General features: G+C 48.5%; 2 protein-coding genes across 5 annotated transcripts; both read left to right on the top strand.

The window, feature by feature from the left end:
- Positions 1–11,319: 11,319 nt before the first annotated feature.
- Positions 11,320–114,464, top strand: EPN2 (epsin 2). 4 transcript variants are annotated; one of them, XM_050763888.1, is made up of 11 exons: positions 11,383–11,485; positions 58,734–58,856; positions 59,729–60,493; positions 62,423–62,593; positions 86,854–86,966; positions 89,027–89,119; positions 90,081–90,255; positions 106,453–106,629; positions 107,303–107,389; positions 109,574–109,789; positions 111,676–114,464. In XM_050763888.1, exons 3-11 carry the CDS (start codon positions 59,899–59,901, stop codon positions 111,972–111,974), a joined length of 1,926 nt encoding a protein of 641 aa, XP_050619845.1. In that variant the 5' UTR covers positions 11,383–11,485; positions 58,734–58,856; positions 59,729–59,898; the 3' UTR covers positions 111,975–114,464. The 4 variants fall into 4 exon arrangements, with proteins under 4 accessions (XP_050619848.1, XP_050619845.1, XP_050619847.1 ...); XM_050763890.1 differs by lacking the exon at positions 62,423–62,593; XM_050763889.1 differs by lacking the exon at positions 107,303–107,389.
- Positions 15,564–16,207, top strand: LOC126939059 (60S ribosomal protein L17-like). The gene has a single exon (XM_050763955.1). The coding sequence runs from the start codon at positions 15,623–15,625 to the stop codon at positions 16,175–16,177; it is 555 nt and encodes a 184-aa protein (XP_050619912.1). The 5' UTR covers positions 15,564–15,622; the 3' UTR covers positions 16,178–16,207.
- Positions 114,465–117,443: the final 2,979 nt, after the last annotated feature.

The raw sequence follows: 117,443 nt of genomic DNA, 5'->3' as shown, positions 1-117,443 counted from the left end.
CAGTGAGCTGAGATTGCGCCACTGCACTCCAGACTGGGTGACAGAGTGAGACTCCGTCTCAGAAACAACAACAAAAAAATTTAGGCCAGCTGCAGTGGATCACCAGAGGTCGGGAGTTCAAGACCAGCCTGGTCAACATAATGAAACCCCATCTCTCCTAAAAATACAAAAATTAGCTGGGTGTGGAGGTGCATGTCTGTAGTCCCAGCTACTCAGGAGACTGAGGCAGGACAACCACTTGAACCCAGGATGCGGAGGTTGCAGTGAGCTGAGATTGTGCCACTGCACTCCAGCCTGGGCAACACAGCAAGATTCTCCGACTCAAAAAAAAAAAAAAAAAAAAAAAAGAGGCCGGATTACAGGTGGATCATACCTGTAATCCCAGCACTTTGGGAGGCTAAGGCGGGTGGATCACCTGAGATCAGAAGTTCAAGACCAGCCTGGCCAATATGGTGAAACCCAGTCTCTACTAAAAATACAAAAAAATTAGCTGGGCATGGTGGTGCATGCCTGTAATCCCAGCTACTCGGGAGACTGAGACAGGAGAATTGCTTGAACCCAGGAGGTGTAAATTGCAGTGAGCTGACATCGTGCCACTGCACTCCAGTCTGGGCAACAGAGTGAGACTCCGTCTCAAAACAAAAACAAACAAACAAACAGAATAAGGCAGTTCTCTTCTGGTGGATGTGCAGCAATCTCCAAGCGTTACACTGTTAATGATAAAAGCAGGAGGCTGTGTGTGGAGGGAGTTACTGTTTGCATGTGTGGGGGTGAAGGAGATACATACAATAAAATTGTGTCAAAATCTCTGTTACACTGTAACAGTGATTGCCTTTAGGGAGGGGGCCTGCAAATCAGGGGAAACAGCAGGAGATAGACTTGTTTTTCATCATATGTCCTTATGCACTGATTGAACTTTTTTCTGTGCATGTTTTTTTTCTTTTTCTTCGAGATGGAGTATTGCTTTGTCACCCATGCTGGAGTGCAGTGATGCGTTGTCAGCTCACTGCAACCTCCGCCTCCCGGGTTCAAGCCATTCTCCTGCCTCAGCCTCCTGAATAGCTGAGATTATAGGCATGTGCCACCGTGTCTGGCTAATTTTTGTATTTTTTTGTAGAGATGGGGTTTCCCTATGTTGCCCAGGCTGGTTAAATGCTACTCTTTTGAGCAGACTTCTTTGCATTACAGTTTGAAGTGGTTATGTTTTAACTCTCAAACCAAGCTGAAAGTTTTAAGTGTGTGAAACTTGTCTGTAAATTTTCTGAAGAAGCAAGCACAATGCCCTTCTGAGGCAGGAGAGGGGCTACAGCTTTTTCAGACCACACCAAGAGTCTCTTGTAGAAAGATGCTGTGCACATTTCCAAAGAAGGGGCGCTCTGAGAGGACAGCAGAGAATAGTGGATAGATGCTGGTCCCTGGCTCTGACTGACATGTGAAAATCTCAGCCTATCAGCTGGGCCACCAGCGATTGCCCCTCTCTGCACCTTAGTTTACTTTGCTCATCTGTTAAACAGTGATAAGTGTGCCTGTCCTACCCTGTTGCAAGGATCTGTCAAGAAACGAGCCAAGACCCGGTATCATGGCTTACACCTGTAATCTTAGCACTTTGGGAGGCCAAAGCAGGCGGATCACTTGAGGTCAGGAATTCAAGACCAGCCTGGCCAACATGGTAAAACTGTGTCTACTAAAAATACAAAAATTAGCTGGGCATGGTGGCCTGCACCTGTAATTTCAGGTACTGTGGAGGCTGAGGCAGGAGAATCACTTGAACCTGGGAGGTGGAGGTTGCAGTGAGCCGAGATCTCACCACTGCACTCCAGCCTGGGTGACAGAAAACAAAAAAGACATGAAGCCAAGGTTGTGTCTGTTTACTAAAACAATGCACGTGAAATGTTTAGTCCAAGTAGTTACTATTTATTTTCTTTGGTGGCGGAGGGGGGGTGTTGTTTGGTTTTTGTTGTTGTGTTTTTGTATTTTGTTTGTTTGTTTTGTTTTTCTTTCTTTCTTTTTTTTTTTTTTTTTGAGTCGGAGTCTTGCTGTATCGCCCAGGCTGGAGTACAGTGACGTGATCTTGGCTCACTGTAAGCTCCGCCTCCTGGGTTCACGCTGTTCTCCTGGCTCAGCCTCCCAAGTAGCTGGGATTACAGGCACACACCACCACGCCCGGCTAATTTTTCTTTTTTTTTTTTTTTTTTTTTTTTGTAGAGATGGGGGTTTCACTGTGTTGGTCAGGCTGGTCTCGAACTCCTGACCTTGTGATCCGCCTACCTTGGCCTCCCAAAGTGCTGGGATTACAGGCATGAGCCACCGCACCCAGTCTTTTTTTTTTTTTTTTTTTTTTTTTTTTTTTTTTTGAGACAGAGTCTTCCTCTATTACCAGGCTGGAGTGCAGTGGCGTGATCTTGGCTCACTGTAACCTGTGCCTCCCAGGTTCAAGCCATTCTCCTGCCTCAGCCTCCTGAGTAGCTGAGATTACAGGTGCCCACCACCACACCCAGCTAATTTTTGTATTTTTAGTACAGATGGGGTTTCGCCATGTTGGCCAGGATGGTCTCGATCTCCTGACCTCATGATCCGCCCGCCTCGGCCTCCCAAAAGAGTGCTGGGATTACAGGCGCGAGCCACCGTGCCTGGCTGATTTGTTTTTGAGACAAGGTCTCGCTACTAGACCCAAGCGATTCTCCCACCTGTCTCCCAAAGTGCTGGGATTACAGGTGTGAACCACCAGGCTCAGCCTATGATAACTATTTCAAGTCAGAATTTGACAAGTTGAAGAAAACTTTTTTTTTTTTGAGACGGAGTCTTGCTCTGTTGCCCAGGCTGGAGTGCAGTGGCATGAACTTGGCTCACTCCAACTTCCACCTCCTGGGTTCATGGGATTCTCCTGCTTCAGCTTCCCGAGTAGCTGGGATTATAGGCATGCACCACCATGCCTGGCTAATTTTTGTATTTTTAGTAGCGATGGGGTTTTGCCACATTGGCCAGGCTGGTCTCAAACTCCTGACCTCAAGTGATCCCTCCACCTTGGTCAGTCTCCCAAAGTGCTGAGATTGAGATTACAGGTGTGAGTCACTGTGTCTAGTCAAAAACATTTTTTTTTTTTTTTTCTTTTGAGATGGAGTCTCACCCTGTCCCCCAGGCTGGAGTGCAATGGTATGATCTTGGCTCACTGCAACCTCTGCCTCCTGGGTTCAAGTGATTCTCCTGCCTCAGCCTCCCAAGTAGCTGGGATTACAGGCGTGTGTCACCACGCCCAGGCAATTTTTTGTATCTTTAGTAGAGATGGGTTTTCACAATGTTGGCCAGGCTGGTCTTGAACTCCTGACCTTGTGATCCAGCCACCTCGGCCTCCCAAAGTGCTAGGATTACAGGCATAAGCCACCGCGACTGGCCCGAAAACATTTTTTAAATGGCCCATCTTGTTTGGAATCTTCACCACTTTGGGAAAAAACCTAAAAATTAATGGAACAGAAATGTGCCATAAGATCAGAGACTAGATATTGAGTGGATGCTATTTTTATAGTTACACATCATGCTCTAGGGAGAAAAAATGATGAGGGTCATTGAAGCAGAATGATCAGTTTATTAATTGATTTAATGAAGACTGAAAGTATGAAAGTTTGGAACTATCAAAAAAGCTAAATGGAAACCATTTGAAAATGGGGTTAATCTTTTTTTTTTTTTTTTTTTTGAGACGGAGTCTCGCTCTGTCGCCCAGACTGGAGTGCAGTGGCGCGATCTCCACTCACTGCAAGCTCCGCCTTCCCGGGTTCCCGCCATTCTCCTGCCTCAGCCTCCCGAGTAGCTGGGACTACAGGCGCCCGCCACCGCGCCCGGCTAATTTTTGTATTTTTAGTAGAGACGGGGTTTCACCGTGTTAGTCAGGATGGTCTCGATCTCCTGACTTCGTGATCCGCCCGTCTCGGCCTCCCAAAGTGCTGGGATTACAGGCGTGAGCCACCGCGCCCGGCCTGAAAATGGGGTTAATCTTAGCACTCTGGGAGGCTGAGGTGGGAGAATAACCTGAGGTCAGGAGTTCGAGACCAGCCTGACCAACATGGTGAAACTCTCTCTCCACTAAAAATACAAAATTAGCTGGGTGTGGTGGCGCATGCCTGTAATCCCAGCTACTTAGGAGGCTGAGGCAGGAGAATCGCTTGAACTCGGGAGGCGGAGCTTGCAGTGAGCCAAGATTGAGCCACTGCACTCCAGCCTGGGATGGAGACTCTTTTGAAACTTGGTCTCAAAAAACAAAACAAAACAAACCAACCCCCCCCCCCAAAAAAAAACCAGAAAATGGTGTTACTATCACGAATCTGGATACTGACTAATGAAAATGCAGGTGGACCGCGTGAAGGAGAAAAGGGAATTCATTAGCGTGGTGGATACTCCTGGTCACCTGCCAGCATTTGTTCTTCTCCCAACTCTGGGAGTGAGCCTTGATTTGACTAAGCCAATTACCCTTAATTCCCCACATCACCCTTCCATGATCCAAGTTCTTCCATTCAGAGCAAGCCTAGGATTTTAGTTTGCTGAGCTAGGAGAAAGAGATGCTCTCTGTTTTTTGTTGTTGTTGTTGTTGTTGTTGTTTTGTTTCCTTCCTTCCTTCCTTCCTCCCTCCCTCCCTTCCTTCCTTCCTTCCTTCCCTCCTTCTTCTTTTCTGAGATGGAGTCTCACTCTGTCACCCAGGCTGTAGTGCAATGGCGTGATCTCGGCTCACTGCAACCTCCACCTCCCGGGTTCAAGCGATTCTCCTTCCTCAGTCTCCTGAGTAGCTGGCACTACAGGCACACGCCACCACACCCGGCTGATTTTTGTATTTTTAGTAGAGATGGGGTTTCACCATATTGGCCAGGCTAGTCTCAAACTCCTGACCTCGTGATCTGCCTGCCTTGGCCACCCAAAGTGCTGGGATTATGGGCGTGAACCACTGCACCCAGCCTGCTGTTTTCCATGGCGTGATCACAGATCTGAGTCATGGATGTGCCACAGCCAATTTGCAGCTAGTCAAAACACCAGCCAAGGAAAATGGCCACATGTCCAAGAGGCATACGTCAAAGAATGGAGCTAGAGCCTTGATCGCACTGCACTTGAACCCTAGCTCTGGAAATTTTGGTTAAATGAGCCAATTGATTCCAATTATCATTTAAGCCAATTTGAGTGGGGTTTTTGTTTTTCTTTCTTTCTTTTTTTTTTTCTTTTTTCTTTTTTTTGAGTCAGGGTCTTGCTCTGTTGTCCAGGCTGGAGTACAGTGGTACAATCACGGCTCATTGCAGCCTCAACCTGCTAGGCTTAAGGGATCCTCCTGCCTCAGCCTCCCGAGTAGCTGGGACTACAAGTGAGCACCACCACATCCAACTAATTAAAACAAATTTTTTTTTTTTTTGTAGAGACGAGGTCCCACTATGTTGCCCAGGCTGGCCTCCTACTCCTAAGCTCAAGTGATCCTCCTGTGTGGAGCACCAAAAGTGCTAGGATTATAACTATGAGCCACTTCACCTGGCCTGGGTTGGGTTTTTTTTTTTTTTGAGAAGGAGTCTCACTCTTGCCAGGCTGGAGTGCAGTGGCGCAATCTGGGCTCACTACAACCTCTGACTCCCTGGTTCAAGCAATTCTCCTGCCTCAGCATCCTGAGTAGCTGGGATTACAGGCACGCGCCAACATGCCCAGCTAATTTTTTGTATTTTTAGTAGAGATAGCATTTCACCATTTTGGCGAGGATGGTCTCGATCTCCTGACCTCCTGATCCGCCCGCCTTGGCCTCCCAGAGTGCTGGGATTACAGGCATGAGCCACCACGCCCGGCCTTTTTTTTTTTTGAGACGAAGTTTTGCTCTCGTTCCCCAGGCTGGGGTGCAGTGGCATGATCTCAGCTCACTGCAGCCTCCGCCTCCCAGGATTCAAGCGATACTCCTGTATAAGCCTCCCGAGTAGCTGGGATTACAGATGCATGCCACCACACCCGGCTAATTTTGTATCTTTAGTTGAGATGGGGTTTCACCATATTGGCCAGGCTGGTTTCAAACTCCTGACCTCAGGTGATCCGCCTGCCTCAACCTCCCAAAGTGCTGGGATTACAGACATGAGCCACCACATCCCAGCCCCTAGAAGCTTCTTTTTTCAATGCTTTCTGTAGAAGTCCTGGGCTTGGCTTGAGACTCATTGGTCTGCCATGAGTCAGGTGCCCATTCCTGAAGCAGTCACTGACCAGGGAGAGAAAGCTCTAATTGACTCAGGCGCAGAGCTGGAAGGGAGGAGGAATCACTCCCTTCAGCCTATTCAGATTCTTAGTTTTAGGCATGGTGGCTCATCCCTGTAATCTCAGCACTTTGAGTGGATGGCTGAGGCAGGGGGTCAACTCCAGGAGTTTGAGAACAGCCTGGGCAACATTGTGTGACCCTGTCTCTACAAAAAAATTAGAAAAATTAGCCAAGTGTGGTGTAGTCCCAGCTACTTGGGAGCCTGAGGTACGAGGATTGTTTGAGCCTAGGAGATTGAGGATGCAGTGAACCATGATTGTGCCACTGCACTCTAGCCTGGGTGACAGAACAAGACCCTGTCACCAAAAAAAAAAAAAAAAAAGGCATGGTGGCTCACTCCTGTAATCCCAGCACTTTGGGAGGCCAAGGTGGACAGATCACCTGAATTCAGGTATTCAAGACCAGCCTGGCCAACATGGGCGAAACCCTGTCTCTAAAAAAAATAGAAGGAACGGATGTGGTGGCTCATACCTGTAATCCTATCACTTTGGGAGGCCAAGGCAGGTGGATCACCTGAGGTCAGGAGTTCGAGACCAGGCTGAGGTCAGGAGTTCGAGACCAGGCTGACCAACATGGTGAAACCCGTGTCTACTAAAAAAAATACCAAAATTAGCTGGGCATGGAGGCGCATGCAGGTAATCACAGCTACTCAGGAGAATTGCTTGAACCTGGGAGGCGGAGGGTGCAACGAGCCGAGATTGCGCCACTGCACTCCAGCCTGGGCGACAGAGTGTGACTCCATCTCAAATAAATAAATAAATAAATAAATAAATAAATAAATAAATAAGTGTGTGAATTTAAAAATACAGAAATTAGCCAGGTGTGGTGGCACATGTCTGTAATTCCAGCTACTCGGGAGGCTGAGGCAGGAAAATTGCTTGAATCTGGGAGGCGGAGGCTGCGGTGAGCTCCGCGCCACTGCACTCCAGCCTGGGCAACAAGAATGAAACTTTGTCTCAAAAAAAATAGTTTAGGTTTGGAGTTTAGGCTTGGGTTTTCCAGGGTTACCACTTTTTAGCTGTGTTATCTTGGGCAAATAATGGAAGCTTTCTGAACCGCATTGGTAAAATGAGGATAACGGTGGTCTCAAGTTCTTAGGGTTTTTATGAGGAGGAAATGAGATACTTCATGCGAAGCATTTGCACAATGCTCACTACTTTGTTGTCATTATTATTACTATTTCCTTTCTCCAGCACCTGCACTTCCAGGATGTCGGCACAGGTCCTTCCTTCCCCATGAGCTAGAAGGAAACTTCCTCTTGTGAGAGCTGTCATAGCTCTTTCTCTTGATTGTCTATGTGGCATTTGGTTTCTGCTCATGTTCATGCTGCTCAAGCTCATAATTTCTCTGTCCTTCTAGAATTCCAGCCCCTAGAGGGGAAAGGATGACTCCACTCATTTCAATGTCCTTAATAGAAGAACTGCCATCAACACCCATCCAGTGCATTTACAGTTTCCAAAGCATTTCCTCCTCTGCCTTTTCACCTGAGCCAGAATGCAATCCTAGGGGAAGGGAGGAGTTATTATTTCCACTTCACAGATGGAGAAACTGAGGCCCAGGGAGGGGCAGTGACGTGGTCAAGGTCAAGCAGCAAGTTGGTGGACAAGAAATGAGGTGTTTCTGGATTGCCAACACAAGTTTCTTTTTGTGGGACAAATAGTTTTGAATATAGATTTCAAGCCTTTGGTGAAGACCCCGGGGGGCCTGTTCTGCACCTGTGCTAAGTGATTCTTTTCTTTTTTTCTTTTTTTTTTTTTTTTGAGACGGAGTCTTGCTGTGTCGCCCAGGCTGGAGTGCAGTGGCCGGATCTCAGCTCATTGCAAGCTCCGCCTCCCGGGTTTTTACGCCGTTCTCCTGCCTCAGCCTCCCGAGTAGCTGGGACTACAGGAGCCCACCACCTCGCCCGGCTAGTTTTTTGTATTTTTTAGTAGAGACGGGGTTTCACCGTGTTAGCCAGGATGGTCTCGAACTCCTGACGTCGTGATCCGCCCGTCTCGGCCTCCCAAAGTGCTGGGATTACAGGCTTGAGCCACCGCGCCCGGCCTAAGTGATTCTTTTCACTCAGCATGCAGTCTGTCCCTGTCTGCTGCCTGCCAGTCTTTTCCCCAAAGTCCCTTCCTGCTTGAAACCCTCCTTCCCTAACCCCAGAGACACCCCTGGCCTGCACTGCCAGCTCTTTCTTCTGAAATATACCTCTCCAACCAGCCCCATCGGTCTGCCCCATTATCCACCTGGAACCAACGTCCAAACCTCTGCAAGGGCAGATGAGAATGTCTCCTCCAGCCCTGTTTTCCATGGACTGCTTTGGTCACGGATGAAATGTTCAGCTTATCCTGCAAGTTCCTCTGCAAGACTGCTTATGTGCTCTAGACTCATAGAACCTGGAATTGAATCCTAGCCCTGCCACATGCTGCCTCAGTTTCCGCATCTAAAATAGGAATAAGGCTGATGATATCAAGGGATCATCATGAGCATGTGAATTGAGAGAGGAATGCTAGGGGGCTGATAGGCTTCAAGGAGGGTATCCAGGAAAGAGAAATGACTTTGAGGAATGCAAGAATGTCCCCTCTGACCTTGCATATGGGTGGTGGTCTTCCAGCCTCAGGACACTCTCCGCCACCTCCCAAGCCTGGCCTAATCTAGTATTCTCCAACTCACTTCTTGTCCTGTAGGTTAGCTCATCATCTCATTATCTGTATCCAGTTCTCTTTCTAAGCTTGCATATTATCTGTGCCGGTACACACACTTGCTAGGTGGGTGGTGAAGGGGAGTATTAGGCTTTGCATATGGAAAAGTGGGCCTGGGTGGCCAAGCCCCAGCATCTCTCCAAACCTCAATTTCTTGTCTGTAAAATGTGAACAGTAAGAATGTGCACCTTGCCGGGTGCAGTGGCTCACGCCTGAAATCCCAACACTTTGGGAGGCTGAGGCGGGTGGATCGTGAGGTCGGGAGTTTGAGACCAGCCTGGCCAACATGGTGAAACCCTGTCTCTACTAAAATACAAAAATTAGCCAGGTGTGGTGGTGCGTGCCTGTAATCGTAGTTACTTGGGAGGCTGAGGCAGGAGAATCACTTGAACCTGGGAGGTGGAGGTTGCAGTGAGCTGATATTGCGCCATTGCATTCCAGCCTGGGGAATAGAGTGAGACTCTGTCTCAAAAGAAAGAAAGAAAGAAAGAGAGAGAGAGAGAGTAAGAAAGAAAGAAAGAAAGAAAGAAAGAAAGAAAGAAGGAAGGAAGGAAGGAAGGAAGGAAAGAAAGAAAGAAAAAGAAAGAGAAAGAAAGAAAGAAAGAAAGAGCACTTGTGGAATTGTGGTAAAGTTTTAGGCCAGCACTGGTCAGCATGGTAGCATCTAGCCACATGTGGCTATTTACATTTAAATTAATGAAAGTTTAATAAAGTTTAAAAAATTCAGCCCCTCAGTCTCACTAGCCACATTTCAAGTGCTCACTGGCCTCCTGTGACTCATGGCTATCCTACTGGACAGCACGCAGAAAGAACATTTCCATCGTGGAGGGAAATTCTGCTGAACAGTGCTGGTTTAGAAGCATCACGCCTCTACTGTGCATCAGCTATGTGCTATAACTCATCTGACATTGTCAACTCAGGGCAGAAGCACGATTGCAGTGTAAAGTTCTGCTTTCCTTAGAGATGTGGTAAAGAGGTGAGGCTCACAAGGAATGATGGACTGGTCCAGGGCATTCTCTGGGATGAGGGTGGACCAAGTTCAAAACGGGGAGCTCCAGCTTCTGCTGCAAGGCAGGCATATAGAGCATGATTCCCTTTGTCGGTGGAGAAGGGACACCAAGCAGTGGGAAGGGTGGTTAACTGGAGAGTGTTTCTAGCATCTAGAACTACCAGTGTTTGACTTTTCAAAGGAAAAGTGGCCATGTGGTTTTGCAAACGTGTTACAAGCTCTCTCCATTTTTATTGTATTTTTTTTTTTTTTTTTTTTTTTTGCCAGAGAATGAGATTCCAGATTCCAGGTTGTTAGAACCTCAAGGGATATTTTCATTCCCTGGTTCCTCTACAGGGAGGAGGAATCTGAGGCTCAGAGAAGTACGGTTACTTGTTTAAGGTCCCTCAGTGAGTTAGGGCAGAGGAAGACTTCTAGTCACAGCTTCCCTGAAGCCAGGGCTAGGCACAGTGTTGATGTCACCCAGCCAACAGGGATGGTGTCCTCTGCCCACCTAGCAAGCCCTGACTCATGCTCCGCGCCCCTGCTGTGAGAGGTCTCTGCTGACTCCCACCCTGATTGGAGCAGGTTACTCAGCTTTGAGGTGCAGCCTCCAGTTCTGGCCCCTCCAGTTCCGGGATTCTCATTCGAGGCATTTGGGGTTGTCTCATTTCTGTGCCCAGCACAGGGCTTGGCACACAGGAGGTGCCTTGTGGGTGCCTGCCCGTCAAGGGTTTCCGTTTTCAAGCCATTTAGGTAACCACTTGCCATTCGTGCCTTTAGGTAACCCCTTGAGCAGCCTAAAGAAGCCTATAGACTTCTCCGAGTCGTTTTTGAGTATATTTTATTGACGTGAAATACACGCACGGAAAAGCGCACAAATACAAAGTGTACTTCCGCGCATCTTCATAAAGTGAACACACTTGTAGCCTAAGAACCCAACCCTACCAGCTCCCGGCAGGCCCTGGCCCCTTTCCAGTCTCTCCTACTGAACAAGATTTTTGAGTGAAACCGGCGGGCCGGAGCGTGAGTTTCTGCTTGACGGGGCGGGGCCCGCGCGTGCTGCCCGGCCGTCAGTGTAGGGGGCCGTGAGTGTGCACCGAGTGGAGGGGCCTGAGGGGGCTCAGAGTGCGCGCGTTCGGGTATTAATTTGTCAGGGCTTGTGTGGCGCTCGGGATTGGGGGTTGTTTGGGGGCGCGAGCGTCGACTGTGGGACGCTGCGGAAGGGTGGGCCGTCTGCGTGGGGTCCTGGAGCGCAGGAGGCCGGGGGCGGGGGGACGTGCGTGGACCACAAGGGCGGGGCCCTGGCGGGGTCGCAGGGGCGTGGCCTGCGGGCGTGGGGCGGGGCCTGGGCGGGCTCGGGGGCGGGGTCTGCGGGCGCGCGCACGCGTCCGGCGCGCCCCCTCCCGGCCGCCATGTTGGCTGGTGTGTGGGTGTCAAACGGAGCCAGACGCGGCGGTGGCGGCGGCTCCGCGGGCTCCGGTCGCTCCCGCCTCCCCAGCGCTGCCGGCGGCCGCAGCGGCGCACCCACGCCGGCCCGGAGGAGCAGAGGTGAGCCAGAGCCCGTGGGGCTCCGGGGCCAGAGCGAGTCACCAGGGCGAGGACCCTCCCCCTCTCCAGGGCGCGGACGCCCCCAGAGCACAGGCTCTCTTACCTCACCAGCCCCGCCAGGGCATGCACCCCTGCCGCCCCGCTGGTCCCTACGCTAGGCTCTGGGGGATTCCCTTCTTTCCAACCAGGCCCCGCCCCACGGACTGGAGCATGACCCCCTCCCCATCTGGATCCAGCTTTCCGCTGCAAGGATCTCCCCCCCTTACCCGTCCCTATCACTGAGCACCTCCTTTTATGTCCCCAGAGTCCAGGGCGCCCCTTACTCCCTCCTCAGATCCTGGAGCCCCCTTCATATTGGAACAACCCCGCCCCCCTCCCCAGAGCACGTTCCTCCTCTCCCCGGGCCCGGCGCCCCTTCCTCCTGATCCCAGCCTGGTCTCCCGCCCGCCCCCGTGCAGAGCCCGGCCCGGGCGCCCTCCGGGAATCCGGGGAGGGGTCATTTTCTCTGTCCGGGATCCCGCCCGTCTCACCTTTCCTGGGGGCTGTAGCGGGGCCCCCTTCCGTCCTCGGGGACCAAACTCCCCACTCCCCAGCCCCCACCCCCACGGAACAGCGGGGACGGGGGCGGAAGAGCCAGGCTCCAGCTGCCTTTTGTTCCGCGTGGGATGGCAGAGACCCACCCGGCCCGGCCGTCCTGCTCGGCTGATCCGGGTGGGTGAATGGGTGCGTGGGGGCTGGCTGGCCTCTTCCAGGAGACTCTTCCTCTCTCTCCCTATGGGGCGGCTCCCCCAGAGTCGAGCGCGTTGGGAGGCTGGCCTTTGCTAAAGGAGTCGTTGCCAACAGGTTTTTGTTTGCGACCTGAAGTTTGCCCAGTGGCTTTGCCTGGGGCAGCTTGAGCTCGCTGTGAACCCCCCGGCAGGAGCTTGTAGAAGGCCATTTCTCCGCCCAAGGACTCCGTCTGGGCAACTCCTTCACAGTTGTGCTGCCCTGGGGACGTATCTAAAATGTGCGCTTTAAGAGCGGAGAGGGCTTAACCATTATTAGGGTTTAGATGAGGGAAACTGAGGCCCAGAACTGCAGTTATTTGCCCAAGGTCACTCAGTGATACTGTGTCAGTGCAGAACTGGAAGCTAGGGCTCCAGGGCTCTGTTTACCACATTTAATAACTTTTTTTTTTTTTAGGGAGATGTTCAGGACCCTACCTTCCCCTTTATTTTTAACATTTACACAAGAAAGTGGGCAGGAAAATATGAGAAGTAATGAGTTCTTCCTTTTCACCTCCAGAAAATACCCTGTGAAAGAACGGATTGGAACAGGGTGTTAAAATGATGGGAAAAGGTGAATTTTAAGAATCCCAGCTTCCTCTCATTATGTAATATAATGAAGATTTGGCAGAAAACGTGCTTCTTGTAGTTCTAGATACAGATTGCTAGGTGCTGACAAAATCTTCTGCTGAATCTGGCACAGCAGTAATTGAGTTAGCACTGATAATTAAGTTTTCATCTGTATTTAAATGAATATCAAAAGGGACTACAATTTGCTTCTGAATGGTACTTGTTCGGTGCTTGTTTTCGGGGCAAGTGATTGTGTTGGGGAAGCGCACCTAGACTTTTAAATCTTTTATTTATTTTTTTGAGGCAGAGTCACACTCTGTCACCCAGACTAGAGTGCAGTGGCACGATCTCGGCTCACCGCAACCTCCGCTTCCTGGGTTCAAGTGATTCTCCTGCCTCAGCCTCCGGCGTACCTGGGATTACAGGCGCACGCCAGCCACCACGCCCAGCTAATTTTTGTATTTTTAGTAGAGACGGGGTTTCACCATGTTGGCCAGGCTGGTCTTGAACTCCTGACCTCAGGTTATCCGCCCACCTTGGCCTCCCAAAGTGCTGGGATTACAGGCGTGGGCTAGCTCATCCGGCCTAAATCTTTTATTTATCTCTATTTTTGCTTTTACATTTTAAAAGCTTGTTTCCCTAGTTTTAAAATTGGGCTAGTCATCTTTACCAGTCTCACTGGGCTATTCTTTTGTAAGCATGGAATTGAGATACTGATTATTAAAGATTTTGGTAAAGTGTAAGTTACTCTAAGGCATGATTCAGGACTGCGTCCCACAAGTCCCTGGACCAGGAGCCAGTTGGGATTGTCTTGTGGGATGTACTAAGTTCCCGTGGTTTACAGAGGCTTTTTGCCTCTCTGAAGCCTGAGCTGGCCAGATGGAGAGCTCTGTGGAAAACTCGTCCAGCAGTGTGTGTTGGGCCAAGCACTCGAGGTGTGAAGAAATGTAAAACTTTCAAGTGATAATATCTAGCTTCGTGTATGCAGCCTTGAATAATGACCCAACCTTTGTAGAAATTCTCTGTATCACTAACCCTCTTCCATAATGAGCGGAATATTTCCCAAGAATTGGGATTCTGATAAGAGTCCTGCAAAAGTTGAAAAGATTTGGGACTTTTTTTTTTTTTAACTTTAATTAGGAGGAGCGGCAACTTTCAGTTGTGAACTGAAGTACTAAGAGATTTTTATGCATGGAATTGTCCTTGTCATACTTTTGGAAAGTGCATTAAAATTTTCTAAGTTTTCTGGCAGTTCTCACTGTTCCCCATAACCTTTCTGTCTGGCTTATAGGGTGTGAAGGACCACAATTTTTGTCATTTTATGGCATGTATACCTGGTGACCCTGAGACTTGGAGAAGTCAGAGGGCTGGATTTGGGGAATTTTTTTTTTTTTTTTTTGAGATAGAGTCTCACCCTGTCACCCAGTGACAGTGGCGCAATCTCGGCTCACTGCAAACCTCTGCCTCCCGGGTTCAAGCGGTTCTCCTGCCTCAGCCTCCCGAGTAGCTGGGCCTACAGGTGTGTGCCACCATGCCCGGCTAATTTTTGTATTTTTAGTATAGATGGGGTTTTGCCATGCTGGTCAGGCTGATCTTGAACTCCTGACTTCAAGTGATCCACCTTTCTTGGCCTCCCAAAGTGCTGGGATTACAGGCATCAGCCACCATGGCTGGCCTTGGATTAGGGGAAGTTGAGGCTGGAAAAGATGTGAGGAATTATGTAGTTTGTATCCCTTTTTGTCTGCTGAGCTTTTGACTCACATATTCGGTGTAAACAGACATCTTCTGTGAATACTTTGCCGGCCAGCTCCCCGATGTTTGGCCCGTTTTTCTCCCATGCTACCTTCACCACCCTACACAGTCTGTTGATGCACTTAACACGACATTGTCCGTGTATCTGGGGCTCTTGTGACACTGTGACATCTTGGAGGCTGGTGGTCACCTTGTCTTTACTTCTCCAGTACCAGGCTCAGTCTCTGATAGATAGTAGGTGCTCAGTAAAGGTCTGTCATCAGTATTCCTCGAGGTAGGGGAGCACATTTTTATGGCTCGGTTACTGCAGGCTCTACTGTTCTGTCGCGCCGTTGTTGAAATCACTACTGTTGGTCCAGCAATTGTGTGTCAGTTGCATAGGTTTATCCACCTCATCTGCAGGTGAGGAAACTGAAGCCTAGGGAGTTTAAGGTACATGCTTGAGGTTGCACAGCCAGTAAATGATTTGAACAGATCTGTTGTACACCAAAATATTATTATAACTGTTACCGACTTCGAGGACCGGGTCTCACGGGGATGAAGAGACACACTGCAAGTTAACAGTGGACTGAGGGAGGTGGGGTGATATGATTAAGGTGGTTGAGGATGGGAAGAGCACATTTGTTTTTTGTCAGATGCATTGTGAAAAGAATGTTTATGTCCATCTATTGAGTTTTTGAAAATTGACAAACTTGCCGGGCATGGTGGCTCACACCTGTAATTCCAGCACTTTAGGAGGCCGAGGCAGGCGGATCACCCTGAGGTCAAGGGATCCAGACCATTCTGGCCAACATGGTGAAACCCCATCTCTACTAAAAATACAAAAATTAGCTGGCCGTGGTGGCACATGCCTGTAGTCCCAGCTACTCAGGAGGCTCAGGCAGGATAATCGCTTGAACCTGGGAGGCGGAGGTTGCAGTGAGCCGAGATCGCGCCACTGCACTCCAGCTTGGTGACAGAGCAAGACTCTGTCTCAAAAAAAATTGACAGAGTTCTCCCAGAAGCCACCGCTCTTCCTCTTTCCCTAAGCGGCCTGAGGTAATCTGTGAAAATGGTTCGCTATTCACTTGACCCGGAGAACCCCACGAAATCATGCAAATCAAGAGGTTCCAATCTTCGTGTTCACTTTAAGAACACTCGTGAAACTGCCCAGGCCATCAAGGGTATGCATATTCGAAAAGCCACGAAGTATCTGAAAGATGTCACTTTACAGAAACAGTGCGTACCATTCCGACGTTACAATGGTGGAGTTGGCAGGTGTGCCCAGGCCAAGCAGTGGGGCTGGACACAGGGTCGGTGGCCCAAGAAGAGTGCTGAATTTTTGCTGCATATGCTTAAAAATGCAGAGAGTAATGCTGAACTTAAGGGTTTAGATGTAGATTCTCTGGTCATCGAGCATATCCAAGTGAACAAAGCACCTAAGATGCGCCGACGAACCTACAGAGCTCATGGTCGCATTAACCCATACACGAGCTCTCCCTGCCACATTGAGATGATCCTTACTGAAAAGGAACAGATTGTTCCTAAACCAGAAGAGGAAGTTGCCCAGAAGAAAAAGATATCCCAGAAGAAACTGAAGAAACAAAAACTTATGGCACGGGAGTAAATTCAGTGTTAAAATAAGTGTAATTAAAAGGAAAAAAAAAATTGACAAACTTTCTGATAAGTTCATCAATGGAACTTTATGGCTTAATTAGTTCATTCAAGTTAACTAAAAATAGAAACTTAGAAAAACAAATACAGTGAAATAAGCATATGTTGAAAGCCGTTTCAGCAGCTTTTTTTTTAAACCACCATAATTTCACATCAACACTTAACATAGGGATTACCACCCATTTGTGAGTAGAAAAACTGAGGCCCAGAGAGGTTAAGTAAGCTGTGAGGAACTGGCACAGCCAGGATTCAGAGTGAATCTGTGTAATTCCCAGGCTTGGTTCCCTTCTGCTCCACTGGCCCCTATAGAAGGCCCCACAAAATAATAGGTATTCATTTAAATTACGGCATAAATTTGTTGTGTGAAACTCACCACCAAGTTTATTTAGAAGGTTGGGAATTGTGAATAACGAGATTTCTGGGTCTTTCCTAACCTTAGAACCTTTGAAAACACTGTGGTTTGAATGTCAGTAATTAATGGATCATTTTATTTTAGCTGAGAGACGCTAGATTCGGTGTTTGATTAAAAAAGAAAAAAAGCCTAGGCCAGCCACGGTGGCTCATGCCTGTAATCCCAGCATTTTGGGAGGCTGAGGTGGGCGGATCACTTGAGGCCTAGAGTTTTTGAGACCAGCCTAGCCAGTGTGGCAAAGCCCTGTGTCAACCAAAAAAATACAAAAATTAGTCGGGCATAGTGGCATGCACCTGTTGTCCCAGCTACTCAGGAGGCTGAGGCAGGAAAATCACTTCAACTGGGAAGGGGAGGTTGCAGTGAAACTCCAGCCTGGGTAACAGAGCAAGACCGTGTGTCAAAAAACAAAAACAAAAAACCTGCCTTCTTTTGAACCAGATCTGCAACATTGTTAAAATGCTCCCTATCCATGCATTGGATTCTTTCTGTGACTCATTCCCCTATTACCTAGGTGCTGGAGCCTGCTTTGTTCCTGGGCACAGAAAGTCCTTTTCCTGATTCAGTTTCCTCTTGGTCCTGGTCTAGTCAGAGTGTGCTTCACTTTCAGGCCCTCTAGAGACAGAACAGGTATCTTAATTCTCTTTCTGTTCAAAGCAATATAAGGAATTGGACGTGGAAAGGGCTGTAAATAGAGGAACTCCCCATCTTCTCTTCATGGTAACCCTGCTGATACATAGAACAGGGAAAAGTAGGCTCATCCTGGGGGATGGCTGATCGTTTAGGGCTAATGGATGATATGGATTTAAAAGCATTTATAATTAATCACTTCTGAGTGCAGGCTTCTTCCTCTGGGTCCCGACCCTCTTAGGTAGTTGCACGTTGCAGCAGCTCAATAGCTGAGAACACCAAGTGGTACAGTTAATTTGGCTTCAAAGGCCATGTGGCAGATAGCTTTGGAATGAGGTGTGGGTACTTACGGGCCTCCTGGCTGGGTGGCTTTGGGCACTTTAATCACTGAGCTTTGGTTTCCTCATCTCCAAAGGGGGGCTCATAATCACTACTTCATGGAATAGACTAGCCTTTTTTCTCAAACTCCAGTGTGCAGCAGAAGCACCCAGAGGGCTTGCTGAACATGTGGCCGGGGCTCCACCCCATTGTTTCTCATTAGGGAGGGGAGGCTTGAGAATGTGTCTTTTTTTTTTATTAAGATAGAGTCTTGTTCTGTTGACCAGGCTGGAGTGCAGTGGCGCAATCTTGGTTCACTGCAACCTCCACTTCCCAGGTTAAAGCGATTTTTCTGCCTCAGCTTCCTAAGTAGCTGGGATTACAGGCGCATGCCACCATGCCCAGCTAATTTTTTTTTTTTTTGAGACGGAGTCTCGCTGTCTCCCAGGCTGGAGTGCAGTGGCGCAATCTCAGCTCATTCCAAGCTCCGCCTTCCGGGTTCACGCCATTCTCCTGCCTCAGCCTCCCGAGTAGCTGGGACTACAGGCTGCCGCCACCACGCCCGGCTAATTTTTTGTATTTTTAGTAGAGATGGGGTTTTACCATGTTGGCCAGACTGGTCTCAAACTCCTGACCTCAAGTGATCTGCCTGTCTTGGCCTCCCAAAGTGCTGGTATTACAGGTGTGAGCCACCGTGCCTGGCAGAGAATGTGTATTTTTTTTTTTTTTTTTTGAGACAGAGTGTCGCTCTGTCGCCCAGGCTGGAGTGCAGTGGCCAGATCTCAGCTCACTGCAAGCTCCGCCTCCCGGGTTTACGCCATTCTCCTGCCTCAGCCTCCCGAGTAGCTGGGACTACAGGCGCCCGCCACCTCGCCCGGCTAGTTTTTTGTACTTTTTAGTAGAGACAGGGTTTCACCATGTGAGCCAGGATGGTCTCGATCTCCTGACCTCGTGATCCGCCCGTCTTGGCCTCCCAAAGTGCTGGGATTACAGGCTTGAGCCACCGCGCCCGGCCGGAGAATGTGTATTTTTAGCCAGCTTCCAAGTGCTACTGATGCTGCCGGTCTAGGGACCAAATTTGGGAACCTTGGCCCACAGGACTGAATGAGAAGGTGTGTAAGATGTCTAGCATCTGCTGGCTATGCAGTAGGAACTAAAAAATGACACTGAAATGTTTCTAAAATATTGCTCTGAAGATGATGGATGGCATGACATTTGGAAAGGAAATGTGGGTTCTCAGAGAGTGTTTTCACTTCATTCTCTTATGATTGTAAGTTGGACTGTGGTCACAGGGATTATCACTATTGGGTTAATTGAGGTGCTTTCCTTAATGAAGGGGACAGAAGATGTCATTGTCCTTTAACAAAGGCTGTAAATCTTGGATTCTGTTGAAAAAGCAGGTTCATCATTCTCACACATCACGCAAGAAGTTTGTTGTCTAGGCCTTTTAGAATTGTAACTTGGGGGCTGGGTGTGGTGGCTCATGCTTGTAATCCCAGCACTTTGGGAGGCTGAGGCTGGTGGATCACTTGAGACCAGGAGTTGGAGACCAGTATGGCCAACATGGCGAAACCCCATCTCTACTAAAAATACAAAAATGAACCAGGTGTGGTGGTGTGGGCCTGTAGTCCCAACTACTTGGGAGGCTGAGGCACGAGAATTGATTGAACCCGGGAGGTGGAGGTTGCAGTGAGCTGAGATTATGCCACTAGACTCCAGCCTGTGTGAGGGAGTGTGACTTTTCTCAAAAAAAAAAAAAAAATTGTAACTTGGAAAGGTTGAGGGAGTAATGTTGTTGGGTCCTCACTTCCCACAGGGCCACTTGGGATGGACCACTGTGTTAATGGAAGTTGCTTCTCCTCCCTACAGCAATTCATATTTAATATTCTTTCATGTTTACAGTTCGAATTTTTTTCTTCATTGGTAATTAAACAACTTGTCCATCAAGACCGAATGTGCAGGGACGTGTGTGTGAACTCTGATGGTTTTTGAATATTTCCTGTGTGCCAGGCCTTATGTTACTAATTTTATGTGCTGTGTTTAATTTTCATGGTCCTGCAAGCCCTATCACCATTTCTCATTTTGCATTTTAAAAAGCTAAGAGGGGTTCAGTAACCTGCCCCAGGCCATACATCTAGTAAGTGCCCCAGCTGGTATTTGCTGCCACCTGTGTCAAACTCAGAACTGCTTTATTTCCACGACCTGATTTGCAGCTGTGCCAGGTGTGCCCATTACCTCACTGTACCCTCACAACAGCCCCAAGAGGTAGGCTAAGCAAGCTGAGGCTCGGAAGAGTCAAGGTTGGTCATGGGCACCTGGCCAGTGGCTGGCTGGACCTGAATTCAGTCCCACGCCTGTCTGATTTTAGAGCTTTATGAAGTTGTTTCTTTGACAACAGCTTACCTCTCTGTCATGTGACCCTAAGCTGCCTGGATGTGTACAACAGGGACCTAGGGCTACCCTAACTGGCTTGACCCCAAGGAAGTCTGTGTGGGCTGGTAAGGGTTTTTGTGTTTGCAGAGCTGTGTTAAAATAATTGGCCAAATTGCTCTTTGAGCAAAGGGGACATTTTACTTTGTGATCCTGCAGCTCTGCACACTGGTGTGGGTGCTAAGGACTGAGAACCCTTTACTAATGCTATTTTGTTAAAAGGGGGTCAAATTCATATGGAATTTGATAGTCTTTTTTTTTTGAGTTGGAATCTCTGTCGCCAGGCTGGAGTGCAGTGGCGGCATCTCAGCTCACTGCAACCTCCGCCTCCCAGGTTTAAGCAATCCTCCTGCCTCAGCCTCCTGAGTAGCTGGGACTACAGGCATGTGCCACCACACCCAGCAAATTTTTGTAGTTTTAGTAGAGACGGGGTTTCACCATGTTGGCCAGGATGGTCTTGATCTCTCCTTTTTTTTTTTTTTTTTTTTTTAAGATGGAGTTTCGCTCTTGTCGCCCAAGCTTGAGTGTAGTGGCGCTATCTTGGCTCACTGCAACCTCCATCTGCTGGGCACAAGCGATTCTCCTGTCTCAGCCTCCTGAGTAGCTGGAACTACAGGCACGTGCCACCACGCCTGGCTAATGATTTTGTATTTTTAGTAGAGATGGGGTTTTACCATGTTGGCCAGGCTGGTCTCGAACCCCTGACCTCAGGTGATCCGCCAGCCTCGGCCTCCCAAAGTGCTGGGATTACAGGCATGAGCTACCACACCCAGCTGGAATTTGGTAGTCTTAAAAAATTACGCCGGGCGCGGTGGCTCAAGCCTGTAATCCCAGCACTTTGGGAGGCCGAGACAGGCTGATCACGAGGTCAGGAGATCGAGACCATCCTGGCTAACACGGTGAAACCCCGTCTCTACTAAAAAATACAAAAAACTAGCTGGGTGAGGTGGTGGGCGTCTGTACTCCCAGCTACTCGGGAGGCTGAGGTAGGAGAATGGTGTGAACCCGGGAGGCGGAGCTTGCAGTAAGCTGAGATCCGGCCACTGCACTCCAGCCTGGGCGACAGAGCGAGACCCCGTCTCACAAAAAAAAAAAAAAAAAAAACCTGTGGCTGGGCATGGTGGCTCATGCCTGTAATCCCAGCACTTTGGGAAGCTGAGGCAGGTAAATTAAGAGGTCAAGAGATCAAGACTATTCTGGCCAATGTGATGAAACCCTGTCTCTACTAAAAATACAAAAATTAGCCGGGTGTGGTGGCACACGCCTATAGTCCCAGCTACTCGGAAGGCTGAGGAAGGAGGATTGCTTGAACCGGGAGGCGGAGGTTGCAGTAAGCTGAGATTGTGCCACTGTACTCCAGCCTGGCGACAGAGCGAGACTGTCTCAAAAAAAAAAAAAAAAAATTCCATGTGAAGTATCTCCTTCCCCAGCAGGCAATTAACACCTGGGTTCTAGCCAATGGGTAATTTTCTCTCTGGTCTTAAAATGTCCTGGGGAGGCTGGGGTGTGAGCACTTTCCCAAGGTTAGAGCACTGCTCGCAGCTCCCCAGCCAAGGAATGGTAAACAGCTATGTGTTGGTGCCTGCCCTGCACTTGTGGGAGGCCCTGGAGGCTTGGACTTGAGTGTGTTTTGTGAACTCTTTAAGACTCTGAGGTGAATAAATCAATGTAAGCAATAAGTTGTATTAAAAGACCCCTTCCCCCACCTCCAAAAAAAAAAAAGTCTTAGCAGTAAAGGGACACATTCAGTTTTTGTTTTTGTTTTTTTTTTTTCCTGAAAGCAAGTCCTCCTTGTGTGCTTTTTTTTTTTTTTTTTTTTTTTTTTTTTTGAGACAGAGTCTCGCTCTGTCATCCAGGCTGTAGTGCAGTGACGCCATCTCGGCTCACTGCAAGCTCTGCCCCCGGGTTCACACCATTCTCCTGCCTCAGCCTCCTGAGTAGCTGGGACTACAGGTGCCCGCCACCACGCCTGGCTAATTTCTTTTTGTATTTATGGTAGAGGCGTTTCACTGTGTTAGCCAGGATGGTCTCGATCTCCTGACCTCGTGATCTGCCCGCCTCAGCTTTCCAAAGTGCTGGGATTACAGGCATGAGCCACCGGGCCCCTGTGTGCCTTTTTGATACTCAGAGCTGTCCTGGGATATAATGACTATACTATGGATGACAAAATTTGGGAAACATCTGATTGGGGAAAGAATTTGTATGTCACTTTATGAGAAGCAACTAGGAGATGTAGAAGTATGGGCATTTCAAGGACAGTTTAATGACTGAGGCCAGTGTCAACCGGAAAAATATGGAATACGTGATCTAGAGGCAAATAATGGTTATAAATGAAATGCTACCAAGAACTTAGTCTAATTGAGAAGACAAAGTTAATATCTGTGAGACAGAAGCTAGCAGTTTGTTGAGCCATGATTTTGATTCTTTGTCAGAGGGTCAAGAATGGAGAAAAAATTTAGAAGAGTCAGGGAAGGCATCAGGAGCAGGTAGGATTTGAGCTGGACCTTGAAGAACAACGAATGGTATCCCTAAATGGAAGGCAGATGGGAAAGTATTTTGGATCTCAGGAACGGCAGGAGTTAAAGCTTGAGATGGGATGGGGTAGGTGCCTTGAGTGTGTGCAGACTCCTGCAGCTGGCGCTGGGTGGATGCCTGCTGGGAGCAGTGAGCTCCCAGGTGGCCAGATGGCCACTGGTTCTGATGAGGCAGCAGCCTTGGGGTTTGGTTTTCTGGGTAGTAGAGAGCAGGGTAGGTCTTGAGGAGTAGGTGCCACCTCAAGTGTTTGAGAAGGGGGCCCTGTAGAGTAATCTCTGTGGGTAGGGGCCTGGCTCAGAGTGGCTTCCTAAGACGGGCTAGATAGCAGTTCTAGAGATGGAGAGTGAAGAGAGGCCAGAGTTGAGTTGTGTTTAGGGAGTAAAGGGGGCGTCGGTGCTGGCTCGGAAGTTTGGATTCGACACCCCGGGAGCCTGCAAATCATGTGGCCTGGAAAGCTAGAAAAATGCCCATGATGGGGCCCCACCCCAGACCAATCAAAGGGGAACCAGTAATTTTTCGAAGGGCCCCCAGATAATTCTCATAGTCTGTGTGGGTGGAGAAGCTGAGCTGTGTGCTCGGAGGAGCTGCTGGGAGTGTCAGGGATTGGAAGGGGAAAACTGGAGCCAGAAGAAGCCTTTGAAGTAATGTGGTGTGGGGACTGGATTCCTGAGCAATTGTAGAATGACTGTGGATGGACTGGTGGAATCAGGGCTGGAGAGGAACTGGCAGAAATGATCACCCTGGCTGAAATACGCCTCTAAGCTACCTTGGAAAAGGACAGCTTAGAAAGTTTAAACAGGGGACGGGCAGAAGAGACTGTGATCCACCTATTTGGCAAGCCTCCTTTCAACCTGCATTTTAGCCACAGAGCAGGCACAGCAGGTTCTTATCTGTTCTCTCAAGCTTGCTAGCCAAGTTCCTCCCCACACCCTAAATTGTAATGACTGCAGCAGATGGTACATGTAAAATTTTAAATGGCATTTCTTTAATTTTATTAAAGATAGTTGTAATGTAGAGTTACTAATTTAGATAGATTCACTTTATTCAAAGTCTAGAAGTGAGATTTTACATGGTACAGTTAATGCATGTCACAGTGTCATTGTAACATATGGTATTTCAGTCAAAAAATGAGTTTATAGTTCACTTCATTTATTCTTTTTTTTTTTTTTTTTTTGACATGGAGCCTCGCTCTGCCGCCCAGGCTGGAGTGCAGTGGCCGGATCTCAGCTCACTGCAAGCTCCGCCTCCCGGGTTCACGCCATTCTCCTGCCTCAGCCTCCCGAGTAGCTGGGACTACAGGCGCCCGCCACCTCGCCCGGCTAGTTTTTTTGTATTTTTTAGTAGAGACGGGGTTTCACCGTGTTAGCCAGGATGGTCTCGATCTCCTGACCTTGTGATCCGCCCGTCTTGGCCTCCCAAAGTGCTGGGATTACAGGCTTGAGCCACCGCGCCTGGCCCACTTCATTTATTCTTAATGCTTATTGAGCACATATGTATTATGTGCTGTTGGCTGGGAACACATGAGTGAATAAAATTTAAGTTCCTCTTACATTTCAAAATAGTTTTTGGTCTGCAGATGGTGGCTTTTGCCTCAGTAACAAGTAATATTAGTTTTGGGAGATAGCTGGGGGAGGGAAGTTTAGAAAGTGGTGTCAAACATTAGAATGGAACCTGGGAACCAGAGAAGGCTTCGAGGAAATAGTATGTAAGTCGAGTCTTGAAGGAAAAGTGGGAGTTCTCAGGGACAGAGATGAGAGGATCCCTGGCTGAGGGAGCTGCATTATGCAGAGGCCTGAGCTGAGCAAGGAGGGTGTGGAGGAGGAAAAGCTGGACATGTGGCAGAGGCCCAGCTGCCTGCTGACCAGACTCTCCAGGCAGGACAGACGAGAGCTTGGTGAGGTTTGACTCATGAGCTGTGGTTTTCACATAGCCTTTTGGCGGTGAGTGGGCAGGACTGTGGGACTTGCACCCCACCTCTAATCAGAGCACCTCTGTGCTGGTGAAAGTGGGGAGCTAAAAAGAGTCCGCTTGAGAAGTGTTCCTCTGCCGTTGAAGAACAACCAAAGTTATCTGGAGCTGTAGTGAGCAAACTGGTACCCCGAGGGTGGCTGGGAGGGAGAGATTAGAGGTTTCTTCCAGAGGACCTGAAGAGCCCTCACTTTTTTCTGTTTGCAATGAGATGAATGGAGATGAAAAGTGTTCCTGTTCCCTCCTCTACTCCAGACCAGTTTCTGAAGGCCTCTGGGTAACATATATGTGATTCCTAACAGTCCCTTAGGAATAGAACTTTTAGTTAAGCAGCTCTGTTTTCCAGAAATCCCTGGATAATTTTATGACCATGTGGTAAAGGTAAGGGACCTTGCATTAACTTCAGATGACTGTCAGAGAGCTGCTGTGTGCTATGCTCTGGGTACCCAGGAAATGGTCCTCGCCCTTGACTCTGCCCAATCTGGACTAGAAAAGTGGTCCTTGGGTGGATTGCGCTCACAGATCTGTTTTGTTTGTGCCTTTCTAAACATTAAAATTGGTTGCTCTGTCAGTTTCGTATGGCTGCTGTGACAAATTGCCACAAATGCGGTGACTTAAAACAATACAGTTGTATAGGCAGGAAGTCCAACACAGGTCTTAATGGGCTGAGGTCATGGTGTAGTTAGGACTGGTTCCTGCTGGAGGCTGTTGGGGGGAACCCGTTTCCCTGCCTTTCCAGCTTCTTGAGGCCTTCTGTGTTCCTTGGCTCATGCTCCTTCCATCTTTAAAGCCAAATTCGGTTTTCCACTCTTTCCCACGTGGTTTCTCTCTGACCCTGACTCTTCTGCCTCCCACTTCTACTTTTAAGGATCCTTGTGATTACATTGGGCACACTGAATAATCCAGGATGCTGTGTTTTAAAATCAGCTGATTAGAAACTTAAATTCTTCTTCTTTTTTTTTTGTGATGGAGTCTTGCTCTGTCACCTAGTCTGGAGTGCGGTGGCGCCATCTTGGCACACTGCAACCTCCGCCTCCCAGGTTCAAGGGATTCTCCTGCCTCAGCCCCCCGAGTAGCTGGGATTACAGGTGTGCAGCACCATGCCCAGCTAATTTTTGTATTTTTTAGTAGAAAATGGGATTTCGCCATGATGGCCAGGCTGGTCTCCAACTCCTAACCTCGAATGATCCACCTGTCTCAGCCTCCCAAAGTGCTGGGATTACAGGCGTGAACCACCATGCCTTGCCTAGAAACTTAAATTCTAACTGCTACCTTAATTCTCCTTTGCCACAAAACCTAACATATTCACAGGTTCTGGGATTAAGATGTGGTTATCTTTGGGAGGCCACTATTTGCTGGTCATAGTTGCCAACATTAAAATCAGGAGATCTTACATAGCCTCCCAGTCTTGCAGCTTCATTGACAAATCAGAACACTTGGCAGCCTGGGGCCTTACTGTTGCCTGGCAACAGTGGGTCAGAGCCAGTGTCGGCGCCATCTCTAGTTGGGGCTTGCGGGTGCCAGTTCTCCACAGACCTCCACCCTCCCCATGGTGCCTGCTCATTTCCCCTGGTTGTCTGGTCCCTGCTTTGGGGACACAGGGGCTTACACAGAGTCCAGTCAGGGCAGAATCCTCAATGCAGGGTGGCTGGGTTTGTCTGCCTCTCTGTTCATGCCCTGCTCCTTGCCCCTCTGCCCCTCCCCCCTCGCTGCCTCTATACCCTTTCCCTGAAGCCTCTTCTGGCTCTGTCTGGCACACACTGTCCCTCCTCCTCTCTGTGCCCTTCTCTCTCTGACCCAGGGCTCTACATTCCACAGCATCTCTGGTGCTATTTTAGGTGGGATTGTTTGTGCCATGATTCCTTGTCTCTTTTCCCCTCCTTTTCTGGCACCCAACACTAGTACATTCTGATGCCTTCCCTTTTATGTCTTGCATTGGTGTTGGTGAAAATCAAGTCTTTATAATGTACCTTTAGAGCAATACCCGTTAAAAACCAGGATCACACAACAAGCATGTAGTTGAACATCTGTGTGCCTTGCACTCTCCTAGACATTGGAAATGCCATGGGGACTCCTGTCCTGCCTCTAGTTCTAGAAGAGAGATAGGGGAAACAAATGGGTAGGCAATCACATGACAGCGTCTTACTGCATCTGGAGAGGCAGGATCTTGCTTCCTTCAGCCCCCAAGCCTGGAGGTGAGCTCTCTTTGCATTGTGTGTTAGGTGGGGTTGTTTGTGGGGCTCTGTTAAAAGCATTTCAGTGGAAGATCCCTGAGTTTGCAGACATCACTTGGACCCCCAGCTTGTAGTTGAATTTTGTTTTTTTGAGAAGTGCAGTGGTATAATCTCAGCTCACTGCAACCTCCTCCGCCTCCTGGGTTCAAGCGATCATCTTGCCTCAGCCTCCTGAATAGCTAGGATTAGAGGTGTACGCCACCACTTCTGGCTAATTTTTGTATTTTTAGTAGAGATGGGGTTTTACCATATTGGCCAGGCTGGTTTCGAACTCCTGACCTCAGGTGATCTGCCTGCCTTGGCCTCCTAAAGTGCTGGGATTACAGGTGTGAGCCACTGCACCTGGCCAGATAGTTGAGTTTGGAGCAGGCAACTTGGAGGCTTGGATATCATACAGGTTGAGGATCCCTTGTCTGAACTGCTTGGAACTAGAAATGTTTTAGATACTAGATTTTTTTGGATTTTGGAATGTTTGCATATGTATAATGAGATATCTTGGGGATAGAACTCAAGTCTAAACGTGAAATTCGTTTATGTTTTGTGTATACCTTACACATATAGCTTGAAGATAATTTTATATAATATTTTAAGTAAGTTTGTGTACAAAACAAAGATTTGACTGCATTTTGATGGTGACCTGTTGCATGAAGTCAGGTGTGGAGTTTTCCGCTTGAGGCATCATGTTGCTGCTTAAGAAGTTTCTGATTTTGGAACATTTTGGATTTTGGATTTTCACGTTAGGGATACCTAATGTGAGACAGACTAGGCCACACAGTTCTTTGCACTGCTGCTTGGTGGTCTGAACTGGGGCTCTGATTATTTTCTGAGGGGCATTTTATTTGCCTTCTTTGAAGGGGCTTGCATTGAGTGAGTCTGCACTGTTGGGCTCAGGGTGGAGCATACCTGGTTGAGCCACCAGAGTTTAACAGCTTAAGGGCAGCCTGTCCTTTTATCTGCAGAGTATATTAACATGATAAAGATCTTTGGAAACTTACTTAAAAGCAAAATGAAACATTTCATGATGGAAGATTTCAAACAGAAAAGTAGAATGGTTTAGTGAACTCCCATCACTTAGCTTCAACAGTTAATTCTAGGCTCCTGCACCTTAGATGATTTTAAAGCAAATCCCAGTCTTCACTTTATTGGCAAATGCTTCAATATATATCTCCAACAGATAATGGACTCTTTATAAACTTATTTTTAAGTGAAGACTGACCACCAGCTCTCCTAATTCTGATTTTCGGATTTCTGTGTTTGAAGCTGATTTTTTTTAGTTGTGGAATAATGATTATATTTACACAAAATCTTGATTGATTGACTGAGACAGGGTCTTGCTTTGGCGCCCAGGCTGGAGTACAGTGGCGTGATCTCAGTTCACTGCAACCTCCACCTCCTAGGCTCAAGCCATCCTCCCACCTCAGCCTCCTGAGCAGCTGGGGCTACAGGTGCGTGTCACCATCGCCGGCTAATTTTTTGTATTTTTTGTAGAGATGGGGTTTCACCATGTTGCCTAGCTCCAGACTGGTCTTGAACTCCTGAGTGCAAGAGGCATGAGCCACCACACCCAGTCACCATGCTAAGGATTTAAAAGTGAACAGTTCTGTGGCATATGGTACATTTATAGTGTTGTGCCACTATCTAGTTTCAGAACTTTTTCATCATTCCAAAAGAAAATCCACACTCATTAGGTAGTTGCTCCTCAATTTCCCCAGCCCCTGGTATCCGTTAACCTACTTTCTGTCTATATGGGGTTTGCCTATTCTGGACATTTCATATAAATGCAGTTATACAATATCTGGCTTTTTGTATTGGCTTCTTTCACCTAGCATGTTTTCCAAGTTCATCCATGTTGTTGCATGGATCCAAACTTCATTCCTTTTTATGACCAAATTGTATTCCATTGTATGGATATACCACAATTTATTTATTTAGTGGTGGACACTTGGGTTGTTTCCACGTCGTTTGACTGTTGTAAATAGTTGCTTTTTTTTTTTTTTTGAGACAGGATTTCACTCTGTCACCCAGGCTGGAGTGCAGTGGTGTGACCATGGCTCACTGTAGCCTTGACTTCCTGGGCTCAGGGGATCTTCCCACCTCAGCCTCCTGAGTAGCTGGGGCTACAGGCCTGGCTAATTGTATTTTTTGTAGAGGCAATGTTTTAGTGTTGCCCAGGCTAGTCTTGAACTTCTAGGTTCAGGTGATTGTCCTGCCTCAGCCTCCCACAGTGCTGAGATTATAGGTATGAGCCACTGTGCCTGGCCAATAGTTGCCATTTTAATTTAACTTGTCATTGCTTAATTTGAAATATGGTGATGTGCTGCCTGGATCAAAAAGAAAATGTCATATGTGAGAGGGCAAGATAGTGACTCTTTACTCTGTTTATTGCAGTAAACACATTTTAAAAGAACTTGTAACATGTAACAGTCATGGTGGCTCATACATGTAGTCTCAGCACTTTGGGAGGCCGAGGCAGGATCACTTGAGGTCAGGAGTTTGAGACCAGCCTGGAGAGAGAGAGAGAGAGAGAGAGAGAAAGAGAAAGAGAGAGAGAGAGAGAGAAGAGGGAGGGAGAAAGGAGAACTTATAACTGAAGTATAATAAATGTAACAGAGCTCACGCCTGTAATCCCAGCACTTTGGAAAGCCAAGGCCGGTGGATTACTTGAAGTCAGGAGTTCGAGACCAGCCTAGCCAACATGGTGAAACCCTGTCTCTACTAAAAATACAAAAATTAGCCAGGCGTGATGATGCACGCTTGTAATTCCAGTTACTTGGGAGGCTGAGGCAGGAGAATCCCTCGAACCCAGGAGGCGGAGGCTGCAGTGAGCTGAGATCGCACCACTGCACTCCAGCCTGGGGGGACAGAGTGAGACTCTGTCTCAAAAAATAAAATAAACATAACAAAAGTGTACTATATATAATGTTAGTACATAAGGGGCTTAGAGACCTCTTCTGATTGTTTATGGTAACCATTAGGCCTGCTTAACAGACTGGTAGTCTGATGGGCAAACCCGACACTTCTTAGTCTTGAGAGGGCGCTGCTCCAGGTTTGAGGATAAGTAGTGGCCTTTCTGAGCACTGGAATGGAGGTGGGTGATCAATAGCCTCTGGGACTTTGCTCCACTCCTGAGTTACAGGGACAGACTTCTGTTTTCATGAGAGTCATTGACAGAGGAGCTTGTTTTCCTGTATACCAAGTCAGTGCCTTTGTGTATGTACCTTAGTGACATAGGCATAGAGTGCCTGTCTTACGTTTGCATTGTCCTCACGGCGTGGTTGTCAGTGTGGAAAGTGAAGTGGATTTGGTGGTGTGTTTCGTGTACAGGGCACTGGTTTTAGTTAAGTGTTTGTTTCTAGCTAGGAGTTAAGAGGGCAGCCCCTGGCCGGGCGCGGTGGCTCAAGCCTGTAATCCCAGCACTTTGGGAGGCTGAGACGGGTGGATCACGAGGTCAGGAGTTCGAGACCATCCTGGCTAACACGGTGAAACCCCGTCTCTACTAAAAAATACAAAAAACTAGCCGGGCGAGGTGGTGGGCACCTGTAGTCCCGGCTACTCGGGAGGCTGAGGCAGGAGAATGGCGTAAAAACCCGGGAGGCGGAGCTTGCAGTGAGCTGAGATCTGGCCACTGCACTCCACCCTGGGCGACATAGCGAGACTCCGTCTCAAAAAAAAAAAAAAAAAAAAAAAAAGAGGGCAGCCCCTAATGAGTGGCCAAGTGCTGACTGGTGGGCACCCTTCTCAAGGGCTACTTCTGTGGAACCGTGCTTTGAGAGATACAGTAAAAAGTGGCCTGTGCCACGTCTTTGGTAGATATGGTCCCAGTGTTGGGGCGCATACTCCGCTGCATCATGCTGTATGTCTTCTTTTGGAGGGTGCAAGGCAAGGAGAATCTTCTCTAGTGAATCTGGTTTGTTTTTTATCTTGTGGACAGTATGAATTCTCTGGCCACTAGGAAGCTCAGTTCATAGCCATCATTTCCCAGCTGTAATGTGACCTGCACTTTGGGTTCTAACCTGGCCTTCTGGCTCAACTCCTCCACCCCCTATTTCCTTATTGCTTGAGTTTCTTCATTTACTTTTTTTTTTTCTTATGTTCCCTGGGTTTCTTTTTTTTTTTTTTTTTTTTTTTTTTTTGAGACGGAGTCTCGCTCTGTCGCCCGGGCTGGAGTGCAGTGGCTGGATCTCAGCTCACTGCAAGCTCCGCCTCCCAGGTTTACGCCATTCTCCTGCCTCAGCCTCCCAAGTAGCTGGGACTACAGGCGCCCGCCACCTCGCCCGGCTAGTTTTTTGTATTTTTTAGTAGAGACGGGGTTTCACGGTGTTAGCCAGGATGATCTCGATCTCCTGACCTCGTGATCCGCCCGTCTCGGCCTCCCAAAGTGCTGGGATTACAGGCTGGAGCCACCGCGCCCGGCCTGTTCCCTGGATTTCTTTAACCCAGTGAGTCTCAACTTTGTACTTTAATCAGCATCCTCTAGGGAGAGTTGTTCTTGTTTTTTTTTAAAGTGCCTGTGCTTGGCCCCCACCCCTTCTGTTTGATTGATTGGATTGATGTTTTTTGAGACAGTCTTGCTCTGTTGCCCAGCTGGAGTGTAGTTGCTCACTCATAGCTCACTGCTGCCTTCAGCTCCTGGACTCCAACAGTTCTCCCTCCTCAGCCTCCTGAGTAGTTGGGATTACAGGCATGTTCAACCACATGTGGCTAATTATTTATTTATTTGTAGAGACAGAGTCTCATTTTGTTGCCCAGGCTGATCTTGAACTCCTAGCTTTAAGCAATCCTTCTGTCTTGGCCTCCCAAAATGTTGGTATTACAGACATGAGCCACTAAACCCAATCCCGCCTGTTTTTTTTTTGTTTTTTTTTTTTTAATTTTTTTTTTTTTTGAGATGGAGTCTTGCTCTGTTGCCCAGGCTGGAGTGCAGTGGTGCGATCTCGGCTCACTACAAGCTTTGCCTCCTGGGTTCACGTCATTCTCCTGCCTCAGCCTCCCGAGTAGCTGGGACTACAGGCGCCCGCCACCATGCCCGGCTAATTTTTTGTATTTTTAGTCGAGACAGCGTTTCACCATGTTAGCCAGGATGATCTCGATCTCCTGACCTCGTGATTTGCCCCCGTCTCCCAAAGTTCTGGGATTATAGGCGTGAGCCACCGTGCCTGGCCCCAATCCCTCCTGTTTTAATTGTTCTGGGATGGGGCCTGAGCAAAAATGTTTCCAGAGTTCTCCAAAAGCTGGGCGTGATGGCCTGCACCCATTATCCCAGCTACTCAGGAGGCTGAGAGGGGAGAATTGTTTGAGACTAGAAGTTTGAGGCCTGTCTGGGCAACATAGCAGGACCCTGTCTCAAAAAAGAAAGAAGTTCCTTAAAGATTTGAATGTGTGGCCAGGTTTGCGAAATGCTGCTTTAGGCCATTTCATGTCTTTTTAGCTTCAAGGCAGGGATAAGTAATCAAAAAGGATGGAGTCTGGGAGGATAGCGGGACCAAAGCCTAGTGGTATGAGCTCAGAGAATACTTGTAAAGGGGATTATATAGTGTCCAGTGGTTTTTGGCTGGTGGCACCCAGTGGGAAAGCTCTGAGGGGCTCCTCTCCTTGTCTAGAAAGAACCACAGGAAAGAGGCTCAGCTCCCTGGACCAGGAGCTGAGCAACTTAAAATTTAGCTGTGAAGTCCGTGGGCCTGTCTAATGGTGGCACAGCTTTGTAACAGGGTCTTCTGGGCCTTTCAGGACCCAGGTCCCACACTTGGAACCTGATTTATGCTTAATATCATTTACTGTATATTGTGGTTATAGAGAAGACTTGACAAATAAAGAGAACATTTAAAACATGGTCTTTGCAACTAATCTGGTCCTTCCTGTGCTTTAAAAAAGAAAAAAATTCCCACTGTCCCTGCTTTAAAGAGAAACAAATTACAAAAGAAAACCACACTTTGTTGATTTAAAAGAATATATTTTATTGGTAGAAGAAAATAGCAAGTAGGACAAGAAATTGCTATGTAATCTGACTGCAAAGTGTTGGGTAGATTTTAACATTTGAAGAAAAATGTTTCTTTAAACAAATGAAACCCTAATTTCTCCCTTCCCTCTCCAAAAAACCCCCTAGATTTTCACGTAGCTATTTTGTCTTTGAACAAAAATCTTGCTTTTTCCCCGTTCTTTGCCTTTGCCCTCTGATAATCAGTAGTTTCCAAAGACTGTGTAAAAGTCAGGTCTACCAAAACAGAGTATATGCAACATGGTGTTTGCAGGCTGCATTTCTTTTTTGTACTAGGTCCCATGGAGATTGTTTAGAATGCCTGTTTTGTTTTTTTTGTTTGTTTGTTTTTGTTTTTTTTTTGAGACGGAGTCTCGCTGTGTCGCCCAGGCTGGAGTGCAGTGGCCGGATCTCAGCTCCCTGCAAGCTCTGCCTCCCGGGTTTATGCCATTCTCCTGCCTCAGCCTCCTGAGTAGCTGGGACTACAGGCGCCCACCACCACGCCCGGCTAGTTTTTTGTGTTTTTTTAGTAGAGACGGGGTTTCACCATGTTAGCCAGGATGGTCTCGATCTCCTGACGTCGTGATCCGCCCGTCTCGGCCTCCCAAAGTGCTGGGATTACAGGCTTGAGCCACCGCGCCCGGCGTAGAATGCCTGTTTTAATGGTCATCAGAGAAAATTCGGAAAATATCTCTAAGTAGGATGGACCAAACTAGAACTTGACCTATAGCCTTAGGACCTATAGGTCGAGTCCTAGTTTGATTTGTAATCACTGTTAATATTTTGATTTATTTTCTCTCTCTCTCTCTCTTTTTTTATGACACGGGGTCTCACTGTCACTGAGGCTGGAATGCAATGGCGTGATCTTGGCTCACTGCAACCGCCGCCTCCCAGGTTCAAGTAATTCTCCTGCCTCCACCTCCTGAGTAGCTGGAACTACAGGCATGCACCACCATGCCTGGCTAATGTTTTGTATTTTTAGTAGAGACAGGGTTTTGCACGTTGGCCAGGCTGGTCTCAAATTCTTGACCTCAGGTGATCCACCTTCCTTAGCCTCCCAAAGTGCTGAGATTACAGGTGTGAGCCACCGCACCTAGCCTGGTTTATTTTCTCTAAGTAGATTGTGTTTGTTTAGTCCTCAGGGGTCTTTATGGTCTCTGTAGCCATCATGGGATTAGGATGGCTCAGAGCTTTCCCTTGACTGGCTATGCTGGGAAGAGGTCAGCTGCACCCTGCGATTTGTTTTCTACTCAAGGAAGCTTTTGGTCCCAGTCTCCCATGTTCCAGGTGGTAGGTGTCCGCAGCCTGTCAGAGGCTTTGGGAGGCCGGGAGCGATCTGTCTGGTAGGGGAGAGGCTTTGCTGCACTGATAGGGTGTGTTAACCAGTTAGATGTGGGTGAGGGAAGAGCAATAAACACTGACTCAGGTGGCTGCTGGTGCTGGTGCTGATGCTGATACTGATGCTGAGACAGTATGGAGGAGAAAATTGGTTTGGTGAGGAAGATGATTTCAGGGCTGGACAATGGGACCAAAAACTGCTAGCCCTGTGTGCACTTCAGAGGCTTCCAGAATGGGGCAGAGACACTTAATGCTCTCTGGACTTCATTCTCCCCATCTATGATATAAATGAGAGAGTGGGACTAAGTGGTTGCCAGGTCCTTCCCAATGCCAGCATGCTTTGATTCTGTCTTTTAAGACTCTGCCATCCTGGGTGAGAGTCGCATTCCTGTTGGCAGCTATTTGGTTGTTTCTGAGCGTATTCTTCTCCCTTTGGTGACACTGGGTTGGGTTGACAATGGGAAATTGGCAGTGGGTGTCAGCATATTCTTTCCACACAGTTTATTGCCTCTCTTGTCAGGAGTTTTCAGAAGGGAAAACAGGCCAATTCCTCAGGAAATGTGTTTGCCTGAGACTCAACAGCTAACTGTGATTTAACCTAGAGAGCTAGTCCAGGCTGTGGGTCTAGCCAGTGTCTAGTAATTTCCTACTGGGAGCCCTTGGCATCAATGCTACATGTGGACAGAATGGTTTGTGAGACCCTGTGAGCAGGGTTCCCACAGAGGGAAAGGTCTCTGGTTCTCTGTCCAGTGGTGTTAGGCCCACCTGACTGGTCGCAGAGCCAACCCCAGCCTTTCCACAAGACTGCAGCCATGGAGGTGAGACCGCTGTGTCAGTGAGTCTAACTGAGGGCCCGCCACATGTGTGGCCCATACACACTGGAAGTCTGTATGTGTGTGCCACATCATATTACCAACTGGTGGATATCTAAGAACTCTAATTGATAGAATTAAAAGGCTACTGTGAAGGCATTTTTTTTCCATTTGGAAAAAAAAAAAATCAGTTTATAATTTGGAATGGGGAAACAAATGTTACCTGCCTTAAAAGAAAAAATTCATTATATAACATAGTGGCTACTGAATCAAGATCTTGGAAATTTGTGATTTTTGAAAACCGCCCTGTAAAGCTCATGGAAATACAGTTTGGAATCCATTAGCTTCAGGTGTTTCTCCTTTTGGTGATAGGGAAACATGGTTTTTGCTGCTGTTTTTGTCAAATGTGAGAGTCGTAGCTCATTGATCTGGCATCTTTTGAGTGTTGGGCCTTTTTTTTTTTTCTTTTTTTTTTTTTTGAGATGGAGTCTTGCTCTGTCACCCAGGCTGGAGTGCAGTAGCACGGTCTTGGCTCACTGCAAGCTCTGCCTCCCAGGTTTGTGCCATTCTCCTGCCTCAGCCTCCCGAGTAGCTGGGACTACAGGCGCCCACCACCACGCCCGGCTAATTTTTTGTATTTTTAGTAGAGACGGGGTTTCACCGTGTCAGCCAGGATGGTCTCGATCTCCTGACCTTGTGATCTGCCCACCTTGGCCTCCCAAAGTGCTGGGTTTACAGGCACGGGCCACCGCGCCAGGCCGAGTATTGGGTCTTTAGGGGTCAAAACTTTTGATCTTTGCTTGCAGTTTTTGTTTTTTTCTCTTTTACACTCTCCCTGTTCCCTGATTAAATGGCCAGGCTTGCCTGGTTCCAGGGAAAAGGCCAAGGGTGCCTAGAGCAAGGTGGATGGGACTTTGTTTGCAGATGGTCCTTGAGAGAGCGACCCTTTGCTCCTAAATCCCCAGAGGAAGGGACGGACTTCTTTATCATGGGCATTCCGCCTTACTGCTTTGGTCTATGGCCTTTCTTCACTTGCTTTTCCTCATTTTGCTTGGAATGTGCTTCGCCTGTTGAGTACCCACCTTGTCTGCCCACTTGCACACTCCATGGCTGGCCTGAAAGCCCAGTCTGCTGTCCTGTGCCCTTTAGACTTCCACTGTAGCATTATCATCTGTTTCCACACTCCTTGTGGACTGTGCCACTGGAGCTGTTTGCAGACAGGGACCATGTCTGGTTGACCTCCATCCTTCAGCACCAGCCCAGTGCCTGGCAGCAGGAAAGCAGGAGCTGAGGAAAGGCTTGCTGCACAAGTGGATGCCAGGAGCTCTGGTTCTTCCCTCCTTGAATCTACTACCTTATGATGGGAGGGACACCGGGCTGTGCTGGATTTGTGCACGATGCTTTGGGCAGCCCATGGGAGAGGGCCAGGATGAAGGAAACCCAGACAGAGTGAGTAGCAGGCTGGATGGGGGGCTTTGACCGTGGGGGAAGCATTAAAGGCCATTTACATCCTTCCAAGTGTGAAGCTGGAGGGGCCTGGAAGAGAGTCACAGAAAGGAAGGGACAAGACGTGGGAGGGTCCAGGGTCCCTGCCCTCCGGCTTCACAGGTCTTAGTACTGGGCTCTTACACGGGTTGGTGGCAGAAGGACACAGGTGGACCTGGGCTGGTGGTCACTCCTGGGCTGCTCTTGGCACTGCCATCTGAGACCTGTTGGCCAAAGGCTTTGGTGTGGCTGTGTTACTTTTTCTTTTTTATGAGAATGGAACTTTTTTTTTTTTAAATGAAATGCTCTTTTGAATAGGCAATACAGTCATTTCTAAAATGAAAATGTTAAAATATATTTTAAGAAATTTTGCCCCTCACTCCTGATCTCATCTCTGTTCTCCCTGCTCCCTGATAACCACCTGTAGCAGTTTGAATACCCTTCTAGTTTTTCTTAATGCAAGTACAACAAACACAAATTGTATAGTATTATTTCTCCCTTTTCAGTAAATGAAGGGTAGCATTCTGTGTGTACTGTTCTTCACCTTGTGCTTTTTTTTAACTTATTGTAGAGATTTTTCTGTATCAGTGCATAGAGAATGGTTGTCATTCTCTTTCAGCTGTGTTGTACTGTGAAGTTGTCCCTGTTTGAATGCTTACCCCTGAGGAAAGGCGCCTGGCTGTTTCCAGCTTGCTGTTTCATGACATGCTGGCAACAGTTGTCTCACGTGCGCATCGTTTCCCACATTGCAGTGGTCCTGCAGGGTGGCATCCCACAGGGACATTCCTGAGTCAAAGAAGAAACACAGTTGTAACTTTGACAGATTTTGCCCAGTTGCCCTCTACAGGGGTTGTTCCATGTTGCACTCCCACCAGCAGTGTTGATGCCTGATTCCACACGGCCTTGCCAACACAAGGTGTAGTCAGATGCTTGGAGTTTTGCCAGCCTGACGTTTGTAAGTAATATCTCAGTATAGTTTTAATTTGTATTTTTCTGAAGAGGAGTTGATCATGTTGTCGTATGTTTAAGGACCATTTATAGTTTTCTGTGGACAGTTCTTTGGTTTTTCTCTTGGGTTATTGGTTTTTTCTCAATTTCTGTGAGATGTATTTTATATTTTTGGAAGGTTAGTTCGTTGTCTTATGAGTTATAAATTGTTTTCAGGCTAGGAATTATTCTGATCTAGGCAGAGTCTTTAAATAATTCCATTCCTCCCCTTCCCTCTGCCCCATCTCCTGAAGTTTAAAGATTCTGGCAGTGGCTTTGGGACAGAACCACACCTTTGGCTTACTTCCAGGATTTAAGTTAATTGGCCTTAGACACATTTTCAGTATGAACTTACGATAGTGTAGATGTATTTGAGCTGTATCAGGGTGGGCTACATGATGTGAGAACAGCCATCCCCTCTCACCTTAGTGGCCTAACAGCAGAGGCTCATTTCTTTTTCATGCTGCATGTCCAGTGTATGTGGTCAGGAGACTTCACTCATCATAGCCACTCATGAACCCAGGATGATGGTGGCACAAGACTTTTATTTTATTTTGTTTTGTTAACAGTTTTATTGGCCGGGCGTGGTGGCTTATGCCTATAATCCCAGGACTTTGGGAGGCCAAGGTGGGTGGATCACTTGAAGTCAGGAGTTCGAGACCAGCCTGGCCAGCATGGTGAAACCCATCTCTATGAAAAATACAAAAATTAGCTGAGCATGGTGGCGCATGCCTGTAGTCCAGGCTGTTTGGGAGGCTGAGGCAGGAGAGTTGCTTGAACCCAGGAGGCGGAGGTTGCAGTGAGCTGAGATGGCGCCACTGCACTCCAGCCTGAGCGACAGAGTGAGACTCTGTCTCAAACAAAATAGACTAGGCGCAGTGGCTCATGCCTGCCATCCCAGCACTTTGGGAGGCCGAGGCGGGCGGATCACCTGAGGTTGGGAGTTCAAGACCAGCCTGACCAACATGAAGAAACCCTGTCTCTACTAAAAATAAAAAATTAGCTGGGCATGGTGGTGCATGCCTGTAATCCCAGCTACTCAGGAGGCTGAAGCAGGAGAATCACTTGGACCCAGGAGGTGGAGGTTGCCATGAGCCAAGATCATGCCATTGCACTCCAGCTGGGCAACAGGCACGTTTAAACTCCATCTCAAAAACAAAACAAAACAAAACAAAAGCAGTTTTGTTGATATATAATTTATTTGCTATGCAATAAAGTTCACCATCAGCGTAATCTTATTTTAGAACATTTTATTACCCCCAAAAGCAACCCTGTACCCATTAAGCAATCATTTCCGCTCCCATTCTTCCCAGACCCTGGCAACTATCAGTCTACTTTCTGTCTTTATGGATTTGCCTGTTCTGGACATTCCACATAAATAGAGTCACACAGTATGTGGGCTTTTGTGTTTGGCTTCTTACATTCAGTGTAATGTTGTCAAGGTTCATCCATGTAGTAGAATGGACCAGAATTTCCTTTTTAAGGCTGAATAATATTCCATTGTGTGGATAGATCACGTGTTGTTGATTCATTCATCAATTAGATAAAGTTGTTTCCAGTCTTTGGCGGTCGTGAGTAACACAGCTGTGAACATGGTACACGAGTCCCTGTGTAGACATGCTTTCCTGTGTCTGGATAGATACGGAGGCTCCATCCTGACATAGGCACCCACTGTCACCGCCACAGGGAGTATGGCACCTGTCTTACTGTTCAGCAGAGAGTGACACACATCATTTCTATCTCATCTCATTGCAGTGCCATGGCTGACTTCAGAGGAGGTGGGAAAATGACCTTCTGTCGTAGGTCTAGAAGTGGGTGAACTGGAAATACTTGGTGGCTGGAATCAGTACTATAGAAGAGAAGAGAAATGGACATCCCTGGGGCCCAGGAGAGTGGTTTTGTCTGGATAAGTCACTCTGGAAAGCGTCCGTTAATAAGGAGGGAGTTCCAGGATAGAAATTACATGGGTTGGCCTTGAAAGCTGGTTGGTGGAAAAACCTCATATCTTCCAAGGAGTGTCTTAGATGGATATGATGATATTGGAACAGAGAAGGGCAACCACATAGAAGTAATATTAAGTAGAACGGAGGCTTAGGATTGAGCACTTCTGAGTTTCACAGGAGGCACTGTGGCCCAGAGCTTCATCCCAGCTCTGTGATTTGCTATATGTTACCCTCTCTCTTGTGCAATGCCTCCGTTGCAAAAGTGCAGCAAGATCAGTGCTCTGAAACCCCTGGGTCAGTGCCTGGCACATGGTAGGCACTCAGTAAATTACAGCTGTCACCTTGGTGCATTTGACCAACAGCAGCTGAGTCTGCAGTCACTGAGTCACCAGACCTGGCCTTCCTGAGGCCTTGGGCTTGTTTTCCTTATGAGGCATAAATGTGCTTAAGAACATCCCTGTTTCCTTGGCCTGGTCATCCGTGTGGTGGCTGAAGGAAAGAGGGGGCTGGAGCGAGGAGTGGGGTTAGGGGCACAGTTGTAGCCAGTGTATATTTGGAGGGCAAGCAAACAGTTCTTCCTTGGCCTCGGCACAAGTTTCTAAAGTAGAGCAATTTCTGAGTATAGGAGTAGCTGGGGAGATCTGCACACGCACTCAGTTGTCAGTGCTGGAAACGGGCCCCTTTATTATTATTTTTCTAAACAAAGCAGGACAATGGCAGTATAAACATTGTTTGAACAAAAAGCATTTGGCCAATGGAGATAAAACCAAAAGGAAAATAATAACTTTGATTTCCTTTTGGTTTTTGTGTTTTGACATTTGGTAACATACTTCTAATCTTTTAGGAATTAAAAAAATTATATGGTATGTGAACTCCAGTTTGTTTATGCTGTTAAATTTAGTGCGAAGTAGACTCAAAAATTCCCCTCCTGTTGGGATGTCAGCTTGCTCCCATTTTTGTTTTTCTTGGAGAGGCATGGTCAAAGGACTAGTGGGACCTGAAGAAGGCCCATCAAAAGCATGTGAGGTGTGTGGGGAAACCTGTAGTAAAGCAGAAAGTGCGGCCTTATTTCCTCTCATGTTCCTTATCTTGCTGATCCTCGCAGGCTGCCATTTCCATTTTACAAATGAGGAAACTGAACTGAGATTCAGTGAGGTGACTAAAAGGTGCTGGGTAGAGCAGTGATCTTTTCATTCTTCCAGGTAGTTCTTTTAAAACTTACCAATATTCATAGGCCATGTTTTATGTTCAGTGAGGGCATTTGTGGTTTAGTAGGGGTATAGAGAGAATCAGAAAGCTTGGAGGAAGGGAGAGAGAAAGCGGGGAGTGTGTGAGCAGGTGGGGCTGGACTCGGTGCCCTGTGGAGTCATTCATTCTTGCAGCAGATGTGTGCCAGGCACTGTGCCAGGCCCAGCATGCAGCAGCAAGGAGACAGTCAGGGTCTCTGTCCCTTGAGAGCCTGTAGTCCAGAGGTCGTGGGAGGAAGGAAGGAGGGTGGAGGGAAAGCCGGAAGCCCAGGCGAGCTCCAAGGCTTCTGGCTCAGTCAGCTGGGCAGCAGGTGGTGGATCCTGGGCAGAGCATCCCTGGAGGGAAGGAGAAGGGGGCAGGTGTGGAGTTGGGGACAGTGGGTTCAGTTTTGTCCTGAAACTGGAGGGGAATGTGGGTGGCATGGTGCAGAGGTGTGTACCAGTGACCAAGAAGGTATAGTGGCCAGGCATGGTGGCTCACACTTGCAATCTCAGCACTTTGGGAGGCCACGACAGGAGGATTGCTTGAGCCCAGGAGTTTGAGACCAGCCTGGCCAACATAGGGAGACCCCATCTCTGCAAAAAATAATAAGCCGGGCTTGGTGGTGCACACCTGTACTTAGGAGACTGAGGTAAGAGAATCACTTGTGCCTGGGAGGTCCAGGCTGTAATCAGCTATGACTGTGCTACTGTACTCCATCATGGGTGACAGCGAGACCCTGTCTCAGGAGAAAAAAAAAAAAAAGAATGTCTAGGAAGTTATATGTGGTCTCACACAAAGGTCTGAACTATTTGTTGGTGGTCATCAGAAGGAGAAGGCACTTCCCAAGCATGCACTGCTCTGCATGGGGCAGAAAAGCATGACCTCTTCATTCTCTGCTTCCCTGGCACTGGATGGTTCTCTTGTGTCCCCCACTGCTCTTGGCCCTTTCTTGGACTTGGCTGATGGCTATTTGCCTCCTCCTTAATTGCATTCTTGTCCCCATCTTCCTCTGCTCTCTCTCTCCCTTGGTCCTCTCACATGCTCCTCTGAGATGAACATGTTGGCCACGGTGCCCCTCCTGAGCCCTGGACCTAGGCACCAGCTGCCACTAGGCCGTTTTCATTCTCCAGGCCTGTCCTGTCAGCACCTCCAGCCATGTTTGTTTGAAGTAAAACTGAGTATGCTGCCTCCTCCCTTCGTTTGGAACCTCTCCACCTTCCCTTTCTGTTAAGGGTGCCTCCATCCTCCTGGCTGTTCAGCCCCTTCTACCCCACCCACACTGACATTTGGTTGTCAGGGTTCATGTTCCCACTCTGTGTTTATGTCCATCGCCTGCCTTTCCCATTCCCCTGCAGCTGGATTCAGGCTCTGGACTCTGCTCATCATGTTGTATAGCTTCTCAGTCATCTTTCTATCTTCCTCCTCCCGCCTCTGCCCTAATCCTTTCTCCCACTGCTGCTTGATCAAGATTCAAAAATACCATCCTGACAATGTGAGTTCCCTGCTCCAAACAAAAATAAAAAATCAACTTTAGTAACTTTGCCTTCCCCAGTATTTCCCAAAATAATTTTAAGTGGCATACAGCTGAATGTTCTTAGTTTTAATCTTTGTCTTAGAAATGCCATAGTATTTTGGCAGTTCCTGAAAAGGTTAAATGTGTAGTTACCATATGACCTATCAGCTTCACTCCTCAGTATTTACCCAGGAGAACTGAAAACTTATCCACACAAACACTACATAGATGGACATCTCAGCATTATGAATATGAATATATTAATATCTTCATGGCACGATAGTAAAAAATTAGAAACAACCGGAATATCCATCAACTAATGAATGAGTAAACAAAATGTGGTCCATCTATACAATGGAATATTATTTAGCCATAAAAAGTAATAGAATACTGGGTGCATAATGCAACATGGATGAACCTTGAAAACACTGAACCTGCTGGGCGTGGTGGCTCAAGCCTGTAATCTCAGCACTTTGGGAGGCTGAGGCAGGTGGATCACGAGGTCAGGAGATCGAAACCATCCTGGCTAACACAGTGAAACCCTGTCTCTACTAAAAATACAAAAAAATTAGCCAGGGGTGGTGGCGGTTGCCTGTAGTCCCAGCTACTCGGGAGGCTGAGGCAGGAGAATGGCATGAACCCGGGAGGCGGAGGTTGCAGTGAGCTGAGATCGTGCCACTGCACTCCAACCTGGGCAACAGAGCAAGACTCTGTCTCAAAAAAAAAGAAAAAAAGAAAAGACTGAACCTTTCACGTAAGAGAAAGAAGCCAGACACAAAAGTTCATATATTATATGGTTTCATTTATATGAAATGTCCAGAGTAGGCAAATCTATAGAGAGTAGATTTATCATTGCCAGGGGCTGGGGGTGAGGACATGGGTAGTGACCACTAATGGATATGGGGCTTATTTTTGGAGTGTTGAAAATGTTTTAGAATAATAGTGAAATAGTGATGATTGCACAACATTGTGAATGTACTAAAAAAAACCCCGCTGAGTTGTATACTTTAAGATGGTGAATTTAATGCTATGTGAATTATATCTCAATAGAAACAAAACAAAAAATCCCCCCATATGCCATAGCAGTAATACCTGATTTTATATATGTTACTGAAAGTGAGTATTTGAATTTAAAAGTAAATTGATATGAAGAAAAATAGGAAGCAAACAGTAGAGCAGCTTTTTTTTTTTTTTTTTAAGACTGAGTTCCACTCTGTCGCCCAGGCTGGAGTGCAGTGGCGCAGTCTCGGCTCACTACAACCTCCGCCTCCCGGATTCAAGCGATTCTCCTGCCTTAGCCTCCTGAGTAGCTGGGATTACAGGCGCGCACTACCATGCCTGGCTAATTTTTGTATTTTTAGTAGAGACGGGGTTTCACCATGTTGGTCAGGCTGGTCTCAAACTCCTGACCTCGTGATCCGCCCACCTCAGCCTCCCAAAGTGCTGGGATTACAGGCATGAGCCACCGTGCCCGACTGAGAAGCTTTTATAGTAAGAATTGAATGAATGGACTAATTCCCGGGACAGTGCTTGCACATAGTGGGTGCTCTGTGTTAGTCATTGTTACTATTGGGAGGAGCTGGCAAAAATTTTGAAGGTGGACAACCCAAGTTGGCAAGTGCAGATTTCTTGTGTGCCTAGTGAGGCCCTGTTGGTGCAGCCTCAGCCTGCTGCAGCCTCTGCGTTCCCAGCTACCTTAGTGGCAGACATCTCCCGCTGAGAGCTCTCACTCTGCCCGCAGAGGCCTCCTCTTCCATACTCAGGCACTCATCCCTCTCATTCTTCATTGCAGTGCCCTTGATGGCCCCCAGTTTTGTCCTCGTCTTCTCAGGAGCTGCCTGGAGCACCCAGTTTGGAGTCGTTTTATTGCTCCCCCAGTCCAGACAGGATGCCACATCTGTGCTTGTCCAGATCCCCTGTGGCTGCTGGCATGGGGATCTGGACACACAGTGAGTGTGTGAAAAGTACTTGTCAAACCGGTGTCAACTAAACTATGAATACATCTTTTTTTTTGAGGCAGAGTCTTGCTCTGTTGTCCATGTTGAAGTGGCATGATCATGGCTCACTGCAGCCTCAAACTCCTGGGCTCAAGCGATCCTCCATCTCCTTCTCCCACTCCCAGAAGTGTTGGGATTATAGGCATGAACCACCACACCTGGCCTTAATACATCTTTGTGATGACAAAACGATGTTATAAATCAGGCAAAAATATTTTAAAAATGTATTGCAGAGAGAATTTGTATATCCTGTGAATGAGCTGTTCTAGGAACAGACTCTAGAAAAACTGGCCCATGTATCCCAGGAGACATGCACGGCTATAGAAGCACTTTTCACAGTAGCAAAAATCTGGAAATAACTCAGATGTCCATGGACAGAAACACGGGTAAGCACATTGTTCAGTATTGGCATGATCACATGGCACACAGTGGTGACAGTGGGTGAGTGGCAGCTAGCTGTGCATAGCAATAGAGAGAACTTCAGAAGCAGTATAGAATGCCACAGGCAGCCTGGGGAAGACGGCATACTGTTCAGTTTTACTAGTGTGCAATACAGTTATGTTTTTTTTTAAAAGTGAGGGACTGAAAACCCAGTACCAGGGCTGTTTGCCTTGGGGGTCAAGGAGGTGGGGAGAGGGAAGTGAGGAGGGGCCAGGTGGCTGGACATGGTGGTCATGTTCCAGGCCTTGAGGGAGCTGTGGAGTCATGGGGACTCATTTTGTTTGTCCTCACATGTGGTTTGCACATATTCTCTTATATATACCTAATGTTACCTAATAAAACATTTAAGAAGACAGAGGAACAACAAGAAAACATTAGGGCTGGCTCATGCCTTTTGTGGGGTAGACTCTGACATGTAAGAGTTAGGAAGGAACATTTCCTCCTAATGTATCCAGTCAGTGTTGCACAGTAAATAAAACACTGGGAATGTCTCCAGCAGAGGAGGAAAGAGGGAAGTAGTATTTTTACTCTGCACCAAAAAAGGAAGTTTACCTTTCAACATGAAGAGACTTTTTTTCCTGATTGGTATTTCAGATGACAACAGCTATTTCAAAGGAACAGTGCAGGTTTCTCAGGGTGTTAAAGTCAGTGTGACTGATTTAGTAGAAGACACTGTTAATAGCCAAAGAGGCATCATTTCTTAAGGATGTGAGTTCTGAAGAACACGTTTTTAAGAATAGTTTTAGAGTCTCTGTGTTGTTATTTTGGACCTCGACCCTGACTGACTCCATTTTATTGCCAGTGTGTAGAACTTTCCACATTTCAAGGTAAAAGTTTGTTTGAATAGCGTTAAAGCCTCTTCCTTTTTGCTGACTGCACTGAAGGGAGCTGGGAATGTCAGGTTCTATCCTGGCTTAGCACTGAACCGCTCTGGGTCCTGGCATCTGCACGTGGTTGACTTCCAAGGCCCTTCTAGCTGTAGCATCTTTGCTCCTGCTTGCTTGACTTGGTGAGAGGCTGGGGAAAGAATCTCTTATGGCTCACAGAACGTGAGGTCGGAAAACAGTTGTTTCCATGCCATCTTTTGGCCTCAAACATCTAGACAAGAGGTACCTTTCTAGGCCTGCAGATTCAGCAGAGGAAAGTTCCTTGTTCTCACGATTTTGAGCACTGAATTTGTCTAAAGCTACAAAGAATGAGAATAGGGATGAAGAGGATGGGATCAGAAGTCAGAGTCTGAGAGCAAATCCTAGTCACACCAGTTGCTGGTAGTGCGGCCTTGGGTCAGTTACTTAGCCTCTCTTTACCTTACTTTCCTCCTCTGTAAGATATGAATAAGAAGAATCACTCCTCCATAGGACTGTTACGAAGATTCAATCAGTGGACACATGTGACCTGCTAATTAGTATTCACCAGCCTCTGCTTAGAGAGCCTCTTCTGTTTCTTACTGCTGTTTTAATTCTGTCCTGTTACTAGTATCAGAGAGCACATCTGAAACTTTGCTTGGAAATGCCAGCTGTAGAGGAGAAGAACAAGCAAGATTGGTGATGGTTTTAAACAGGTTGTGTGTATAGTCTGGAGAGAGATGCTTGTAGTAGACAATGCCACCCACTCCTCTGGTAGGTGATTCCCACCCAGTGTGTTCTCATAGGGATACTTCTGTGGGCTTTCATCTGCTGCCGAGCTGTCCTCAGTAACCTGCTGAGAAACATCCCTGTAGACATATGCACCTTGGCGGGACATAGGAAAGGAGGCAGGTATTTGGATACCTCTTATTTGCCAGTCCTACTCTTACCAACCCTCACAGCCAGGCTGAGCAGCACCTGTTACCTCCATTTGAGAGGTGTGGAAACAGAGGCTCAGGAAAGCTCAGCTTGCCTCAGACCATGCAGCTGGAAAGGCAGGACATAATCCCTGTGGCCGGAGTGAGAACCACATATTTCAGCCCTAGGCTGCTGCCCAGGCTCCTGGTGTTGCTCCTGAGTCCAGCTGTAAGAGGCATCCAGTGGATTCTCAGGCCCTGTGGTGCCTGGGCTTCGGCAGGTGCTGGTTCATGTGGAGCATGTGTTAAGCACTGGTAGGGCTGTTCCTGTTCCCAGGCAGTTTATTGTTAGGCAGACAATACAGCAGCTGCCCTTTAACTCAAGAGATGGAGACCAAAAGGGAAACAGGAACTGGGAGAACAGCCTCAAGGTGTGAACTCTGGCAGTCTCTGAGTGGCGAGATAATGGGTATCTTTAACAGTGTTCTTATTTTTTGCTTGTGTGTCACATGGAAGGTGTTTGTTGAGGGTTCAGTGTGTGCCAGGCACTGTTCTAGACAGTGGCAAAGAGGCAGGCTGGGCCCTGCTCTCAGAGGGGTGGTGTGGGGGCAGGAGAGAAACAGATAAAACAGGCATGTAAGAAATGTCAGAGAGAGGAGGAGCCCTGTTCCAGAAGACAGCTGGTGACATTGATAGAGAGTGCCTGATGGGTTCTGAGGAGGCCATGCGATCTGAGTGACAAGGAGCCAGTCTAGTGACAGATAGAGGAAGGATGCTAGGTGGGGGAAATGGCAGGTGGGTAGAGTGCAAGGCAGGAGCCGGTTCCGGTCATAGGGAAAGTGATTGGAAACGAGAGTGCAGCATGTGAGTGACACATAAAGAGTTAACCCCTCAGGGCCCACCTCTGGGATGCAGGGGCTCATCCTTTGAGCTTCAGCTGAGGTGAGCCTGCTCTTGTGGTCTCTTAAGACCCTGGCTCACCACCCATCCCACAGTACTGCTCAGATGAGGCTCAGCGGACATCAACCATCACTGCTACCAGTCTCTGCAAGTAACTACCTCCGACATCTGCCTTGTTCCTCCCAAGCTGCTGTGGGAAGTCAGATGTGACCTCCTGGAGGCACAGATGGGAGGGCAGAGGTGAGCAAACCACTTGTTTTTCTTGCATCTGTGGTCTTGCACTTGTACATGCACAGTGTAAAAATACTTGTTCTTTGGCCAGCCTCTGGAGCTCTCTTTGAGAAAATACGTTATGTCACTACTGTGCCTGAAACCAGAAGTCAGCAGGCCCTGCCTGAGGGGATCCACTGCCCCTCCTTCCACACTCTTGCAGGCTCCTCGCGAGATGGCTACAGCCTAGCAGTTAGCACCACCACATCCACCAGCCAGGTCTAAATTAAGCACGAGATCATGGGAATGTAGATTTTCCCATGCAGCTCTGCATGTTTTTCAGATGTCTCAAGCTGGAAAATTATACTGATCAAATGGTAATTCATAGCTCGGCCTGTCCTGTGCGGTGGGGGTGAGTAGCCATTAAAGGCTCCCGTTTGCTGTGTCCAGTCTCCGGTTGACTTCGTCGTCTCCCATCAGCCAGTATTTTCTCTAGCAGAGCCACAGTGTGTTAGAAACGGGGAATCTCTGCCTAAGGATCACAGCGGCCATCCTCAGAGGAGGGAAGGGTTCTGAAGGCTGCTTTTCACATTTCTAAAGCCTGAAGGGAAGTGCTACTTTTTTGCCCACCATGAAGCCCCACAGGCTAACAAAAACATCTGCTGCTTGGCTGTGGCTGGGATTCACTCCCTCAGTTGGTGACCTGTGGCTGGGCTGATCGGAAGCTTGGGTTTCTCATAACACCATGGAGATGGCAAGGAATTGAATCACTGGTCAGAATGGGGGCCTTTGGGACTGAAGGGTTTGGAGTAAGCATCTGGTTTTAGAAGCAAGGACCCTGGGTACTGGCTTCTTGGTGCCACAGAGCGGTCACAGCATTGACCCTGGTCCCTGGATTCCCATCTCCTCTCTCTGCCACATCACGTTATTTGCATTTTGGCATGATTTTTAAAAGAATGCTGTTCATAATTTGGTCATTTGTAAGACTGCTTTGAGGAATGGGAGAGGTAGGGGAGCATTCAAGAATTCTCATATGCCTTTATGAAGTGTTGCTGCCTGCCCTTTGTGCAGTCACAGTGTTTGATCCTGTACACTGAGGGGGAGGTGCAGCTCCTTGCCATACCCCTGTTTTCCTGTATTGGCAGGAACAGCCAAAACCAGGTCTCCAGACCCCATCTTTTCTTCACGCAGTCTTTAGAAAGACTGCATTTCCCCACCTGCCTGTGCAGTCTGCACTCACAAGCTGCTCCTCCCAGAGACTAAATAGTAGGGGCATGTTGATAACAAATTAAATCCCTTGTGTATGTTTTGATACTTGACTTCTGCTTTTAGAAAATTAAGTACAGGGCCGGGTGCGGTGGCTCAAGCCTGTAATCCCAGCACTTTGGGAGGCCGAGACGGGCGGATTACAAGGTCAGGAGATCGAGACCATCCTGGCTAACACGGTGAAACCCCGTCTCTACTAAAAAATACAAAAACCTAGCCGGGCGAGGTGGCGGACGTCTGTAGTCCCAGCTACTTGTGAGGCTGAGGCAGGAGAATGGCCTGAACCCGGGAGGCGGAGCTTGCAGTGAGCTGAGATCCGGCCACTGCACTCCAGTCTGGGCGACAAAGCGAGACTCTGTCTCAACAACAACAAAAAAAAAAAAAAAAAAAAAAAGAAAATTAAGTACATATCAAGTTCTAGGAGGCCAAGTGACATTTAATTTGAGCTCTGCTGTATCTGTTTCAGTGACTCTCAGATCCTGGGAGAAGCTGCCTAGGTGACTTCCTGAGGGTAGACCTCCTACTCCCCGGGAGGGTGGCGTGGACCAGCTTAGGGGTTGGTTCTTCCTATGCAGTCAGCCCTTCCTGGCTCCCTCCTGGCAGCAGGTTAACTGACACCTGCAGGGATCTTTCTTCCTTAGAAGAAAGTGCCAGGGGAGACAAGTAAGCACATGGGCAGTTTACCTTTTCCTGGTCTACCATCTAGAAGTCAAGTCTGAAATGTTTGTTTTTCTTCAAAATTCTTTAAGTATATGAGTATAAAGGTTTTTTTAGCCCACTTTTTGGAGACTGATAAATTTTTTATTAAAAAAAACACTTCATTTTATAGACAGGGTCTTGCTAGGTTGCCTAGGCTAGATTTGAACTCCTGGGCTCAAGTGATCCTCCTGCCTCAGCCTTCTGAGTAGCTGGGTCTACAAGAGTGTAGCACCCTGCCCAGCTGATATAAAATTTGATTTCTCTAACCAACAGGAAGCCACCTTCAGTTAGTGAAGATGATGAAGATGATGTCTTACTGTTTTTCTGGTATGAGGGAAATAAAGGATTTTTTTCTTTTCATTTTTCTACGGGATGAGCAACAGTTATTAGACTTTAAGTTATTGTTAGCATGGCTGAAACGGAGTTATAATAGTCTTTTCTCTTTTGGCTGAAATGATGACTGTTGAAAAGAATGTGGCACTGTCCATATTGTCCTAACTGGCCTGTTGTCTTCCGGAGAGCGCGTGTGGTTTGGTTAAGTGATCTGTGGTCTCAGCTACCCCAACTGGGCCTCCTTGTAATGATCGTTGTACCCTTTTGTCCGGTAGGAAGATGGAGATGTATCCTCACTCATGGACTGTACCTCAGGAAAGATAAAGCCAGTGAATTGAGGATTGTGGAGTATTGCACACGTTCAAGTGTCCTGCAGTGGTCACCATGACACTGACTTCAGCATGCCTAGAAATCACCATGGGGGCTTGTTAAGAGAGTGGCAGCCCCTCAGCTCTGCCCACAGAATGACTGGGTTTTTGAACAGACTCCCAGGAAGTTCTGATATATCTGGTTGATGGACCACACTGATGGAACACTGTGGGAAAGGTGGGGTGTACCCCTTTCCCAAGCATTCTCTGTCATCTGCTTTTAAAAAAATAAAGTACATGTAGAAACATAGGAGGCTGCCAGACATACATAGGTGGAGCTGCCATCTGAAGTGAAGATGTTCAGGTCAATTAATTCACCCATATTTATTGATTGGGACTGGGTTTTCTTTTTTTTTTTTTTTTTTTTTGAGATGGAGTCTCGCTCTGCCCGCCCAGGCTGGAGTTCAGTGGCGTGATCTCGGCTCACTGCAAGCTCCTCCTCCTGGGTTCACGCCATTCTCCTGCCTCAGTCTCCCGAGTAGCTGGGACTACAGGCGCCCGCCACCACGCCTGGCTAATTTTTTTGTGTTTTTAGTAGAGACGGGGTTTCACCGTGTTAGCCAAGATGGTCTCGATCTCCTGACCTCGTGATCCGCCCGCCTCGGCCTCCCAAAGTGCTGGGATTACAGGCGTGAGCCACCGCGCCTGGCCTGGGACTGGGTTTTCACAATGTTGATTGACCTGTGATCGTTAGGTTTGGGGAGGGCAGTGGAGAGACAGCTCCCTGACAGCCGAGCTTGATCTTCAGTGATGGCTGGTGAAAAGCCACTCCCCATAGTTTCCTTAGGGACTTGATACAGACCCCAACTGAAAGGTGAGCATCTTTCTGTCAGCACACGATCAGCCACACCTTGGTGGCACAGAGGCACGGGGTACAGAGATGTGTGCCTTCACCACAGACCCACCTGTGCTGTTTGGAACTGCGAAAAGCCTCTGTCTCTCATGGTAGGGAACTCTAGATTTGCAAAGAATTTCCCCACCCAGCTCCTCAAGCCGTTGGAGCACATTTTTATGGAATACTTCTTACCTCCTGGGTCATAACCCTAGCCTTGGAATTTTTTTTTTCCAGTTTTGTTCTGTTTGCTGTTTTGTTTAGTTTCTTTCCAGTCTCTACTCTGATTTGAATTCTGTGTTTTCAACTATGCCAGAAATTTTTCCCCCAGCTTGTCCCCTGCATGTATGATGATCCAGCTGTTATTTTATCATTCCTATCATGAGTCACTCTCAAAAAAGAGCAGATGATCCCAGACGTTGGTTGGGGGTGCCTCATTCACAGGGAGTGCCGAGCCCTCCTGGGAAGGATGCGGTTCTTCCTTGGTTGGTCTGGGGCTGTGGGTCACCTGTGGCTGGGGAGAGCCTGGCTGATGTCTTTGCACTCCTACTTGAGGCCCTATTGGAGGTTCAGGGAGGGGCCTATGCTCTGTCCTTTTGTTGTTTGGCTGTTGCTGCCTTTCTACCTCTGGTTCTCTCAGGTGCTTCGTGCACAGGGTTTGCAGTTGGAGGTGTCAAAAGCACACATTGCTGTAGGTTACAGCATGAGAATTCCAGGGGATAAATGGCTTCATGCACAGGTAGACCTAGAGGTGCAGACCACATGCTGTTATGTCTTGTGCCTTCTCCTGTCCTGGCTTCTTGCTTTCTTCTATGGCTACTTCAATCATAGGTAAACTCTGACTCTGCCCCTGGGGTGTGTTCCAGCAGCTTAGCAACCCTGCTGGTTTCCCAGAAGTTTTAGGAACCATCCTGAGGGGTCTACAAGTGGTCCAGTCTAGATTCTTAACATATCACTGATCTAGCTACTGGGTGGGGGAAACTGTGGGGCTTTAATTGGCTTGATCTCAGTCCTGGGCCTATTCCTGGCCAGTTTCGCAAGGATGACTGAAGTACTCTTTCCAAGAAGAGGAGGATTATGGTTGTTGCATAGGCAAAATCAACGATTCAGTTTTCAGAATGGAAATAAAATATTTGGTTTAAAGAACTTTACCTAGTTCTGGGGACTAACTGTAGAAAAATGAGTATTCCCTTTCATATTGAGTAGATACGGCTTTTAATGTGGAGGCTCTGAAGCTCCCAGGGCATTTCAGAAGGCCTGACAATTTCTGCATTGCTCACGGTGCTACTTCCCCAAGCCACCTCAAGCATTTAGTTTCTTGGCTGTTTTTTTTTTTTTTTTTTTGAGACGGAGTCTTGCTCTGTTGCCCAGGCTGGAGTGCAGTGGCGTGATCTCGGCTCACTGCAAGCTCCGCCTCCCGGTTTCACGCCATTCTCCTGCATCAGCTTCCTGAGTAGCTGGGACTACAGGCGGCCGCCACCGCGCCCGGCTAATTTTTTGTATTATTAGTAGAGACAGGGTTTCACCGTGGTCTCGATCTCCTGACCTTGTGATCCACCCACCTCAGCCTCCCAAAGTGCTGGGATTACAGGCGTGAGCCACTGCGCCCGGCCTAGTTTCTTGGCTGTTTGTTGGAATTTTATTGACTCTGTGTGGTTAACAATTGTTATCTAACGTGCATCCGCACCCTTATTTCTTAGTAAAATGAATTATTAATTAATATAATTTCAAAACAAGTTTTTAGGGCTAGGGCTGGAGTGAGGAAGGTGTGGCTGGTGTGGTGGTGACCAGGAGCGTCTGCCTGGTCATCTCATCCCACGAATAAAGTGGCCTATTCTGTGGGCCTGCTCAGCCTGTTTTTTTGTTTGTTTTGAGACAAAGTTGCTCTGTCACCCAGGCTGGAGTGCAGTGGCATTATCATGGTCCACTGTAGCCTCCGTCTCCTGGGCTTAAGCAATTCTCCCATCTCAGTCTCCTAAGTAGCTGGGACTGCAGACGTGCGCCCCCATGCCCAGCTAATTAAAAAAAAATTTTTTTTTTTTAAATTTTTTTTTTTTTTTTTGAGACGGAGTCTCGCTCTGTCACCCAGGCTGGAGTGCAGTGGCCGGATCTCAGCTCACAGCAAGCTCCGCCTCCTGGGTTTACACCATTCTCCTGCCTCAGCCTTCCGAGTAGCTGGGACTACAGGCGCCCGCCACCTCGCCCGGCTAGTTTTTTGTATTTTTTAGTAGAGACGGGGTTTCACCGTATTAGCCAGGATGGTCTCGATTTCCTGACCTCGTGATCCGCCCGTCTTGGCCTCCCAAAGTGCTGGGATTACAGGCTTGAGCCACCGTGCCCGGCCTTTTTTTTAATTTTTGTAGAGATGAGGTCTCACCATGTTGTCCAGGCTGGTCTTGAACTCCTGGGCTCAAGGGATCCTCCTGCCTTGGCCTCCCAAAGTGCTGGGATTATAGGCGTGAGCCACTCCACCTGGCCCTATCCCTGTGACAGCTCTCTTGGAAGGCACAGAAAGGTTTGTTTGCCTTGAATAATGAATCCCACTTTACATCTTGCTGTCTTCATTCAAAAATATTTAAAGTTTTGACAGAATTGTATAAGTTCATGTACTTCATTTATCAGTTAGCATCAAATAGTTCTAGGTAATACCTGATATGATGATAGAACTGGATTTCTAAAGGCATATGTAGTTACTGAGGATCCTTTCAGTTGTCAGTATGTAATTTATGAGAATAAGTTTTTGTTTTGTTTTGTTTTGTTTTTTGCTGTATTGAGTCTAAACTTTTAACAGAGTTTAATGTTGTTTTTCCTTGTTTTGACAACCCTCCCACCTCCACCTCTAACATCCATATCTGGCCTGGAGGTTCTTAAGAAGTGATTGTGAGCTAATCACACACTTCCTCAGGTTTGAGTGAGGATCCCAGAAGGTAACAAATGATCCTGTTTTAGTTGCATTTGCATGTGCATTAGTTCAGTCTCAACAAGCTGGAAACAAGAAAATTGGAAAATTGAGAAGGAAAGTTTGGAAAGTGGAGCGTGCAAACTGTGCGAAAAAGAGTGAGAACAAATCAAAACTCAGATTCTAGAAACAATAGAATGTGGCCAGGCGCGGTTGGCTCACGCCTGTCATCTCAGCACTTTGGGAGGCCGAGACAGGTGGATCACTTGAGGTCAGGAGTTCAAGGCCAGCCTGGCCAACATGGTGAAACCCTGTCTCTACTAAAAACACAAAACTTAGCTGGGTGTGGTGGCAGGCACCTATAATCCCAGCTACTTGGGTGGCTGGGGCACCAGGATTACATCAACCTGAGAGGCAGAGGTTGCAGTGAGCCGAGATTGCGCCACTGCACTCCAGCCTGGGCAACAGGGCGAAACTCTGTCTCAAAAAAAAAAAAAAAAAAGAGACATAAATAACAGGTTGTGCTGTGGAGGGTGGTATATGATGTTTGGAGCTTGGAGCTTGCTCCTGGGATGGACTCATGGCAGATGTTTGCTGGGAGATGTTTAAATGTTTACAGCCAATCCTGTGGTTGAGGGGAAACAGTGAAAAATGGGGACCTGAGGTATCCAAGGCCAAGTGTGGCAAAGTAATGGAAGTCCAGATGTTCAGCTGGAATAGCTAGAGCTTTGTGCCCACTGGCACTGCTAGAGTCCTGCCTCATGGCCCACGCATCATGGACTGTCTTATGGTTGGAATCATTAGTTTCGGCCTCCAAAGTCTTGCTTAGGTGAGGTACGTAGCCCAGTTGGCCTGGAAAATGAAAAGCCTCGGCTGGGCACAGTGGCTCACGCCTGTAATCCCAGCACTCTGGGAGGCTGAGGCGGGCAGGTCATGAGGTCAGGAGATTGAGACCATCCTGGCTAACATGGTAAAACCCCGTCTCAACTAAAAATACAAAAAATCAGCTGGGTATGGTGGTGGGCGCCTGTAGTCCCAGCTACAGGCTGAGACAGGAGAATGGTGTGGACCAGAGAGGCGGAGCTTGCAGTGAGTCGAGATTGCGCCTCTGCACTCCAGCCTGGGCGACAGAGCAAGACTATCTCAAAAAAAAAAAAAAAAAAAAAAAAAAAAAAGCCTCCAGTGACTTTTCTCCTAGTGAGAATTATTTATTTGTTTGTTTATTTATTTATATTTTTTAGAGACGGGATCTCGCCATGTTGCCCAGGTTGGTCTTGAACTCCTGAGCTCAAGCGATCTGCCTGCTTCGGCTTCCCAAAGTGCTGGGATTACAGACATGAGCCACCACACCTGGCCCTTGTGAGGTGTATTAGTCTGTTTTCACACTGCTAATAAAGACATACCCGAGACTGGGAAGAAAAGGAGGTTTAATTGGACTTATAGTTCCACATGGTTGAGGAGGCCTCAGAATCATGGCAGGAGGTGAAAGACACTTCTTACCTGGCAGCAGCAAGAGAAAAATGAGGAAGAAGCAAAAGTGGAAACCCCTGATAAACCCATCAGATCTTGTGAGACTTATTTGCTATCACAGGAATAGCATGGAGAAGACTGGTCCCCATAATTCAGTTACTTCCCCTGGGTCCCTTCCACAACACATGGGAATTCTGGGAGACACAATTCAAGTTGAGATTTGGGTGGGGACTCAGCCAAACCATATCATGAAGATTTCTTTTTGTTTTTCTCTTTTGAGGCAGAGTCTTGCTCTGTCACCCAGGCTGGAGCGCAGTGGCGCCATCTCAGCTCACTACAACCTCTGCCTCCTGGGTTCAAGTGATTCTCATGCCTCAGCCACCCAAGTAGCTGGGATTCCAGGTGTGCACCACCACACCTGGCTAATTTTTGTATTTTTAGTAAAAACAGGATTTTGCCATGTTGGCCAGGCTGTTGCTGAACTCCTGGCCTCAAGTGATCCTCCCGCATCGGCTTCCCAAAGTGCTGGGATTACAGGCGTGAGCCGCCGCGCCAGGCCCTAGTGAGGATTTCTTAGCTCCATACCTCTCACTTCTCACCATCCGCCTGTGCTGAAAGCTGTTCCTGTCTATCAGCTTTAAGAAAATAACAGGCAGCCACACAAATTATATAGGCCTTATTTTGTTTTTTTGACTATAACTAGTATTTTATTATTTTATTAGCTTTTTCATTTGTCTTGAAGTTTAAGTATTTCAGAGACCATCAACAGATGTCCTTGCAAGTTAGTCTGTTAGAGAAAACCCCTGCCTTGGTCAACAGCCCCTGTTTGGAGTTCCTTTCCCAGCTTGTGTCTGGGAGGGCAGCGACACTTCGGCCCTTGCTCACAGGAATCACTGCCTTTTCTTTGCTGCCAAAGGTCTAGGAGGCTCATTGGGAGCCCTGACTGGGCCTCACAGCATCCCTGGGAACTGGGCCCAGCTGGAGGTCCTCCGCTTCCACCTACAAAGTCACCAGATAGGGGAGGGCAGCAGAGCCCAGGGCATTGTTTCTCACTTAGGAAAGTGTTCTTTTTTTTTTTCCTTAGGACATTCTCAACCATTTGATACCATTTTACTGGGAAGGATGTGGCGGAAGTCCTCTTTTTTTTCTTTCTTTTTCTTTTTTTTTGAGACAGGATCTCACTCTGTTGCCCAGGCTGGAGTGCAGCGGTATGCTCTTGGCTCACTACAACCTCCGCCTCTCAGGCTCAAGCAGTTCTTGTGCCTCAGCCTCCTGAGTGAGCTGGGATTACAGATGTGTATCACCACAGGGTATCGCCACATTGCCCAGGCTGGTCTTGAACTCCTGAGCTCAGGCAGTCTGCCTGCCTGGGCCTCCCAAAGTGCTAGGATTACAGGTGTGAGCCACCATGCCCAGCCAAAGTCTTCGTCAGTGGTGAATCCTAGCTCTGCCCACTTCTCTGAGAAGCTGAAGAGTCATACCTGCTCTACATCAAATGGAACAACAAATAGAAGGGCCTGGTGGTCCCTGGCACATTGTAAGGCTCCTGAATATTAAGTACCTCTGATCATTACTACTACTACTGATTTTGACACATATTTGCCCTTTAAGCTGGGAAATATTCATTAAAAATTAAAATGTTCTTTTTTTTTTTCTTTTTTTTTTTTTTTTTTTTTTTTTGAGACGGAGTCTCGCTCTGTCTCCCAGGCTGGAGTGCAGTGGCTGGCAAGCTCCGCCTCCCGAGTTTACGCCATTCTCCTGCCTCAGCCTCCCGAGTATCTGGGACTACAGGCACCCGCCACCTCGCCCGGCTAGTTTTTTGTATTTTTTAGTAGAGACGGGGTTTCACCGTGTTAGCCAGGATGGTCTCGATCTCCTGACCTCGTGATCCACCCGTCTCGGCCTCCCAAAGTGCTGGGATTACAGGCTTGAGCCACCGCGCCCGGCCCTTTTGTTTTTTTCTTTGTGAGGCCCGTTGTATCTTTGCCAGCAGCAAATGTTGCATCATGAATGAAAAACCTAATTACGTCAAATGTGCAGGCCACCGTGAAAAAGTTTTTATCCCTGGTCCTTTCACAGCCTTTGCAGAATATGCCTGGTTTTAGCTGAAGCCCTGTTCTGTGACTTCAGATAGAGTCAGATTCCTTGACATATTTGAGGGTGGAGAGAAGGTCTCCTTGGCCAGAGCAGATGTATGGGTTATTACCAGTGTGAAATTTTACGACCTGCCCCCTTATTGTGTGTGGAAGATCATACAAAGTGCTTTTTCCTATTTTCTCATTTAACACTAAACAGCAATCAGTACAGAAGACTTCTGTAACTTTCTCCCCACGTAACAAGCAAGCAGTCAGTTTTGTAGGACACCAGCTAGGTATCCTTCAGTTCTACTCTGATATTTACTTGGAGGTAGCTTCGGGTCCCACAAGACCACTCCCTCCTTCCCAGCAGTGCAAGTCCAGGCCTCTGGAACTTCTGACCAACCAGCTTCAAGTTGAGACCCCTTCTTTGGGTTCAGTTAATTCGGTAGAGTGGCTCACATAACTCAGGGAAATAGACTTGTATTTACCTATTTATTATAAAGGATATTAGAAAGGATACAGATGAAGAGATGCATAGGCCAGGTGGAGGAGAAGGATGCAGAGCTTCCATGCCATACCTCGGTGTCACCCTTTAGGAACCTTCATGTGTTCAGCCATCCAGAAGCTTCCTGAGCCTGTCCTTATGTCTTTTTATGGAGGCTTCATTATGGAGACATGATTGACTAAATGATTGGCCATTGGTGATAATCTTCAGTCCCTCTCCCCTTCCTGGGAGTGATCTTGCCTTGGTCTTTCTGGTGACCAGCCCCATCCTGAAGTTGCCTAGGGACTGCCAGCCCTCAGTCAATCATTCACATGCAAAAAGACATCACTGTGGAGATTCTGAGGATTTTAGGTTTGGAATCCCTGCCAAGTGACAGGGATGAGAAGACCAAGTACATATTTCACAATAGCAAACCCTCCTTTTTGTGTGATTGTGATGAGTAGTCATTGCATTTCCTGTGGCTTTTCCTTGCTTCTGCCACCTTTTGTTTACTTGTTTTTTTTTTTTTTTTTTTTATGTGCCCCTTACCCATCTGAGGCTTTAGATGAGGAAGGTAGGAGCTACCTGTTGTTTCTGTGGCAGAAACATCTTGAGAGTAAAGACCACCACAGGAGGAAAGGGAGGTGCAGGTTCTGGGCCTGGAGTGACCTTAGTCAGCTGACCGTGTGATTCCAGGCCTCAGGTTCCTCACTTGTATAGTGGGAAAAATCCTTCCCCTGAGGGTTTGCGGGGACAGCCAAGCAGGTGGTCAGGATGGTGGGTGGAGCGCCTTGCTTCCTATCCGGGCCCCAGCTGTCCTAATCTACCTGGGGCAATCCCTGGAGACTTCTAGGGACTCAGTTTTCCCATTTTATAGGTAAGGAACTTTCATCCCCTGCCAGACTGTGGCCTTCTTGAGGGCAGGGACTCTGTTTTTAACCTGTAACATTTATTTATTTAACAGTGTTCGTTTCTGTGTTGGGCACAGTGCTAAGTGCTGGGTGCTCGCTGGTGATGAGGCAGATGAAGGTTACCAAACTTGTGAACAGGAGCCTCATGTCACAGACGTGGACCTCACTGTAGCCTGGTAAGTGAGTGTTATCTGGAGAAAGAGAGGGGATAGATGATGTGTTTGGTTGGAGCGAGTTAAAGGCTAGCCAGGGGTCTCAGTTTTCTTTGTGAATGAGGGGCTGGGCTATAACCAGATTAGTTTTCAGGCTGTATTAGCTTGGGCCAGATGCTGGAGGCTTCTGAAAGCCAAGTGGAGGTCTTTATCCTTTTTCTAGAAGAGCTGTTAGGAATCTTTATAAATTCTTGAGCAGGGAAGGTCAGGCGAAAAGTGATTGTCAAGGAGAATTTTCTGGACATTTGGAAGCACAATGGACCAAAGCAGTTTTGAAGGTATTGACAGGCATTTTTGAGTTAAGATAGACCTGAAATTAGTCTCTTTCTTGTCATAATGTGTATTTTTTTTTTAATTTAAATAAACTTAAAAAAAAATAGAGATGGGGGTATTGCTGTTTTGACCAGGCTAGCCTCAAGTAATCCTCCCATTTCAGTTTCGCAAAGTGCTGGGATTACAGGTGTGAGCCACCATATCTGGTCTCACACGTAATTTTAAATCTGCCAAGATCAGCTTCCCCCAGCATTTCCGATTCTTCCCCAACTGACTTTTGCCAGGCAGTGAAAAGACAACCCATAAAATAGCCATTCCAGTGGAAGTGTTTTGAAAATAGAGCAATAGTCATGATGTTTACTTCCTTTCTCCTAAAGGCTTAAACTTGAGTGTAAATTTTATTCATTGTTAACTGGTAATATTGATTTTATCTTGGGTTCATCCTGAGGAGGCTGGGTATGTCCACTCAGCTCCCCAGTTTTACCCAGTACCTGCTGCTGGACCAGTCTCCCACCCTCACAGGGGGCTTACGTCGCAGTGGAGTGGGTTTTCTCTTTCTCTAGGTCATGGCTTCCAGCTTTTCGAATCTGACGCTCCAAAGGAGGAAATGACCATTCAGGGATCTTACTGCAGCTTGATTACGGAAACTGAACCTTCATAGGGTGCGCACTTACCAAGGACAGGAAAGTTTCTCTCTTTGAAGGGCTTTAAACTTGTAACAAAGAAAATAAAAATGACGACTTCGTCTATCAGACGGCAGATGAAAAACATTGTGAACAATTACTCGGAGGCAGAAATCAAAGTCCGGGAAGCCACCTCCAATGACCCGTGGGGCCCATCCAGTTCTCTGATGACCGAGATCGCCGACCTGACCTACAATGTGGTGGCCTTCTCGGAGATCATGAGCATGGTGTGGAAGCGGCTCAATGACCATGGCAAGAACTGGCGGCATGTGTACAAGGCGCTGACCCTGCTGGACTACCTCATCAAGACAGGCTCCGAACGCGTGGCCCAGCAGTGCCGTGAGAACATCTTCGCCATCCAGACCCTGAAGGACTTCCAGTACATTGACCGAGATGGCAAGGACCAGGGCATCAATGTGCGTGAGAAGTCAAAGCAACTGGTGGCCCTCCTCAAGGATGAGGAACGGCTGAAGGCTGAGAGGGCCCAGGCTCTCAAAACCAAAGAGCGCATGGCCCAGGTTGCCACTGGCATGGGCAGCAACCAGATCACCTTTGGGCGAGGCTCCAGCCAGCCCAACCTCTCCACCAGCCACTCGGAGCAGGAGTATGGCAAGGCTGGGGGTTCCCCGGCCTCCTACCATGGCTGTGAGTAATGGAAGTGCTTCTCACCCTTTGCCAGAGCAGCAACAATGGGTGACAGGTGGGGTGGGTGTCCCTGGGCTTAGGGAGTGATGACCACTGCAGAGCTTGAACCTGTCCTGAGTACCCAGCTTTTGGTGGCCCAGGCAAATTGTTCTTGGTCTGGATTGAGTTTTGGTTATAAAGGGACTTTTATTTTAGTCCCTTGGCTGCTCTGGTTCAGGGGTCTCTAACACCCTTTGCTGCTCTGTGGGTCTCATTCTGTACATCTGGGCAGAAGGTGGGCAGAGGCAGGTCTTTTCTGCTTCCTTGTCAGAATGGGTCTGGCAGCAAAGAGGGTTGTCCTGCTGCACATACAATGGGGAGTTGACTCTGGTAGCCAGGAGGAAACAAATGCTCTTTCTTGATAATCTTGTTTCTTTAATCTCATATTAAATGTTTTTCTACCGACTGAGCTGCAGGTTTCTTGAATGGCTCAGTATTATTCTACTTCAGCAAAAAACTTGTACAGGTTGCTAGTGTGAACAAGGCCTCCCTTCCAAACATGCAAATGAGAGTTCCTGGTGATTTGGTTGCATGGCTGGGTCTGCATTGAGTGGGGCCGGTCTAGTTCTAGTTTTGCATGTTGGATTAATACGGGTCTTTGTCCTATGGTCAGAAGAGGTTTCAGGGAACAGAGTGGAGTTCAGGGCCTGATGGAAGCTGGTCTCTTTGAGCCACATTGGCGTCCTGGTGGTTCATTGGAAGTGGTCCCCCCGCAAGTGTTTCTCCATTTTCACAGTGCTGTGCCAGCCACAGTGTGGACCCCACACTCAAAGAGACAGGTGGCCCTAGTGGCCTTTGGGGGACAGGGTGAGGATGGAGGTGGGGGTTGTAGAAATTATATCTTCTGGCTGCTGAAACAAAAGTGCAGATCCCTAGTAACGCTATGTCAGCATAGCAGAAAACTTTTTTTTAGAGGAAGTTGTTTGTAGTTTGACGGACCTCAGTCAACCCTTGCTTAGTCAGTGTTCTGTTACCAGACCATTTACTAACATTTCCTGCTTTTGCAGGTTTCGATTTGACATTGTACTGCCACCACTAGCATTTTGAGAAATGTGTTAAATGAGAGATTTGCATATTAAAGTCAGATTTCCTGCTTCTAGGAATTCTGAATTATTACCGAGCTCGGAGCAGGTTAACATATTCGTGTCCCATATGTAGTTGTCATTTTTCCTTCTTAGTTTGAACTGCTTTGCTTAAGCAAAAGTTGTGACCTTGGTTAAACCTCTTGAAAACAATTTAACCTTAATCTCCAGAAGCCTCAACGTAGGGTTAAGTTGCACCAAAAAAATGAAGATTGTCTTTTAAGAAGTGAAATTGTTTTATTTCTCTCAAGGACCCTCTCACAAACCCCCAGAGAGGCTCCCTGTGGCTTGAATTGGTCCCAAACTGTCTTGACTTCCTCTGTTCCTATGGCTGTGACTGTGGCTTTGATGCAGGCCAAGGGGAGCTGCCATTCTTTTTATGTGTTTTTCACAGTCATTATTCTCAAGAATCCAGAGGATGCTAAGCAAGGAGCTGAAACAGCTTCATGTTCCATGAACAATTTGTGGAACATTGCAGATGCAGGGGTGGGACAGTGGGGGTGTAGGAACCTGGTTTGATCCACCCCTCCTCCTCATACTGAGTCCAGGGCCTGTAGCCATAGGTCCTGCTGGGCTAAATGATACTGCCACAGTTCCAGCTCTGATGTTTTTGGTTCCCTCAGACCTTACGCTTGAGCTGCATGTTCAGGGTCAGAATGTGGTCAGCGGGCTTTTCACAGCTTCCACCGCAGTGGGCTGCGGGGTTGACCCCGAGCAACCTTGGCCTGCACCTCCTGCAGGGGCTGCTGCGCACCCTCTAATGGCGTGTCTCTCTCTGTGTGTGTGTGTGTGTGTCCCTGCCCCACAGCGCCTGAGGCCTCGCTGTGCCCCCAGCACCGCACAGGGGCCCCGCTGGGTCAGAGTGAGGAGCTGCAGCCACTGAGCCAGCGCCACCCCTTCCTGCCGCACCTGGGGCTAGCCTCCCGCCCAAATGGTGACTGGTCCCAGCCCTGCCTCACTTGTGACCGCGCAGCCCGAGGTGGGACGGCGGTTTGCTTTTTTCCTTACTAGAAATGCTGGGCAGCTTGCTGGGGGTGTGCTTGCCATGCCAGTACAGCCAACTCTCTCCCTGTCTCCTCTGGGCCTGGCAATTTGGCCTCCAGCAGGCCCAGGAGCCCTTTCTTCCCCTCTCCTGGGAGCTTGTGGCCTGGTTGTGCTCCCTTCCCAGGATCACATGTCACTTGCTGGAAGTTCTGTCAAAGGTTTAGCAGGGAGCTGTTCTTTGGGTAAGGCATGGGGTGATGGCCCATGCTCTCCCCATGCTCCCATTCCCTGACAAACTGGAGGGGGTTCTGCTACCTGTCTGGCCCACCCATGGTGGTGGGTCAGACACCTTGGCTTGTTGGACCGGAAATGTGTGATTTAAACCTCACAACGCCAGACCAATGTAAGATCCTCACTGGATGGTCATTGGAAGCCATCATCCTTAATGCAGTAATGTATGCCTTGCCCTGAATAAAATGGGATTTTTTTTTGCTTCCCAATTAACTGCTTTTCTTCCTGAAATCCCCGTTACCATGGAAAACAGAGAGTTAGCTGTACTGTCAATTCTAGGTCATGGTGTTTGAAGATACCTAATTCAATGGGTAACTAAAAATGGGGCTTCTCTTTCTACTAATTAATAATGCATCCTGATCAGAGCCCTACAACTGTAGCAGGTTAAACTGAAAACAGATTTTCACTGTTGCCTACAAGAAAATGCTCTCAGTCTAATCTACCTTCGGTCCCAAGTGGGGTCTCTGCTACAGAGAAGAAAGCTGTCTGTTCTCTTCTACTCTTCTTATAAGAAGGGGCACGACAGAGAGCTTTTGTGCGACTTCCCTGATAAGGTGGCCAGCCTTTATTCAGCCCTGGAAACAGTTACTGTTCATTCATGCCTCATTAATATTACAGCTTGTTTGACTTGGGTATTTGTGTGATAACTATATTTAACTCTAGGATATTTCCCTTCATGCCCCTGTTTTCCCCTAACAGTTTATACAGGATTTTGGCTTCTTCTAAACTGACATTAGAAAATGTAAGGAAGGCCAGCTCTGCACTGTAAAGAATGTAAATGATAAAACCATGCGTTAAAGGGTCACCCAGAGGCATTGGAGTTACATGCCCATTTCACCCCACCCGGACAGTCAGGGGCTGCTGTTCTCAGCAGGTCCCGCAGAACCCTCCATGGAGTTCCCTTTTTGTTTTTCCTGTATTCTACCCATTTGGTAACTGACAAGGTCTGTTTTGAGCCTTGGTGGCGAATTCTGTGTTCCCCTGGCCCTCTAGCTCTCCTGCTGGCAAACTGGCTTTCCTGGCGTGTTAAATACGGCCTGGCGGGCCTGCAGGCTAGCCGTTGCCCCCTGCTGCAGCTGTCTCTGGCCCTGCCTCTGCACCTTTGCCTGTGCCATTCAGTTCTCTCTGCTTGGATATCGCTCCTACCACCTGCCCCCTGTTCCTCCAACCTGACAAGTTGCTTAAGGTATCCACCCCATGTGGATTTCTCTTGTCCTTGAGCCCTGATAGGAGTTGAAGATAAAAATGAGTATTTTTTTCTTCGAAGATTTCTCATGCCCCAGATGAGTTTTGAGCAAGCAAGTGTTACATGGGTTGCATTTTCTTCCTTTAACTGTTGGGTGTGGCATCCTCTTCACATCTCACTCCCTCCCCGTCAGAGGGTAGGGGGCTGTCGGAGTGGGGGGCAAAGACCTTGGCCATGTTTCTTCTCTGTTCTTTCTTGATGCTTCACAAAGCGTTGAGTATAAGGTAAGTGCTTAATCTATGCACACCAGTGGATTTGTTTTGAGCACACCTTCTTGGAAATCGGCAGTGGAAAAGTCAGAATGATGCCAGCCATTCAGAAAACTGTCAGGTGAGATGCAGGCTGTGATTCAGGAGAGGTGTTTGTGAGGGGTACATTTGAGACCGCAGACCCCACAGAGGCAGAGGAGGCAGACTGCTCGGAAGCCCTCTTCACGTGAGAGCAGCCATAGCCAGGAAGGCCTCTTGTGTGACTGGCAATAATCTGAGGATGTTTGAGGAGAGCTTTCTTTCGTGTGCCATATTTCATCTCATTCTCCCTGTGCCCCTCCCTCTCTCTCACCTCCCACATAGATCTGTAGATCTGACCTTGGAAGTCTCTCGAATTGTCCATCGTGTTCCATGGCCTCAATTCAGTGCTTGCCTTCTGACCAATTTCCTGCTGTCAGCCTCTCCCAGTCTCACCCACCGTCCGTCTTTATAAAGGATGCCCTGGTCCTGAGTCTCAGAAAGCCCCTTTAGATGTCAGGCCCTGCCATCCCAGAACCTTTGACGTTGCAGACCTCAGTTGCTTCCACCAGCTGTGTCCCCTGCCCTCAGTCTGGGGGTCCTCCTGTTCCCACAGAAGCATTCCAGACCTTCCCAGGCCTGCTGACATCCGCCTGCAGGTGCAGCTCTGGGCTTTCCTTTTGAAGCCTGCCCTACCTGCCCTTTGCTCTGTATTTATTGAGTTCCCATGGGGCACCAGGCACTGAGCACAGAACAGAGCCCTCTACCCTCATGGAGCTTACATGGTAATGGGAAAGAAAAACACAATTTAAATTATTCAGCATGTTATGTAACGAGTGTTCTGGAAAACAGCAAGACAAAAAGTCCTGCTGAGTGTCTTTGGAGAGGTAAGGGAGGGTGGCTTGTAGTATGAATGGATCAAGCATTGAATGAGCATGGAGGTGAGCCTTGTGGAGGTTGGAAAGAGCCTTCCAGGCAGAAGGGCAGCTGTGCAAAGGCCCTGAAGTGGGAGTGTACTCAAGGTGTTTGAGAAAAGGCAGCCAGTGAGGTGGCGATGAGTGACTGAGCATGGCTGGTGCATGGGGGTGGAGCGTGGCAGAGGTGGGCCTGGAGGAGGTGTGGGGCAGGGCCTCTCAACTCTATCTGGCTGAGAGCATGCTTTGAATTCCTAGTCCATCCAGACGGGTACTTTTGTGTCCATGTTTAGATGTTGTGCCGATGTCATTGCCAGGAGCTTTTGAAACACTTTCACTGTGCTTACCTTGCAGACCATGCACTCAGTGGCCCGGTGCTGGGCCTTCTGGGTTTATGTCAGAAATTTTCTTGACTTTCACCCACAGCGAGGTAGGGGAACATGAGGGTTGGGAGGATCCCTTGGGCTGTGTGTGGGCAGGGTGGGAGCAGGGAGCTGGGTCAGGAGGCCACTGTCCCCATCCAGGTGGAAGATAGTAGGGGTCTGGACCCAGCAGGGCTGCAGAGGTCTGGGCAGTGGCTAGGTTCTGGGTATGGTTTTTTTTTGGTTGTTTTTTTTTGTTTTTTGAGACGGAGTCTCACATTGTCGCCCAGGCTGGAGTGCAGTGGCATGATCTCGGTTCACTGCCAGCTCCACCTCCCGGGTTCACGCTATTCTCCTGCCTCAGCCTCATGAGTAGCTGGGACTACAGGCGCCTGCCACCACGCCCGGCTAATTTTTTGTATTTTTAGTAGAGACGGGGTTTCACCGTGTTAACCAGGATGGTCTCGATCTCCTGACCTCATGATCTGCCTGCCTTAGCCTCCCAAAGTGCTGGGATTACAGGTGTGAGCCACTGCACCTGGCCGGTTCTTTTTTTTTGAGATAGAGTCTCGCTATGTCGCCCATGCTGAAGTGCAGTGGCACGATCTCGGCTCACTGCAAGCTCTGCCTCCTGGGTTCACGCCATTCTCCTGCCTCAGCCTCCTGAGTAGCTGGGACTACAGGTGCCCGCTGCCACGCCCAGCTAATGTTTTTGTATTTTTTTTTAATAGAGACGGAGTTTCATTGTGTTAGTCAGGATGGTCTCGATCTCCTGACCTCGTGAGCCACCGCACCTGGCCGGTTTCTGGGTATGTTTAAAAGATGACCCGACAGGCCTTGCTAGAGGACTGGGCAGAGTGAGAGGGGAGCTGAGGATGACTCTGAGGTCTGTGAGTGGAGCAGCTGGAGGCGGAGCTGCCGTCATCTGAAGTGAGGGCGGCTGTAGGTGCAGCAGGTTAGCAGAGGGGTTGAGTTCAGGACACAAAGAAGTGTCTCCTAGACACACAAGTGGAGGTGTCAAGAAGATCTGAGAAGTCTGGAGTTGGGGAGAGAATTCTGGGCTGCAGACATGCTTTGGGAGTTGTCAGGGCATGGACAGTGCTTATGACCGTCCGCTGTTCGGCCTCACCTGGTGCTCATGATTTTTTTTTTTTTTTTGAGATGGAGTCTCACTCTATTGGCCAGGCTGGAGTGAGTGCGGTGGTGTGATCTGGGCTCACTGCAACCTCTGCCTAGCTGGCTTCAAGCGATTCTCCTTCCTTAGCCACCTGGGTAGCTGGGATTACAGGCACATGCCACCGTGTCTGGCTAATTTTTGTGTTTTTAGTAGAGATGGGGTTTCATCATGTTGGCCAGGTCTCAAACCCCTGACCTCAAGTGATCTGACTAGCTCAGCCTCCCAAAGTTCTGGGATTACAGGCGTGAGCCACCACACCTAGCCTCTGGCGCTCATGTTTACTTCGTGGTCTTGTAATTTCTGACACACCAGCTGCCCTCCCGAGGCTGGGCCTCTTAAGGCTTACCCGTGTTGGCTACCCTCACATGATCCTTGCCTGTAGTCAGGGCTCAGGACTGTTGTGTTTGGGTAGAAGCTGCGCAGCCCAAATGAGGACCCTCAGGCCCAGGGAGTTGAGAGATTTGCCTAAGATCACACAGAGATGGCTGCTGGCCTGAACTGCAACTTGGTGGAGGTGAGCAGCCCACTTGTCACCCACCCCCAGGACTCTTTGAATCATTTCCTGTTCTGTTCTGCAGGACTGGCCACGGTGTCAAAAGGCTTTGGAGAAATTACAGAAGTTCTTGGGGTAGAGGGAACCCCTACATCAAAGGAAGGCAGATGGGGATGGGAAAAGCATTCCTGAGTCAAGGTGGAGGTCTGGAAAGAAAGATTGCTGCTGTCCTCTCACCGAGGACACTCTAAGGCCAGGGGCCAGATCTTTTGCCCTGGCTGGCCTTTGTTGAGGGCTGGTAAAGGAAGGAAGGATTGCCCACCTTGGTGTTCTCAGCCCCCTTGCTGAGCTCCGTGAAGTACAATCTGTGGAGCCAAAGCTACAGCTGTCTTGATGCTCCCTGAGCAAGTCCCGAGTTGCCTGGTACCTTGAAGTTCTTGGTGGGAGTTTAACTGCCCAGCATTCCTGTTCTTAAAAAAAAAAAAGAGGCCGGGCGCGGTGGCTCAAGCCTGTAATCCCAGCACTTTGGGAGGCCGAGACGGGCGGATCACTAGGTCAGGAGATTGAGACCATCCTGGCTAACATGGCGAAACCCCGTCTCTACTAAAAACACAAAAAATTAGCCGGGCGAGGTGGCGGCGCCTGTGGTCCCAGCTACTCGGGAGGCTGAGGCAGGAGAATGGCGGGAACCCGGGAGGCGGAGCTTGCAGTGAGCTGAGATCTGGCCACTGCACTCCAGCCTGGGTGACAGAGCGAGACTCCGTCTCAAAAAAAAAAAAAAAAAAAAAAAAAAAAAAAAAAAAAGAAAAAGGAAGGCAGACAGAATAGAAATCTTCATTGCCTTCTGATTCACTAAAGTGAATCAGAACCAACTTGGGTCCTGAAACCAGAGTAAGCAGTGGTGGGCTTTATACCAGGTGGGGGCTGCTGCCTGCAGCTGGGTCTTCTTGTCTCTCGTCATGGCCCCTCCTGTCTTGCTGACGCCGTTGGCCCTGGCTGTGGTATGCTTCAGGTTTGCTCCCAGAGAAATGGCAGGAATTCCTTTGGGTCACTGGTCCTCTGGTCCTCTGGTCTGAGAGCCCCTTGTGCTGAGGCTGCTCCTCTCACACCCCACCCAGCAAGGGTTTGCCAAGTGATTACTAGAGATTATGACCATTTAATGTATTTGCCCTGCTTCACTCTAGAAAGGATTTGAGTTGGCTTGTAAAACACATGCATTGCCACAGGATTAAATAGATACCAGAAGAAATTGGGGCAAAAGGAAAATAGAGGTGAGAAAGAAAAGCCAGGATTGCAGACAGTGGCTAGAGATGAATCCAAATTTGGTTTGGTACTGTGCAGCTCGGAAGGCCAGAGTGTCAAGCAGCCTGCCCGGGACTTCATGGAGCAGTGGCCATGATCATTGTCCTGTGGCATCACCCCAACAGCTGCTGCTGCTCTCCTCCAGGCCTTCGGGCCGTGCCTCCACTCTCTAGTGGCCTGGTAAGAATCTAAGGGGAAATAGGATTTCTCAGGGAGTAGAGTGGCAGGGCTATCCACGGTTATCAGCCATTCATTCTTAAACCCAGTAGGGACTTGGTAGAATTTGCAAGCTTTCTTGTGCGTTTCATGAGTATGTCCAGGAAGTCCCCAGGCACAGTGGGCCCTCAGAGGACTCTACGGAAGCTGTCTTCATAGCAAGGGAACCTCAGGGGTGAACCAGAGTTGTCATGGCCTCAGCCCTGCTTGCCCGACTCTGGGAGTAGAGCTGGAGTATGCACACACACAGACACATGTGCACTTACACCAGACATGTACACACATGAAGGAGAGTGTTTTGATAAGATGTAGGCATCTGAAAAGGGAGTCCTACACAGGTCTACTTCTGAAAACTCAAAGATGTGGGAAAATATATTGTTAAAAAAAGAAAAGCCAAACAAGCCAGCATGTCAGAAGTGCTTCTGAGGTGGACCTTGGAAGGCTCCTGGGCCAGCTGAGGTCTCCTGAGAGTGTAGGAGGTGATGAAGCTCCGAGGTATGGGGCTGAGTGATGCTGTCAGGAACTAGGGGGGCAACAGGGCACGCCTGGGTCTGAGAAGGTGATTGGTGGCCGCCAGCCAGGTATTTCCTAGTGTCAGAAAGGCCAGGGATAGCTACCTATGGGGAGTGTGTCCAGCCCTCAGGGGCCTTCCATTGGGTTTTGGGGATGGGCCAGGAATTTGGTGGGAGATGAGATTCATTTGGCATCTTGTATTGGTGGAGTAAATGTGTTCTGTAAGTCAGGGGAGCCCTGTATCTTCGGCTGGCGGTCAGTCCTGGGGGCAGAGGCACAGCAGGGCTGTCAGCGTTAGCTTACTCTAGAGAGAGTTAATCTCTTCAAGTGGAAAATTGAGTCACGAAGAAGCTGATTAGTAACATGAACACACCCTCAGAGGTGGCAGATTTATTGACACATCTATCCAAGTGTCAGGTATAAAAGATGCTCATTCTTGCCACAAGGGCTTGGGTTTTAAGTGGGATTTGAATGTGGTTCATGAAGGCTGTTGAATGGCTGAGCTGCTGAAGTCAGGCAGTTGCCCAGCACAACCAGAAGGCATCTGGATCACCTCTCCTGGGCCTTTGCCTTCACGTAGAAGGAGTCCATTTGCTTCTCACACTTGTGAAGAAGGTAGGCAGGGCAGATGAGGTTAATAAGGAAACTGACATGAACTTGCTCCCCTAAATCCTCTCATTTGTAAGTGAAGAAGCTAGAATTTGAACTGGGATTTTGAAGAACTCTGGTTCTCTTTCCTCTACTTGACAGTTTTTGAAATTGCTTTAAAATTTTTTCTGCAAAATAGACAAATGCAGTATACACCTGTTACAATTTCAAGATTATATGGTTCATCTTATATAGTGCTTTATTATTATTTTTTTTTTCTTTTTAAGATAGGGTCGGGCAGGCATGGTGGCTCATGCCTATAATCCCAATCTCGACACATTGGGAGGTCGAGACAGGTGGATCTCTTGAGGTCAGGAGTTCGAGACCAGCTTGGCCAACATGGTGAAACCCATCTCTACTAAAAATTCAAAAAAATTGGCCAGGCATGGTGGTAGGCACCTGTAATCCCAGCTACTCAGGAGGCTGAGGCGGAAGATTCGCTTGAACCTGGGAGGCAGAGGTTGCAGTGAGCCGAGATCGTGCCACTGTACTCCAGCCTGGGTGACAAGAGCGAAACTCTGTCTCAAAAAAAAAAAGGGTCTTGCTCTGTTGCTCAGGCTGGAGTGCGGTGGTGTGATTGTGGCTCACTGCAGCCTCTGCCTCCCAGGCTCCCAGGGCTCAAGTGATCCTCCCACCTCAACTTCCTGGGTTGCTGAGACTACAGGTACATGCCACTATGCCCAGCCTTTTTTTTTTTTTTAATTTTCTGTATTTTGTAGAGATGGGGTTTTGCCATGTTGCCCAGGCTCATCTAGAACTCCTGGGCTCAAGCTATCCTCTGGCCTCGGCCTCTCAAAGTGTTGGGATTACAGGTATGCAGGCGCAAGCCACCACACTCAGCCAGGAATACCTAATTAAACCATTATTTTATTGGGTCCCAGATCTTAAAGAGCTCCTCTGATTGTCAGAGTATGGGATTGTTCTTGGAATTGAAACAGTGCTATCAAGGCCGGGTGTGGTGGCTCACTCCTACAATCCCAGCACTTTGGGAGACCGAGGCGGGTGGATCACTTGAGGTTAGGAGTTTGAGACCAGCCTGGCCAACATGGTGAAACCCCTGTCTCTACTAAAAATACAAAAAATTAGTCGGGTGTGGTGGTGAGCGCCTGTATCCCAGCTACCCAGGAGGCCGAGGCAGGAGAATTGCTTGAGTCTGGGAGGCAGAGGTTGCAGTGAGCCGAAATTGCACCACTGCACTCCAGCCTGGGTGACAGAGCAAGACTCTGTCGAAGGGAGGGAGGGAGGGAGGGACAGAGGGAGGGAGGGACCTGTAGTCCCACCTACTTTGGGGGGCTGGGGTGGGAGGAATCGCCTGAGCTCAGGAAGTTGAGGCTGCAGTGAACCAAGATTGTGTCACTGCATCCTAGCCTGGGTGACAAAGTGAGACCCTTTCTCAGGAAAAACAAAAAACCCATTATTGATTAAATGGTTGACATTGATGTGTACCATAGAAAATGGGTCAATACAATATTGACCTGTTTTTAAAGGATCCTTTGTAGTATAGGTAAACAAACTATTGTTTGTAAACTGTCAATAAGTGTAGGAGGGAAAAGGGAGGTGTTTTAAGTCAGATTGGCTGGCATAGTCACAGCTGCCGAAGGTGTCTTTATTCATGGATGTGCAGTACAGCAGTTGCTAGTTTCATATAGCCAACTTCCAGGAGGCATTAAAAAAATTATATGACTAGAAACAGGAGGGAAGGCATACAGATAGATTTCTCTTCGCATGGGAAAGTAGGCCATATAATTTAAATCTCTCTCTGTATCATATCCTTTTTTACTGTCTTCAGAGTCCTTTTCACTACCTGAAATTCTCTTACTTTGTTTTGTCTACCTGCACTAAAACGAGCTGTTAGAACAGGAGCCCCGTTCATGCCCCGTGCTGTATCCCTAGTGTCCCTAGCACAACACCTGAACCAGGAAAGGTGCTCAGAACATTCTTCATGCGTGAGTGCTAAATAAACCTCTCTTCTCCTGTCTCCCCACCTGAGGTCAGGAGTTCCAGACTAGCCTGCCCGACACAGTGAAACCCTGTCTCTATTAAAACTACAAAAAAACCAAAAAAAAACCGCCGGGTGTAGTGGCACACACCTGTAGTCCCAGCTATTTGGGAGACTGAGTCAGGAGAATCACTTGAACCTAGGAGGCGGAGGTTGCAGTGAGCAGAGATCGTGCCTTTGGACTCCAGTCTGGGCAACAAGAGCGAAACTACCTCTCAAAAAAAAAAGAAAAAAAATACATTTGAGGTCAATTCCAGAAATATAGAAATGCCTTATATATTTGTGTGGTTTCTCGATGCTTTGAGGTTGAATTTGGCAACAGTATGATTCATAGTTGTTAGTTTTTGTTTATTGATACAAGGCAGTTCCTCATTTTGACAGTTGCCTTTTCTTTTTTCCCTAAATCATTAGCTCTCAAGCTTTTAAATCTCCCAAAATGTCCCAAATCCCAGGCCACACCTCTGCCATACCTCTCAAATTAGAATCTCTGGGAGGGCCTCAGGTGCCGAGGTGGCACTGACAGCAGTGTGCTGGGAGCTGCTGGTTCCCTGTCAGGCTTTAATCAGTTGAAGGGCTCTTCCTCCACGCTCTCCTCAACTCATGGCCCATAGCAGTGTCTTTTCACAGAGTTACAGGCAGCCATGTGACACTACAACTTGGAGCACCTTGGAGATTGATATTACACATCAAATTAATCTCCTGCTGACTTCTAATGGAAAGCTTAGTCCAGCTTACAGTGGGATAACCAGAGCCCCTCCCGCCAGTCCACTCCACGACCTACTTCTCCAAGTACAGTGAGGGCATGAAGTCATTCATTCTGCTATTTTTTTTTTTTTTTTTTTTAAATTGGAACAGGGTCTCACCCTATCACCCAGGCTGGAGTGCAGTGGCGTGATCTCGGCTCACTACAGCCTCTGCCTCCCGGGTTCAAGCAATTCTCCTGTCTCAGCCTCCTGAGTAGCTGCGACTACAGGTGTGCGCCACCACACTCAGCTAATTTTTGTATTTTTAGTAGAGAGGGGGTTTCATCATGTTGGCCAGGCTGGTCTCGAACTCCTGACCTCAGGTGATCTACTCACCTCTGCCTCCCAAAGTGCAGGGATTACAGATGTGAGCCACCGCGCCCGACTCCTGCTAGATTTTTGGTACAAAAGTAATGTATGTCCATTCATGATAGTTGGGAAAATGCAAAAAATAGAAATAGTAAAAGAAGAAAAAAATGGGCCGGGCGCGGTGGCTCAAGCCTGTAATCCCAGCACTTTGGGAGGCCGAGACGGGCGGATCACGAGGTCAGGAGATCGAGACCATCCTGGCTAACACGGTGAAACCCCGTCTCTACTAAAAAATACAAAAAACTAGCCGGGCGAGGTGGCGGGCGTCTGTGTTCCCAGCTACTCGGGAGGCTGAGGCAGGAGAATGGTGTGAACCCGGGAGGCGGAGCTTGCAGTGAGCTGAGATCCGGCCAATGCACTCCAGCCCAGGCCACAGAGCCAGACTCCTTCTCAAAAAAAAAAAAAAAACAAAAACAAAAAACTGCAATCTTAACTATAACATACAAAGACAACTGTTGTTCACATGTTGGTCTATTTATTTTTATTTTTATTTATATTTTTGGAGACAGTGTCTTGCTGTTGCCCAGGCTGGAACATTGTGGCACAATCATGGCCTACGCAACCTCGAACTCCCAGGTTCAAACAATCCTTCCATCTCAGCCTCGCCTAGTAGCTGGAAGTACAGGCACACACCACACCCAGCCAAGTGTTTGATTTTTAGTAGAGACGAGATCTTCCTATGTTGGCCAGGCTGATCTGGAACTCCTGGCCTCAAGTGATTCTCCTGCTGTGGCCTAGCAAAGTGCTGGGGTTACAGGACTGAGCCATCATGCCTGGCCACGTGTTGGTGTAGTTCCTTCTGGACTTTTTCCCAAGCATTTTCTTTTTCACACTGTGAATGCAACTTTGCATTCCTGCTTTCTGTCTTGTGACATTGAAACAGAAGCATTTTCTGTGGTTCCTGCACAGCCCTATAAACACTTTAACAGCTGCACATAGTATTCCTCTGGGTGAAGATCCCTAAGTCATCCTTGCCCTGATGTTGGACTGTCAGTCACTCCTCATGTTCACACTGAACAGCCCACAGATTTTAGTGACAGGGCCCTGGCTGCATAGACTGACCACTGGCAATTGGGATCCACCAAGTTGTGCAGTTTTCTTGTAGCCATCTGTCTGGGGGCAAAGCATGCAGGTTCTTAATCTGGAGAGGAACTGAAGGCCAGGGCAAGACCCACATCCCCAAAAGGCAGTTGTGCTGACAGATCTGAATCATAGGTCTGAAAACAAAGCTGATCTAACATTTTATATTATACAGATAGTACAACAGTATTATGGACATGTCATTCACAACCATGTGACATTTTCAAAGCATATTTTCCAAAAAGTGTATTCATGTGCTCACTTTCTGCGCTTGTGTGTGAGGGCCAGCCCTAAGCTTCCAGGGGCTTGCAGCTGGTAGCTAAGATCTTGTTTTTGGCAGGCCCTTTTTAAGAGAGGCAGACATACCGACACCATGTGGCGCTGGATGTGGGGGAAGGTGGTGTTCAGGCAGGCAGTGCGGAGTAGTTGTAAACTATGGAGCTGCTCTAGCCCTTCACTTGTCGTCATCTCAGTTTGTGAGACAGCATGAGGCCGAGGGCAAGCCACTGGGGGGGCCTAAACTAGGAGGGCAGTAGCAGTGACCTTGTTGTGCTTGGCCACAGAGGGTGCCTCTCATTTCCGTGAGAAATAGGACAATTATGCAGTCTGATTTTTTTTGAAAAAGTCTAACTCTATGCATTTTCCATGTTGCTAGATACTTAGTTTTATTTATCAATTCATTTATGTATGTATGTATGTATGTATTTATTTATTTATTTTTTGAGACGGAGTCTTGCTCTGTCGTCCAGGCTGGAGTGCAATGGTGTGATTTCTGCTTACTGTAACCTCCACTTCCCAGGTTCAAGTGATTCTCCTGCCTCAGCCTCCCGAGTAGTTGGGATTATAGGTGTGCGCCACCATGCCCAATTAATTTTTTATATTTTCAGTAGAGACGGGATTTCGCCATTTTGGCTAGGCTGGTCTCGAACTCAAGACCTCAGGTGATCCTGCCCACCTCAGCCTCCCAAAGTGTTGGGATTACAAGTGTGAGCCACTGCGCCCTGCCTATTTATGTTTTTTTTTAGAGTTGGGGTCTTGCTATGTCACCCAGGCTGGCTGGAGCAGTGTTGTGATTCCACCTCACTGTATCTTTGAACTCCTGGGCACAAGGGATCCTCCCATCTCAGCCTCTTGAGTAGTTTGGGACTACAGACACCTGCCACCAAGCCTAGCAACACTTAGTTTTAAAGGTTAAACCTTGGGCAGCTTACTTGTAAAATGGGCATAACCATAGTGCTTCTGTCCTGGGTTTTTGTGTAAATTACATATGCTAATAATGTATGCACTTCACATACCACCTTGCACACAGGAAATGCTCCAGAAGTGACTCTGTCACTGTAATTCTTATGATCAGACTTGCTTCAGATTTCCACCAGTGTAAATAATGCTGTGGTAAACTTCTTTGAACAGAAAGCTTGTTTTTTTCTGTTTTTAAGGATTCTTTGGATTATTTCTTCAATATAGAATTCCCAGAGGTGAGATTAGTGGGAAAAGTGTATGAACATTCTGTTTCTTGAAGCATGACAAATGTTTTCCGAACAGACTGTTTCCAAACAAATGCTTTACCCCCAGCAGTAGGGGAGGGTGCCCAGTTGGTAGGCCCTGAGCCCACAGCAGGTGCTATACTTTTATAATTGATTATTTCCAATTGAATAGATGAAAATTATCAGAATACTCATTTTAAAAATGAGTTTCCTGTTTATAAGTATTACTCTAAGAAACTGTTGCAGGCATTTAACTTCTTTGAAGTTCATGATTGAATTAAAAAAGAGATAAATGATTATCTTTGTTGAAGTGCCCGCTCACCTCAGCTGGCACTGCCTGGGCTTCAGCACCCCTCCTCCCACTCTAGCTCATCCCTGGAGAGCTGAGGGTGGCTCAGGGTGAGGCTACAGGTCCTCTTCTCCTTACTGCTGGTCCCCAGCGATTATGAGACCCCTGCCCCAGCACTCCGCCTAGAGAAGGACAGGCTGTAGCTTTGTTACTTTCACTGTGGACAGAAGCAGCAGGAACCTCAGGGACTCCTGAGGTAAATGGCAGTGAGAAAAAGCTGCTTAGTGTTTTGACTAAACCCTTCCTTTCCCACCCAACAAGTTGGTGCTCTTATTGTAGGAGAGGGTTTAATAGCCCAAAGATAATGGCACAACTTGCTTTTTTATTTCTGACTGAGGATGGGATTTGGCTCATGCAGACAAATGGATGGACTGCCTTTTGTCTCTGCTTTACCCTCCCCCGTCTTTCACCAGCCCTGCATTGGGGCCTCAACATGGTCATTGTTGGGGCTCTGCCTTTTTTCACCCGGGATTTCAGCTTCCTTGTCTGTAAACTGAGGTAGCAGTACCAGTGTTGCAGAGTGGTAGTGGAGAAGTTATAGCCATTATTCGTTTTCACCAGAAACTAAACTTGACCATTATCTGATGGATGTTTGAGCACCTACTCTGTGCCAGAAGCAAAGCTGATGTAGCGCCTGCTTTCTGCCCGCTAGGGCAGATGGCCGGCTGGAAGTAGTTGAACAGACTAGAACACGCAGCTACAGGGGATCAGGGCTGCAGTCTAGGTGCCGCCCAGCTGCCCTACGGTTCTGTGGTGGGCAGGTCTATGCACATCTACCCCCAGTGTCCAGGGGCCAAGGAAGGAGGCTGACAAATTCAGTTTCTTAGAAAGAAACAGGCCGGGCGCGGTGGCTCAAGCCTCTAATCCCAGCACTTTGGGAGGCTGAGACAGGCGGATCACGAGGTCAGGAGATCGAGACCATCCTGGCTAACCGGGTGAAACCCCGTTTCTACTAAAAACTACAAAAAAAACTAGCCAGGCGAGGTGGCAGGCGCCTGTAGTCCCAGCTACTCGGGAGGCTGAGGCAGGAGAATGGCGTAAACCCGGGAGGCGGAGCTTGCAGTGAGCTGAGATCTGGCCACTGCACTCCAGCCTGGGCGACAAAGCGAGACTCCATCTCAAAAAAAAAAAAAAGAAAGAAAGAAAGAAACAAACAAACAAACAGGGACTTATGAGCAGAAGCCACGTCTTTCTCAGGCAGTGGTGAGACAACATGTCAGATCCCACGCCATTACCCCCCAGAGCTAGGGCTTATATACCATAGGGAAGGGGTGGTTCAGAAGGAATGTATAGAACATTTGAAGTACGATAACATTAAGGTAGTTTGACCTAAAGACAGGATTTAAGGTAAGTATGTGCTCTTACATAAAAACAATAAACACTGTAAATCTTTTTTTTTTTTTTTTTTTTTTTGAGACAGAGTTTTGCTGTTGTTGCCCACGCTAGAGTGCAATGGTGCAGTCTCGGCTCACTGCAACCTCTGCCTCCCGGGTTCAAGCAATTCTCCTCCCTCAGCCTCCCAAGTAGCTGGGATTACAGGCGCTCACCACCATGCCTGGCTAATTTTGTATTTTTAGTAGAGACGGGGTTTCTCCACGTTGGTCAGGCGGGTCTCAAACTCCTGACCTCAGGTGATCCATCCGCCTCGGCCTCCCAAAGTGCTGGGATTATAGGCGTGAGTCACCGCGCTTGGCAAACTGTCAGTCTTGGAGGCCTTCCTGGAACTGGGATTAATCAGAAGCCAGCCTGGTGAATTAGCCTCTAAGATGGAGCTGCTTTGGCCTCCACATCCACTGAGTGCTCTCTGTGCGCCAAGGCCAGCTCCAGGTACCAATAGCAAATAAAATGAATGGCCCCCCTGCTCTGTTGAACTCCCAGTCTGATGAGAAACAAAGCCAGGCTCCCCTGCATTGAGAAGGTTGCCTTAGAGCTGCTACTTAGGGATGAGGATGTGGTTCTCCTTCCCATTTGAGGACCATGAGCAGCACACACAGTGTGAGGGAGCAGCAGTCAGGCAAAGGCTCGAGGCAGGAAGGAGCCTGCATGGCAGGTGCCCGGGGAGGATGGGAAGCAAGCAGACGCCCGTGTTACTTGGCTAGCTGCTGTGTCACCCCAGTCTCTACCTCCAGGGTCCCATGGCAGTCTCCCCTGGTGTGTCTGTGCTTCTGTCTCTTCTAAGGACACTAGTTCTATTGACTCTAGGGCCCATCCTGCTCCAGTATGACCTCATCTTCACTAATTACATCTTCACTAATTACATCTGTAGCTATCCTGTTTACAAATAAGGTCATGTTCTTCATCCTACTTCCTATGGGCACCCAGTTCTGCCCTTAGCCCCTGGTCAGAAGAAGGCACTGTAAGTGCTGAGTCCACATCATGTGGCAGCACCATGTACCAGCTGGTTCAGGAACCAGGTATCATACATAGGATCCCAATTAAATGTGTCCAGACTCCAGCCACTTCTCATACCCTTCATAGCTACTTTTCTGGCCCATGTTCCCTAGACCAGTCAAGTGGCATCACTGCCCCACTTAGACTCTCCAGAGCACCTCTGAGGGCTTCTGAACCCCCACCACTCTTTGGTCATGTGCCCTTGGGTGCCCTCTGCTGACACTAGCCTCAGAGCCTGTCCCCTGCTCTCAGAAGTGCCCGTGCCCTTTTGCCAGCCCTTCCAGGGCTCTGTGCCAGTGCCTCCTGTCAGAGCATAGCCGAGCAGACTCTCCTCTTCTCCACCCTGCCCTGCCCTGTCCCTCCGGTTTAGATTTGTTTATGGTCTTTCCTTATTGGAACACAAACTCATGGGAGCAGAGACTTTCCTCAGTCCTAGAGGAGGCTGTGCTCGGTGTGGGTGTGCACATGTAACTGACTGAGGGGGCAAAGCCCCTTTAGGGTGCTAGGAGCAAGCATGGGGCATAGGTCCTGAGTCTTGGCTCTGAGTTCTCATCCTGCCCCTGGATGGCTGTGAGCCGCAGCCATTTACCCTCTCTGGGCCCCGGTGTCCCCATCAGTGGGAAGGGTTGGTAATGAAGAGCCAGACCTTCAGGGTCAGACTCCACCTGCCCCAGCTGGGTGGAGTTGGGACAGTCACTGCACCCCTGGCCTCAGCCTGGACTGTAAGCAGGGCAGCACCCCTTTATGGATGGAGGGTTCCTCAAGAGACAGTATTGCAGAGGCAGTGGGTGATTTTCATATTACTTCTTGTTTGTTCCCCACAACAACCCTGGGAGACGGTTCTCCATCCCCATTCTGCAGATGAGAAAACAGGCACTGAGAAGGTAATCACCTAGGCCAGAGGTCCCCAACCTCCGGGCCACAGACCCAAAGCTTCACCTGTATTTATAGCCATTCCCCATCACTTACATTACTGTCTGAGCTCCACCTCCTATCAGATCAGCAGTGGCATTAGATTCTCATAGGAGCACAAAGCCTATCGTGAACTGCACATGTGAGGGACATAGGTTATATGCTCCTTATGAGAATCTAATGCCTGATGGTCTGTCAGTGTTTCCCATCACCCCCAGATGGAACTGTGTAGTTGCAGGGAAACAAGCTCAGGGCTCCCACTGATTCTATATTATGGTGAGTTGTAGAATTATTTCATTCTATATTACAATGTAATAATAACGGAAATAAAGTCCACAATAAATGTAATGTGCTGGAACCATCCTGAAACCATCCCCCTCCCCACTCCTGGCCGTGGAAAAACTGTCTTCCACTAAACCAGTCTCTGGTGCCAGAAAGGTTGTGGACAGCTGACCTAGGCCAAGGTCACGCATTAAGAAGTGGCAGAGCCCAGATCTGAGCCCAGGCATGGACTCAAGGGCCCATGCTCTTGTCTGCCACACTGGGCTGCCCTCTCAGGCTGATGTCGCTCTGCCTGGGGTCAGGCCCAGGTGGGAGAAGCACATAGGGCAGGGAGGAGGGGTTCCTTCTGGGCGAGTGTCAGAGAGGGAAGTGCGCTTCAGTTTTCTACACACACAGTGTGCATTCAGAAGCTTTTCTGGGTGGAAGCACAAGAAAATGTGAACAGCTGTCTCCTCCGGGGAGAGCAGTGGGGCAGGATGAGAGGAGTGGCTCTCACTTCCTTTTATGCTGAAATATTTAAGAGTAAGTCGTGGGTATCCTCACATTCCTACCCTAAATACTTCAGTACACATCTTTTCCTGGAGAGTCATACACACAGCCACTGTCACACACACACTCACACACCTCGCAAAGTCGGAAATTAGCAGCATCATCTCACACTGAGGTCATGGTCATATTTTTCCAGTTGTCTGGAAGTGTCTTGCTGCTGATCAGCCTAATGTGAGGCCACCCCAGGACCTCAGGCTGAGTCTAGCCATCCTGTCCCTGCAGTCTGTGTCATGGCAGCACGTTCTCTATTCCTCGGGGCTAGCCTTCCTTTGGGGTGTCTGTCCCTGGCTTGGATCTGCCCGTCTGCTGCCTCTCACGGTGCTCAGCCTGGCCCTCAACCTGAGCTTCCTGCGAATCGGAATCACGGCTAGAGTCTGGATTCTGTGCATATCAGCGTTTTGCTGGGACTGTCGTGGGTGGGGATATGATGTCACCTGATAGGCAGCCCTCCCACCACTGATAGTGCCAGCGTTGGCCACAGCACAAAATGACTTTGTGATTTGTCCCTGTGTTGTAAAGTCACGTCCCCCTTGTGGCTGGACAGTGATCTGGCTGTGGTCATGCTTCATTGCATTTTTCATTATACACCTTTTTGGCTTTTGCACCACGTATTTATATTCCTGTTAAATATTACCTGGTGTAGGCCGGGTGGGGTGGCTTACGCCTGTAATCCCAGCACTTTGGGAGGCTGAGGCGGGTAGATCATGAGGTTAGGAGTTCAAGACCAACCTGGCCAACATAGTGAAATCCCGTCTCTCCTAAAAATACAAAAATTAGCTGGGTGTTGTGGTTCGTGCCTGTAGTCCCAGCTACTCAGGAGGCTGAGGCGGAGGTTGCAGTGAGCCGAGACCACTCCATCGCACTCCAGCCTGGGTGACAGAGTGAGACTCCATCTCAAAAAAAAAAAAAAAAAAATTACCTGGTATAATCTGAACTTAACTTTTTTATGATTTGCCTCATTAGACTAAAAGCAGCCTTCCCAGCCCCTCCCTGCAGGGAGGTAAAGTGAGGGCACTGGAGGCTCTCCTGTGTTGAGAAGTGGTGGGAATGTCCTCAGTAGCCAAGATAATTGCTGATTCAGGAAGTGGCCCCTGGAACCACAGGATGCTGTCATTACATTGAGGAAGCACTTTGCTGCTGTTCAATAACGAGGAAGGAACTTAGCTGGACTGGAGAACTGACCATTGGACAGTAGACGCTGACCCTGGGCTCAGCGCTGGCTCCCTAGCCCCTCCCTCGAAGTAGGCCAGCCCAGCAGAAAGCAGCCCCAGGCCTGTTCCTTGGAGGCCTGGGAAGGGCCATGCTTTCTGTGTGTGAGGTGGAGGGTTGGGTGCCTGACAGAGCTTAACCCTCAGGTGGTCTGGTCTCCATGGATGGAGGACAGAGCACCAGCTCAGGACAGGGCTGGAATCTACAGGGAAGAGCCACCTGCATCCCGGCACTCCTGACCCCTTTGTAGGTCAGTTGCTTACCTCCTCCCACAGGCCCCACTGTCTTCATTTCACTGATGTGGGAGCAGAAGCTCAAAGAGGTCAGGCTATCACATGGACTCCCACTGCTGGTCAGTGGTGGAGACAAGGTTCGTCCGTCCAGTGCTCTTTCCACTATCTGGTCTTCTCTTGGCTGACATGCACAGGGTGTGAGGAGTGGTGACAGCGCTTGGGCCCATGTGGGGTCTTCTCACGCCCCCCAAGCCTGGCCACCTTTCGTTTTTGCTGAGTTGTCATACATGCCTGTGTACCCAGCATTACCAGACTAGGCCCAGGGACATACGAAGACCAGGACCTCACCCTGCCTTCCCCACAGGGTCTGTGACGCTCACGTACCTGTACAGTCATGCTGCCCACTGCACAGAGCCATTTGATGGTAGAATCCTGTCCCACGTGCTGTAAAATGTAAAAATACACTTGTGGGGTTTTTGGTTTTTTTGTTTTGTTTTGTTTTTGTTTTTGTTTTTTTGTGACAGTCTTGCTCTGTTGCCCAGACTGGAGTGCAGTGGTGCGATCTTGGCTCGCTGCAACCTCCACTTGCCTAGTTCAAGTGATTCTCATGCGTTAACCTCCTGAGTAGCTGGGACTACAGGCACGTGCCACCACACCTGGCTAAATTTTGTATGTTTAGTAGAGACAGGGTTTTGCCCTGGTTGGCCAGGCTGATCTCGAACTCCTGGCCTCAAGTGATCCACCCACCTTGGTCTCCCAAAGTGCTGTGACATCATTACAGGCATGAACCACCACGCCTAGCCTACATTTGGATTTTTTGCAACTGCCGCTTTCTTTCTCTTTGACCTATCCATGTAGATTAGAGGAGGCTCTTTAATCAGCACTTTGTGGCTGGCAGATGCTGCTTCTGTACTTTCTAGGAAAATTGCAAAATGTAGTTGATAAGAATCAATTTCCTGTTTTTCTACCAACTCGATTGCCTTCTTCCACAGTTACCTGAAAGTGGCCCGCTGAAGCATCTTTATTAGAAAATCTTTCACCCTTTGTTTTAGGAGCACTTTTGGGAAAGGATGTCCCTCCCTTACGCAGAGTTCAGGCAGCCAGGCTCTGCGGGGCGGTCCCTGGAGCAGACAGGGCAGACTTGAGTGGGAGAGACCCTTGTCTGTCTGAGTTGGGAGAGTTTTCTTGATCTTCTTTTTAGATTGTATTTTGAGGGAAATGTTGGGCTTTTCTAGCTTTCCTACTGAGCCTCTCCCGCTTAGGCTTTTTCTCAGCCAGTGTGACAGACTGGAAAGGATAGAAATAAGGCCTACCTGTGGTTACAGTTCTTGGCCACAGCAAGTGAAGACTTGGAGCTCTTCCAGTGGGATTCATAATGCAAAAGGCCGCCTTCACGGAAGAAGGGCCATGCATTTGGTGCAACTTTAGTGATGAGCTTAAACGAACAATTCCCGTTCTTCCTTCCAGTGAGTGTCTGGGAAGAAAGCAACCTGCAACAATGAGTGAGTGGCACATCCTCCAGCACTTGCTTTTTCCCTTGGTCCCTGTGAGCTTTGAACCTTCAGATCCTCAGAGCTGAGCCAAAGCCAGGCTCAGGTGGTCAGAAGGGCCCATTCAGGCCTGTCTCACAACGACATCTGTGTTCACTGTCATGTGCATGGGCACAAGAGGCCCTTTGTGGAGCTGAGCTGCTGTCACCAAGGCAAGAATATCTCTGCTGGAATCCTCCCTCGAAGTTCAGACCCGCTGTGTGTAGCTCAGCTGATGTTCAGTGGTTGGTGGCCAAGAATTCTGCCATCTGCAGAACTGAAAGCTGTACATCCGTTTATGAAAACCACAGCATTCAGGGGAATACCCTTTGTCTTTAATTTCCACATTGATGTGGTGAGCTATGATGTGGTGAGCCGGTATGTGCCAGCTGTGCATTATTGTAACAGTGTCAGTTATGGTAGACATAAACATGTACGTTTGCATTTGAAGCTAGTCTGGCCTTGCAGATGTGCTAGAAAGCTCAGAGGACAAAGGAGGCCTCACTTCTCCAGCAGGTCCAGTTCAGATTCCCGCACCCACTCTCCCCCTCCAACCTGGCTGTATCAGTCACTGTAGCTGTGCAACCCAGTACCAGCTTCCCTGCCAGGATGGGGCTTGTTTTCCAGAGCACGTTTTTCGGGGTGGGGTGAGATATGAGCCTTCTACTTGATTCATTTGTGGTTTCCATTTGGTAGTAAATGAGATGTGTCAGAAGTGCAATATTATAAAGCAAGGGTTTTGTGAACCAACCCTCAGAGATTCCTTATCAGGAAAGAGGCTGGGAACAGGTGGCTGGAGTGGTTAATGATTTGGATGGGAGTGCCCTGTTCAACTGAGAAGAGTCCCCTGGAACTGTCTGGCTTCCTTTATTCTCTTCCATGTGGATGGTGACATCTTTTTGAACATAGAAAAGCCCAAACTTGAGAGTTCTGATTGGCGTAGGTGAAGTTTAAGAACAAAGCCCACAAAAAAATATACTTTTTGTTTTGGTGTATTATTAAGAAATCAAGTTGTTAAGGTGGATTGAGGACTTTTCATCACCCTCTAACTTTATTTCTGAAGAGATACTTTGGGAAATATAATTGGGTGATAACACTAAGATGGGATTTGACTTGATTTTATTTAGAAAAATACATTTGTGTTTTTATAGCTGCAATTTTCTTTTTCTTTCTGTTTTTTTTTTCGAGACAGAGTCTCGCTCTGTCGCCCAGGCTGGAGTGCGGTGGCGCGATCTCGGCTCACTGCAAGCTCTGTCTCCCGGGTTCACACCATTTTCCTGCCTCAGCCTCCTGAGTAGCTGGGACTACAGGCGCCCACTATCACGCCTGGCTCATTTATTTTGTATTTTTAGTGGAGATGGGGTTTCACCATGTTAGCTAGGATGTTCTCAATCTCCTGACCTTGTAGCTAGGATGGTCTCGATCTCCTGACCTCGTGATCCACCTGCCTCGGCCTCCCAAAGTGCTGGGATTATAGGCGTGAGCCACTGCGCCCGGTCTGTTCCAAAGTAAATTTATTGCTATATGTTTTGTGTGTCTTTAAGAATTTCAAGACAGGGTGATGCCTCTGCTTGGCAACCTCACGTGGTAGAGAAATTCCCAGTCTCCTGCCCGGCCCCACCTCAGCCCTCTGCCCAGAAGCAGCCTCTTTCTACCTGCCCTGGTTCTTCTGTGGATCACATCTGTGGCCTGAATTGCATTTAGGCCTCTTCCCCTGTTTTATTCAACATAGCTGTGGCCCAGCCATCTGAAAGCCTCCTTTGCCAAGAATTATTCCCAACCTTTTAGTTTCTTTCAAAGAGGAAAACCATAAGAATCAAATATAGACTGGAAAGTAAGGCAGAAGCAACACCTAGGTGAGTGAATCCTGCTAGTTAGGTTTCCTAAAATAGATGTAATGAAAGAAGGAAGTAAACTAATACACAATTAGAACACTTATTTATTTTTTGAGATGGAATCTTGCTCTTTTGCCCAGGCTGGAGTGCAGTAGCTTGATCTTGGCCCACTGCAACCTCTGCCTCCTGTGTTCAAGCAGTTCTCCTGCCTCAGCCTCCCAAGTAGTTCGGATTACTGGCACCCGCCACCACACCCAGCTAATTTTTGTATTTTCAGTAGAGACCGGGTTTTACCATTTTGGCCAGGCTTGTCTAGAACTCCTGGCCTCAGGTGATCCGCCTCAGCCTCCCAAAGTGCTAGGATTACAGGCATAAGCCGCCATGCCTGGCAAATTAGAACATTTTAAAATGACCCGTTAACCATGAAATTGAATTCTGTAGTTGTCCATCTGTCCATCTATCGACCTGTGCATGCACCTGTCCATTCTTGCATGTAAGCCTCCACCCAAGAGGTGTTTGTCAGCCAGGGGTGAGTGCTACACGGGAGAGGTGCAGAGGTGCAGAGTCTGATACAGCATCAGGATGGATGGGAAGGACCAAGTCGGGGAAGCTGAGCTCTGAATACGAAAGAGGAGGTGGGTGCGCTGGGGGAACTGCATGCACAGAGACCCAGGAGGAGGACAGGGCGAAGAACCATCTAAAGCAGTAGCTCCAAATCTCTCAGTGGGCAGATCTTGCTCTGAGAGTTTTAGAGAAGCTATGGATCCTTCCTGAAACGGGGCAGAGGTTGGCGCATACTTCCAAAACTCTACAGTAATTTCTGGAGGCATTTAGATTTTCTGATCCATGAGACATCCTAATGACTGTGTAAGTCCCAGCACCCAGCACCATGGTTTATGGTGTGAATGTCAAGACTCCAGTGGGGTTTGTTACATCGGCTACGACTTCACATCTCATTCATTCAGTAAAAACTGTCTTTCCAGGAGCTGCTTAGAAGTATTTAAACTAGCTAAGTGCACAGCAAAAGTGTCTGCATGTGTGTCTGCATTTTTATCTCTATTTCTTTCTAATCAGTGTACAAAGCTGCTTACAAAACGAAAATGTCTGGGGTCACTGCAGAAATGGGCAGGCTTCATTTTCTATGATCTCGTAGTAACACTGTGAGAGGCAAAGGTCAACTCTTTTTTTTTTTTTTTTTTTTTTTTTGAGACAGAGTCTCACTCTGTCACCAGGCTGGAGTGCAGTAGTGAGATCTCGGCTCACTACAACCTCTGCCTCCCGGGTCTCTAAGCGATTCTCCTGCTAGCTGGGATTACAGGCACACGCCACCACACCCAGCTAATTTTTGCAGTTTTAGTAAAGACAGCATTTCACCATGTTGGCCAGGATGGTTTCAATCTCTTGACCTTGTGATCTGCCCGCCTTGGCCTCCCAAAGTGCAGGGATTATAGGCGTGAGCCAGCGTGCCTGGTCTCAAAAGTCAACTCTTGAGCGTTGGTGTGCCTGGAGTGGAGTCTTTGGTCTCCAGATGCCCTGCACTTGTTTGAAGGATGCTCTTTGGTCCAGCTTGAGTTAGTTCCATTTTTGGAGCACTGCAGATCTGCAGTGAAGACTGAGGTTCTGATCCTTGTGAGGTCTGATGGCTGGGGCTTGCACACCCAAAGGCATTTTCTCTTGGTTGGTACTAGGGGGCTTCTGTATTTGGGAAGCTACATTTGGCTGTCACTTATTTTAACATTCAAATATTTGTAAGCCTTTCCTTTCCTCTGCCTGCATTGTTGGGCTACTGCTGGACTTTATGGGTTTGAGATGGGAATGGGATGTGGTCTGCCCAGGAAACCGCTATGCAGGAGCTGTATCAGCCTTGTCTTTTGCATGTGATGACTTGTTCTTCCTCAACAGCCACCTCCCCACGAGTGTCCTCCGAGCTGGAGCAAGCCCGGCCCCAGACTAGTGGAGAAGAGGAGCTTCAGCTGCAGCTGGCACTTGCCATGAGCAGAGAAGTGGCTGAGCAGGTCAGTGCCCCAGGCAGGTCTGCACTGCATTGACTGCCCGTGCTCGGGGTGGAGTGTGGCTCACTGGGAGGATGATGGCAGACACAGCCCTGTCTCCAAAACATTTCAGATATGCTTGCTGAGATGGCATTTTGTGCTGCCATCAGTGTGTATCCTTGTCACCCTATGTCCCTCCCAGTCAGGGAGGGATCCCATGCAAAGTTACATTTAGGAAAGATTTTCTAGGAAGTCATTGCCAAGGAGAGAAACCAGTTAAAAATGCTTCCCAGAAACACTTGTGCAGACACAGCCATGTCTGGGCTTTCCCTGAGTGAGCTGAGCCTGCCCAGGCTCCTTGAAGGGTGGCATGCAAGGTGGGCACAGGGATGCAGGCCTGAGGGGCAGGAGCCAGCCTAGCCCTTCCCAAGCACTTTGGTGACCTGTAGCAAGAGATTTGCAGAAAAACAAAGACTGGAAAAAATGCTCGCAAAATGAGAGTGCTTGTGTTTCGATGACAGAAGTATGTATAGTTTTAATTTTTTCAGGTCCCATTTTTCTCTTTTCTTTTTTTCTTTTTTCTTTCTTCTCCTTTTCTTTTTTTCTTTTTCTTTTTTTTTTTTTTTTGACAGAGTCTTGCTCTGTCACCCAGGCTGGAGTGCAGTGGTGCAATCTTGGCTTACGGCGACCTCTGCCTCCTGGGTTCAAGTGATTCTCGTGCCTCAGCGTCCCGAGTAGCTGGGATTTCAGGCGCGTCCCACCATGCCAGGCTTATTTTTGTATTTTTAGTAGAGGTAGGGTTTCACCATGTTGGTCAGGCTGGTCTTGAACTTCTGACCTCAAGTGATCTGCCCACCTCGGCCTCCCAAAGTGCTGAGAGTACAGTCGTGGGCCACCGCGCCTGTCCCCCATTTTTCTTTAGTAAGCATGCATTACTTTACAATAGGGAGGAGGGAAAGGAGCAATTAGAGTGGCCTTACAAATTGTCATGCGTTTGGTTGCAGTTATCAGGGCTGTGTCCACTGACCTTTGGTTAAAAAAGGTAGATGGGACCGGGGCAGCACAGGGATTCCTCTCCTCTGTTAGAAGTTGATGTTCAGCGAGGAATACTAGGGATACCTAGATTTGAGAACAGACAGGTTTGTCCCGGCATTGTTTGTGTGTCTATAATTGGCAACATTCTAAAGCTCAGTAACAGCGGGCAGTCTCAGTTGTGGCCTCTCTTTCCCTGCAGTGGGAAACAGGCCGCCAGTAACTGCCCACGTGGATGCATGAGGCTCCATGGCCGGCAGCCCAGGAAGAAGGTGCATGGTAGCATCCACTGAGAAACACAGGGACAGACGGACAGTTTGAGCCCATTTTAGTTAATATTTATAATAAAATATAAGGGAGCAAGTTCAAACTCCCATGCTGATCAGTAGTGGGATTGTCCCTTTGAATAGCTACTGTGTGCCAGTCTGGGTAATACCATGAGACCCTGTCTCTTAAAAACAAGAAAAGAAAAAAATACAAGGAATATATTATTTATATTTAATTATTATATTACATAAAAGCTTAGGATAACCCTGTCTTTTGCATATGGTGACTTTGCCTTAAATAAAGATAGTGAATCATTTCTGTTAGGAATCATAGAAATATGCAGCCATTTTCCGGAAGCATACACAGTGGAGGTGGAATGATACGTGATATTTATCTTCTTTCTAATTCCTTTTTGGGTTGTCAGATTTGTGTTTTATAAGGACACGTATTGCTTCTATAAGTAGAAAGAATTTATAAAGCCACTTTCATTTCGAGAAAAAAAATTTTAGATTAAGCATTCCCTTTCCCCAGTTTGGTGGTACCTGAGCCATGGTCTCCCTGGTGTGACCCCAAGGGGGTCAAAGTCACAGGAGTTGCAATGAGGGAGGAGCCTTCTGGGTACACACACATTTGGAATTTGAAAGTAATTGTGTTTTACAAGTAGTTTTGAAATCTTCCTTTGAAATACTACATCATACAATGTGCATTTCCTGTTTCTGGCCAGTGTGGCTTTGTTCTGTCCAGTGATGTTATTACAATTACCAGTTTGCATTGTCCCTCTACAGGAAGAACGCCTCAGGCGGGGTGATGACCTCAGATTACAGATGGCCCTGGAAGAAAGCCGAAGGGACACAGTTAAAATTCCAAAAAAGAAAGAGGTAAGAGCTTGCTGGGAGGGCAGATGTTTCACCCTGTCCTGTAGTTGTTGCCTCAGTGTCCCCCACCCAACCTTCCTTGTTGGCATGATGCACAGTGGGTTCTCCAACCTCAGCAAATAACGCTCATGCCTGTAGTGGGCGAGGGCTAGGTGAGCAGGCGACTGAAAACATACCTGAACTAACCAGGAGACACTTAACATCCCAGTGCCTCAGTCTGCTCGTTTGTAAAATGAAGGTGATGATAGCGCTTGCGTCCTGCTTCTGTGGCTGTGGCAGCTGTCAAGTGAGCTACATGCCAGGGGCTGCGAAACGCTTTCCTGCAGCAGGGTGTGCCTCCAGTAGTGCTGGTTGCCTCGTCATCACTGTGCCAGGCTTCCTGCTTTGATGTAGAGGTGACCAGGACATGGCTGTGCTTTTGACAAACTCATCATCATCCTGTCGAGACCCAGACCCCTCCTCACCCCACAGGCCCCGGGGCTCCATTGGCCTCCCCTCTTACAGTGCTACTGAGGCCTGTGGAGCCCCTGGCTCCTGACTGGATGATGGTGATGATCCCTGATGACACATGGGGTGGTCTTGAGAGTAGGGAGCATGCGGGCGACCCCAGGAGGAGGGCCCTCAGGCTGGTCCTCGATAGTGGCTGGCAGGTGGGAGGGATGGCGTTTTAGAGGATGTCCACAGCCCAGGCAGAAGCTAGGGTTATCCTGGAAAAGTCTGTGGAGCCCTGAGGTCTGTGAAGTCTGGTGGGGGGGTTGGCAAACAGTAAATAGCTTGTTGTGACTGGAGAGCTGGCCGGATGGGGAGGAAGATGGGACAGCTCAGTTTCGAAGTTCTTCTCAGCCTCTCCTAGAGGGCTTCACTGGAGGACGAGGCATGGGTGGTTGATATTTATGGCTAGTTCGTGGGTATTTGCTGTAACTGTAGCATAGTAAAATCTATCCCCTTCTCTTTGTCTTAAAAGCACGGCTCTCTCCCACAGCAGACTACGCTGTTGGATTTAATGGATGCTCTCCCCAGCTCAGGCCTTCCGGCCCAGAAAGCGGAGCCCTGGGGCCCGTCGGCCTCCACTAACCAGACCAACCCCTGGGGCAGGCCAGCAGCTCCTGCGAGTGCTTCAGACCCCTGGCCATCATTTGGTAAAGACCCCATTACTGGTCTCCCGTGCTTGCCTGCTGGATGGGTGAGGGGCAGGGTAGTGCTTCTTGCTGTCTCTCACTCACTTGGATCTGGTCGATTGTAGTGGGTGTCCAGGCTCCTCTAGCCCTCGTCAATTACATCCAACTGGCCCTCGCCCTCCTCCGTGAGGATGGTGGCATGGTGTTCTCTCTTTGTTTTGAGTGGTTTTCTGCTTTGGGAGAAGGAAAGTCGACTTCACCTCAGCCTCCCACTTGCATCAGGAATGCCTTGTGCCTTCTCTGGGACACGTTTCAACTCTTTCAACCTCAGCATTGCACCCAGTGCCCCAGCTGAAGGAACCATAATACACAGCGCGGAGCATCCAAATCAAGCTGCTGTAATTAGCTGGAAATTATGATGTGCTTACCGCCACTGCTGATGAAAAGGGGATACATGTGCTATAATTCTGCTTGTTACTTAAAGCAGTAGAAAATCCGTTTAATAGGCTAAATGAATATTTTAAAGTTTTGCTTAACATGAGATGTAAGAGGAATTGTGGTGGGAAGTTCAAAATGTGAGCATGACACAACTGGTTTGATATGGGCCCACGAGTTTCTTAATCACTGGGCAGGAGCATGGCCCAGCAGGCTTTGTGAAGGCTTCCTGGTCTGGTGCCCTGGGGGGCCCCTCCTGGTGCACTAAACCCTACTGGGCATGGCTGACCTGTGGGCTTTTTGTTTGGGAACTTTGTATATGTTGTGGCATCTTGCCTGTATCTCCTGGAGTCTCTTGTTTCTTTCAGAACCGTCTCATGTTCAACTTGGTTCCTTAGATGTTTACTAAAATGTACCAAACGACAGGCTGTGTTCTGCTGTGCATGATCCCTGAGACAACAGATGATTATTGTCCCTGTTGTCTGTTGTCAAGGCCCTGCTCAGGAGCAGGCAGGACAGGAACACAGTGTAATAGCAGTACTGTGTAGTCCAGGCCTCGATGGAGGTTGTTTGAGAGCATGCTGGGATGAGATGAGACTCAGTACAGGAGTCCAGGGAGTGTGAGGCAAGCATTTTGGAGGAAGGCTATTTCTGTCGAGTCCCCAGGGAAGAGAAGGTGGCCAGGCAACAAGAGGCAGGGAGTTCCCTGCAGAAGACTCAGAGTGTGAGAAGCAGAGGGGTACGGAGTGGTGGAGTGGGTGCAGATGCAACCAGCCTATGTGAACCGGGAAGCAGGGGAGAAGGGCCCAGATCACTCAGGGCCTGCACTCAGCCTTACAAAGTGCTTGGACTTGGTCCAGAAGACACTGTCAGCCCCAGATGCCCTTTAGCATGTGGTGAGTTCTGATAGCTTGATGGTGGCCTCTGCAACCCAGGCAGGGCCTCATACCCCCTTTGGCAGGAGCCCTCTGGGCCTTGGGAAAAGCCCCAGGCAAAATTGCCCACAGCTTTCATTCACTGAAGGCCAGTTCCAGGGCAGCTCAAGAGGTTGGTTCACAGGGTTTGTCACCTGTGTGTGGTACCCCCAGGGAGCCTGTGGTAAGGTTTTACCACCACACATGGGGACTGTGGTGCCCCAGGGCTGGCAGACCCTTTCAGACAGTGGCTTTGGCTTTATTTTTAAATCTGAAGAATGAGTAGTCTGTGAAGTGATGGCCACTGGAAGTTACGGTTAGGGTGTTTTCAGGAAAGACTGTTCATTAAACTGTTGGATAGTTATCTTAGTGCCCTGTAAAGAAAGTGGTCACACCAGGAGCCAGGTGGGTTTAATAGAGTTAAATTCTGGGGAGGGGATTGGGGATCAGAGTGGTGGGAAGGAGGCTTAGTTTTCACACTTTACTTTTTTATATTGTTTGACTTGTTTACCAGGGGTAAGTTTTTCCCAGTCAGGAGAGACAAAAATCTCGAAATATCTTGGCCGGGCGCGGTGGCTCAAGCCTGTAATCCCAGCACTTTGGGAGGCCGAGATGGGCGGATCACGAGGTCAGGAGATCGAGACCATCCTGGCTAACACGGTGAAACCCCGTCTCTATTAAGAAATACAAAAAAACTAGCCGGGCGAGGCGGCGGGCGCCTGTAGTCCCAGCTACTCGGGAGGCTGAGGCTGGAGAATGGCGTGAACCCGGGAGGCGGAGCTTGCAGTGAGCTGAGATCCGGCCACTGCACTCCAGCCTGGGTGACAGAGCGAGACTCCGTCTCAAAAAAAAAAAAAAAAAAAAAATCTCGAAATATCTTTAAATGACCAAGTTATGCCCAGCCCTTCTTTTGGCTGGTGGACAGGGCTCTGCCCTGGACCCAAGTGTCCTGGGCTGAGCCAAGGACCTGACCTGACCCTCTAAGAACACAGTGTAATAGCAATACTGTGTTGAGAGCACCCTGGGATGAGACTCGGTACAGGAGTCCAGGGAGTGTGAGCGGGGGAGTCTCCCCTAATGAATGGGGGCAGCTTGGTGGGCCTGGTGGGCTGCTGCTTCACCTAAGAATGCTGCCCACATGAATCTGCCCTCCCAAATTTTAAGAACTTGAGATAAAATTCACCATTTCAACCTTTTTTTTTTCTTTTTTGAGACAGAGTCTCACTGTCACCCAGGCTGGAGTACAGTGGCACCATCTTAGCTCATTTGTAACCTTTGCCTCCCAGGTTCAAGCAATTCTCCTGCCTCATCCTCCTGAGTAGCTGGGATTACAGGCGCCCACCACCACACCCGGCTAGTTTTTTTATTTTTAGTAGAGACATGGTTTCACCACGTTGGCCGAGCTGGTCTCAAACTCCTGACCTTAAGTGATCCGCCTGCCTCGGTCTCCCAAAGTGCTGGGATTACAGGCATGAGGCACCACGCCTGGCCCATTGCAACCATTTTAAAGTGGACACTTGACTGGTTTTCAGCACATTCACAATGTTGTGCAGCCACCATCAGATGTTTAATTCCAGAACATTTCCATCACCCCAGAAAGAAACCGCATACCCAGCCCCTGGCAACCACTGATGTGCTTTCTATCTCCAGGGATTCACCTCTCTGGACATTTCGTAGAAATGGAGTCATGCACTATGTGGGCTTTTGTGCCTGGCTTATTTCGTTTAGCATCATGTTTTCGAGGTTCATCGATGTTATACCATGTGTCAGTCCTTCATGACTTTCTGTGGATAAGTAATATTCCATTGCATGGATATGTAACACTTTGTTTAACCATTCAGCAATTGATGGATATTTGGGCTGTTTCCACATTTTGGCTGTTATGAATCCAGTTTTTTTAAAGAACAGATAGAAACCTAGATGTTTGAAATCTATTAGTGTTTAAATGTTGGCTGTGAATTTTAAAAATTAAGAATATGGTTGGAGCTAATTAAAAGCTATCTGAGGATGGGCACATGTGGCTTGTTGACTGCCAGTTTGCCATCTCTTGCCACTTGCCCAACCTTGGACCTTCTTGGTTCTGATGCACTTGGCGTTATTACCAGTGACTTGGGGAGGAGACAGGCCACTAAAGCCCAGAGACATTGTTAGTAGGTTTGGGGCAGGCTCAGTGCTTATGGCACCATGTCCTGTACTTGTCACACCATCCTGGACTGCTGCGAGGCCCTTCTGTGGCCCTGGCATGTCCTGGAAAAGTCACCACAAATTCCAATATGGAGAGATAGCCACTGTTAAAATGTTAGCTTGTCTGCTTCCTGTCTTTTTTATGGGCATTATGTTTTTACTTAGTTGAAGCTATATTGTATATATAATTATGTGTGTGTGTGTATGTGTATATTTCAATTTGTAGTGTCATGAGCATTTTTAGGCATCATTAGGAATTCTAAGCAGTACCATGCTGTACCGTCATTTACTAAGCAGCCTAGTGATGTTCATAGGGGTGTTTTGCAGTTCTAGTGCTCTACTTTCAGTAGAAAAATACATTAAAATCACAGTGATTTAATTCTGAGATTCTTGTAATTCTCAGTGGTAGTGTTGACCAGCTCTGCAGGAGAATGGCCCTCCGCTAGCTCCTGCATTCACTGAAGCATGTTAGCACACCCTCTGCTTCCACATTCGTCAGCATAGCCTCAGAGCAAGAGTGTGGTATCGGATTTATTGTTTAGCATCTAGTTAAATCCAATAGTGCACATTTTCAGGGTCACCCCTCCATCCTGAGACGCATTCATAAATTAGAAAGATTGGAGTCCCTTCCCATAACACTGTCAGCTGTGCCCTCTGGATGAAAGAAACACTGTTTTGAAAGCCACCATTTGTAATGAACCCCATCATTACCATCATTACCAGTTTTTTCCAAGCAGCACTAGAAGCAGCTTGGCCAAGTGGCCTTGGGAGGAAATGCTCAGGGCTGAAAGGAGGGAGATTGGAGCCTGCCAGGTCAGTGGGGCACTTCCTCCTCTGTTCCAGACCCACAAAGCAGCCACCTGGTCTGAGGAGGGCTCACAGCCTGCTGATTCAGAAGACCTTGGCTGGCTGGAGCCCTCTCTCTGCACTCCCGCCCACTGCCTGGGCTGGGACAGAGACTGTCTTCCGCCCTGGCAGCAGCAGGTGGTGCTGCTGGCTTGTTGGTGACCTCTGCACAGCTCAGTTCTTCTGTGACCCTCCAGTTGTGACTGCCTCCCTGTGCACATGAATATGCATCTGTGAGGCTCGGGATGAGCCAGGCTGGCGGGTGGGAGGCGACCGGGACACAGGCTCCCTGTGAATGGGCCCCACAGAGGAAGAGGCCGGAAACTGCTTGATCTTTCAAACCTTGGTTCCATCTTCGTTTCCTCTCATTCACTTGAGCTTTCAACAAGCATTTATTGATTGGGTATGTGGCATGGCCTGGACCCTGCCAAGGACGTGGAGAGGGAGAGCACAGAGAGAAGCCTTGCAGCGGATCTACTATCCATTCATAGAGGAGGAGCATGTCCAGCGCCTCCCCGAGCCAGCAAGCGTTCCCTGAGGGCACAGCTGGCCCTCAGGGAACGCTGATGACTTTGTGACTTTGTCCCAAGTCACATTTGAAGAAAGCAAGGTGCCACAGTGTGTGGCCTTCCACGACTCCCCTGTACACAGCAAAGAAGGTCACACTGGCCATGGGACTGTGTATGTGTCTGGGGGGCTTTGCCCATTTGTATAGTCTGAATTTAGCCCAGCAGTTTGCGGTGTCCTGTACACACATGGGTCCCCAGTGTCACTTGCAGAATGCAAACTACACAGAGCCCACCCACGCCAAACAGCTTGTCCATGATTACCTGGATGATTTGGAGGTGGTCAGGGTTTGATCCAAGCACATACTTCACTCTGTGTTCAAAGCTATCTGAGCTGTGACCAACTTTGTCTATGCAGGCTATAAGAGTAAGAGGTTCTTGACTGGGTGCAGTGGCTCATGCCTGCAATCCCAGTATTTTGGGAGGCTGAGGCGGGTGGATCATGAGGTCAAGAGATCGAGATCATCCTTGACCAACATAGTGAAACCCCATCGCTACTAAAAATACAAAAATTAGCTGGGCATGGTGGTATGCACTTGTAATCCCAGCTACTTGGGAGGCTGAGGCAGGAGAATCGCTTGAACCTAGGAGGTGGAGGTTGCGGTGAGCCGAGATCGCGCCATTGCACTCCAGCCTGGGCGACAGAGCAAGACTCTGTCTCAAAAAAAAAAAAGAGAAAAAAGAGTCTTTCTCAGCCAAAACTTGTTAGTTTCAACATTGGGCATGATACAGTTGCTGAGTTTTAAAATTCTTAGCAGTGCTTTTGTTTGTTATTTTAATAGCAGATTCTAAAGGGGAAGCAGGGCCCATAAGAACTAACTGGAGGTGTCAGAAGAGTCTCTGGAATAGTTTCAGGTGGCATTCCACTGGAGTGTGTGGTTCTCACGTGGAAACCTGGTCCCTGAGTCCTGGATAGTGGGTCAGCGTGCTGCTGGCTCATGGAGAGTGCTTCAGAACTCATGTAGTGGAGACATTGCACATGTTGCAGAGCTCACGGTAGAAAGAATTCTTCCAGAAATGGCCAGCTATGGTGGCTCACGCCTGTAATCACAGCACTTTAGGAGGCCAGGTATGGCAGAAATGAGGCCGAGAGTTCGAGACCTTGGCTAATGTGCTGAAACCCCGTCTCTACTAAAAATGCAAAAAATTAGCCAGGTGGGGTGGTGTGTGCCTGTAATCCCAGCTACTTGGGAGACTGAGGCATGAGAATCACTTGAACTGGGGAGGCAGAGGTTGCAGTGAGCCAAGACCACGCCACTGCACTCCAGCCTGGGCAACAGTGAGACGCTGTCTCAAAAAAAAAAAAAAAAAAAAAAAAAGTTTTTCCAGAAATGTTAAAATGCCTTGTGTTAACTCTTAAAGATATAAACCTGTTAGTTTAAATGGTGTCTAGAACCTCACTGTCTGAGAGTACGTCTAGATGGAAGGACAGATTCTACTTTAAAAAAAAATTTTTTTTTTTTTTTTTGAGACGGAGTCTCGTTCTGTCACCCAGGCTGGAGTGCAGTGGCGCAATCTTGGCTCACTGCAACCTCTGCCTCCCAGGTTCAAGCGATTCTCCTGCCTCAGCCTCCCAAGTAGCTGAGATTACGGGCGTGTACCACTATGCCCAGCTAATTTTTTTGTATTTTTAGTAGAGACGGGGTTTCACCATATTGGCCAGGCTGGTCTCGAACTCCTGACCTTGTGATCCACCCGTCTCGACCTCCCCAAGTGTTGGGATTACAGGCATGAGCCACCGTGCCTGGGGACAGATTCTACTTTTGTAGGCAGCCTGGGTGTGCAGCGGCTTAAGTCAGAAAGGCAAAGCCTGAGGGACTTGGGGCTCGGAGCAGAGCTCAGACTCCTCTCTGGTGAGGGCCTTTGCAGGGGCTCAGGCATCCTGGATTCCCTTAAATGCCTAATCTTTATATTGTGTCTCATTGTCTGCCTGGCAAACTCTTACGTATTTTTGAAATCATGGCTCAGACATCCCTACTTGGGGATGTGGTCACCCTCTCCTCAGGCCTGCCTTTTGCCCTGTATCTCGCCATTGATGGCTGCCTGTGACCTGCATACTGGCTGTAGTGGCTGTCTGTTTATCTCAGAGGGAGGGGCCATCCTGGGGCCAGGCCTGGATACTGCTGACCAAATGTTGTTTGGATAGAACAAGGTGACTGTGGGAGGCCAGAGCTTGTCTCCACCACCCATCTGCCCACTCAGGCCTGTGAGTCTGAGCTGGGCCCTCAGATGGGGCCTCACTTGTGGGGAGGGCTTGGTGAGAGGTCTGGGTGCACCCAGAGCTCAGTGTTTCTTACGCATCCTGGCTGCCCATTTGAGTCATCTCAGGAGCTTCTAAAAACCCAAATGCTTGGGCTCACCCCAGAATCTGTGTGTATGAAGAGGACAGCATCAGTATTTTACTAAAATCCCTAAGAGCTTCTCAAGAAGAGCCATGGTTGAGAACCACTAGTCTGGTGCCCCCTGGCCCAGGGTGCCTGAATACCACTTAGTCTAAGACACTTGAGATCTCTATGTCTTAGATCATCAGGATGGAGATTATGGGCCACTCTAATCTGGTTGTGTTTCTGAGCCCCTGAAGTGGACATTTATCCAGAACCTGTTAGAAGTGGTCACTGAACTCCAGTGTGCAGAAATGCAGATAAACTACAAAGTCCCTGCCAGCCTGAAGTCCTGTGGTTCCCTTGATCCTTGTGACCTCTCTTCAATCACTAGTTAGTGATGGAGCGCGCCCTCCGTGTGTCAGGCTTGGTTCTCAGGGACAGGGAGCAAAGCATACCCAGCCCATGTTCTCATGGAGCACATGCTTTGGCAAGGGGGATAGATGCAGTCTTACATGCACACAAGCAGCATGAGTGCCCTGAGAAGGGTTTTGAGCTGGGTTTAGAGTGGGAACTGCATGGCAGGCTGGCATGGAGGCTGCAGGGTGGGGGCCGGGCCTTCCCAGCAAGTGCCCCCCCCCCCACAGTGTGTCAGGGGAGCCAGTTTGGTCAGGATGCCCTCAGCTTGACCCAGTGGCTAGGAGGTGACCACCAAGACTCAGACCCCCTTTGCTGTGCTGTTCACCTCAGAAGCTCAAGCCTTTGCTCTGGCAAGTATAATGGCTGCCTCGGGTGCCCACCTCATAGTCCCAGTTAATACAGCCCGGGGGACAGAGAACAGATTTCTCTGTAGCTCCAGTACCATTTCTGGGATTTGGGGATGGGGGATTGGAGTTGGGGACAATTTGCAGATTGACTTTAACCAGTGAGAACCCTTCTCTGTTGCCAGGGGAGGGTCTGTCCCTTTCAAGACTGACTGGAAGTGGGTGAGGGGAGAATTCTTCCAAGGAGAACCAGGGCATCCTTGCAGGAGAAAGCAGGAGTGGGGGCTGGAAGTAACCGTGGCATGTCCCCTGACAGAGGCAAGTGGGAAGAGATAGTAGCTGGGGAGTGGGATAGCGTGAAGGGGAGACGATGCACGGTCAGGGCTGCAGGGGAAACGAGGCTCCAGTCTGTGTCATCCAGGCACAGCTGGGCTGCTGAACATAGGCAGTGAGGAAGGGATGTTGACTCCCCCAGGCTCCACAGGGGCCACAATCAGCCTAGCACCGAGCCTCAGGCCTCCCGTGTCCTCTATGTTGTGTCATGGCAGTCCTGAAGTCACACCACAGCTCTTCAGCTTGCAATCAGCTCTCTCCCTGATTCATCATTTCCACCATACCACTTACCTCCAGCTGGGACAGAGAGCTGAGGACCCACAAGGTGTCCTGTTGCAGGGGGTTAGAGTGAGGGCTTCTCTCTACAGTGTGATTCCAGCAGGGGGCAGGTTCAGCTTCCTGATAGCCCCTTCCCCATGTCGAGCAGAGGTGGACCTGGCAAGGGCAGCTTCAGTCCCGGAGGAGGGCGATCTGCATGAGACGCTGGAAGATGAGGAGTGAAGTGTCAGAAGGAGCTTCTGGATAGAAACAGTTATTTCTGGAGCCTCTAGAATGTTGTGGGTTCCGGGGCAGCAGCAGGAGAAGCCCTGAGTCCAAACAGGAGTGGACAGGCCACAAGGAAACAAAAGGCACTAGTGTCCATGGGATGTTGGGAATGAAGCTTGCAGATTGACGTCTGCTTTGGCCTGGCATGGCCCCTATCGCCGGGGCAAGCTTGGGAAGGAGTGAAGGCAGCACTCTCCTCCTCTCCTTCCCTGTGCTGCTACAGCTAGCCAGTAGCTGATCCTGGCCAAAAGTGAAAAAGGCCACCAAGATAGTGGCTGGTGGGCCAGGTGCAGTGGCTCATGCCTGTGAGACCAGCCTGGGCAACATAAGGAGACCCCATCTTTACAAAAAAATAAAAAATCAGCCAAGCATGGTGGTGTGCCTGTGGTCCCAGCTACTTGGGAGGCTGAAGTGGGAGGATCACTTGAACCTAGGAGGTTGAAGCTGCAGTGAACTGTGATTGCACTACTGCACTCCAGCCTGGGTGACAGAGCAACAACCTGTCTCTAAAAAAAAAAAAAAAGAAAAAAGAAAAAGATAGTGACTGGTATGGCTTAATAGTCCCTTCCTAAGGCTATTCAGCATTTCAGAGACTAGAAGGCATGAAGCTACATGTAGAATGGCTAGCAGTTGGTTCATCTTTTTGAAAGCCAAGGAGTCTCCTTTTCACCTGTCCATCCTTGAGCAGTAGAGCTGGGGCTTTTAAGAGAAGCATTTGTAGGAATGAGAGTAGGAATGAGGAGAGAGACTAGTTGTCTTGGAGGCTCAGGGGAGCATTCCCTAGTCTTCCGAGATCGACACATCGCTGCCACCTTCTGCTGCCTTTCTCTAAGCCTTAGAGCTCAGCCAGGCTGTCACAAGCTTGCTGGGTGCCACCCTCATGTCTGATGCCAGGGCTGAAGGTAGCCCTCACCCCAGGGAGTTTACAGTCCATGAGAGACTTGTAGTTAAATAATAGTTATGGTGCTATATGATAAATGATCTAAAAGAAAGTCAAGGGGAGGATTCCAGAGGAGTCAGAGAAGGCGGGAAGAGAAAATACGAGGGCCGGAGAGGCCCAGAAGGTGCCAGGCATTTGGGAAGCAGTTGGGAATCAGTGTGGCTGGGGGTAAACATGGGAGCAGAGTGAGGATATCTAACACGTATCTGTTTGGAGTTTCAGAAGAGCTAATATTTGAAAAATGACTGAGGATTTTCAAGAATTTTGGAAAGATGCTACTTCTCCGATCCAGGAAGCCTGGTGAATCCTAAGCAAGATAAATCAAAGAAATCCCCACCGAGACGTATCCATCAGGAAACTGCAGAACGACAGAGGAAGAAAATAACTTAAATAAACCTACAGAGAACAGGCCATTCATTACAAAAAAATGGCAACTAAATGGATAGCTAACTTCTTGACAGCAACAGTAGATGTCTGAGTGGCATAGAGTCGTCAGTGTGCTACAAGAAAAACATGGTCAACCTGGAAAGCCATTGCTAGCAAAATCATCTTTCTTCCAAGAATTGATAATTTTTTTTAAAAAGAGATTTTAAGTTTGGATACAACAACAAAAACTGCCAACCCCCAGAATTCTGTATTCAGTGAAGGTGTTCTTGAAGAATAAAGGTGAAATGATGACATCTGGTAGTAAAACACTAAGAGAAATCGTTGCCAGCACATCTGTACCACAGAAATGCTAAAAGAAGTTCTTCAGGCTGATAGGAGGGAAAACCAGATGGAAACTCAGATCTTCAGGACAGAATGAAGAGTGTCGGAAATGGGAAATAATGTGGGGGAGCATTTCAGAAGTAATAAGGATTTAAGAAAATTTGAGCAGCATAGGCCACAAGCTTGTGAATTTGTTGTTCCCAGCAATTGGAGAATACACATCCTTTGTAGTCACATGGAGAGTACTTGGAAAAAATTGATGATGTCCTAGACAGAAAAGCTAGTCTCAACAAATTTCAAAAAATTGGTATCACATATAACAGAATTTCTGATCACAGTAAAAAATCAGTTAACAAAAGGATAAGTAGAAAAACTTGGCCGGGCGCGGTGGCTCAAGCCTGTAATCCCAGCACTTTGGGAGGCCGAGACGGGCGGATCACAAGGTCAGGAGATCGAGACCATCCTGGCTAACACGGTGAAACCCCGTCTCTACTAAAAATACAGAAAACTAGCCGGGCGAGGTGGCGGGCGCTTGTAGTCCCAGCTACTCAGGAGGCTGAGGCAGGAGAATGGCGTAAACCTGGGAGGTGGAGCTTGCAGTGAGCTGAGATCCGGCCACTGCACTCCAACCTGGGCGACAGAGCGAGACTCCGTCTCAAAAAAAAAAAAAAAAAAAAAACTTCATACATCTAAAATTTTAAGAACACTTCTAAATTCTTGAATCACAGAAAAAATTATAAGGAAAATCAAATATATTTAAAACCAAATTAAATATATATATATTTTTTATATATATATATTTTTTGTTTGTTTGTTTTTTTTGTTTTTAATTTTAGAGACGGAGTTTTGCTCTTGTTGCCCAGGCTGGAGTGCGATGGTGCTATCTTGGCTCACCGCAACCTCTGCCTCCTGGGTTCAAGCAATTCTCCTGCCTCAGCTTCCTGAGTAGCTGGGATTACAGGCATGTGCCACCACGTGGGCCCAGCTAATATTGTATTTTTAGTAGAGATGAGGTTTTTCAATGTTGATCAGGCTGGTCTAGGAACTCCCAACCTCAGGTGATCCACCCGCCTCGGCCTCCCAAAGTGCTGGGATTACAGGTGTGAGCCACTGTGCCTGGCCAGTAATATATTTTTACATAAGAATTTGTGGGACAACTGAAGCAATAGTAAAATAAATGTATAGCTTTAAATGTTCACATTAGTAAAGAAGAAAGATACAATGAGGTTAGAATAGCATTACACTGACATAAAAGGAAATTATAAGGATAAAGATAGAAATTAATGAAAAGAACATAAACACATAATAGTATCCATAAAGACAAGTCAGTAATTGAAAAGAGTAATAGACAAATTTCTGGCAAGCAATTTTTTTTAAGAGGAAGGGCACAAATAGCATTAGGAATGAAACAGCATAACTGGTGGCACGCTCAGGATTTCACGTCGGGTGAGAGGCTGGCTCTTTGATCAGCTCTGTGCTTAAAAATCCAAAACCTTAGATAAAATGGATAAAATTAAAAAGGAAACAGCAAAACTAACTGAAGAAAACCTATAAATAGAAATCTGTAATCATGGAAGGTATGGAATCAGTATTTTAAAATCCTCCCCTTCTGCAAATCCACCCAGAGGGCTTTGCTGGTAAATACTAACAACATTCAAGAAACAATCCTACCTTCACACAAACTCCTTTAGGGAACAGGAAAATAGAGAATATTCCTACTCATTGTATGAGACTAGCATAAGCCTAACGGCAACACCAGACAAGGGCAGTGCAGTGTGAGAACAAACATTTCAGGCCAATCTGGTTATGAATATAGATGTAAAAATCTTAAGGATAAGAAACAATTACAAAACCTAAGCCAGGGAAATATTTTAAAAGTTGTAGTACCTTATGAAGAACTTTGTTTGTGGCCGGGCGCGGTGGCTCAAGCCTGTAATCCCAGCACTTTGGGAGGCCGAGACGGGCGGATCACAAGGTCAGGAGATCGAGACCATCCTGGCTAACATGGTGAAACCCTGTCTCTACTAAAAATACAAAAAACTAGCCGGGCAAGGTGGCGGGCGCCTGTAGTCCCAGCTACTCGGGAGGCTGAGGCAGGAGAATGGCGTAAACCCGGGAGGCGGAGCTTGCAGTGAGCTGAGATCCGGCCACTGCACTCCAGCCTGGGCGACAGAGCGAGACTCCGTCTCAAAAAAAAAAAAAAAAAAAAAAAAAAACAAAAAAAACTTTGTTTGCAAGAACCAACTCATTAGAAAATTTACAAATGTACCATATTAACAGATTAAAACAAAAAATTTGGTTATCTTAGAGGCAGAGACCATTTGATAAAATTCATTAGCCATTCATTTCCAAATTCTAGCAAACTTGGAATAATAGGGAACTTCCATAACCTGATAAAGGGCTTCTGAAAGGAAAAAAGCCTATAGCTAACACTGAACTTTATGGTAAAATATTGAAAATTGATCCTGTAACATCAAGAGCAAGACAAGGATACCGACTACCAGCACTTCTATTTGATGGTGTAACTGGTGATCCTAGCCAATGCAGTAAGACAAGAAAAAGAAAAAGTATAAAAGACTAGAAAGAAGACACTAAACAGTCATCATTTGCAGGTGATGGGACTGTACATAGAATATGAAAAAATTTCTACAGATAAGTTATTAGAATTAAGAGTTATTTGAATTATTATTAGAATCAATAATTGGAATGACTTCTAATTAACAGTTTAGCAAGATTGTTGGGTGTAAATGAGTATACACAGTTGTTTCTCTGCATAAAAATAGATTATGAAAAGTTTAAAAGATACTACTTCCTAGGAATAATACTTAGTTCCTAGGAATAAATCTTACAAAAGTCGTACAAATCTCTATGGGAGATAAAGGGTAAAAATGAAAAAGATTAAATTCCACCAAAAGATACTAAAACTTAAGTAAATGCAGAGATATCATGTGGTCTTGGTTTGGAAAACTCGCTATTATAATAACACTTCTCCCCAAATTGATCTGGAATGCAATGCAGTTCTGGCCAAAATCCCCAAAATATTTAATTTTTCTTGTTTCTTAACTTTTTGTGTGTGTGTGTGTGTGTGACAGAGTCTCGCTCTGTCGCCCAGGCTGGAGTGCAGTGGCATGATCTCCACTCACAGCAAGCTCCGCCACCTCCCAGGTTCACGCCATTCTCCTGCCTCAGCCTCCCTAGAAGCTGGGACTATAGGTGCCTGCCACCACGCCTGGCTAATTTTTTTGTATTTTTAGTAGAGACGGGGTTTCACTGTGTTCTCCAGGATGGTCTCGATCTCCTGACCTCGTGATCCACCCGCCTTGGCCTCCCAAAGTGCTGGAATTACAGACATGAGCCACTGCACCTGGCCCCTTGCACATTCTTAATTATCCTCACAAACACTGATGAGAATTCTTGATATCTGATACAGCAAATCACAATCTTGTTTTGGCTATTCTTGGCCCTCTGCTCTGCTCTAGTCATCTTAAAATCTTATCAAGTTAAAAAACAAAAGTTGGCCAAGGCTGAGGCAGGAGAATGGCGTGAACCCGGGAGGCGGAACTTGCAGTGAGCCGAGATCACGCCACTGCACTCCAGCCTGGGCAACAGAGCAAGACTGTCTCAAAAAAAAAAAAAATGTGCAAGGATGGAAATAGATAAATGTAGGGAGCCCAGTAATAAGCCCACGAAGACTTGACTTACGACAGAGGAGGCCCTGCATACCATGACATGAGGAGTGGATGGACTCTAGTCCATGCTGCCGGGATGAGTCAAGAAGAAAGTAATCATAAGGGACAATTGGTAAAAGACTCAAATTGGCACCTCATAGGAGAGGAATCATGAGTGACCCATGAGTATATGAAAAGATGCACAGCCTCATTAAAGAACAGGGAAATGCAAATCAAAACCACAATCAAATAACTTTTCAGCCCACCAGATTGGCACACATGGGAAAGTAAGCTAATACTAAGCATCAGAGAGGTTATGAGACAACTCCTGGGGCAGCAAGACTGGTACCCACTGCTGGACGGAACATAAACTTGTGCCACCATGTGGAAATACTTGTAGCATTCCTCAGTGAAGGCAGAGGTACCCATGACCCAGCAACTTGTGTATACATGTGAACAAGAACAAGCAGCAAAACCAAATGAGTATCCTTCAACAGGAATCATGACTTTTTTTTTCATAGAATGGAACAAAACAAATTCCAGCTCCACCTCAACACAGATGACTCTCAAAATGTGGAGTGAACAAAGCCAGCCACAAAGGAATGTGTACAATATGCTTCTATTCATATTAAGTTCGGAAAATAGGGACCTGGCATGGTGGCTCACACCTGTAATCCTAGCATTTTGGAAGACTGAGGCAGCAGGCTCGCTTGAGCCCAGGAGTTTGAGACCAGACTGGGCAACACAGTGATACCCCATCTCAACAAAAATTAGAAAAAAAATTTGCCGGGCGTGGTGACATGCCTATAGACCCAGCTGCTTGGGAGGCGGCGGTGGGAGGATCACTTGAGCATGGGAGGTGGAGGCGCAGTGAGATGGAGGCACAGTGAACTGTGCTTGTGCCACTGCACTCCGGCCTGGGTGACAGTGAGACCCTATCTGATAAATAAATGAAAACACACACATACATACACATAATATACATGTGTGGTGTGTGTGTATTCAGAAAATAGGCACAACTAGCTAAAGGTATTCCTACGAGATAAACTAGAAGGAAAAGCAAGAGAAAGGCTAATAGTTCACAATGTTTGGGGTAGGAATGTCATTGGGGACGCACTTTCTGGTCCCTGTGAGGCAGCAGTGGTGTCTGAACACTTGCAGTGCTCCACAAGAAGGAAGGAGATGTAGGTTTTATTTTATATGTACTCATATATACACAGATCTGTCTACACATAAATGAAAGATGCACATCACAGCACTGACACTTAACATTAGATGCACTCAGATGTTTTAGAGTCTTTTTGTGTGTGTGTGTGTGTGTTTTTTGTAGGTTTTTTAAAAAATTTTTTTCTCTGTTCTTTTTTTTAAAGCCAGTTGTGACCCACTAAATTGATTTTGTCACTCCCTGTTTGAAAGTGTTTTATTGCTTAAGTTGAGTGGTAAGTACGTAGCTGTTTGTTTTATTCCTTTTTATACAGGACTCATCCATTTTATGTACGCTTCTGTCAGAAAGCAGAAACCACTCAAAGCACGTGGGGAGAGGATGCCTCTGTGCCTCTAGAGAGCCTGGGCTGAGCTGGGAGGGCTGCCTGGGGTCCCTTGTCTGGGGAGGGAGCCTGGATTCTGTGGGGAGATAGGTTTGTTTCAGGTAGTCCATTGAAGTGGGGTTGAACTCAGGAGCCCTTTGCAAGCGCCCTGTAGGGTGGGGACCTTGGAGAAGACCTCTTTCAGCTGCTTCCTCTGATCAGTACTGGAGGACAGGGAGAGGCTATCCTGGGACATCCTGACCTAGCATGCTCCCTTCCCAGGGTTGTTGGCCCTGGGCCCCAGCTGTGTCCCTCTTTGCTGGCATGGGACAGTACCCTTTCGATGGCTGTCTCTCCTGGCACAGGGCACAGACCCTGGTGTGGCCGGCAGTATCCTTTTCCCTCCTCACCCCAGCTGCCCAGACCCTCTGCAGGCATTTCTGAGCCCTGACCTTGCCTTCCAACAGGTACCAAGCCAGCTGCCTCTGTTGACCCATGGGGGGTGCCCGCTGGAGCCAGCACACAGTCTGTCCCCAAGAACTCGGACCCCTGGGCAGCTTCACAGCAGCCTGCCTCCAGTGCCGGGAAAACAGCTTCTGACGCATGGGGTGCAGTCTCCTCCACCAAGCCCGTGTCTGCCTCTGGTGAGCCCCTCACTCACCCACCTTTCTGCCTGGCCTCTGAGAGCCCATGGGCCCTGCAGCCGCTCCTGGCTCCTAGGCATCAGCCCTGTTGCTTTGCTTGCATTTGCTCCCCTCCTCCCCCTTAACCTTTGTTCCTGATCCCCAGATCCCAGGCACCCCAGTGTGACAGTGAGTGCGAGCGAGTTCCCAGGTTTTGTGCACTGGTACCTCCCTCCAAATTGAGGGGGCTTCTGATGGGGTGTTGAGAGAGGAGACTGCCCTGGGTCCACAGCCTGTGGGTCCTGTCCTTACCCCTGGGGGACTAGGCAGGCTGGCCTCTGGGCAGTCCTTCTGGTGCCTTCCTACAGACCCTTATCCAAGCAACCAGACCCAGCTTGATGTGCCTCCACCACTGCCAGCACCCCTTTCCCTTTTGGGGTGGGGGTGGTAGAAGCACTAGCAGGTGAGCATCCCACACCCTGTCCTGGGAGGCCGGGCTCCCTGTCTTCCCTCCCAGCGCACTGGTGACCCGATCCTGTCTTGCCTTTTTGGCTCTCAGAATTCTCCTCCATGAGGCAGGGTAAGCGGGGAGAGGCCCCTGTTGCCAGCCCATCCTGAGGGTGTGCACTGGGCAGTGGAGTTGCCACGAAGTCCTGTGAGGTGCTCCCAGTCACTGGCCTCTATGTCCACCCAGGGTCCTTTGAGCTCTTCAGTAATCTGAATGGTACAATTAAAGACGACTTTTCTGAATTTGACAACCTTCGGACTTCAAAAAGAACAGGTATGTACAGGTGATGGTGGTTTCTGTGATCCTCCGTGCATTCGACCAGCTCAGTTATTGCAGAAATAATAGTTTTCAAAACCCTTCAACTTTCTGCATGTTCTTTGTATTTTGATCTTGGGAGTCTGAAGCTTCTCATTCTAAGAAGTCATACATCAATAGTTAAAAATCACAAGGTGGAGTCCCCCAGGACTGTGTCTCCAGGTTAGGAAGCCCCAAGACTTCGTGCAGATTCCACAGCCCCAGCCTCCCCAGCTCACAGTGGGCCTCACGTCCGGCCTGATCCAGCACTTCCATTCACCTTCCTCCTGCTAACTTCCAGTCCTCAGAGGGCCTCCTTTTCCCAGACAGCAACCTTTGGGCATCAGTGGGGCCAGCCTCTGCCCTGTGTTGTCACCTCTCAGGTGACAGCTCCAGCCCAGCAGACCCACAGTCCAGTCTCCAGACCTGTTTTCCTTCCCTGTGTGCCCCTGGGATGGAAGGGTATCAGGTGAATGCAGAAGGAAGGGGCGTGTGGGCCAAGGTGGGCCTGGAGGCTGGAGGGAGAAGGCCTGGGATGCATTCTTCACACACCCTATTTGGCCTGCGGTGTGGCAGCCTCTGTCCATCTCTGGGCCACATCTCCCAGCCATGCATGGCAATGTCTCTCTTTTTTCTTTCCTGTCGGCTTCTGCTGCTTGCCCCCACCAATTTCCCTACCACCTCTCTCCCAGTCTCTTCCTTCTCTCCCTTCTTTTTTAGCCCTCTCTACCAACTGCAGCCACAAGGCTGGCTAGGCCCTGGTGTGAGGTACAAGCAACCTGGCACCCATGACCCCACTTGACCCCCTTGACCTCCTCCAACGCCTCTCAGTTGAGGAGCTCCCCGCCGGGAGACGGAGGCAGCTTTGAGAATGTGCTGCTTTTCTGGGTCTTTGCTGCGTTAATAAGATTCCATGTGTCTTCTCTTCAGGCCAAAGTATAGCCTAACTTGTCCTTGCCTCCCACTCCGTGCCTCAGTGAGAAGGCAGCTTGGCCATTGTTACATGTCAGCTTTTGAAACATTCATCCCCTGCTGGTGCAGTGGCTCATGCCTGCAATCCTGGCACTTTGGGAGGGCCAGCGTGGGAGGATTGCTTGAGCCCAGGAGTTTCAGACTAGCCTAGGCAACATAGTGAGACCCCCGTCTCTACAAAAAAATTTAAAAATTAGCCAAATGTGGTCGTGTGCACCTGCCTGTGGTCCCAGCTACTCAAGAGGCTAAGGCGGGAGGATCCCCTGAGCCCAGGAGATCGAGACTGCAGTGAGCCTTGATCGCCCAGGCTGGAGTGCACTGGCGTTATTGGTTGTTTTTTGTTTTGTTTGTTTGTTTTTGAGTCTTCTTTGCTCAGTTCACGTTGTCAGATAGAGTTGTCCTTCCCCTTGCCTCAACTTTTATGGATTAACAGATTGAAAATATTTTCTCATGACTTTAAAATTTGTTAAAAATACTTTGTTGCTATATAATCTCTCTTTGTATGGCTCAGCAATAATTCATTCATTTGGGGGAGGACACTTTAGGTTGATTTCAAGTTTTGCTACTGTAAGTGATGCTGTTGTGAAGCTCTTTGTGCTTACAACCCTGTTCACATTTTACATTATTTGCTTAGACCAGATTCCTAGAAATGGGGTTACTGAGGGAGAGAATGACTGTTGTTAAGAACTCCTGTACCATGAAGCATCCTGTCATGGCAATCGCTTTTCTACTGGCCTGTGTCACCTCTATGGGCTGAATTAAAAAAAAAAAAAAAACAATTTTCTTTCTTTTTACTATCAAGAAGTTCATGTTTATTGTGGAAAATTTAGTAAATGGAAAATGTTTAAAAAAAACAAAAAAGTAAATTGCCCATGCCTAGCCTCCAACCCAAAATGACATCTTGGTATTCCGGAGGAATGAGCTGTACACACTCTTTTGTAACCTGCTTTTTTTCCACTTAGTATTTTGATAAGCTTTCTTTGCTCATCATTAGGTATTCTTCTGTCCCTGCATTCTGGTGTTTGGTTATATGGACACTTGATTTATCTAACCCAGCCCATGACTGGCTGTGTGTCGTCACGTGGCACTGTCAGGCAGGCATGTTCCCAGGAGGCCATGTTTTGTGTTAAGTACACAGTCTTAGGCTCTCCCTGCCACACTCACCCTGCCATATGTGTCCTTGTCTTGCAGCCGAATCTGTGACCTCTCTGCCATCCCAAAACAATGGAACTACCAGCCCTGACCCCTTTGAGTCTCAACCCCTGACCGTTGCCTCAAGCAAGCCCAGCAGTGCCCGGAAAACACCTGAGTCCTTCCTGGGCCCCAACGCAGCCCTGGTGAACCTGGACTCACTGGTGACCAGGCCCGCCCCACCAGCCCAGTCCCTCAACCCTTTCCTGGCACCAGGTAGGCTCTCATCCCAGGCTTCATCCGGCTGCCTGCTGTGCCTGAGAATGGGTGTGCAGCAGGTCTCTCGGGGGCTCTTCCCACTGTGTGACAGGGAAGGGGTGGGACTAGCTGGAAACTCTAGATTAGCACACATGCCCTTGCCAGGGCCGCCTGGGGTGGGGTGTGGAAGCCGTTGTCAGTTATGTGGGGAGGGCATGGGTGGGAAATAGCTCCTTTCCTCTCAGTTGAGACTGCCAAGCAGAAGCTGTCCCTGACTTGGTGCCCCCCGGTTGTGAGACCCTCAAGGGAGTGTCAGTTCTAAGACAGGTGGAGTTGGGTGGGCTGCTAGGGGTGAGGAAGAGCCAGGGTTTGACGTGTAGCACACCTCTCTTGGGAAAAATGTAACTTAGCCCTTGGGTACAAGCCTTCCTCCAGGTCCCTCGCTTACACTCCTGGTGCCAGAGTCTGCCTCCTGCCCTCAAGGCTCCACGTTGGCTGCTGGACAAGCCCCCAGCTGTTCAATTGGGTATCCAGGGCCATTATGGCCTGGCCCCACTCTCCTCTTCCCTGCCTGTGTGCATGAAACCCTTGTGACACCCAGCCCCTTGGCACCCCTCAACCTATAGAGCCCTTCCTCAAACCCAGGCTGTTACACACTCAGTTTCCCCTGCCTGGAATGTCCTGCCTCCTCTTCCCCAATGAAAGCATCTTACTCCTCCTTCGACACCCAGTTCAGATGACCCCCCTTCTAGGAAGTCCCCCCAGCCCCCTTCCTCACATGTTTCCCAAGGCCTTGGGTGTCCCCCAGGGCAGGAATGTGTCACCCTCAAGTGTTCAGCCCCTGACTGGCCCTACCATGTAGGGATCTGAGGATCTTGGGCCACCGTCCCTGACAGTATCTTGCAGAGGAGAATGACCACTGAACTTACAGAGGCTGAGGTTGGGGACCCTTGGACAGAAGTGAGGTGTCTGGAGTTCCTGGGTCCTGGCCAACCCCGAGGTCCTGCGATGGGTGAGGACATGGCTGCCCTTAGAGGAGGTGGTTCCCCGGGTGGAACTAGATTAGCTTCCAGGCTCCTCAGCCAGCCAGGAGTCTGTGTCTGCCCCAGGAGGCCTTATGCCTCTTCTGCCCAGAGAGCCCTTGAAGGCCCTGCAGGAGCTCTAGTGGTCATCTGTGTCCATCAGCTCTTGGTAGGCGCCTGGCTGGAGGCCTGAGACAGCTTTGTTGGCTGCACACCAGTCATGGTCCCTGGGGGCTGCAGCCAAGATGGAGGAGGTTTGGGCAGCTCTGCTGGACATACAGGGCCATTCTCCAGGCCACTCAGGGTAGGGCCAGGCTGCCTGGAAGAGTTGGTGCCGGCAGCACACACACTTTTGCAAAGAAAAGGCTTTCTAGTGTGAGGTAAATTCTGGAGACACTGGGAAAGACAAGGCTGCATCAGCTTCTTGAATGCAGGACTTCTAGCCTTCGCGATGTCGTATGTGGGTCCCTGGGTGCAGTGTGGGCACTGCCACACGAGCCACACACTGCCAGTCCCATGTCCCCCTCAGCAAACAGAATGAGGGAGCAGTGGCAGCTGATGGCTGGTGAAGGTGTCCTGGGTGCCAGCCCTGCAGAGGAGCCAGGGTGCCCCGAGATGGCTGTGTTCCTGGCACGGCCTTGTTCAGCTTTGTAATGCTGGACAAATCACTTGGCTTCTCACAGCCTCAATCTCCTCATCCTTAAAGTGCAGATTCATGCAGTCAGCAGATATTTGCTATTGTCTGCCATGGACTCGGCTGGCACCGTCACGGGCTCTGAGGGCACAGCAGGGACCAGAACACCCGCATGCAGTCCCTGACCTGAGAGCTCAGAAGGCCGCACCCTGACGGCTCAGCCTCTGCCCCTTCTTCTGTCTCCCCAGGTGCACCCGCCACCTCGGCCCCTGTTAACCCCTTCCAGGTGAACCAGCCCCAGCCGCTGACGCTGAACCAGCTTCGGGGGAGCCCAGTCCTGGGGACCAGCACATCCTTTGGGCCTGGCCCAGGAGTGGAGTCCATGGCTGTGGCCTCGATGACCTCCACAGCCCCACACCCAGCTCTGGGGGCCACTGGTTCCTCTCTGACCCCACTGGGCCCTGCAACGATGAACATGGTGGGCAGTGTGGGTATCCCCCCATCTGCAGCCCAGGCCACCGGCACAACCAACCCTTTCCTTCTCTAGTGCCTGGCTTGGGACCCACCCAGAGCACCTGTGCTGGAGGATGCCGAGCAGGGACTCTCGTCTGTGGGACGGGATCCAAGAGTTTGGGGATTAGGGGTATTAGGGCTTTTCAGCTCCAGCTTCCTGGTGAAAGGGCTGTCTTTACAGCCCCGACCCTCAGACCCTCGCCTTCCAAGGCGGGCCCACTTGGCCTGGCCTGCTCTCACCACCTCCTCCCAAGTACTCAGGCCCTGGCAGGGCCCCTCTGAGGCCTTGGATGAGGAGGTGGAGTCATCAGTGTTGCCCTTGCCCCCAGCCTCAGCCAGAGGGTCTCCAGGACGTTGCCTGTCCCAGGACTTGGGACGGTGGCCTCATCTTTGTCCTCCCCACCCCCCAGCCCTAGGGACACCCCAGGCAGTCCTGGGTGTGGACACGATGAAGCACCTGCTCCATAAGACACTGACCTTTTGGGGAAGTGGTTGTGCATATTTTATTTTTCTTTGACTCGTGTGAGTTCAAAGTAAACACCACCACCGTGGACAACTCTTGAATTAAATCCACTAGAGCGAGCTTTAAAACTAATCTGAGCATAACCCCCAACGTGGCTCTATGCTTGTGTACCTTTGCACATATTTTGTTTAGTACAGTTTCATATTTGAGTTTGCAGAATTATCTAATAGTCTTTTTTTGGCTAATATTTTTATAACGTGGTTCTTATTTAACTGTCTAGTTTTGATAGAATTTACCAGGTCTGGCTGAATGAAGATATTGGCACGTGTTATTTTAGTGGTTTAAATCCTCTTATTTATGGTTTTAACTCTAAGAAAATTTTAAAAGGAAGAGATGTTTGGATGACAAAAAAAAAATGCCTTATTGAAAAACTAAAGCAAATTCTTTATAGGAAGAAAATATGGGAATTTGATTACACATAGATGATGTTTATTTAAAAAAAAAAAAAAAACTACAACAGCAACAAAAAATCCTAGCCTCCAGTTGCCTTTTCCTTTCTTTAACTCCTGTTTTTGGTGAATTACTAAACTGATTGACTTTCAGCCTTTTTGGGTAGATCCTGAGCGAGAGGCTATTTTTCTTACTGATATACCAACATCCTGAAAGTTAAAGAAAAAAACCTAATGTATGAATGTGACTCACCAGTTTTTATCAACTAATTCCTTTTTTTAATTAAAGGCATGCAGGGATTAACAAGGACTTCTGTTTACAATGGAAATCTGAAATGGAAGAAACATCTTTAACCTTGTGTGTCTGTGATCTCCTCTGTCTTAATCCACGCTCAGGCTAAAGATGGGGATAATGTGGAAATGGCAGTTGTCCTGAGGGCATGGGGGTGGGGGTGTTTCTGTGCCCACGGGTCCCTGGGCAATAGTCCCTAGGCTAAGACGGGAGTGGGAGCCTAAGGGACCAGGGCTGGCCCTGATCCACCTACCTGCTAACTCCAGACATTATTTTTAAGTTGGAGACCTAAAAATAATTCTCTTGTATTTTGGAGATGAAGAAAAAAGTCATTCACCCGGGACAGATTTTTAACAAACATGCGTTAATATTACCTCCCTCTTCTAAACTCCTGCTGTCCTCACCTCACCCACCACTGTAAAAGTATTACGTCATGCATTAAAGACCAGAAAAAACTTGCTTTTACCCAGGGAAGAGACATTCCCCCAATCCTGTGTCTGGGCAGCTTGCCTGGTGGACGTTTCTGGCCCCTTTTCCACCATGGGAATTTCTCACCTCCAGTTCTAAGGGCAGCCGACCACCTGCCAGCCCCTCTCTGGTTCCAGAAGATCTAACCCTTCGCACTAGTGTAGGAGAGATCTTAAATGGTCTCCGGGCTGCTGGGACATGCAGGCTGTGAGTGAGGACTGCACCCACTCATGCTGTTCCTGAGGCCGACCTCTCCAGTCCCAGGAGCCATGTATAGAGTTCCTGACCAGCCACCCTCTGCCAGAACTGCAGGCCTGGGGCTGGGCCTTAGGCTCCCGCTGCCATTCGGGTAAGCCGGTGGCTGGTCTCTTCTGCCGGGGGAAGGGTGGGTGGGGAGGTGCAGTGGGATGGGAGGCGGGATGCTTGCCCAGAAAGGTGCTTTCCTTCAGATGGTGCAGGGTCTGGGCCAGCCTTACAGGTCAGTAGACCAGACTCGACTACTTGGGGTCAGTGATTCTTTTGTAACAGAAGAGCCCTTCATGACACGACTTTGAGGCCCCAACATGACAGCCACTGGGCCACCAGGACCCAAGAAGACAGCCCCCCACCCCATCTTCTGGCACAGGCCATCCCGAGTGCATGTCCCTGTTGCCCACTGCACTGATCATGAAGCCACCGGCCACTGCCACGCGTGTTGGCGCCTGTGCCATCATGCTCCCTCCTGATGGGCACTGTGGTGGAGGAAGTCACCCAGCTGTTTCTCAGTCCCAGAGGCCGGTGGCTGGTTTTGAACTTGTGTTGACTGTTGATACTTATTTACTGTATAAATATAATTTATCATTTGTACCATGATGCGGTTTCTGGCTGTGTCCTTCTCCCACCTTATCTTCATCAGTCCTGTTCCACTGGAGGGGGGTGGGAGGTAAGGGAGCCGATTCCTGTGGAGCTTGGTCTGCAGTCAATGAGGCCACCAGCCTGGTCCTAGTACCCGTGTGAGCCGGGCATTTGGTTGCCCCTGAACCTCAGGGAAAGGGGGCGGGAGGCCTGCCCTTGGTGAGGTGCTGAGACTGGTGGCCTGCATGGGTGTGCTGGGGGAAGTGCTAGCCACTGCCCCTGACCCTTCCTGCATCCGCCCTCCTAATGTGGCCTGGTCACTGGTGGAAACTGCTTTGGATGAGGTGGAAGTGACAGTGTGCCAGGTCCCCAGAGGCTTCCTGTGCTCTACCTCCTCTCGTGTCCATGCTGCAGAAGAGCTGCTCTGGGAAGCCACCACCTGTCAGCCGGGGCAGTGGAGGGAGGGAGTGCGTGGAGCTGCCCAGCCAACTGTGTGTTCCTGAGAGGAAGGGGCCTGTTGGAGCCACTGGTTCTTAGGTGGCTTGCTGTGCAACAGCTGACCGACACAGAGGGCCTGTGCCTCAGAGCCACCGACCAGAGGAGGGCAGCGGCGAGAGGACACATGCACCTCCAGGCAGCAGAGGTGGAAGAGGTGCTCCGGTCATGGGAGGAGGCAAGGCCGAGGCAGAGGCGGCTGGGAGACGCTGATGGGAAGGGTTGGAGAGGCCCTGAGACGAACCTGGAGGGAGACCTGGGACTGCCCTGCAGCCCTCTGCTCTCTGTGTGAGTGCCTGGCTCCCAGTGTCCACGCAAGGACAAACAGACAAGCTTGACTGAGAGCTAGGAGGCGAGGGGCTGGTGGCAGGGGGTGCCCGTTCAGTGCAGGGGACAGGAGAGAGAGAAGGGTGTGTGGGATGCTCTTGTTTACGCTGCAGTAACACATCTCCAGGTCTCAGCGGCTTCCCACAAGTTTTTCACAGAAGTCAGTGACTCAGGGACTCAAGCCTCTTTCATGTTGAGACACTGCTTTGACAGACAGCCCTGAAGGTAGCTATGAAGGGAAAAATGGACAAGGGCCAAGCATAGATTTCTTACAGCCAGCCCTGGAATTGCCGCACTGCCACCCACACCAGTGCCAGAATTAGGCCCTCGGCCCCCATCCAGATGTCGGGGGATGGGCAAGTGCAGGCTTCCTTTGTGGCGGAGGGCAGGAGTGGGGGAAATGGGCTTGGTTAACATTGCCAGTCCGGGTCACAGCGGACTCTGGCTCCCAGAGAGTTATTTCAGTCTTCTTCTCAAACAGACCATAAGGTCCTGTGTCCTGGGCTCTGTGGGGTATAGAGCCTTCTCCAGCAAGGCAGACACAGCCTATAAACTAGAAAGACCTATGATCTGTGCCCTTCCCCCAACAATAACAACAAAGCGGGGCAGGGGTCGGTCCCCACAGTCCAACTCCATTTGGAGGAGCAGAGAATGGGAGAGGCCCCACAGTGCTGGAAGCTGCAGCAGACGGAGGTCGCCTTGCGGTGAGGAGGGAAAGGACCTAATGGTGCCCTGCTCTGGGCTCTGCCCCCTGGTGGGGAGCTGGCCTTTTTTGTATTCCCTTGGCTGCAGCTCTTGGGCCAAGCTCAGCTTTCTCACCTGCTGCCTGTGGGTGGATGGTTCCGGGCCAGGACCTGTTTTGAGTGAGCCAGAGGCTTCAGTCCAGGCTCATGGGCCTTGTAGAGGCACAGTTCCCTCAAAAATGTGACAGTCTTTGTGCTTCTCATCAGTTCCATGTGCAAATAACTGCATTATTTTGGTCAGAGTGTTATTTGGTGGCCCCCGATGGACCTTGTCTCCCAGTGTGGTCTCCCTTACCTGATGGGCATGGCCATATGACTAGATGGGGCCGGTGGCATGATGGCAGCAGGGGTTTGATAAACGCCTGCACACGGAGCTCGACGTCCTGGCATGTTCCGCTGGCAGCCCACCTGTCGTACTATGAGAAGTTCAAACACGTGGCAGAGGCGACATGGGGGAGAACGGAGGTGTTCTGTCAGTAGCCCCCATGAGCCCCAGACAACAGCCCACCAGGTGAGTAATCATGTCGGTCAGCTCAGTGGAACAGCTCCAGCTAGAATCAAGTGTAGCACAGCTGCCCAGCTGAGCCCAGTCCCCTATAGGATCATAAGTGATAAATGATAGTGGTTTTAAATGACAGTTTTGGGGTAATTTGTTACACAGCAATAGACAACTCAAGCACACAAAATTATTTCCCAGACATAAGCTGTCTTATTTCCTTGCTGCCTTACCTCCATGCTTCTCAATGGTAGCTACCATGAGGCCATCTGGGATCATGACGGGAGAGCCACCCCCTTAATTCCATATTTACCAAAAGACCAAGTTATTTTGTTCAGATGATAAGTTTTATTACGCCTTTATTGTTCAAAGCAATTTTCAATCTTATCTCATTAGAGTTCTAGAAAGTCTCCTTTTGCAATGTTTTGATGCTAATTTTTTTTTTTAGATTCTTTGTTGCCTTTCATTTCTGCTTGCAAACTAACCAGTTCTTTCCTCCTTACTGTGATAGCATTCCAAAATGCAGTCAACAGTAGCCAACTCACACTGCACATCCTCTCTGGTCTGTCCCTTTCCCCTAGAGCTGCTGGCTCTGGGGCACATAACCTGCCTCCCAAGTTAGCAAGAGAGTCTTAGCAAATGTCTTGTATTTGCATAATACGGATCTCCTGCTGTCCAGCTTATGAGCTGTATTCTTTTTGCCTGCCACGCAGCTGCTTAGCCAATGACACTGTTTGTTTTTTCTGTTTTTTGGCTGCAGCAGAAACCCACTCCTTATTTCCATATCATTTGCAATAGAATAGGTTATGCAGGATCAAATAACCCCAAGCTCTCATTGGCTGAGCACAGTATCTTATGAATATTTCTCACTCACAAAAAGCCTGATGGAGATGTTCCTGGCAGTGCTCTGCAAGCTGGGGTGCCCAGACCCAGGCT

This window comes from Macaca thibetana, chromosome 16 (assembly GCF_024542745.1).
Source record: "Macaca thibetana thibetana isolate TM-01 chromosome 16, ASM2454274v1, whole genome shotgun sequence".
Taxonomy (NCBI): Eukaryota; Metazoa; Chordata; class Mammalia; order Primates; family Cercopithecidae; genus Macaca; species Macaca thibetana.
Note: the sequence above shows the minus strand (reverse complement) of the source record. Positions and strands in the feature narration are given on the sequence as shown.

What these genes read in the sequence shown, in the direction of transcription:
- EPN2 (XM_050763888.1), top strand. Translation starts at nt 59,899, where the DNA reads ATGACGACTTCGTCTATCAGACGGCAGATGAAAAACATTGTGAACAAT. An exon ending in AAATTCCAAAAAAGAAAGAG is followed by an intron (nt 89,120 to 90,080) that starts GTAAGAGCTTGC and finishes TTGTCTTAAAAG; the next exon opens with CACGGCTCTCTCCCACAGCA. An exon ending in CAAGCCCGTGTCTGCCTCTG is followed by an intron (nt 106,630 to 107,302) that starts GTGAGCCCCTCA and finishes ATGTCCACCCAG; the next exon opens with GGTCCTTTGAGCTCTTCAGT.
- LOC126939059 (XM_050763955.1), top strand. Translation starts at nt 15,623, where the DNA reads ATGGTTCGCTATTCACTTGACCCGGAGAACCCCACGAAATCATGCAAA.